Consider the following 119,298-nt stretch of genomic DNA (forward strand, 5'->3'; position numbering starts at 1 on the left):
TCACTACCGTCACTTTGTGAAAATAGGGACAAATTAATCAAAAGTCTTTTTTTTTTTTAAAGTTGGATATACTTCTTTAATCCAATTTTGAATTACAAAGGAAAAAATGGTTTCATAGATATTCTTGTCAAAGTGGCATGAAAGATTTTGAAAATATTTTTTTGTTAATGGCCATACTGTATCTCAATGGGGATACTACAAGAGCTAACTAGAAGGGCGCCATCAAGAGCCCAATATTGATTTCATTAATACAGATTGCTTACACAGGTACTCAAGTAGAAAGTTTTTTTAGGCATATAATATTTTTTTAAAGTAAACCTAAAAGTAAAGGGAATATAACACCATGCAAGCCTACAATAAGGTCATGGTTCAATATTGTTCCCTCTAATATTGTGCCCTTTATAAAACAAAACAAAAGAATACACTACCCAAAAAATAACTAGCAATATATGATGTCAAATCTTTTACACATACATGTACATATAAGGTCAATAGAATATATATTTCCTTTACCATTTACCTTTTTTCGATCATTAAATATCTCATTTCGTTTTGAGTAAATAGTACAACACACAGAGAGTACTGGTATGAGAATCAATTACAAATTACAAAACCACAGAAAAGCAAAGAAAAAAAAACACAATTTATAACCCCTTTGGCGCTCTTTAAGAATTGCTTACATACCATTTTCCATAAACAAACACACCCACACACACACACGCACTCACAAAATACTGACATATATGTAATTTTCTTGAAAAAATATGTGCCCTTGCAGTTCGATAGCGCCGTTCACATAAAGCATTACTGGTACTTTCCTCTGGACGACATTGATCCTTATGGATGGAATGTGTTTGACAAGGGGGGTGTGAACGCCAATGACCTCATTTTAATTAGGGTAATCCGTTTGCATGCCATGACCCAAAACACATTTAGCTTATATTCACATATAGGATGGTTGCCCTACATAGCAGTGACTACAAAGTATGAACATCGCATGATAGTTATCTGTATTAACACAACATTGTGCAGTCAAACCTAAATATGGTGGGGCAGTTCCTCCTCGTATCAAACTCCCTCAAATAGATTTATCCTTCATGATAAGAAATGTTTTCTCACCATAGATATTCCTACATTCATTCTTTACTAAGCACAATAACAAAATTATTGTAATATTCACGTTGAAGTGTGAAGAAATGAAACAAGAAGAAAAATATCAAAATTCAACAAGTATATGTGAAAGACTATATTCCATTGTTCTTGTGGGTACCTAATTATTTTTAATCTCATAAGCACCTGATAATACTTGACTGCATTATTTTCTTTTACATTATTTCAAAAAATAAAGCCACGCAAAAATGTTTCATTTTTGAAAAGGAAAAGAGCATTTAACAAAAAATGTAATGACACAGTCCTAACCTAATTGTTATAGCACTAAGCTTTACTACATGGTGGGGGTTCTTTACATTAGCACCTGCCACTTTATAGGATGCCTAGAGTTATTATTATTATCATTATTATTTAGAATTATTTTACATGGGTTCATATTCACGGCATAGCGAATTAAGGAATGCGGGCTCAGCCCCAAACCCACCCGCCCTGTACCTTCTGCCCCCTGCCTATATAAACCCAAGCAGTGAGATTTGCCTATCCCCCAATGTATATGTACGATTAATTTGCGTAGGGGCCCTTCCATAATCACAGAACTTCCAATCAAGAAAATGTTATTTGTTACAAAATTTTTACACGAATGATGTGTGAAATATTTCTCAGCAACTTTTACAATTAAATTACAAAAACCATATATCTGAAAGCTAGCAGTAGGTTATAACTATATAAAACATATGTGGTTTAATACACTATTCTCTGTACTTTTAATTTATCTAAGCTCTACTGATTTTTGCCTAATATTTTATGAATTATAGATTTGTACTACAAGGCACACCATGTTAAATTTACGATAACACATTCAGCGCAAACCAGTTTGCCCATTTTCTCTAAGATTTCTACATTTTCTTAGGGACGATATTCCTTCTTAGATTTGTGCCATTAAAGTGTACCATGGACAGCTAGAATGTATAAAACTACCCCCAATTTTTTTCTTCTTGGCTTCAATAGGCTAACGGACAAAGAGTAAAAAAAAACGCATAAGAGAACTCAAATCAGCACACTATGAAACAGGAACATACATGTATAACTTAACCAGTAATTATTATCAATTAGATGTTACCTGATTCAATTTCATAACAAAATTTACTCTGTAACTTTGGTGATAGTTTGGTGATAGTTCACTACAAAAGTTGACATATTGAGGTTTCTACATGAAAATTGTGAGTTCTACAAATATGAGGTATTTGATGTATCATTGACGTTCTCTACTTCAAACAGGCGGGATAATCAGGATTTATTTGTGTTAAACTCATTGGCAACGATTTCATTTGCATAAAGCATGCACATATTAAGACATGTTCACAGATGATGCGATAATCTGCTTCAAATTAACTGGCAGGGGAAATAAAATGCTACAAACCTAGCCCACTTCACTTTTCTATACAGATACACACAGATAAGAGAATAGACTTTCACTTTTCACTTCACGTGCCAATCACATCATTCTTTATAGCATTAGCATTTTACAGCAGTTTTACCACACAAAATGTCAACAAGATTTAATCCCAAGTTACAGAATATCTTGAGCTTATTATTAAAGAGTAAAGTACCATAAGCAAAGGAAGAGATATATAATCTTACAAGGCTAATGTTCGAACAAAAAAAGAGATCGAAGTGTATCTTGACCTTACTATATTCAACACTTACTTTAAGAGAGTAAAGTACCTTCAGTAAAAGAAGAGATACAATATAACAAGGCTTAAGTTTAACATGGAATCATAATTTATCCTCTTTAAAAGGGATACTGCAGTACTTGATTTTACTTCAAGGCTTTCTTACATAAACCTGTATCTCGGCACTATATGAATAGTGTCTCAATACACAGTTTCAAGTACAGGTTGTAATATAGTTGCATGGGTATAATTATATCAGATTTGAACAAGGTTAAGCCTGAGGATGTGTATGAGATGTGGGTTGGTGTAGGGGACTTTCAGTGGTATGCTCAGCTTTCTGTCTTCACCAACACTTCCACTCGGAGGGAACCAAATTTGAAGCTGAGTTGCCGCTTTCAGATCGTGACCTCAAAGTTCGGTCCCTGGGGACGTAAATAATCTGATTTGAAACAAACCTGTTGGTCGGTAAAAACCCAAAGTCATCAATTTACCACACACAGGGTCAATCAGCATATTTTTTAACAGTATATGCCAATATGTTTCTCAATGATTATGTAAATAATCTGATTTGAAACATATATGTTGGTCTGTAAAAACCCAAAGTCATACCTTTACCACACACAGGGTCAATTAGTAAATTTTTAAACATTATATGCCAATATATTTCTCAAGAGCTCTCCCATCTATCTAATCTAGACCAATCTACAGCTAAGTGAGATGAGTAAACACTCTGTATTTCACTGCACCTTATTGTAGCCTAAAGCTTTCAACCGCTAAATTGGGATGCCCATTCTAGGTGCAGCAAATACATTTTAAGCTCATTGCAAAATTCCCTTTCACCACTGACACAATAATTATGTTACCTCATTTAATGAAGGCAACTTAACCAGCTTTTGCTACAAAAAAGTAGTTTCCTTTAAACAAAAACATATGCAAACTCAGATAAGACATTTTCCTTTTTCTTTTTTACAACCTAAGACAGACAAAGGCATATTCTCCATAAAATCAATAAACATAGATGAAACAAGCAAACAAAAAACAACAAAACGGTGTCACACGTACATAGTGTATATGTTTTATAATTTTGTACATAATGTCCTAATAAAAAATATAAGGGGTACATTAACATATGTGTTTTGAACTTTCGTCATCCAATTTCCTCTAGTTTTGTAAAGTGTTGCAGATTGATTTTGCTTACAGTAGAAACACGACTATATGAACTAAAACTAAAACACTTCAGATTGGCTATGGCTACAATAACAAAAAATGAAAACAAAAGTTAGCAGTGTCTAAAGCTCTCTTCATTAAAGCATAAAGAACTGTCTTCAACCTGTAAATCAAATCCACTACTATCAACAAATAAATCATTCAAAGAATAGTCTCTTACACCTTAAAGGTAATACAAAGTTTTGGGAAATTTTGAAAATTGGCTGGATAGTGATTCTTTACAATTTTGATATATTAGGATGCCCCTGTAGATGTATTATAAGCACTAGAAAATTTAGCCCCTAAAACAATTCTGCTTTCAAGTAAAATTGAATATAAAAATTTACCGGTGCTCCTGGTAAATTTTGAAAAATTTCAAATAGCGCTTACACCCATACAACTGTAGCTGCGACCATGAAAATCTCAGAATATGTAGTTGTGAAATATAATTTTCAAACGGAAATAGCCAATCAGTCGATTTTAGTTAAGAAACATTGTTTTATGGCTTAATTAATATATTGACCTGGAGAGGGAGCTAACAGCATAAAGAGTTTATTATTTACAGTTTCACAACTTTAGACTCAATTTCAACTGCGACAACGATCACTGAATATTGTAGGATTGCATATGCTTCCAATATGTTCATTTGAACCAAATTCATGACCCTATACCAAAACTTTGTATTACCTTTAAACAACGAACAACACAAATCTCACGCGAAGTCATAATTAAATTGGCTAACCTAACGAAAGAACCTAGTAACATAAATTAAACATAAAAATAAGATGAAATCCTTTAACTTTTTTTTCAAATTTTAAAAATCACATTTATGATTGCTGCTGCATAGGTACATTAAGTGGTAATCATTTGGATCATCACTTTTCCTCTTTCAAAATCACACACACGACTATACATAAAATCCTATAATATGGAATCCGCAAACGAGCCCTCCATGATGTGTACTAGACTTTCATTTCCTGCTATGGTGATGGTGATTTCATACATCCAGTTCAGTCGACTCTCAATAAAATCACCCTCTGTATTTCTAATTGGTGTCTTTCCAACAAGGCAATTGGTACAACTCATTCCATCATCATCCCCCCCCCCCCTTCAATGAAAAAAGGATGGGAATTCTATTGGAGTACTTTTTACAGGTCATCATCCTAGGTAAAATGTTAATAATGCAGACAAAAATACATTCCCACTTCTAGTGACTTTGACTGTATCAATACGTTTGTCCAATATTGAATAATTACTCCTGTTTTCAATCGACGGATCATTCTACGGACGTCAAAGATGATGATTGCTTTGGCGTTAATTGACTTTTCCATTCCTTATTTTGAATGGAGAGAAGAGAAGAGGAGGAGGGAAAAGAGATGGTTAATATTTGATTTTGACTTCAGACTCGGTGGGCACACTCCAATGGTCCAATTAAGATGGCCTGTGTTTGCTTTGCTGCTCTTTATAAACCCATCTTGGTATCTCGCACAGGGATGCTTGTCATCGGGCGTGATAGCTCGATGCAGTGCTTGCTGTCTTAAAGAGAAAGTTGAGTTCCGGCCATGTGATTGCATTGTGAAGGAAACGGTGTGGAATCGATCAGAAAAGGTTGATCATCTGTCATATACAAGTATGCGTGTGTATTGCACGGTTCTAGAATCATCAAAATGATAAGAAATTTGGCCAAATCTTGGTAAAGTTACAAGCACTGTACACAGAAGGATGTATATGGGACTACACGAACACGTGGCGTAAAAATCCGTCCTGATTTTTACGATGTTACATGACATATTTAGAATATGAAGGCATTTGAAGAGTCATGCTTTTCAGAGAACATGTTTTATCTGATGTTCTTCCACCCTTGCATAATAACAATGATAACAATCACAAATAATTTTTCACCTCTTCCCAGAACTCAACCTTCTCTTTAAGATTCTGTTGCTTGTTTCTTGAGTGTCAATGCCATCCTTTATGTCTTTGCTGAATCATGAAATAGTACAAATAACAGACTATTAATAGAATGGAGTTGCTCATTTGCAATGTTTGACATTCATGATGCATGATGCAAGTTGACAAGTTTGCTTGACACATCATCTAGTGTGATAGTGCTGATGCAGTGCTCGTTGTCTTAGATTCTGTCACTTGCTCTACTTCTGGTCCGTTTCATTAGTTTCATCAATGACAGCTGCGACAATTCTAAAACATATTCAACCAATGGCCAATGAAATGCAATGATTCCAGAAGATGACATAAATCATTATATCTTCTATATTGATAACAGGTTACCGGTAGATGAAGCAGGGCCCTTAAGAGATGAAGATACCATCGATGCCATCTTTGCTGAATCAAACAGAGATACTTAACTGCATATGTTGCAGATTTTCATTGCTTCTTCACCACCATTCTCTAAGATTCAGTTTCCCAATCTCCAAGTATTGGTATTCAGATGATAAAGCAAGAGGATGATGATAGTGGCGATGGAACGATGTTGCTCATGACAAACAACGTTGGAAAACATAACATTGGTATGTCACTGATGTTGGCAATGATCAAAATTGATAATGATGATGATGAAAATAGGCCGAAAAGTAATCAAACATGGTTGTGAAGACAATGATCATTAAAATATTGAAGAGCTAAAGACGGTAATGAAATTGGCATAAAAAAACCATGGACAGTGATAGATAATCGAACCATTCAGAGAGCTGACATAACCAGTGATTAAAGCTAACATTTCAAGACTCTCCCTTCATTTCATTTACCATCTGATGTAGTAACTAAGCTTCAGTAATCTACGCAATAGATTTTTTAGTTACTCCCTCTTACTTTCCTCAAATCTATCCTGAGAAAGAAAGAAAAAAAAAACCCATCTCCTCGAGATTTGGGTGGGCGGATTTTATCGATAGGAATCACATTAACCTATGGACCACTGTGTTCTCTTATTTCCATAGGCTTAGTACAAACATCACTTGGTTTCTGTAGTCATTGGAGTAATCAGACATTAGATTGTTCCTCGAAGGCAAGAGAGTTCGTTCAACTCATTCCAGGAGCTGAAAGTGGGCCTGGCTACCGTCCCGATGTCATGGAGATGTCAATCAAGTCCCACTGTTGCCCTGACGACCCGTTGCATTTGGCTACGGTAGGCGTGTCCTTGCCACCACTTGCTTTCTCTAAACACAGACCACTGGGACTGTGGACAAAAGTTTTGGCCTGTGAGAAAAAAAGAAGATGAAAAGTTTGTCAACAAACTTCTTACAACTTTATCATAAAAAGAACCACAAATATGGGTGCATACCTGCTTACCTTCAACAATAAAAAGCATGTAATGTAATGGATTTTTTTCCACACATTTTGAGAGAAGTTTGGAATTATCCCTTTAAGTGATGTTCAGCAGCTATAAAATGAATGCATATGCAGTTACTGCATTTAATACAGTACCCAACAAATTTGATTACATGTACATCCTTTTAAAAAATCACTGAAATATTCTAACTCCTTTAGTACATATCAATAAATTATCACAGAATGCCAACTCCATTGCCAACTCTGTTACTGCTTTAAGACTTGCAATTTTTGCATAACTTTGTAAAAGTTGAAATATTTAATTTGTTGTTACGGGTGTACTTGCTTGTGTTGTATATTGCATGAGTTTGCAGCAAATTTGAAAAATAATCAAAAAGGGAAGTAGATTTTGGAATAAACCATACCCATTCCATTAATGCCTACTACAGCACACTATGTTAATCCCAGATATTCAATTCCATTTTCTACATTTTTCATGAACCCTGAGCAAAAAAGGATTTGCATGTGACATTCATTTCTAATGAATGTTCCTATGTAAGCACAATACTCTGTACATGAAATCAATCATGAGTTGAGATGCAGTTCAACACCCATATGCCTACAGTACGTATGGATTTCATCTTAGGAAAGAAAAAGGGAGAATCCCTATATTTGCTTCTTGGAAACAGAAAACGCACAAGATGTACAGCCCATACTTGTAATAATTTTATTTCTCCATTTTCAGATTGTATTAAGATCATTATATGCTGAAGTTTTTATCTTTTTTTGAAGGAAAAAAAAATCAGTTAATGGATGATTTCTTGTGTGGCTGATGCCTCTTAGGACTGGACTAATGTAATTGGACTTTTCATTGCTATATAAACTGGTTGTTTATCCCTGTTGAATGCCTGTCTAAGAAATTGACTACGTTTTACCTGACATAAAATTACAATTTTGCACTGGCATTTATATCAAACATTTTGCTACTCATCAGTTTCTAATAATAAACAACTTACATCTTCTTTGTAAAGCCACTCCTGGTTGCCATGTTTTCCATGGCATTTAATCATCACAACGTCTTTATAATGAGAGTTAGCCGAGGCATCTAGACATAGATCATCGTGCTTGATCTCATTCTGTTTAGTAAGGGCAAATATCTGGAGAGAAACATTGGGAAAGACAAAGAAAAATCATGGTTATATATACATCTACATCTTTTACTTTTTTCCCCCTTTTATATGCCCCACCCTCTTCACAATAGCTCAAAACAGTGGGTATTGTTATTAGTGTAAACGGAGGGGTAGAATGGTGATGTTATTGTATAGCTGTGTGATAACCCTGAATCCTTATTCAACCTTTTTTGGGGTTGATGTAGAGAAAATTCAAAGTTCTGGGAATGGTAATATCAGTAGAGGTCCTTATCAAAATAATTGAATGAAAGTACATTATCTTGACATTCATGTTTCATAAAGCTGGTCAAGGGCAAAGTTCTGCTCATAAAAAAGATTACAAATTCAAATTCAAAGTCAAAGTCAAAATTGTGTAAGTTCAGCTAATGTGAAAGTTTTAGCAGTGATGTTACAGCTAGCTGTACAAGGTCAATGTCCCATGGGAAACATGCAACAATGTAACTCAAAATTGACATTACTGCTAGTCACAGTCAAACTCCAGCATATTGTAAACATACTTTGCAAACTAGCCTATGAGTAATTTTTAAAATCCATACATGATTTTACTCTTATTTAATTTCTCAGAACTTTGTAAAGTCACCAGGAAATAGTAGAAATGATGCATTAAGAAAAATAAGGAATTTCGGAGAAGACATGCAGACAACCAAGCCAGAAAATGCTAAAGTTTCAAAGATGGTCGATGCACTGTTGATGTTACATGCACTTTACAGTGTACATCTATGTAGCAGATTTATCATTTCATGTATCTCTTCCCTATGTGGAAAAACACTTTTCCAGGATTCACTTGCACGTTGCACTAGTGTTGAAAGATGCATCACTTAAACAGCTACAATTGCTGGCATATTTATGGATTACTAATACGATGACAGATGTAACAAAATTGATCATCCATACACTGTATCTCTTCCAAGATTTACTTAAACATCTGTGAGCATAAGAATACTGACAGCCCGTCACCAGTGCCCCGTTTCATACTATTTTACATGTATCATAGCTAAACAAGATATTATAATGCTGATATTCCATTGTACTGCATTCCAGTAGATAATGGCATAATGCAAGAATAGTTTCAATGAGAAAAGTTTAATTTTCTCTTTTTTTTTAATTTAAAAACAAAATTCACGTAAATCTTTTTTTCTATGGGATCAAACTGCAAGATCCGAAGTAATAATTATTGCACATCAGTGACAGGTAGATGTAAAAACTACAATTATCTGCCCGATGACATTTAATTTTTTTTTTATAATTATCCCCAGATAATTTTTGAAGTTTTCATGCTACGTGCCCACTAATTTACAGAAATTGCCTCTTTAAAATGAGAGTAAATTAGTCATGCATGCTACCATATACATTTCACCTGAATATATGCCCATTTTTTTTCATCACATTCAGTTCCTGTACTATTTCATTACATCATCGATTCAGAGCAAGAAGGGCATTACCTCTCTGTTTCATAATAGGAGTTATTGCCCTTCTGGCTCCAAACATACCTCATGCAGTTCTTTCTATGCAACTAAACATGCGCTATCATTCATTTCAGAAGAGGCTTTCGTTGCAGGTATATTTGTTTACCGCTGTATTATAGAAGCGTATTAGCTCCATGGGTACTGTAACTGGCTGCAGGCAAATATAAACAACATGAGTACAAAGCATATCAACTGTAATACACAAAAGTACATCAAAGAAACACAATGAGACATAATCATACAAAACTACTAGATACATGAGCATTCAGATACTAGCATGGTTATTGGCAAGAAAAGCCTCATTCAAATATGAAGACGTAAGTGTAATGCGCATTTGTGTCTAATAACTCAGAGCTCAGTGAATAAGCCTGGACCATTGTTACGCACAAATGGAATCCATTTATACGTTGTAAAAATTTGCCAAGATATCTGAACGAGCCTCAACTTTGTCGGGTAATCTAAAAAAATATGAGAAATCATATATGAATTACATATGTCCTAATGTTTGTAGTTTTCAAAGACAAGGATAGTTACTGAAACGTCAGGTAAATCTGGTTTTACAAGACTACCATTTAGATTTGACATACTGCCCCTAAATCAATGTGTGTTCATTATTAGTTTACAAGTGCTTTTAAAACCCTTTGAATTAAAGATTGAGAGTTCAGAAGTTAACGGTTTGGGGCTGGGAAACATCTGTCGGGTGGGGACATAAAATGAAGGTCCTAGACACAAACAAAATACAATAACTGTACCCATAAAAATCAAGGAACAGACAGTATCCCTCCTCATAAAATGACAGAAAGGGATCCAACATCTTTTTTTTTCAGGCAGGAAGATAATCGGACCTGACTTTAATATCTTAACCATGCACTCCATGTCTTTCTGGGTGAGAGCTACGAGCAAAGAGATTGTACCTGGAAACAAGACCACAAAATTGAAATTGCTCTGATTTATCCCAGTTTTGTGTTTTTTTGTATTTTTCCTGGCCCACCCACAAGAATATCATATCATCATAAGAGAATGATCACTTCATTTAGTTACATTCTGGGGTTTTTTGTAGCGAAGGGACAAGGAGACAATGTACAGAAGTAATAATCTACCATTGTTGACAATTTAGACTATTTAAAGGGTGTATCTCACTGAGAAGTGAATGCTTGCTAACGTAGCAAATTTGGGGTTTCCCCAGAGTTCGTAAAAGGTTGCATGAAAGTTCGCAAACAGTTTCATTGTCGCAAAGAAATTTTTAACATGTTGACAATTTCTTTGCGAATTTTCCACAAACAGTTGCAAGCGTTTGCAAAATAGTCGTAAGCCTTTGCAAATTGTTGTAAGACGGTGTTGCTGTAAGTTCTTTTTGATTCGCCAATGCTAGCAACCACGTGACCATATGGTTCCTATATAATATCGACCCATTGAGTACCAGGAGTTAGCAAAAGGTCCCAAACATTCACAAACAGAGGCAAAGGATTGGTAAATAAGTGCTAATCTTTGCAAAAACTGTCGCTAACATTTGCCCACAGTGGCTAATAGTCGCCAACTGCCTTTCGCAAACATTCGCTCAAATGTTCCTAATTGTCACTAAATGTCGCCGAGACTAACCATGATTTTCACCAACATTCATCAAAAAAATTGGCAAATCCAAATTCACAACGTTCGTAAGCATTCGCCGCTCAGTAAGATACACCCTTTTTATGGTTTGTGTATAATGTAGATGTAGCCAAAGAATTTTGATTCTTCTTCTGAATGAAGGTTTCAAGATGTGTGCATCTGCTAGCCGTCCTTCTGCTGGGCACAGGACATTTTGGTTAAATCCTCCAGTCTATTAGTCTCATAATGAAAGGATTAAACAAAAGACATATCTAGAAGTGATATCCTACATGTGTGATTGTTAATATGCATTAAGTAAGGACTAAAATCTAAAGTGAAATAGAGTCAAAGAAAAGTCTAAACTTGAAACTGCATATTCTCAGAAAATGTACACCTGCTGGGTGTGTATCCCTTAGCAACCTTCTGTTACTAACCTGGTTGCCGCCTTGGCCGTGGCAAGAAAAGATGCCCACTTTCTCGTTCTCCTTCCTCCCCATATTATCTAGGCACTTGTGAGTCTCTATATTACGAATCTGCAGAGGAGAAAAGATGAAAAGGATGAGAAATATTACAAAAAGTGATATCATATTGAACATGTAACCAATGTCAGTATAATTAGCTACATTATCAATCTGCACAGGAATAAAGATGAGGGGGAGGAGAATTATAGCATCACAAAAAATTTGTTCGCACAGTATGAATCTATTGCCTTTCTTGTGGAACCTTGAAAAGTCTTGGGATTTATGTCAAGAATGCGACCGATACACAAAGAGCCGTATAACTACATCTCTTCCGGTCTTGATTTACACTCTTCAGCATCTTAAATAGCTTTAAATTGGCAACACTTTACACCAAACCTGGCTGCTGCTGCTGCTGCCAGAGAAGCTCAGTTACCTATTACCATTATCTTAACTAGACTATTCTCCTTCATTGAGAGATTGACATTCTCGATTACGTTTCTTTGTGTTCTGATGGAACGCCGATCTTGAAATAAGATCATTACCGCAAGCTACTTCAAAGGTCCTGTTCATACTTGAACCAGAAATGCCTTTATTTACGATTTGATTGTCGTGTTGACCATTGCCTACCCTAAAGCCTCATTCACATAAGTAGTAAACTGCCTAAAATCCTGAATTACCCATCTTTTCGATGTTTTCCATTTCAAATTTGTTTTTAATTGTCAAGTTAGTTTTTGTAGTGTTTAGTTTCTAGTTTGTAGTTTATTTTTATTTTTTTATAACCGTTTTACACAATAAGTGCACGTCTGGCTCTAAACTCTCTCCTATGCCTACCACATACCTGGACCCTATGAGCTTCAAAAAACCACATCTATGTTACTCCAGGAAACGCCCCCCCCCCTCCCTTTACCCCTCTGCCCTCCTGACTCTATATCCAAATATATACAAGTTGTGCGTATTTTACAACCCTACCTCTCTCTCTCTCTCTCTCTCTCTCTCTTTTGTGACTCGGTAACAAAATTTTGAAGGTTGATGAAAAAAACTGTAATTTTTTAATGAAATGTTACTCTTTATATTCCTTCTACTGTACTCACCCTCTAACATGCAAAAATTTTCGGGAAAAATTATCAAACCACAAAGATATTTATGGTTTTATTTGAAGGCGTCACTGTGCGACACCCTCTAACAGTAAATTCTCCCAACCATTTTTGAATTTTCCCAAATATTTTCCATGAAAATAAGACATAAAGCAGCCTTTAAAAAATCTTTCAACACTTAAATGTCTGGAATGGTATATAGAGCCAATTCATTGCTTTGAGACAATTTTCATTCACCTAAAATGTAATTAATAAATTGTAATAATACAGTTGGGAAAATCAAGTAATCGATCAGGTCATTTTCCCCAATTTGTATCATTAACAATGGTCCGTTTTCACCCAAACTGTCAGATTATCTTTAATTGTACATCTACCATTGAAGTCACTCCCTTAGCCACATTTTTTCTCATCTGAACAATGTTACCAAGTCCCTTTAAACCATCCACTACCCCATAAAACCGTCCGTATATACGAACCCCCAGCAATCATCAAGTGCCTCACACAGACACTAACCTCAGTGACATCTCGCACCGGAGCAATGAAACACTATCCCCACTCAAGCAGTCACAGACCAATTCTACCTACTTCCTTTATGCGCTGAAGCTCTAGGGTACTTCAAAAACCCATGTTGACGTTTAATAGACCTCGAGGTACATGTGTACATGGTGCTTTAGTGAAGGTCAAGTTGTTAAAATGTTGTAAAGCACATGTGTTTTCAATCCTTTTTAAAAACAAATCTAAATCATGAAAAGAATATATAGACAAAATGAATTTTAAAATATGGATATGATAGGGGGAAAATACAAATGTAAAAACTTAAGGAGAAAACAAGATAATGAGGGGACTAAAAACAGCACCGCCAGCAACACAGAGAGTGGGGGGGGGGGGGAGGAGGGAGAGAGAGAGCCAGATGAGAAAACAGGCAAGAAACATAAAAACAAGAAAACCTACACAAAAACCTTGTTGACGTTTATAGGCCTAGAAGTACAGTGTACATGGTGATTTTGTCTGTTTTATGGTGTCACATGTATTTTCAATTCTTGTTAAAAACAAATCTACGGAATATGTAGACAAAATGAAATTTGAAAATATGGAGATGATGGGGAAAGAGATAAATTCTAGATTAAAAAAAAAAAGCAGTTTGTTTTGCTCATGGTGTTCAGACCATTTTAATGTATTTCAACACATTCTCTTGTTTGAATCTAAATATGGTTTTATGAACACATAAGCATATGATGGGAAAGAAATGTAAATTTTAGAAATAGAAAGGACCAACAAAAAAGAGGGGAGGGGGAGAAACAAGGAATTAATGCTGTTTGGTTTAAAGAGATGTATAAATGAATGATATGGTTATTCTACTCACTCTGCACACAAATACATACCTCTCCTATAGTTTTAAAGTCCAATCTGAACTGGGACTCTGGATATATATTTTCTAGGTACCACTCAAACGTGTGACACTTTAATCTATCTCGGAGCTTTTTCCTTTGGCTAACGTCACCAAATTCTGTTTTCCTCACACCTGGAAGAAAAAGAAGAGAAAAACCAAATAAACTTTGTCAGATTTCAATTCAATTCAATTCAATTCAAAGCTAAGCCAAACAAACACATGGCAAGTAAAATCAGAGTTGATTAGACCGAATAAACTAATAAAGATTAAGAAATGCACATATCATCTAATAATACATTTATCCCCTCATCAGTGTATATCTATATATAGATTAAGATGTACTAAAACAGTTAGTGGAAATGGAAAGTTCCAGGGGAAATACTAAACCCTCATAATATGTAGTGGAACAAAATGTACACATGTGGCTTTCCATACATCAAATCAGGCTGTGCACAAGACCCTGCCTGTGCATGTGTAGATTTGTCAGTTTCTCTGCGTATCAGTGTCTGCACTATGAGACTACATATGGCTCTGTACTATATAGGAATTGTGGTGAGATGTCAAATAAGAGACTGTGCTTGTAGACTAGTGCATGTTGGCCAGGCAACAATAGGCCTGTCTTCACTAGCTCGAGATTGCCAAATATCCCGCTATTTGAACTATTCCGATCGCAAACTATCCAGCTAATTTGCGTATTCATCAGCCCAAAGTTGCAATTAGCGGGATATTTGGTCGGCATTGTCATCCCAAGATATCTTGGGATAGTTTGCAAAATATCCAGCTATTTGTCTGGTGCGCCTTCACCAGACCGAAGACTCGCACTATGCGCGAACGCTGAGCAAAATATTTTGAGCTAATTTCTCAAAGTCGAGTTTCAAGTTTCGAGGTGGAATCTCGAGCTGATGAAGATGCGATTTGTAACTTCGGGATTAGTTCCCAAATCAGAAATAGCAGGCTATTTGGCAATCTCGAGATGATGAGGATGCGCCTAATGTGAACAATTGCCTTCAATGGTACATTTCATCCCTGTAATACTTGCTCAGTCCATGATTCAGTTTGCAATTGCCTGAGCATATAGACAGGCATGTCACTACCTTGGTAACATGTCTTCAATACTAATCATCAAATTTCACCCTTGTACTGACGTGATCTACATTTCAAATATAACTCTGTCTGGAGTTGGTTATTTCATGCGAAGCGTCCTTAAAGATACTCTCTCTTTTTTTAATTAGTATAAAAATATATAATGGGATGAATGTCATAGATTACGGAAGAAATTGCAGTTTAAGAATAAACATGTAGGAATTGAAAAATGAATTTCACACAGAATAAACAACAAACAACCCTTAGATTAAAAAAAGTTCAGCTGGGTTGTTGAATACGTTCTACCGAGAGTGCCACATGTGACGCTTGTAATATGTCACAAATCAACAATTATTTTCATGTCTTGATATTTTTTTAATGGGGAAGGGTTCCATGTTATTAATATTTGCTGATTTACCAACCTTACCAAATCATTTCAAAATCATCGATAAGACTTTATTTAGAAAGAAAAAAACTACTATATTAATTAGATTTGTAGATGTAAAGCTTTAAACTAGTACTAGTTCCAATAAGAATACAATGATATTTGAAATCAAGGACATTCTCATTCATGTGGCATTGCTACTATGATATCGCTCATTAGAGCCATAAGGGCATTAATTCATATAATTTATTACAGAGTTAGCTCCCTTCTGGCTCTGAAAAGAGGATACTCTTCCACTACTAAAGGAATATTAAAGACAGAGCTTGAAAACATTTTTACCAAACACTAGGAACTCAACCTTGCCTTTACACCCTAATGCACACAAAACCCATGCACATAGGATACATCTCCTTGCACTACCAGTACATGCCTGAACTCGGCACACTTGCTTTCCCTTCAAAATCTATTTAGAGTTGACAGATGATGAGTACATATTTACACACTTGAACATGTAGATTCAACGGGACGCTCTTAGGGTGCGCGACTGTTCCAACTCTTGAAGCTTGGATTGTCTTAGATTAATTTGTGAGTTATAGTCAAAAGCCCTTGAGAAAAACATGAAATTGAATGAGAATATGTCAATTTAAACAGGAGAAATAAAGTTGATTGTTAAATGTCACTTAAACTGTTTTCACACTAGAAAAATTGTGCTTAACCCCGTACTATACATGTAGGTGAGGTTAAGGGGGGGTTTTAGCCCCACCTATATTCTGGGGTTAAGCTTATTCCACTTTCTGTTCAGACTCGTATTTATCAAAGTGGGCTAGCCCCACCTATAGTAAGGGGTTAGCTGGCCCTGCAAAATAGCAGGGCTAACCCGGCAATTGTGGTGCTAACTCCTGATAACTCCTGATAACTCCGCAATTGCAGTGCCAAGCAAATGAATGAGAATTAACAGAAACGAAAAATAGTCCAGTACTATGCAATGGAGCGTATCGCAGCTGGTCAGATGCGAAGTAAGGAGCCCACTGTCCAATGGTCCAATTATATAGTCCGGGGCTAATGAATTGCAGTGAGAACAGCATGAATTTTCTTATTCCGGAAGAGGCGCTAGTCCGGGACTAAAAAACAGCATGTGTGAAAAGCCAAAAAGTCTGGGGTTAAGGATAGTACGGGGCTAAGCAAAGTACGGTGTTAAGCAAAACCAGTGTGAAAAGAGTATTAGAGGCATGCCCCTCCCCTGACACGAACCATCATATGTGAAGTGGAAATCACATTTAATGCAGTAAAATCAATAATGACATACAATTAACAACTAAATTATTCATACTCTTACCAAGTTTTGTAATTTTAAAAGTATGTGAAAAATTGATTTGTCCTAATTTGTGTTTCTTTAGAATGTGACATCTATAAATATTTTTCAAAGGCCTTTTAACCAGACCACCTTTCATTCTTTAGTTACTAAAAGACACCCACAAAAATACATTTACAAGGGGTCTGAATAATTCAGTTCTAAACTGGGCTGTACAAGGTGCTGTTCCTGATGCAGGCTATACCGTACTATGACAACTACATGTACCCTGGGTATTTCATCCCAAAACACACCTCTCCCTAACAACTTTACCCCATCAAGGACAATTAAACAAGTCTACATCTAGACTATAGATAAAGTGCCTTGAACATAACCATGAATGTAATAAATGATATAAAGCAGTTGAAAGTCAAAACACACTATTCTTCACAGCACAAACAAGAACAATGCCACTCTCAACATACACATCTCGTTTACATTTGATCACAAAGTTTCAAGAGCGGTCGTTAATTCATTGGACTTCAACAAATGATGAAGCATCGGTCGAAGTTGGAACACATCTTTCTTCTTCACAGCACAAACAAGGACATACACATCTCATTTCCAATCGATTTTGAAACCCAATGCCCAAGCTGTTCAAGAGTGCCCTGGTTGTTCGTTCTTTGGACTTCAAAGACTAATAGTCCTTTTAGACTAAAGAAAATTGTATACAAAACTTTTATAAAGGAATGTCATGTAAGGTATCATTGAATAGCAGAAGGGGCATACAAACGTGAAAATGGGTATAACATTACATACTCATTGTGCAAAGAAACTAGTTTTTTAAGGTAGGGGTCAGTCAACATGACCACTGGTCAATCATCAATACACGCTGACAATAATCTTCGCCCAGTTTTACGATTTTCGTACAATACAACATTCAGATGAGAATGGGACCCTGATTTGTTATCGACTTTGTTCTAATCGATACTGAAACTGCTGTTACACTTTACCAATGTTTTGTTATTTGATGTTCAGACAAGAAACATTGATAATCTAAAAATTAATAATAATAATAATATGTCTTGTTTTCCCAGGGTAGCCTCATCAGTATTCATAATGTTCTCCCTTAGGGCCCTGAAATCACGTCATTACCCCGGCCTTAACCAAGCTACCATGAAAAGGTGCTCAAGCATTCAAGGAATTTCTTCCTACCTGGGTGGAGAATGGCAAATGTAGATTTATTTCTTGCGAAAGGACATGAATGCCACAGCGGGACTTGAACCGGGAACCATGTAATCCACCGTCCAGTGACGTATCCACTAGACCACAACACCTCTATCACATAGCTATTCATACGCTTTTCGTCTTGTGGCATGTATAGATGAATTTTGGTAGTCTGAATGAGCAAGGGGGGAGAGTCCGGGAGACAACCGCAAGAAAAGATCCATCAAAATAAACGAGCTGAAAAACACTTCTCAGGTATCGGCTGCAGTGAAATCAATCAAGAACCTCAGTTGAGAAACAGATTCAAGGGTCCTTTTGGACTGTACTGGGAAAATAAACAAGGTTGGATGTTCCATTGAAGTGGTATGCTAAATAAAGCATTCATTTCAAGGCTTACACGTCCCTTGTCCCTTTGTATTATTGTAAAAATGTAATATTCAAAATGACATTATTTTTTGTATAGGTTAATGCATCCTACAGACATGTTTGTTATTGTTTACTTGAAAGTCTTTCTCAATTTTTTGAAAATAAAAGCCATTAATCTTAACACTGTCCTACTTGTAGCTACTTGCTCCCTCTATATAGAAAACTTCCCAAATCGGTGCCTGTTGGTCCCCCATGATCCTATTTTTCTTATGTTAAATGAGAGCTGAGTTAATGAGATAGCCACCTGTCACAGTGACTTCGCTGGCTCGCTTGGTGGTCTAATCCCTTCTGGCTGAAGTAGTAAAGCCTGCCTTTAAAGATGCAGACCACAAAAAAGTAAAATTGTATAATGTTAAAAGTAGTCATCCCCCAAACTAATGAGATGTTAAAATGGTCAAAGGTCAAAAAAATTAAGGGGAGAGTGTACTTCAAAATAAGGTGTCCGTCGTAGTTTACTTCGATTTTGGAGGCTAAGTCAAAGTTAATTTCTGTGCAAATGAGCACAAGTGCATCTATTCCCACATTAGTTGCCTTTATTTGGAGTGAATTTCAGTATTGTAAACTTGCAATAATTTTTTTTACAGAAGCCACGTTTATTAGCAGCTGGTATTTTTAACGTTGTGTAATGGGATGGAACCCCAAAACTATGGAGCAGAATATATGTTGGTAATTGGTCCGTTATATCATACCTGCCAGCCTTTCTTAGCAAAAATTGGGTATCTCTCACAGAAAAATTAAGAATACCGGTATAGTGACTTTCTATTTTGTATAATTTATACACAGAAGTTTTCAGAAGAAGAGAGGATTCTAGGTGTCATAACAATAGCTTGGGGACCAAACATAGGAATCATTCCTCCAAAGTAGGAATGATTAACAGCTATGTTATATTCATGACTAACTTTTTGTGACTTATCTATAAGCACACAACGTGTTTGAAAGCACAATTGTGGTATGAGTTTTGAGAAGGTGTGTGAACGCGAATTTCAAGCTTTAAGGACACCATAACCGTCGACCTGAGCCGCCACCTCACCTGACCCTACTTCTATCTATTTATAGGAGAGTCAAGAGTGCAATCTTCTGTCTTCCTCCTATCTGTTTTCCACAATCAAATTGATTCGGACGATTGAAGGGGAAGGTAACACCAAAGAGCACACTTCTTAGAGCTGTCATTGCCGTCAGGCTAGCTTTCAATTCAAGTATCTGGGGTTGGGGATGGTCGAACAAGCTTCATCTTGGGCAAGGCTCTATTTATCCTCTGTCCATACTCAGAGCTCATAATGTGCTTCATGTGAAATATGCAAACACACGCTCCCTGGCTACTTTGTCCAAATAGACAGAGTCACATAATGAGCAAGATACTTCAAACTGTAGTTTAGATCAGGTGCAAGTATGAACACACCGCCCAATCGGCTTCAAGAAGAGACCTGCTGCACTCCGTCCATGCTCAGGCCTTTTAACATGCTTCATGTGAATGCAAACACATGCACCCTGGCTACTATGTCCAAATAGACCGTCATTCAGAGTCACATAAAAAGCAAGCAACTTCAAATCGGCATCTAAATCGTAGTTTAGATCAAGTACAAGTTTTAATATGTATGAACACACCGCCTAATCGGCTTCAAGTAGAGACCTACATGTGCACTCCGTCCATGCTCAAGCCTTGTAATGTACTTCATGTGAAATATACAGAGGCACGCTCCTTTGCTATTGTGGCAAAATAGGGAGCTATTTGGGCTTGTAGAGAAGCAATCTACTTCAATCTAATTTCATTTTGCGGTAATTAAGAGCTAACGGTGAGCTCTCTTGCGGTGTAGGAATTCTCAGGGTATGTGCTCCTTCTGATTTTCAATGTTCGCTGATGCCTCGTTCACATAATCCCCTCAAATAACCACCTGCACCAAAAAACAAACGAACCCTATTATGTGTCATTCAGGGCTTGACACTATCAGTGCCCATGCCCCTCTCCCCTTTTATATCCGAAACCAATTTTTTTCAAAATTTAAGCAAGCCTGGGGTCAATGCATACAGACCCTACACATGTCCACTGGATCTCCTGTGAAAATAGTTCTATGACACATGCCCTGGCAACAAATGCTCCCAGGAAAATGTTCCAACTTAAACCCTATACCTAAACATAACCTTAAATTTGACCTAAAAAGAATTGCATTTTAACCCAAACCGTATGTTTATTAGTAAAACAAAGCCCGAGGCAATATAGTCACCCGGGGAAATGTCAGATACACATTAGAAAGCGAGTGTGAGGCCCTGTGTATGTGTAACTGTGCGAAACCAAGACCCCATAGCATCGACTATGTTACAGGTACATGTAGCATCCATATGTATGTATTTGAAGATACACAAATGTGAATCCCAGTGCACTACGCCAATGTCATTTGATTTGGATAAAGTTGGTTCTCCATCTATGTGTGAATGAGGCTCAACCATGAATATATGCCTAGGCACAGACAGACAGCCAGGGTATGACAATTTTACCTTCCAGTCTAGCTGGCTTCTTACAAGCAGTGCCATTGGGAGAATAATGAGCACTGACAATTGGTCACGACATTGAATGATTTTTACACTGTGTGAAGTGCGTTACCTATCTCTTCATGACACTTTTGATAGTAGCTCTTACACCAGGAGAGGAGACGAGAGGAGACTTTCAAATTGAGAATGACATAACAGTGGAAAGTAGAAACAAACAGGGGGAGAGAAGGATGAAGAGAGAGAGAGAGGGGGGGGGGGGGGGGGGGGGGGAGAGAAACAGACTGACAGAGAGAGAGAGAGAGAGAAAATGGAAGAAAAATAAAAACACAAGGACACAAAAAGAGAGAGACGAGGCATGAAGATGAAGAATGAGAGACAGACAGACAGAGACAGTGACTGAGAGAGAGAGAGAGGAGAGAGAGAGAGAAGAAAAAAAAGAGAGAAATAAAGACACAAGGACACAGAGAGGGAGAGAGGGGAGACATGAAGATGCAGATCGAGAATGACAGAGAAAGAGTGTTTGATATGAAACATCGATGTAGGGCAAGACTGAGATTGACAGAGATACAAGAGGGTGTATGTAGTGAGAGGGGGTGGAATCAAGAAGATAGAGATACAAGAAAGACAGAGAAGGGAAGAAAAGAAGAACCAAGAAATGTCTGTGGATAGGAGAGACATGAAGAGATGAAGATTGCGAATGGAACAGACAGATAGATAGACAGATAGGGAGAGAGAAAGAGATAGACAGATAGGGAGAGAGAATGAGAGAGAGAGAGAGAGAGAGAGAGAGGGGGGGGGGGGGGAGAGAGATAATGAGTGAAAGTGAATGGGATAGGAAAATAAATGAATGACAGAAGAACTTATGCCACCAACTGATTAGAGTGATGTAAACTGCAGAGGTGGAGAAATTAAAAGTTGGCAGGAGAAAGTTTACTTTGGGAGAGGTTAGTGTAGAGAAAGAGAGAGAGAGAATGACAGACAGAGGGATAAACATATATATATATATATATAGAGAGAGAGAGAGAGAGAGAGAGAGAGAGAGAGAGAGAGTTAGACAACAAAGCTTGAGATAGAAAAGGAGTGAGATTGAGACAGAGTCGGAGATAGAGAGTAAAATGCAAACACGCAAATAGATGTGAAACCTCATCCGCCTCAAATCGCCTCCCAAACCACCACAAATGCACAATCAAATCATGCAAAGTGCCTGGTAATGATGTCTCTCGAAACAACATCCCTCGCTCTGACAAATGGACATGCAACCTTAGACGACATCACTCGTGTCAACTCCAATTGTCGAGTGACTCTAGGCCCTAAACGGCTTGCAACTGACAGCATTCACAATCCTTTCTTTTCTGGATGATTATTTTCAGGTTGAAGCCTGATTGCATATGTTTTTATAATCTGTTTTAATGACTTTAATTAAGCTTTTCTCCACTACAAAAGCTCTATTCATAAAAAGACAACATTTACATGACATTGTATTAGTAAAATTCTGTGTGTGTGACACTCAAAATGCTAACAGAAAAATAACAGTTTGTAAACTAATGACAAAGAGAAAATAATTTGTTGAGCAGTAATTTGAAAAGAAAGAAATAACATATACCCTCTGTTGAGAGCCAGCTGGGCATTAACTCTGCAGTATTTAATTGATACTCTTCTGGCTCTTAAAGACTGTCAATACTACTGGGCCAGAAGGGATTAGACCACACAGCGAGGTCACTGACAGGTGGCTATCTCATTAACTCAGCTCTCAACTAACATAAGAAAAAGAGGATCATGGGGGACCAACAGGCACTGATTGGGGAAGTTTTCTATATATAGGGAGCAAGTAGCTACAAGTAGGACAGTGGGGCTTTAACAGACTGCATCTGAAAAGTAGGATATTTACCTGGTGATATTCTGTAATAGAAATGTCTAAAATCATCCATCCAGACTTCAGCTAATCTCTGGTTATTCCGATTGATGATCCGCCCCGTCCCGCCCGGGAACGTGTATGGTGTGGACTTTCTGAAGACATGACCAACATGTGAGCAAGTGACGATCTCTAAGGTTCCTCCACACATCCATATCTAAGACAAAAAGAAAAGAAAGAATGAAAATCCTTGAATGTCTGTTCATATACGTTGTAGGAAACTGCCACTGTTTTTTTTTCTTCTTATGTGTAAAAAGTAGCTGTGCATAGCAAAGGACCTACACATAAAGGCCTGAATTCACAAAGGAGGTTTGTCGACAAACCTAGGTTTATGTGCGTCATATGACGCGTTTCAACGTTTGAAAAAACGTGTCAAAACGTGTCATATGAAGCACATAAACCTAGGTTTGTCGACAAACCACCTGTGTGAATTCGGGCCACTAAGTATGTGACTTAGAAGATACAGAAATGTGAACTTACGTTATTATGAGATTTTTTTGTTTACTAAGGTTATCTGTGTCATATGCAAATGACCCTGTAGTAAAATAAAATGACGCAAATGAGTGTGGAAAAAAAAACAACAACTAATATCAACGAGGCATTTTCACAAACACAAACACACATGTAATTCATTTTAAGTACAAGTAGTTGTCCACAAGACAAAAAATTGATACTAATATTAATATTTGGTTCTTGTATAGGACATATCACATTCTAACGCATCTATGCGCTTCCAAAGAGCTTTAGAAATGATTACCCAGGCTTTAGCATGGCTGCCATTACGGCGCTCTAGCATTTCAAGGGATTAATTCCTGTCAGGAATTGATGAGATTTTGCTTCTCATAGTGAAAACCATATATAACTGGCAAGCTGGAGTTTATTTCAGTGATTTTTTTTTGTTATAGATCTGATGTGAATGCTGCTGCACTCCATGATAAAATGAATAATTAAATAATTACGATTTTATTTTACATGAAATGCATGGTAAGCTGATTTCTGTATTAATATCTTTTAAATTGAAATTTAATGAAAATCATTCCGACATTTAAAATTAAAATTGCAATAGTTACAAATACTACAGTGGAAATTTTATATAACTCATCTATTTGTACCAATAATATATTAGCTATTTATTAAAGTCGTGCCCTCCCCTTATCCCCACCCACACCCCGTATGTCAATCATACAAACTGTTAATCACAACAAAACGTTTTGAGAGTAAATGAAGCAGCCAATAACAACGACTACAGTATCAAAAGATAAAGGATGGCAATTGTTTTTAAGGTTGAAAAAGACTTGAAATTGTAAACCTCTCTGAGCGTTTTTCAAAGCTAACATCTTGAAGAAATGTTTGAACAAACTTTTATCTCTGAGTGACTTTCCATGAAAGCACCAGGTAAAAATCCAGTATAGTGTTACATTTTCAAATAATCAGAAAAAGTAGCTTTCGGAACCACAGTCATTAATCCTTGCGTTTGGTTTATTTAAACTTCTCCTCGCTTCCCTTGTGCTCTCTATTACTCCCTCTGACAAGGGAATATCACCATGCTCTTTGCCGAAGCTTCAGCATCTTAAGGCTTTGTATCCATGGCAACATAGTCTTGACCTACTTGGGGTTGTTTTTCTCTACAACAAATGTTTGCTTCTCTTGTGTCAGATCTGTTACACCTTATTGTTCTTCAGGGATGTATTGTATGGAAAGATTTACTGAGAATCTTTCTTTCTTTCTGTCTGTCTGTGGCTGTCTGTCTCTCTCCCTCTCTCATTCACCAAGATCACATGATTACACAAATGCGGCAGTAAGGAATAAATGGATTTTCAGGGCTACCTCTCCCACACACATGTACACGACCCCTCCCCCTCTCTCTTTCTCTACGTAATTATTACAAATAAATCTGATTGACTTTTCAAAAGACTTTATAACAATTTTGCATTTACAAATGTGTTTGTTGTTCACCTCTGATTTCTTACTCTTGATCGGCATCACTTTTCTCCATTTTCTCTTTCTGTCTACAGATGACCTGCCCTGGCTTATATTTTTTAATTTGTTTATATACTTCTGTACATGTGTATCTAGTCAACACTTGCGTCACCGTATCACATGAGAAGTAACAGAAGCATTGCCAATTTCATCACTTTCAAAATTACTTTTCACTCTCTCAGGCCTTGTTCTAACATCACACAGTAAACTACACCACCCCTTAAACTCCCTACAAAAAAACAAATCCTGTAACAAAATGAAAACCATTTGATGTGTAGGTGAGGGTCACAGAGGATGTGAAAAGGGAGCTGTGAGAAACAAACGCCCCCATAGGGCACATACGTTACATTAGATACAGAAATATGAAGCTCACTACACAAGATGTCATTTGATTTCTTGCTGTGGCATTTCTAAACGTGGTTTCCTGTATCAAGCTTGAACAAGGCTCAAGGCAGGAAAGTTCATACGTTCTGCGCAAACACTATTTGACACTTGATCGCAAACAAACCCATTTTTTCCCTCCAGGATGCCCTATTACTTTCCCTGGAGCCTCCGTGCCGTGCGAGTGCAACCGCTGCTCTTGATACACAATATCCGCGCTTCGACTCGACTGCTCGCCTCGGTCGTGGGCTGTTCGCGAGCTTTAGAAGACTGTCACGTTCAACAGCATCCTCAAACAAGATTCGGTTGCATTTCTTGTTTGCTGTCTGCGCTATGGAGGGCACTTTTCTCCCATCATGAAGGCAATCCAATATGCCATCCTTTTCATTTAATCATGAGCATTGGTGTTTTCTTCTCTTTTTGTGTCCAGAGCCAAACTGCTTTCCGCCCTAATATAAAATAAAGACTCTGCTATCAACTTCAGTAGGAATGGCACAAAAATGAGTTTCGATTACCAGTTGCCAGTACTTCCAAGTGTAAAAAGAAGTTGAAAAAATAAGTTTCATATTGTATGGTGTATATCTATGTAATGTCCTATTACTGAATCTATATTTTGTAATCTCACATAGTATATAAAATAATGCAATTACTTGTCACCATATTGAACATCTTCCCTGTTTTTGGAAAAATTCCTTTCTTCACATTACCTTTCAAAAATATTTGCCCACAGTTTGTTATAGCCTTATCACAATATCAGTTAACACTGCTCTCCCTGAGGGCCCTGCATGCAATTTGATTTTATCCAAGGATTTAATATGTATATAAAGAATGCTCAGGGGATCCAAGAAATGTGGTCTTCACCAGCAGGTGGTCTTTATGTACAGGTTGCTTTCATACTGGAATGTACTATCTAGAAAAAGAGAAACATTAAAAGCAGATTTTTAAACACACAGTGTCTGTCCAGAGCTAAAAGAGCATTAACTCTGTGGTAAAGTATATGAGTTACCGCCCTTTTGGCTCCAAACAGAAGATATGGTCTTTCTATACAGGTGGCCGCTAAAGCAAGTTTTGCTGTTCCACATACAGTCAAACCTGTCTATAGTGACCTCCCAAGGGAAACACAGAAAGTGATCTTTATAGACAAGTTCCTTTAGGACACGTTTCAGTGAGAAACCTTTTTCAAGAGAAAACAAAATATGTGGTCTTTGTAGACAGGTGGTCACTAAAGCAGATTTGACTGTAAGGTTGCTCCATTTCCTTCCCTAGATGCTCATCGTCTCCTCCTTGAACCCCGTCTGTGATCTACTTCTCTAATTGGCCAACGATAATGAGAACAGTAACCCAACGCTACCTACGAAGATAACGCAATTTGGAAGGAGCGGGACCTAATCAATTAATCCCGGGATCTCATACCTTCTCATCATATCAATTTACATTGATTTATTGGCCTGCTTCTATCTATGTGTAATCGATCAGGGTGTTTTTATTAGGGTCATACAAACAAGGAGCTATCAATGATGTTTTCCTTTAAAAACTTATCTGATTGACTGATCAGCATCTCATTTTTTTAATTCAATTTATCCCAGAGTCTGATAGGTACTCCTGAAATTAATTGCATTGATTTATTGGCTGGCCGCTAGTGTAATCAATCCTTATTCTTATTAGGATCGTTCAGTAAGACACAAATTAGTATTCATTTTTAACTGATTTTTCTTTTATATATGATCTGCATCCCATTTTTTTTGTTTACTGTAATCATTTTCTGATGCCCACTTGCATTAATTTACATTGATTTTAATATTGTCTCACTGCTATATGTAATACATCAGGTTTCTTATCAGTGCTATTCAGTGCTATTCATACCAAGACAAATCAGTGATATACTTTTTTTAAATTAAATTGATTTCTAATTAATTAAAATTTCAATTTTTTAAATTGTAATTCATTAATTTCAGGATCTGACTCTGTATATCAATTCTCATTGATCTATTTGCTTGCTGCTATGTGTAATCTATAAGATTTACTAATTAGAAAGATTACGATTATGATTTGAATATTACTACTAGTGCGTTTTAAACAGGAACCAATTTCTGTTAGGATGGGGATGTAAAAGATCACAATGAGCATGTGTTGTGGTTGGGGTTTCCCTGGGTGTGTGTGTGTTAGGGCTGTGCAAAACAGTGTAATGAGGTACCCGAGTACACTCCCAGGCTCACAGGCGAATACTCGAATATTTGGACGCCATGTTTTTTATAATTTTTTTTAATTTTTTTTAATTTTTTTTAATTTTTTTGATTTTTTTTAAAAAATTTTAATTTTTGGATTTTTTTCCATTTTTTTCTTTTTTTGCCACTACCATACCACTTGGAGTTTCTCAGGTCCCTCGCTGAAAACGCATGCAACTTTACTTTGATTTGCAGTTGAAGGCACCGATTTAATAAGAATAATAACAGTAAACAATGCTGTTTTAAAAACCAAAAATGGCAGAATAATCCATTTTCCTCCCAAGTCCAAACAGAAATCTGGACATTTGGTCCCAGTTTCTGAAAGGTGAGTTTGACAGTGCTTGAGTTGGGAAACATTTTTACCGACGGTACCATGCCAGCGGACGCCGCTCTCCCTGGCACGGGTAAGCGTGGGCCTGGAAATTTTTTTTTTTTTAATTTTTTGCGGCCTAATATTCGGGTACAAGAAATCGTACCCGAGTAGTTGTCAACCGTGCGGGTACTCGAGCATTCGACTACCCGTCGCAGCCTTAGTGTGTGTGTTTATGGTCGTTGATGTTTCTTTTCTTTTTTTAATACTTGCCTTGCTGCCCACAATAAGTTAATTTCAAGTTTATGAAAAGGCAGATATTACAAAAAAGTCTCAGTTCTTCATATTCAAGCATGCAATTAAAAAAAATATCAAAAGGAAAATGAGTTCCAATGAAAAAAGGTTAAATCACATCACAAGTTTCTAATAAATCATTATATAGGTATCAAATTGCATCAATTAACATTGCTTGTGTAACCGCCAAAATAAATTTGCTGATTGAAACTACTCCTCCAAATTTGACACTAGTCAACTTGAAAGGGCATAAGACATTGATGAATCTTTGGCTCGCATATATAGGCAAAATGTAATTCATCCTATCCATGTATTAATGGTTATTGTAAATGTTCACATTTAATTTGGCGTCAAGCTTACCCTAAATGAAATTTCAAGGTTTTCGCCACCCCAGACATCCATTCCTGCATCGTATGTTCCAATCTCCTCAAAATAGGTTTTGTCGATGGAGAACAAGCCTCCTGCCATTGTGGGCGATCTAAGGGATAGAAAATAAAAGAAGGGATTGATAGATAGATAGATAATTTATTGGTCCATATTCAAAACATAGAAAATTGGTCTCCACTGGCAGCATATAAAACAAAATACAAAGTAGTTACAAAATAATTGATAAACGCTTAGGTGATTACGTCACATAATGTACATAAATTCACACGAGATCATGACATTAACAAAAAAGCACAAGTATAAATTACATAGTAATAGGGAAAAGTTAAGAAAGAAGTCAACATTTAAAGATTGAGAAGATAGAAAAATGTCGTAACGAGACTAGATTGAGGAGCAAAAATAGTAATAAGAGAGAGAGAGGGGAGAGGGGGAGAGAGACAGAGAGGGAGGGGAGAGATAGAGAGAGAGGGAGAGAGAGAGAGAGAGATAGGAACGAAAGGTGCACATGGTGGAGGAGGTAAAGGAGAGAAGAGGATATAAATAGAGGGAGGGGAAAGAAAAGGAAAAGGAAGGGGGACGAGTTGTACATTTGATGTACAGAGCCATGACAACATGAATAATTGAATGAGGGAATGAACGACAGACCTGCTACATATGAATAATAAATCCTTTTCATTAGCTGTGAGTTCATAGATTGGACTAGTTCATAGAAACCCGACTCAATACTCTAATGGATAGAATATTGGAAAAATGTTGTGCCATCGTGGGCACTCTGAAGGATAAATGACAAAAGGATCTGGATATGTACAGAGCCATGACGGCATGAATGATTGAATGGATATCGTTTACAGATATATATAACAAATCCTTCCATGTATTAATAGGTGAAACAAGGTCATAGAAAAAACCCTCAATATTGCAGATGTAATAAATAGGAAATTTGAAAAAACAGTCGCTGTCACAAAAAGTGATCTGAGAAGCATGAGAGAGAGAAAAAAAGGTAAAGATAAATGTTTAAGAGCAAGACACCCACATGAATAAAAGAGCGAATGAGCAGTTGAACAGTTGAATCAAATGTACAGAAGTACAAGTAGATATTGGCTAAAGTAATGAATTCTTTATGGTATCCAGGAGTTTATACAGGGAGACAGATCTAGTTCATAATAGCATGAATCGATACAGCCAATGTGTAATGGCTGAAAACTGCAAAAATGTGCTGCCATCGAGAGACAGAGAGAAGAGAAAGAAGATAAATGATCACGAGCAAGACAGAAAACATGAATCAATGATTGATCGAATAAATAACCCCCCCCCCCCCAAAAAAAAAAAAAAAAAAAAAAAAAAAAATGTAACCCCATTTCTTAGGACAAGGAAATAATAATAATACATAGGTAGAACTACTTCATAAAACACAAGTCAATATTGCCAATATTTAAGCTGAGAAATTTGAAAAATTTGCTGCCACAATGGATGATATTGAGAATATATGAAAGACGGAAAGAAGAAGGTAAACTTCAGGTGCAAGACAAACAACATGAATGACTGAAAGATCAAACAAATGAAGTCGATAAAATAATGAATTCCCTTCGATATCAGGGAATAATATATGGATCTAGTTCATAAAGACACAAGTCGATACTGCTGATATTGTACTAGCTGGAAACTGGACAAATGTGCTGCACAGGAGCGATCAAAAGCCTACGATATATATTAGAACCATGACAAATGAGATGAATCAATGACTGAACAAATTCAATGGATGAACTAGATTGATCTACATGTTGTTCTAGAATTCAGTCAGATGGAACTAGTTTATAATATCACAATTCAATTTTGTTGATATGAGACGGACAGACGGCCTTAATTGGGCTAGAAAATTGAAAACAAATGTGCAGTGCCCTGGGATAAGTTAATAAACCAAACATTTATGGCTTTCACCAATCGCAAATATTCAATGTTTCATTTTGCAGCATGAAAGGCACATGGAACTGGCCCACTGGTAAAATTTACCAACCCTTAATGAGCAGAAGACTTTCTGGCTAGTATGTAAGTACATTTTTTTTCTCCAGAAGACAGATTTTTCAGAAGACAGCTTCTCTGACAGACAAGTTTTCCAGAATACAAGTACAGTGAAAACGTAGCTTTTGAGCTATATGTACTGAGTTAGAATGCAATGCTTATTAGATTGTGAGCTGTGATGAATGAAGAGATCTAACTAGGTTACGATTTAATGAACAGAATTACAAATTGTATTAGCTTGATTGTAATGAAAAAGACTAACTAATGAACCAGTTGAATACACTCTCCAAATTAACAAGGTTATGTCAAGTCAAATTTGGGGGAGTGAATTAGAAGTCTCTGAGGTTAATTTGTAGTGGATAAATGTAGAAAACACAACAGAGTCTTTTAACTACATAGACAGCTTTTAGAAGAGCTGAAACAAACTAATATAGGGAGAGCATATATATAGAAAGCTATTTGAAAAGAAGTAACAAAATATTATTAGAATGAGGGCCGGAGACAATCTGATATTTGTAAATGTAGGATAACTTTCTTTCTCCCTTGGTAACTGTCTTTTCTTTTCTGCTACTCATACTCTCAGTCTCAACATCACTGATATCAGCCATTCAATGGTTGTAGAGAGAGAAAGAGAAAGAAAGAAAGAGAAAGAAAGAAAGAGAAAGAGAAAGAGAGAGAAAGAAAGAAAGAGAAAGAAAGAAAGGAATGAAGAGAGAAAGGGAGAGTGGAGAGAGAGAGAGAGGAGAGAGAGAGGAGAGAAAAGGAGAGAGAGAAAAGGAGAGAGAGAAAAGGAGAGAGAGAGAGAGAGAGAGAAAGAAATAGAGGAGAGATGAGAGTTAGAGAAAAAGAAAAACAAAAGAGAGGGGAGATACAAAGATACAGAGAGAAACATACAGACAGACAGACAGAGGGACAGGTACAGAGACAGATAGAAAGAGCTCACAAAAAATACGAGAAATATAGGAGTAAAATGGTCACGGCCAACCAACAAACCTGAACAAATACCCTTCACGTATCTTATTATTGAATTTCCTTCACATATCGAGGGCCAGGGGAGGAAGAAAATATGCTTCCAAGCCTTCCATACCTCACATTAAAAATATCTTGCTTTGATGGTCTCACATTATAGATCTAGATATCTTTCATGGACACATTTTCTTGATGACAAATTATTTTCTAGAATTATTATTATTATTATTATTATTTTGAAGCACCTTTCATGATGGTTTAATGACACATGCTGTGTGACAATTGATCTGTGTCAATGTCCTACATTAGCCGAATCTAATCGTCAATCCCGGATCCAACAGCAAACCTAACCCTAACCCTAACCCTTATTCTTAACCTAACCTAAAAACAATTACAACCCTAATCCTAATCTTAACCCTAAACCTAACCCCAAAACCGATTGCAACCATAATCCTAACCCTTACTCTTAACCTAACCTAAAAACCGATTGCAACCATAATCCTAACCCTTACTCTAAACCTAACCTAAAAACCAATTGCAACCATAATCCTTATCTTAACCATAACCTTAAATCTAAACCTAACCTAAAAACCAATTGCAACCCTTTTCATAGTCCTAACCGCAGCCATATAATTTTGATGAAATAAAGCCTGAAGCAATCATCGCAGGAGCAAATGTTGGATCACCTCCATGAAGAACTTCAGTGTCAACTTGAATAGTGGCTAGAACTTAGATGAATCTGAAATATCTGCCTTTTTATGTAGGAAAGAATACATATTTATTCTCTTTAAATCATATTTAAACAAATAATAAGCAAGAACCACAATACTTTTTATGAAGCACAAGACTTTCACAATGAAATTACTATTACGAGTTTCAATTACTATCTTCTTTGATGCAGACAATCAAAGTAGTTTATAGTTCCTTGTAATAGCTTAATGGCTAACAAAAGAGTAAGACAGACATTTTATTATCAAAGTTCAGATAATAACAAATGAACAATGTATAGAAACCAGGACTCAACTACACATAAAAACAAAGGTGGCTCTCAGGGTTCAGAAATCAATCAAGTATCTGTGAGTTTTTAAAGGTGAAGTCCATTCTGAAATTAGGTTGGTTTTGAACGAAGCTGAAAAATGAGAGGAACAGGACAGCGAAAGTTTGCGCAAATGTACATGAGAAATTCATGAATTTTTAAGTTGCGATCAATCAAACACAGGTTAGCAACACTGTGACATGTCTTGCGAGATCCCGTCCCATTTCCTCTGTACAGAAAATTTCATAAACTCTTATTTGCTCACCTTTTAATGAATATCATAGATTTATATAAATGGAAATATTCTTAAGGCCAATGAGTGAAATTTTGGATTATTTCAGTACAGAGCAAATGTGGAGTGTAGGATTGAGAGTGGTAAACTGTTGCCCAAAAAGTTGGAATAATGTTTGTTTACCATTTGTCCATGAAATGGTTGATCAATAAAGCTCGGAGAAGAGGTACACTTTATCTATAAAGAATAAACCATATCACAAACATCATTTCATAGAGAGAAGTACAAAATAAAAAAAATAAAAAAATAGTTCAACGTTATGTGTAACAGTGAAGATCGAGTATCATTCAATTGCTCCATCAAATTCTTCAACACTTGTTCTGAAATTCCAGTGCACATACAGTACGTATTTGAAATGACAAGCCTATTTCGACTTCACTATGCATTGCGAAGCTAAATACAGCTGCCAAATTTCCATGGGATATTGCAGGCTTTTCACAGGTTTCCATTTGTTCCACGTGTCTGCAAAATTGATTTACCAATTATGGGTAACTCATTTTACTTGCAATCAATGGGCAAATCCATATTTTCACAGATGCACACTGCGAAAACACTCTAGAATTACAACCATTAACAGCAGGTGTTGGAATACAGCAATGAACAGATGATATAGATAGTGTGCTAACTAACAAATTAGCACAATAAAAAGTTTGTTTTTTGTTTTTTCCTTCTTTTATTTGGCATTGCTAAAAACAAAAAGTTAAGAGGGACCTCGTACAAGATCCAAATATAATTTCACTATATACATGGACTGTTATACTTTGTCTTTGTGAAGTGAAACTTATTTCCAGGTATTTGAAACCACTATTAGTTGTGTCAGCTCTTTGTATAAAATGATTAGAAGTGAAATGTTTTTTTTTTCTTCTTCATCCTGTATAGACATAATAAAAAGTTTTTATTTTGTTTTGTTTTAGCTTGTCTGTTTTTTGCTTGTTTGTTAATTTGTTTTCAATTTGAAAGAAATTGCTGAATCCAATGAATAGGAAAGCAAGAGGCATATTTTCTGTTAATCAATATGACTACTTGAGCACTTGTACATGTACAGTTGTAAAGTACCCTAAACACTTTTTGCATCAAATTAGAGCAAAATTAATTTTTCCTACTGGTATCTCTAGAGGATACCACTTTCCAGGAGTAATTACCCCTTCAAGCCATGCATATTGCAGGTTGTATTAGCACTGATATACCCCCATTCAGCCTACTAAAATTCATTGAACAGCTAGACAAAAATAGCACAGCTAAACTACATGTACCATTATATAAAATAATTAAATTGTATGTCTAGTCTAAAGATGGTAATACTGATCATTTCAAATTTGTTGTAATATTCCTCTCTGTTTGAAATTAATGTAAGTTATGTTATCTCTCTTGGCTTGTTTGTAAGTATTCCTTGTTTATGCACTTTGTATCTAATAAAAATGTGTTTTATAAATATAATATTGTTATTATTGCCAAACCGAGATTTTAAAACTTATCTCTGAGATTGAGAGTAATGTGAATGACCCACAAACCATTGCAGCTCCACAAGCTTCTGCTGGTGTGAACAGGCTAATAGACGGTCATGGGCATGAATCCCACGCTTCATGAAACCCTTCTATCTCTACCGACTTGGAACCATTATCAGATATTTACCAAGTTCCACTCAGCCATGCTAGAGATCAATAGAGGATGCATGCCTTGAATCCAAGGAGAAAGAGGAGAAATATTGGACATTTCGGTTGAAAGGTGCCCGCAAGGTTTCGGGAGATGGGGACAAATCCAATCTATTTTGTCCCATACACTGTACATCACATACCACAGCTATGATTTTGTATATCTGATCTTTGTATCAAAGAGGAAGTCCACCCTGATATAAAGTTGGTTTTAATAAAAGTAGAAAAATGAGAGAAACAAATTAGTAACAGTTTAAGGAAAATCCTATCAAAAATAAGAAAGGTATGATTTTTTGAAGTAGCAGGGGTGATAGTGAGTTTTTTTTTAAAGTGAGTAAAAAAGAAAATTTTTAGAAATTCAATTTATATCGATCTTAGGGACTACCCATTGTTCTACTTGACTATAAATCTCAAATGTTCTTACATACAAAGAGTGATCAAGAAAGTAGTTAAGTAACTAAAAGCAACTCTCCTATTCAATACTACAGACAAATTTGTACAGGAAGAGGAACACCTGCATTAAAATGATAATTATCTTCTCCCAAAAAGAGGAATGTTCCTCTTTAATCTGAACAGTTGGCATGTATGTATTGTTTTTTTTTTAATTTAGCAAAAAATTAATTTTCTTGATTTTTATTCTATGTCGTCAGGCTTTCAAATCTGTGGTGATTACATGCAAGTGAACCTTCAAAAATTTAAAAGGATTTATGAAGCCTTAAAAGAAACAATAGATAAAAATTACAAAACCCAAGTATGCAAAAACATCCTAATAATTTTCTTGCTAGCAAAATACCCCCAAAATACCCCAAAATGAACCCCCCACAAAGAATTCCTTTCCTCCCCATAACACACAATGTGTAAGATTGTATTGTGTGAAATATCACTTTTTAAGATGCAAGTACAGAGCCTGGTATTAAAAAACAAATCTAGGCTATCAAATTTCTATTTTCAAAGTTTTCTTTCTTCAAAAAGAATTGCATTGCCGAAACTCAGTTTGTTTTCATTTTGGTGGTGGTGCAACAATGCAAATCTTACTTATCAAAAAATATCCATTCATGAAATAACAAACTATACCTCGAGGCTGATGGCTTTTAACGAGGGACCAACATGAGTATTTTAGAGAATATTTACACAAAGCAGCTTCATTCATTCATTCATTCAGAGGAAATATCCTTTTTGAAATCACACTGGAGGCAAAAACTATTCACTATGCCTTAATCTGTTCCTTTTAATATTCCCCTATGACTGCTTATACTACAATCAAAACTTTTCAGTCACGAGATGTTTCAAGTCTTCTCACTACACACACCGAAGGAATGTTTTGGAATTCATATTGCTACTAGTAACAATTATGGCATGGCATCAAGTTGGAAATGTGGCAGCATTTCATTGACTTTAAATATATTCATGAAATAATCATTCAACATAGGGCTTAGAGTTAGAGTCTTGCCATTAAGAAGGTGTTATTTTTAGCTTTCAGGGCTTAAAAAAGTCCACACATACCAGATTGCAGGATTTTCATGTGGAAGGGATTTCATAACTTGCATTTTTAAAGGCAGAATGATTTAGAATTTGGGAAGAGCTAGGGAAATAACCAAGCTTCTTTTTACATCTCTGATGAAGGGAATGAGCGCAAAATCACCCACAAACTGAGAGCGGTTTTCACCCCCAAAAGGATGACTATCTTTATATTCACTTATCATTTAGAAACAAATCCCATATTTCATAAGGTTTCAAAAGTTCTAAATATTCATGCGTTTTTTAGCGACATTCAAAAATTGTTCCCTTAATTCCTTTGAGTTTCAAGGTATAAAATCAAAATGATTTAAGAAATACTATGCAGAAGTCCAAAGTCAGAAAAAAGAGGTTTATTTGATACTACTTCACAAACTATTAAGCAGAAATGTTAGGCCTATCATAATACATAACATTTCAGAGGTGCTTTAATTTTTTTTGTAGAGGTCACCCCCTAAATCGGAGGAAGCATCCAAAATAGGGCCCTTTTGATAAAAAAATTGTATTTTGTAAATGTTTTAAGGAAACCTTGAACCACCATGAGTTTGGTGTCATATGAAACCAAATTTAGTTATCCACATTTTGATATCAATTTCAATGCAATTGTGATTAATTAAAATCACAATTGCATTGTAAAACATAATTTTTTGTAATTTTTTCAAAACACAACTTATATACAGGCCTACAGTAAATATATATTTTAATTTTATGTAGGGGGGTAACTTTCCAGGACAATTCACCCTCCAGGCTCTCAGCAGACAATATTTTCACACTATCTTAAGAAGAAGTGAAGAATCCCTTTCACTTATCTGAAATGATGACTGACACTATAATGTACCTTTAATGCTTCAGAAAGCTATCACAATTAGGAGCTACAAGCCGTTAAGAATCGGATTTAAAAAGCTATGCATATCAATGAGCATTTCTTCACGTAGTATAAAGGGAGAGCAAATGTCTCGATAACATGAAATTCTCTTTCACATTGCTTTCAAAACGTGGAATATTGACACAGAGCAATTCGGATTTGGAAAGTTGAAGATCAGTATTAAAAAAAATCAAACAAACCTCAACTTAAAAGGCAATTTACGGTAATCAAAGTGTTACACTAATATACACTGTGCATGAAATGCCTTGGAAGCCTTTTTGTACGTTTGTTGTGTTTTTTGCTTGTTTGTTTCAAGGGTGAGGCAAGATAGATGAATTACATGTATACAAATGTTTTTGAAATAATTATCATGAGGAGAGATTTATGTAAAGACTTACAAATATACTTTTAAAAGCTCATTTAAAACTAAAACTTATTTGGGATTAATTTTTCCATGCATTGTCAAAAGCTAAACAGGTGCTTTCTGATACTCAAAATTAAAAGGAATTTAATTTTCAATGAAGCTCTTTGGTGATAAGCAGTACAATATCTCACTATCATCCATAATTAGAAAGGCATCATTTAGAATGACTACATGCAGACTGAGGCCTAGCCAATGTAATTTGACTACTTCCACCCATTAATGTAGACACACGTACCAGGTCTACAACAAAAATATTTTCAAAAGACAACTTATTATACATCATTCTGAGCGGCTCACGCCCAGTGTATAAAATATCACACAAGGACCTTGCAATACTTTGCGAGAATGACATTCATGTGCTTCGTGAATAATTGCATTACGGGCCTGACTGCACAAGATATAGCGCAATTACTCGGGAACACCGCAGACCCCTCACGCTCCCTGTTCGGTTTTGCCTGCACTTTTGATTACCGCACGATTCCTTTCCCTCCCGACGGGACGTAAAGAAGAACGCAATGATTTCCCAAGTGTAAACATGGTCAGACAAAATATGCAGAGTCTCTGAAGTCTCCTTAAAGGGCAATCCAACCCCTGTAATAAGTCCATTTGCATGAAAGCAGGAAAATAAGATAAAAAAGATGATGAAGCTTTGAAATAAATCAGACGTGAAAGTTTAAATCACTATTATCGCAAATCTTAGATTAGCAATTAGGTCCATGGATTATGAAGTAGACACAAACAACTCTCCCATTTCTTATGTAAAAAAAACATCACTAATTTTCTTTTTCTTGTACATGCCTTCTCCCTTGGGGCACTATTAAAAATATATCATGAATAGCATGTTATTATAGGTCCTCCAAAGAGAAAAGACCCTCCTGATTCATACATTTTTGAAAATTCGAAATTTTAGCAATTTTGTCTTTTGGAACAAATGGTTCTCTGCTTTCTTCTAGAGCAGTTCGCTATCAAGGTTGGATTTCTCTTTAACACAATCTTGATGTTGCAAATCACGTCTTGTTAGGAAGTTTAATTTGGGTAACAAATTGAGGGGAACGCTTAATTCCAAGGGCTATCGTCTTTCACAAATTTATTACGGGCGAAAACCCTCAAAGGAATATCTTATCTGTTGAGAGCCAAACGGGGATTGATTCCTCCATGTACACTTTTATACAGACTCAACCTCCTTCTGCATGGCTCTTAGCAGTTGAACATTGAGTTTTTGAAACAGATACAGTAAATGGCGCCATACAAGTGCTTTGGATCACCATCATCATCATTAACTAACAGTCGAACACTACTAGCAGAATTTAATAATAATAATAATAGTGAGCACTATATATATATATATATATATATATATATTTTTTTTTCTTTTTTTCTTAACATTCCACCCCCCCCCCCCCCCACCTCTCCTTCAGCAAAAACAAAAAAGAAGATGAAATTGTGGTTACCATGTTTGGCATGAGATTTTTACATAAACTGGGAGATTTTACATCGAAGCGGGAGAGCGGGAGGAAGGGCGTGGTGGCGGGAGTATGAGCGTGGTGGCGTGAGACTCCCTCCAATTTGTTTGTACTTTTCATTCACACTACATGTAGATAAGTGGAAAATACACATCATTGTTGCCAATTTGAAGACAAGCTGTTTCATTTACACTAAGTTAGATTGTAGATAACTCTGAACTGCTATGGGTGAGGCAATATATATTCTTGGGCAGCTAAAAATGTATGCACTGCCTTTAATAGGAGACCCATAGAATTGACTGCTGCGAAAGTGCAAAGGGCTGCCGGCGGTGTCTCTAGATACTGCGAGAATCAGAGCTGCATCGGGGCAGGTGAAAAAGGATGTTTTGAATCCAAATACCATTGTCAAAGAGTGGAGGGGGCACGTATCAGCTTACGACTGGGGGATGTACTCTCTGCGCTCCTCTCCAGACGTTCTCTGGACACACAAACCAAACGCACCCCCATGCACAGGTGCATGACTAGTATGAAGATGCAGACTCTTATTCAGACACGTACATACAATTCCATAGGGCCTTGAGTCTAGTCAAACTGTGTCAGTCTCTGTTTTTGTTTAAGTGGTGGTTATTTTACCTGACTGCTAAGAAAGCATAAATGCTTGTTAGTAAGAAACCAGAGGACTGACGGCTTAAGGTCCTCTCCGAGGGACCTGGTAATGAGAATTAATGCCTTACCTAAGGGCACTAGCGCTTGTGTCAAAAGAAGCTGTACATTACAGGGCCTATGAAATGCAATCTATATAGTCTTGCAGTTCAGACACTGGTTTGCGCCTGCAAACTCAGCTATGATTGAGTTTATACAGGCACAATCACCTCTAAGTCTTGATGCATTATGCAGGGTATGGCATATCTGGGTTAGTATTCTGAAAATTATTTTACCATACAAGTAATATTCGACACAGATAGCATTATACAGCAAAGCTGAAATTATAGCACAACATTGGGTAATGACTTTTCATAGGAAGCTTAGTATACTGAAGGGAAAAAATGCACAAAAATGACCTATGAAGTATTGCAGCTTATGAATTGTCATGACTTTAACATTTACCACTCTCCACCCAGGTGTTAAATGGGTACCGGTAGGAAGGAATTCCTTGAATGCCATTGCCTAGCAGAGCTGGGGTAATGTTGGAGTGCCGTGAGCACCATGCATGGTGGATATGTGTGCTATACAAATATCCAATATTATTAGTAGTATATCACTTAGCTGGCTAAATTGGTTTGAGCTTGATGCATTTGTTTGAATATCGAGTTAGAGTCTGCACTTGCAGACTAATGTACAACTTCTGATGGCTGATTGCAAGCTAAATGCAGCCAGCCTATAGAGTGTAAAATTAAAATCTGTGCATTTAGACTAATACATGACTAATTAAGTCCCTAATGATGGGCTGATTGCCAGCTATCCATTCATGCAGCCCAATATATCAATTTTGAGTCTTTGCCAGCAGACTAATGTATGCCCAGCATAAGCTGCCATCATCTATCCTAGAGTGTCAAATCAGAATCTGTGTTGTTAGACTAATGCACGACTGCCGTGAGATATTTATAGGATGATTGCGAGCCGTCATGCGCCCCAAAGTGAACTCTGCCGACCTGAATGAATACAGGTCTTCCCCTCAATCATGTTGGTATGTGAACATGGAGAGTAGGAATGGCATCTCAGCCAGTGCTTTCATGTACATACAGCAAAGGTACATGTACGATCATGCTTACAAGATGTGATCTAATTCAGGCATATATTACAAGACGTATATTACAAGACGTATATTACAAGACATATATTACAAGACGTAAATTACAAGACGTATATTACAAGACGTATATTACAAGACATATATTACAAGACGTATATTCCAAGACGTATATTACAAGACATATATTACAAGACGTATATTCCAAGACGTATATTACAAGACATATATTACAAGACATATATTACAAGACTTATATTACAAGACGTATATTACAAGACATATATTACAAGACATATATTACAAGACTTATATTACAAGACGTATATTACAAGATGTATATCACGAGACGTATATTACAAGATGTATATCACGAGACGTATATTACAAGATGTACATTACAAGACGTATATTACAAGACATATATTACAAGACGTATATTACAAGACATATATTACAAGACATATATTACAAGACGTATATTACAAGACATATATTACAAGACGTATATTACAAGATGTATATTACAAGACATATATTACAAGATGTAAATGCAATGAAGCCCTGTGGTATATTGATTGTAGAATGCTCTTGATTCCATACAAGAGGTCCCGGGTTCAATCCTCCGCTCAGTGCTTACATCCTTGGACAAGTTGTTAAGCCCATGCACATTTCTCCCTCTAAACCCAGAGAAATGAAAGTGTACCTGGCAATGCTGAGCTAATACTTGCAGAGCCCAAAGAAGGGGCATTAATGATACTCATGAGGTTACCCTCTGACTATAACAACTCTTTAGAGGGTTCAACAGACTATTCAAACATTGTCAGTCTTGTAGGCCATCAAGCTCCAGGGCTGTTGGCATACTAGAATTAAAGCTACTTTACAGATGAAAGGATACCTTAGTAACTACAAAAAATATTCTGGGAAAAAAAAAGGATGTTTGAGTAAATTCTGAGGATAATTTAGGAAATTATATTTTAGGAAATAATAGAGATGTTTTTTAGGAAATACAAACAATATTTCTGGACATACAAAGGATATTTTTAAGAAATACAAAGGATATTTTTAAGAAATACAAACAATATTTAAACTAAGGATATTTAAGGAAATGGTGGGGATATTTTAAGAAAAACAAGGGATATTTGAGGAAATACTGAGGATATTTTGTGAAAGATTCTCACCTGAGAGGGATTGTCCTGTCACCTCCTCTTCTATCAGCCTCTCTCTGCGGCACAGGATACCAGCGGAACTGTAGCTTCCAATTGAAACCACCGTACGTCATATCAGAACCAGTATGGAAGGCAAAGTTATCATCACTGATAACATCAATGATTGGACAGACTACGTTTCTCCTGTAAAGAAAGAAAAATACACAGATGTTTAGCCTCAAAACTTACATGTACACGTTTCTTACCGGTATGTAAAAGAAAGAAGAAAAAAACATTTAGCCAAAACATCAACATTTTTAAAAACTATTACCCCGGTATACAACAAAATCTGTCATACACATTTGTCAAATGTGATATCCAACATACCACAAATTATGCAACACATATATTTCAAATTTGTGCAAAATCAACCTTGATCTCTCTCTCTCTAGAGATTGAAGTAAAAAAACTCAGAGATATTCTGGAAGTTATTTCAACTTTACTAGAAGGGGTGGACATATATAAATGCCCATGGTGTCAATGTACACAGCCTACATTTGCACAAACACCAATGGAAAGCTGCAATCGAATATGATTATTATAAAAATACAAATTCTTTCACTAAAATTAAGATTAAGAATATATCGTTTTTGGAGGCTAAAACATAGAAATCGTTTTCCAAATACAAATGTAAGTACTGTTGCTAGTGGTAACTATTCTTCATATATCCTTCTATACTTGCCATTCTCATTCTGGAATTATTTAAACCTGTCTGCATTTCTTTATTTTGTAAGGTTTTCACTTCATTCATACAATTCTTTCTCAAGTTTACCCTTCACCCTCCATCACACACAGCCCTCAAATCATCTCGTCAGAGCCATAAGGATATTAACTCTGTGTTCAAGTATATGAGTTAACACCCTTCTGGCCCCAAACGGACAATACTACCTGTTAAAGCTTATCTGCCATAGTTTACAGGAGGGATTAGACCACTCTGCAAGGTCACTGGACAGGTGGTTATCTCATCAACTCAGCTCTCAGTTAACATAAGAAAAAGAGGATCATGGGGGACCAATGGTCACCGATTAGGCATTGTTTGTTATATAGAGGGCGCAAGTAGCTACCAGTAGTGCAGTGGGCCTTTAAGAGCTAAAAGGGAATTAAGTCCTATAATTCAAGAGAGTTTACACCCTTCTTACTCTCAACTAATCTGTAAATACATGCTCAAGTTTCTCCTTTTGTTATCATCCTCTATTCTCAATCACAAAGACAGATCATACTGCCTGCTGAAGGCTAGAAAGGAGATAACTCCTACTCTTTTACATAGATTTAACTCCCTCCTTCCTAACAATAAAAGATGACACTTAAAGGCATAGACCAGTTCTGGTCATGCGATTGCATTATGAAAGAAACGTTGTGAGATCGATCAGAAAAGGTTGATCATCTACATGTAGCATATAAGTATTGGTGTGTACTGTAAGGTTCTGGAATCATCAACATGATAAGAAATTTGGCCGAGTCTTGTTAAAGTTACAAGCACTGTACACAGAAAGATATGGGACTACATAAACATGTGGCATAAAAATCTGTCCTGATTTTATTGATGTTACATGCCATATTTATAATATCAAGGTATTTGAAGAGCCATGCTTTTCAGGGAACATTTTTTATCGAATGTTCTTCCACACTTGCATAATAACAATGATCACACTCACAAATTATTTTTCATCTCTTCCCAGAACTCAACCTTCTCTTTAACTCCCTTCTTCCAAGTAGAAGGCGATACATCAGTCACTTCATATCTAGGTTAGATAAACTGACCACAAAACAGGTTTTTCACAACTACAAATGAATCGAATACCACGACAATGGGCTAAATGTGGCGAGTAAACAGGAAAAAGGCATTCTCAATTGCACAGTGAATGAAAATCAATTGTCGTTGTGTAATACAGGATGGTTGGCATGGTATCGAGACGGAGGAAGAGAAAGAGAGTTTATAAGCCTCCACTAGTAATGAGAAATGACAAGTTAAATACGCACTTACTTCTCTTTACTTTATTGTGAATAATTGCTCAGAATGCATGCATGCACAAAAGAGTCTGTCAATATTGAATACATTATACATGCTGTAGACGTAGGACTACCAAAAATAGACGTTAATTGAAGCCATGAGCTAAGAGTAATACTTTTTCCTTTGTTACTTGAACCCCTCCCACACCAACACCATCATCCACCTAAAAGAAGATGTACAGCGGACAGCTATACACCATCAAGAAACACGTCATTCCATTATTTCTTTTTATAGAAGCCAACTTATGGTTTCCAAAGATATTTTTTCTTCTGGAGATATGCAAACAAAAACTAGAAATAACCACTTCAACAATCTTAAGCAGGATTAATGGTACAATCAATATTCTAATGCAGAAATTACATGGGAATAAACCAAATTGCCCTAAAAGGATGGCAGAAATGTCAAATAAAGAAACCTGACTGAAAGGCACTGCAAGAATTACATGGAAAACATCACCTTGCTACCAAATGTGGATTTTTCTCTGGGGTAAAGATTTATCACAAAGCCATGAACATCCGTTCTGGAGGAGTGAAGTGTAATGCTCATCACAAATGCATCTCATTGCCACGAGGGACAGGATAGGAGGAAATGTGATAATAGAAGATAGATGGACCTTTTCATATTAGAGTATTTTCCCTAATACTTTTCTAAAAATGAGATTTTTACTAGAAAGATTGACGGAGTGGGTTTGTATCCCACCACTGCCTGCCACCAGGCTGAGTGTGAGCTAGGTCTTTAATAGTAATGGTAGATAACTCAGGATAATAGAGAGTCAAACACTGGTTTGTTATGATAGCCATGTTATTTATTCAATTAACACAGATACCGGATATTCAGAATATTGTAACACACTGTGCCTGCTCATTATAATTTTTTTTTTTTTTTTGGGGGGGGGGGGTGGCACATTTTGTTTAACATGCTTGACATTGCAACAAACCAACTTTTTATAGCAAAACTGTATTGAGCTAAATATCTGTGCTACAAAATTCATAATGAAATTGAGGGTAGAAAATGAAGACTGTTTTAATCAGGAAAGAGGGAATCTGTGAGAGGTCATGGATTAACTTTCTGATGCCTGTTTAATGGAGGTTAGTCTAAAAAAATGTGTTGAAACTAGAATTTCATGATATAAGGAATAAGGAACAAGGGAATCATGAATGTGAAACAGCTACAACCATGTAGAGTCAGTAGCATGGGTGTTAAATAGCTAGGAGAGCGCAATGCAAGAGGGAACATACCATGGGAATGCCATCAATAATGTATACCATGAGTACGAAAGAGCAAACTTCAGGTGGGAACATATTAGCGGTTGAGATTGAAGAGCAATAGAGTACCACAAATCTCGCCCTGAGGGACACCCCTTGATTTATCTTTCAGCATGCAGGTGAATTCAACCGCCACATCAAGCAAGGCATGACTGCCTTCATACAGAAATCATCACCTTTCTAGGCTGTGTAGAGCTATTTTTGTTACTCTGAAATATCACTAAATGTTTTTGCTCTATCCCTACCTAAGGTGCTATCAAATTTATTATTTATAACCCAGAATATGTTCTCCAAGGCAAGAATTCCAAATACAAAGCAAAATCTTTTCTTCATGTAAAACAAGACTTCCTGCATGCTATCGGCACATATTGGTTTAACTCCACTTCAAACATCTGGAATTCACCCTTTCTCTTTACCTCATTTATTGATATTTTAATGTGTATTAGGACTGTACAAGAAATCATTCAAAAATACTGCATTGAACCATTGTTTTAATTAAATTTTCTTTAAATTGTTTTAATGATCTATGGAATAAATATTAGTGAGCCAGCTTACATCGATGCAGCTGGAAGCTTAAGCTTATAACACACACCAAAAGGCCAATACTATCCTTAAAAATACTGACAGCCTTTGTGTAATCAGAACTCATGAACCTTCATGTGCGTTCCAGGTAGCAAGATTAGCAGCAAATAACAAATGTGCATTCATAAAAATGGTGCAAATAACATTTGCATTTATTCACCTCGGGATGCAAAGCATGCACAGTCATTTTAATTTTAGCTTTTATTTGGCTTTTATTCTTTTAGACTTCAAAGGCAGCAACCTTTCACTTTTCAATATTGGAAGAACGTGAGATGAATATTATTGATTTTTTAGAGAGAATGTTGCACATGACGGCGTGAAGCCTTGAGATAAACAGGTTTTAAAGAAGAAGTCAAGCATTGGTCATGTGATCACACTGTGAAACAAACTGTCTTGAATCAACTGAAAAACGTTGGTTATGTAGAACATGTGAATTGGTGTATACTTAATTGATATTTTGCAATCATCAGAGTGATAAGAAAATGATTAAGTCTTTCTGAAAATTATATCACCTGCACTTAGAAATGGGCATATGGGACCACACTTATGTGAGGCATTAAATGTTGGTTCCAATTTTTCAGCTATTTCTAATCATATTTGAATATGAGGGCATTTGAAAGGCATTTTAATTAACAGGAAATTTCTACTCTGGTATAGTTCCAAACGCGTCTACAAACAATGAGGAAACTCACATCATAATATGTTCGCCATGTCTAGAAGTATATCTTCTCTTTAATTTTTAGAATATGAGACTCATATTTTGGGGAGAATCTGGCATGATGGAGAGACATTGGCAAGGGGTAAGACACAAGAATGTAAATGTCAATTCATTCTCATCAATTTCAATTATGAGGGCATTTGAATCAGAAGCCTTTCTTACGGGACATTTCTACAATGGTATCACTTCAAACTGATATACAAAGAATGACAAAGTTGCATTATAATTTGTTCACCAATACCAGAACTCAACCTTCTCTGTAACTTCCGAAAATACAGGATGCATGTTTTGGAGAATAAAATGGAATGATAGAGAGACATAGGCAAGGGGAAAGACGCACATTAAAAATCGATTAATTATCATCAGTTTCAAATAAGAGGGCATTTGAGTAGCAATCTTTTGAAGGGGACATTTCGACTATGATATCCTTCCAAACTGACATACACAGAGTGAGAATGCTTAAAAATATATTTTTTATTTCAACCAGAACTCAACTTTCTCTTTAAGAAGCACAAAATATGCATGTTTAGGGGAAGAATCTAGCATGATAGAGGGACACAAGAAAGAGAAAGGACAGGGTAAGATAAAAAAATCAATTAATTTGGGTCGGGCTGAGGGAAGGTGTCGAGAAAACTCATTAGGATCATGTATCTCACTATCCCTGCACTGGCAGACGAGGGCGGCCCACGCCTCTCACGGTGTTTGTTGACAACACCTGCTCTGGGTAAAAAGTAATCAAATCAATGGGAAAGGCATCAGAAAGATGGAGTTAGACCCCCTTGTGTGTGTATTTGGCTTGCATGTCTACCACTATGTACATGTATACAATTTGTTTGATCAAAAGGGAAGGGGTATGTGTGCAACAGCTGTTTGAATTGTGTGATGTTACGCATATAAATATGACACTTAATCTATGAATGCCTTTGGACTGAGTGAATATTTCTGAACATATTTAACAGATAATGAATCCTTGAATGAGTCATTATATTTCACGGCTCTGTTTAAAGCTACATGTAATGTGCCATTGTTGAAAAAAAAATTAAAAAATATGGGCCTATGCATGGGTACTTTCTTCAACAATACTCCTGTGCAAGAAATTGTGAAGATTGCATATAATGATCATATTGTTAATATCATTTTTCAAACTTCTTTAAATACTTTACCCTTCCCTCAAGTTGATGTAAATCTTATACTGTTTTCACACTGGCAATATTTTGCTTAACCCCGTACTTTAAGTGGGGTTAAAGGGTATCTTAACCCCACCTATAGTCCGGGGTTAAGCTTATTCCACTTTCTTTTCACACTGGCAAAATGTTGCTTAACCCCGTACTATAGGTGGGGTTAAAGGGGGGGGGGGGTTTTAGCCCCACCTATAGTACGGGGTTAAGCTTATTCCACTTTCTTTTCACACTGGCAAAAATTTGCTTAACCCCGTACTATAGGTGGGGTTAAAGGGGGGTCTTAGCCCTACCTATAGTACGGGGTTAAGCCTATTCCACTTTCTGTTCAGACTCGTTTTTACCTAAGTGGGCTAACCCCACCTATAGTACGGGGTTAACTAACCCTGCAAAATAGCAGGGCTAACCTCGCAATTGTGGTGCTAACTCCTGCTAACTCTGCAATTGCGGTGCCAAGCAAATGAATGAGAACAGAAACGAAAAATAGTCCGGGACTACGCAGTGAAGCGAATTAATGAATTCCATGGCCATGGCTAGTACGGGGCTAAGGAATTGCAGTGAGAAAAGCCAAAAAAAATAGTCCGGGGTTAAGGATAGTACGGGGCTAAGCAAAGTACGGGGTTAAGCAAAACCAGTGTGAAAAGAGTATTATAGTCCCAATGTACTAATAACAACTGGTACAGAGCAACTGCATACATGGCATTGCTAGTGCTAGGAGATCCTCTAATTTCACTCTTCATGTTTTTATTCATTATAAAACAAAAAATCTTCTGTAATGGAAAAGGCATTTGCATATTTGCCCTCCTTTTCATGTAATGACAAGCATCCTTGATTTTCAATTCACATCTAGCATAAATCTGGGATAAAAACTAAGCACTCCGGGGATCTCTTGTTTGGCTTAACACAGTAATGGAAGAATTATTCCTGACCCAAATCAGCACTGATGATATTGTAATTCTAAGATTCACTGTTCGTTATTCTATTGAGCTACTGGGGAGAGTAGCATCTTTTATACACTAATATAGTTATGTGAAAAAGAAAGGAAGAAATATTACAGCAATAAATTATCCTGCCCCCGTGCATAACAGAATGGTGTATCCAGCCTCCATCTCAGGATATTATCATTCTAAGACCTCCATTGGTTATACCATTGAGGTACATCTTGTATACATGAATATGAAAAATAAAAGAATAAAATGTAAATGATAAAAAAGGCAAGTAAAGGATGAAAAAGGCAAGAAACAGGGCATATGTAAAAAGAAAGAATAAAAATGCTGCAGGAGATAGAAGGGGTATGTCAGAGCTAAAACAGGGAAGTACATGTATGGGAAGAATAAAATGCTGCAGGAGGAACACGATTGACAAGATACCCGCCCCCACCATCCATCATCTAATCCAAAAAGAGCCTTCTTTGACTGAACATGCAGATGAAGTAAATTCCATTTTTGTATCAGAGTCTTAAGCACTGGAACATGTAGGCCGTGGGCTCAGCAACCAAATCGTCCCTATTTTCACGAAGTGACAGTAGTGAATGAAAATCGCATACAATTTGCGTGCGGATTTTCCTCACTACCGTCACTTCATGAAAATAGCGACGAAATGTGCCTTAGTTTTCGAGTTTTGTTCCACTTTTTCGGGAAGAAGATTTATTGATCTTAAAATTACAATAAAAATATGAAAATTACATGTAGACTTGTTCCAACTTCTACATGTTGCACATTAGCTTACAATTTGAGACAATTAAACAGAAATTTAATTAAAGTTCTTCTGAACTAAAAACGCTGACCAACATTGACTAAGCAGAGATGCCAATTTACCGTTCGAAGCAAACATGGTAGCCTCCATGGACAATTCAGATAGAGATGTCGGCAAAACGAGCTAAATATGTAATGTTTTGTACGTTTTGAGATTTGTAAGGCAAGGCGACTAACTTTAGTCTTCCTCAAAAGAACAAGAAAATTATGGGATTCGACTGTCATCAGAGAGATATGTAGTGATCCTGCAAAGCATTCTACTTCAGGTGCACACATTTTGAATATGGGTGGAAATCTTTACTAAGTCTACTTAGAAATAAAATAACAATGGAGATGCCTGAGTAATAATACTAATGTCTGATGAAGACAATTCAAACCAGATTAGAACTAGGGTCTATATTATTTGTTTACCTGAAATTGATTGTTGATCATCAATATTTTTTTCTGGAATTAGTCCTTTATTTTCTCATTGCTTTGGAGGAGAAAAGCTTAAAAATTTAAGAAAAGGGCTTCAGAACTGTACAAATACATGTTTTATACTATAGGTTAACTTTACTGCTGAGATTTACAACGTCTTGTAATTGAGGGGTGTGGAAATTATGTGCTCGATGTTGGCTCATGCATTACATTTTTTCCAGACTCAATGGAATTGTTTCTAAATTACCCTGAATTGTATATCATGCAGTAAATGAGAGTACTTAGACAAGGTGTTATTACGTTAACATCAGATGAAATTCACATCAAGTATAAAGCGCTCGAGGTACAAGTATACCTCGTGCATTTCAATTGACAATTGAATTGGTAATATGATAGCCCATTACTCTAAAGTACCTCTATTGTATGTGTTCTTTTTTGTAAATCAAGAGAAATTCTCTTAAAATAGCATACATAATATATTGCAAGTGTGACGTGTTAACATACAAGATTTTTATCTGCTCTTCAACAGTATCCATCTCCGGAAGTTCATTTATAGTGCTGTTGAAATGAACTTACTTTTAGCGTGTTTTGAAACGTGATGTAAATTGTCGGAGAGATAGCAGAATATTTAATTCATTCAGCATTGAATCATGGGGGTTGCACAGATGAATAAAGCACTAAATAAAATTGCCTTTATATTAAAAAGTGGCAATAGGTCTTAAATTTCAAAAGTTATGTATAGAAAATCACTCAGCGATTTGAAACTGTATACAAAAAAGTAATAATGATAATAATCTTTGCGTGACAAATTGAATTTGCTGACAACAATAATGGATGTGCTGTCAAAAGCATGAAATTGGACCTGGCCCCTGTAGCAATGTGTCTTCTGTTTTGCTTATTTGAAAAAAGGTATGATGATGATGAACATGAACTGCTATTTCTTTTTGATATTGTGATTTCGGTACATTAACTTGTCAGATTGTCAGTTCAAATACTAATTTACATACAGAATTAAAAGAATATACTTTGGGATGCTTCATATAAGTAAAACATAAACTTCTCATGTACAAAAATTTCTTTATGAATAATAATAATAATAATAAAAGAAAAAATACTCATGTAATGTTTGTTTAAATTTGTATGACACCTTTGCTTACTGTATATGTTAACTACAGTACACACTAAAAGGCTCCAGTTAATGGCTTTCAAAAGGAAATTAAAAATGTGAAGAATAGCAGATCTATGAGAAAGGTAAAATATTTTTGTGTGTCTGTGAAACATAAAGAGAGATAAAAATGTATGTATGTGTAAGAAGATAGAGGAGAGAGAGAGAGAGAGAGAGAGAGAGGGAGAGAGAGGGAGAGAGAGAGAGGGAGAGAGAAAGAGAGGGGGAGAGTAGAGAGATACATGTAGAGAGACAGACAGAGGGCAAGAAAAAATAAACGGTGAAGAGAATAAGATAGAGTGTGAACAGTGATTTAAGTTCTCTGAAAAACATTTAATACAGAAACATTGCAATCAACAATAGGGCTGCATTGTTATGTAGAATAATATGATTATGAAGAAAATTTCCATGTTTTTCAAGCCTTTGTTTTCCTTTGTCATTTTCTGTTCTAAATCATTCAAAAATCCAACAATTTGGGAACGATTTAATACTGCTATAGTTATTAGTTAATGTTATTGGCGAGGTATGACCAGCCCTTTAGCAAAGCGCAGTGATGCAGCCTGCAGACATCATAAATTTTGATCCTAGGATTTGAATTTTGAGTACACCAGGGAGTGATTGTTTGATGGATAAGGCTTTCCGTAGAAATCAATTTGAAATACGAGCAGCGCACGAACGAACGTAAGTTGAAACTCCGAGCTGCCGAGCGTTAACGATTCATAGATGCAGCATTACTGGGTCGCATGGTGGTCGGTGATATTTGGAGAACCTACAAATTCTGGCCAAAACCAATATGCTCTGCCATATCTCATCTTTGATTAATCGCCACGGCTCTTTGTGGAACACCTCTATAGTCCATTTTTGCTTTATTGCGATTTTGAGGAACCTTAATACAGACTATTCAGACTGAAACTAAGGTATACCTCCTTCAACATAAATTTCCAGAAGATATCCTTTGAAATTACATTTAATAGAAAAATGATCACAAAGACGTTTAAAGTAGTCACCCAAAGAAAATTCATGACAACTGATAATTATGGACAAATTATATACGGATGGAAAGATTTTCTCTTTAAAAAACATGAATAATTTGCTGGATAATCATATAGATATAATGGAAAGGCGTAAAGTGCAATGTTGTGGCTAGCGGTGTCTCGCATGTGATGTCATGAATCTCATGAATCTAAACGCTTTACGGAGGAATGCTGAAGGCAGAAAATCTGGATGTCAAAATTAACATTTTTGAGAGATGATTACTGCATGCCCCAGACATGTTTTGAAAAGGAAAGTTGTTATATTTGATCAGTAAGGCTTCCCCTTCGCAATGATAAGAACTTTGCATCAATTCAAAACACTTCTGATTCTTCGGGTGACTACTTTAAGAAACTGATTGAAGGACAATTGCAATCCTTATCAATATCATGTTCACACTAAGTCTTCAATGATTATGTTTGCATATTAAACACAAGATGCATAAGACTATTGGAGTGGCAAGAGGATGAATTTTGCAAGTCTTGGTAATCTGTGTTTTGAGTGAAATTTTCAACATCAGGACGTTAAGGAGTGCCAGGAGTGTCGAGACTGACAGACACGAGTGCTGTACAAGAACCCGCCTTTTTTCCCCCTGACTTGTGAAGAACATTATTGCCATTATATAAAATTGACATGTGCATGAAAGCAATTTAAGAAATAAGGCTACAATTTAATATTCTCAAGTAAAAATGTAAGAGGCGCCACTGTCAATCAATCTTGAAATGATTGGAAGTTTGATCATACAGTGAATAAGACTTTTCAAAGTAATATAATCATTGTGTGGTGTATAAATAGAAAAAATGTGTGTTTCCTCGTTTTCTCCATTCGCTGCTTTTCTTTCAATCCTTTTGCAAACACGCACTGACCAAAATAGCCATAATCATTTACATATTGAATTTACAAGTGCTTCAAAATGTGCTTGTATGGGGGAGTGATTTGCTGTCCAAGCCAACTCAAATTCATTTTGCCAAATAGCACTTAAAGGCATTGTTTAACAATGATTCCAGTTTTACGAATCTGAGATACATGGCCCTACATATTATCAGTGTCTGTGATATGGTGAAATATTGAAGCCCTAAACAAATTGTGCTTCAAAATTATCATGAAGTGCTTTAAAAAAGTTTTAAAAAATTGTTTTACTATACTCATATTCCCCAATAGACTGTACTTGTTACTTGGGAAACAGTTTTTGAAATTTTGAATTCTATTCATAAATATCTTGATAATCAAACATGCGATTGGTCTGTAAAAGTAAGGGATTCATTTCTGACCTAAAGGTTTATAATTATGATTGCAGCATGAGCTAAATCCAGGATTTTGTTTAGAATCAGAGGCAAAATTACTGAATACATTTTTTTCTAGCTTAGGTTGTGTAAACATTTTCACATGAGTTTTGACCTTTCAATGAGAATATTTGGTGGATGCCGATCAAGAAGGTATTTCACAAGATCTTTACATGATCGATAAATGTGAATGCGGCTTTGGAGGGCAACTCATTTCTACTGCCTATTGCTTCATTACACATATTCACGTTTTCCCATCAGAGAGCGTGTCTTAATATTTGAACAAAAGGCAGTTGGGAGCACGCTAAAATGTCAATGTCATCGACAGAAGAGTGTGGGCTAACAAGCACAATGATGTATCGTCTGCTGAGAGCAAGGTGGGTGTTAGCTCTGTGTGTTACAGCCTACTTACAAGAAATATGTTAAGAGGACCTTCTACCTCTCAGCAAATAATACACAAAGAAATTATCTCATTTTCTTAGAAAAAAAATTAAGTTACAGGAACAGAGATAAATTCAAGCCTGCACACTGTTAAGTGAGAGTTTGTGTCAGTCATATGAGGGTTACCTGAATCTAAATTTCTTTCTCCTACAGATCTCACATTTCTATGACATCAAATGAAAACAAAATTTGAGAAATTCTGGGCCCTTTATTATAAAGAATTGTGACTGACCCAAATCAAATGCAAGACCTCCAATCAATCGCAGGTCCCTTTCTCTTGTGGACACAGTTGTGATTGATATCAATCGCAAATAAGTTGCAATTAATATCAACTCTTTATAAGACTGGACCCTGGTGTCTTTAAAGTACTATTTGAGTGATTCAAGGCATTCATCTCCTAAACTGCATTCACTGAAGTGGCAAATTTCTGGAACTACTGTTTAGTGATCTGAGTACATGAAATCCTGCTTCTACATTGTGTGGGTGATATGTCTTCATTATACTCCCCTTTTATTTGAATTCTATCCAGATACTTGCAATTTTGAAGAACATGTTTTGTCAGGGTGAAGTTTTGACGCAAAATACAGTGAATTCCTCGACCCATTTTACTTCAATCTTTATTCTACAGCTTTCCATACATATTTCCACTTCTGATACACAATAAAACATCCCTTTTGACACAACACAATACAATATCATCAAGTCAGCTTTTGATCCCCTTGAGAGAGTTGTGAGAAAAGTTGAAGCATTTATTGTCAACATCATTCTCTCAGATTGTGCATGATGACTATTAAAGTTTTCCATTTTGGTTTGTCGATTTCTATTTTAAGCTCACCCATATATGGACATAAATGGGACTCTTCTCCCTCTAATTTCATTTTCAATAAAAAGCCAATTTCCAAGGTTAATACAGTGCATTTAATGCCCATGGATGTTTCCTCATATTTGTTTAGGATCTCTGAAGAGAACATCTTTGGTGAAACAATCATTTTCTCATTTTCAAATCTTATACCACACCATTTCTAAACAAATATGAAATTATCCTTTATTGGTTTCTGCTTCAGCCACCACTCAGTTGGCAATTTACATGGAGCTGTACATTGGTGTTATTTTAGTCTTTCTAAAGCTTCTTCTGTATCTATTTCTTTATATACAAATTTGTCTTTTCTTTAGATACACATTGCCTGCTCTCACGCTCACTATCTCTTTCGTTCTCTCCTTCTTTATCTGACTCTCTCTCTCTCTCTCTCTCCTCTGTCAGACTCACTCCTTTTATCTATGAAGTAGGAACATATCTCTCTCCAACTCCCTTTCTCTCTCTCTCTCTCTATCTCTCTGACTCACTTTCTCTCTCCTACTTTCTCAGACTCTCTTTCTCTTCTCTGTCCGTTTTACCTGCTCTTTTAATCTGTGCCAAGTGTGCCTTTCTTTAGGAAATCAATTCAAATATCATCATCATTATCATTACCGTCGTGGTCATCATCATCATCATCATCATCATCTCTCTCACACTCTCTCTCCCTCTCCCTCTATCTCTCTCTCTCTCTCTCTCTTTCTTCTTCCTCCACCCCCTCTACCCCCCTCCCCATCTCTCTATGTCTACACCACATTCTCTTGAACCCATTCCTCTATCTCCCTCTCTCTCATTTGTGTTCTTTCGTTTAACAATGTTGTATGCTAGTTCTTGCTACCATGGAATCTTTTTCCAACTATTTATTACAAGTCATGTACTCCCTCCATTTACTTCTAACAGAAACAGGATCCTGTTTCTTTCTCCTCCCCTCCCCCCCCCCCCCCCCCTCCTCCTCCTCCTCCTCCTCCTCCTCCTCCTCCTCCTCCTCCTCCTCCTCCTCCTCCTCCTCCTCCTCCTCCTCCTCCTCCTCCTCCTCCTCCTCCTCCTCCTCCTCCTCCTCCTCCTCCTCCTCCTCCTCCTCCTCCTCCTCCTCCTCCTCCTCCTCCTCCTCCTCCTCCTCCTCCTCTCTCTTCTTCTTCCCCTCTCTCTATCTCTCTCTCTCTCTCCCCCCCTCTCTCTCTCTCTCTCTCTCCCCCTTTCTCCTTTCTTCCTCTCTCTGTCAGCATCTAATATTCTGTGACCTTTCAATCACCTGACAAATTCTGTGTAAATTTGTTTTGTCAATTTTTCTACCCCAATCTTTATTTTATGTAGTCAGTATCTGAACAATAATGCAAGACTCTTTTCATCATGTCCTTCCTTCGCTTGGCAGTAAATGAAATATTGAAGGGCACCCATGGGATTGGTACATTTCAATGCTCTAACCCCAACCACGTTTCACACTACATAAATGCCATTGCCAGGGCAAGCAGTGCAATATACATGTATCTCAATATGACGATCATGGTATATATATATACATGTATGTGTACACAATCTTAGGTAGATATCGAACTATTCCCCAGGCTTGGAATTATCCAAATTTTAAGATGTGAGAGAGAGAGAATCACCATGGAAACATGAAGACAAAAGCCTGGGTATATTATACACAGTCACTGAACCCTTGTTCACACACGCCAGAACTGCATAAAAAACTGCCATGGCAAAATATAAAAACGAGCATAGTCCATGTCACAAACGTATGTAATTTCATATATTTCATATTTGTTGTATGGTTGCATATATACAGTGTAACAACACACTATTAAAAATGAACACATAAAAACAAGCTTTGTAAATTGTCACTAAAAAAACATCAACTTGCAGCTGGTTTCTCTGTCATTTATGAAAATATGTGCATGTGAATGTATCATATTTCAAAGCACAATTTATAAACGAATCAAAGAATACACATACACATACACATATATGGGACCTTTGTTGCATGCAGAGAGGCCCTATATTTCTATTCCCACTTACCATTCAATCGCACATTGTTATCAACAACAAAAACAAACACAAATTAAGGTGCTTTTCCTTTTAAGGTGGGTTACCTCTACGTGTGTGAACAAGGCAATTACGAGGTACTCCTAGCCTTGACATAGGATGAATAAAGACACAATAGAGATGCACTACTCTCTAATATCGCTGGTTGTCAAGGTACTTGTAGAGTGCTATACAGACTAGTCAAATTATTGAATTGTGAAGAAAAATGGCAGCCATTGAAAAAGGTCGATTATATAGCAGAATTGGGGTATACTGTGAGGTTGTTTAATCATCAAAATGATAAGAAATTGACTCAGGTTTGCTGAAATTCACATGCACTGCACATAGCAATCTGTAGATGGGACTACACATACATGCAACATGAAGTATGGACTTCAGCATTTAAAGAGCTATTATATTCAGGGGACTTTTCTGATTTGATATCTTTCAAATTGTCATAAAAAGCGAGATGTCTCACATATTTTTTATTATTTTCACCCAAAATCAACATTCTTGTAAAATATGAAAACAAAGCCAATAACCAACTGTATAATGTGGGCTGCTCTTTGGTCAAAAGTAACCAATTAGATATGCTAAAATAATCATCACCTGCGAGCTGGATGGGATAATCACACATATCTTGAAATCAAACTAAGGCAATTTTAACAGCCTTGTGTATCACCTATTGAAATGTGTGAATAACACATTAGAATATTACGTAATCCAAATGTAAATTATTCTGTGATGGAAAGCCAGAATGGCAAAAAACACAACCAAAAAGATTTTCCTGGAATGAAGCTAAGGGCGATTTCAGCATCCTTTGCATTTCACATTCTGAAAGTTTTGGAACAATACAACATGGTGTTTCATAATTTAAATGTAATATCTCCCGCAGCTAGATGGGGAGTAACCCAATCACAGTGATTCTATTGATATCAACTTAAAGGTGATAGTCTCAACAGCTTTGCGTATCATCCCATAATTATTAATGTGTCTGAAAATTAGATGGCAAAGATAAGATTACTTATTTTCATCCGAGCAACACATCTTAATAAGCATATTGTCTAATGGATGACCAGTGCTCAAGCAATCTTTGATGTTGACCATGTTCACTTTCATCCAAGACGTCCCTTAGAGGGCAATGTCTACCACTCGGCCAATCTGCATCTTCTCACTTTCCGCCGATTCCCCCGGGGCGGCGAGGAAATGTGTTCCTCTGAAGGATGTAAAGGAAACAGACAAACACACGAGAGGACGAAAGAAGGACCTTGTTTTCCTTCCATCAATATATTCTAAAAACTACCCTCAGAGCGTCTACTCCACGCTGTGCTCAACAGTGGTTGAGAGGAGGACCAGGAGAGGGGGATGTGGCCATGTGTTTACACTGCCATAAATCATGGTATGGCTACACATGAATCATATATATAACTCCATGATAAGTTATCATCTTTTGCCTAGTCTGAACATCGTAAAGAGAAATGTCATGCCACGAAGCATTGTATAACGGAACATGTTTGAGCATCGTTTCGATCAAAAACTTGATAAAGAATCAGTGTCCTGCTTTGGTCTGAACATCATATCATGCAAAAATCATGTTTAAAAATAGGCGGGGCTTATCATGAGAGCTCACTGATGATTGACCAGCTGTCATGTTAAAATGACCTATGTAAAATGAGTTGCGTTCTAAAACTTTTCTGTTATATAATGTTTTTTCTAGTCTGTATGCTCCTTTTGCTAAATGTTGATTCTTCATACGTTTCTTTAAAACGATTTTTGCTTGAGTCTGAACAGGGCATAAGGTGCTGCTTGTTTGAGAGCTTTAGATGGAAAAGGATGGAGAGAAATTATACATGATGGCCTTGGTGTTCTCTTGATGATTTTCTGGTGAACATTCAAAGAATGAATGACTCTAGGCTTACAAAGGGGGAAGGGGTCAGAGGTTGCATAACACTAGAAGCAGGGAGGGGGGAGGGGGTGATGGTTGATGGCCGATGTCTGAGTGTTACATATAAAGTTGAACACTGGTCTGGCAATTACATTGGGGAAGAACTGGAAGAAAGGGGAAGCAATTAGGACAGGTTGGTTATATAATATAATTGGTGCATAATGTGAGGTATCTGAACCATAAAAATGATAAGAATTCATTCAATCTTGCTTAAAGTTGCAGACAATGCACATAGAAATGTGTACATAGGACTACACACACATGTAGCATGAAAGTTTGGTAACTCCAAATCGTTCAGCTATAGGTTGTTGTATTTTAAATACAAGGGCATTTGAAGGGCATTTGAAGGGCAATGCTGCTTATAAATCAGGGACATTTCCTCTACAATGTTCCACCAAACTGACACACAATAAGGATGCTCATGAATTATTTGTCACCTTCCCTGTAACTCAGCCTTCTCTTTAAATGATGCAAAGCTTTCTAGATGAAAAAAGGAAAGGAGAATGAGGATAGGATTTGGAAATTTACATCAAAGTACCTTCACAAGGAAGATGAAATGATGAGAAAAGAAAGGAGATAACAAAACAGATGGATGATATCTTTTGAACTGAACAGACCAAGCTTGTGCATGAAGCATATTGAACGAATATTTGACTTTTTTCCTGCAAGAAGAGACATGATCTTAATTTGAATGTTTCCTGTGGGCATTAGACCCTTCATCCGGTACTGGGGTTAGGGTAGGGGCAGGCTGCAGCCGGAAGCGAGAAGTGGAGACGACGTGTGACGGAAAAGGTGAATGTATGCACAAAATCCCACCAACATCGGGAGACCAAATCCAGACTGACCACAGATTTTAAAACAGAACTTTACATTAAAAAGAGAGAAAGAGTCACAAGAACGAGGGAGAGCAAGAGATATATATGGTAGAGGCAAAACAGAAATATATGAAGAACAAGAAAGAGAGAGAGAGAGAGAGATGAGGAGAAAGAGATGGATGGGATAAGTGTTGTTACAGAGTTGACAAAAAGGGATAACAATTCAGAGTAAAGATTGGGAGAGAGAAGATCACAGAGCAAAAGGCAACATCCTTCAGAAATCGCAATGGAAATCTGATACAAAACCCCATAGACAGTCAGTGATAATGAGAATGAAAAAGAGAGAAAGAGAAGAGAGAAAGAAAAAAATAGCAGAAAAAAATAAGTTAAATAACTAATGTCAAAACAAAAATAATGACAATCACATTCTTTTTTAAAGTGAAGGAGGAAGAATCAAGAATCAAACAAATTGATTCAGACAACAACAAAAAACTTTTACAAGCAAATACTATTTCTCTTGAAGCAATGACTCCTGCTTGCTTGATATACATGTATTCTGATTGATACAGTCTGTGTACCAATCAGATCTATGAGTAATGCATTCCACAGCTTAGCAGAAGAAACCTTCAAGAGTAGGGTAGAGGCGAGGGAAGAAGAGGGTTGAAAGTGCTCTAACAGAAAGGTTGACGATAAAGTAGGCCACATATGAAGGATCATACATGTAGAAAGAAAGTTTGGCAGGTACTTCAGGGCCCTGTTTAGTAAAAAGTTGCGATCGATCTCAACCAATCATAAGTCCTCTAATCGATCGCAAGTTTTCAAACCCCTATCTCTTATGTACATAGTTACGATTGATATCAATCGCAGATAAGTTGCAATCAATCACAACTCTTTATAAGACCAAGCCCAGTAGAATATTAATAAATCATCTAAGAGTTCTGCTGCGAAGGCTAAGAGCTGTTTATGATAACAGATTTTAAAATATGACAAAAATTCATACTCGCACCCTTCTACAGAACACCAACTAAGTTCATTCACACCTGGAAAAATGAAAAAACAGATAGCATGTGTCCATAATTTATTCATTCCGAATCCTGTTAGATCTGTATTAACAACTGCACCACGCAGCAGGGTCCCTTTTTGTTTAGTCATTCCAAACATAAATATTTAAAATGTGACCATGATTCGTCTTCGCGCCCTTCTGCCAAGCAGACAACCAAGTTCACACACATGGACGAATGAATAGAGACAGAGTGTGTCTACAATTTGTTTAGCTCCATTCTCGTGATATCTGTCACCTCCACGCTACGCACCAATCAAGGGAACGTTAATGAGCTGCTACAAGCTCGTTTCTTGCTCGGCTGCATGCGGCATGGCGGTAATGAGAAAACCTACTGAGGTGTGATATCCATGTGGATGCAATGTCTACTGTCTCTCTGGCCCGAGTGGTGATTCATATCTTTCCCCATGTTGCTTCTCATCATCTTTCAGGAAAAAAAGGAAGCATTTGGGGATTGATTCTGCAGCCTGCCCAAATCCCCAAGGCTTTTGAGGCTAGAATCGAAGATGATTTGCATTGCTTTCTCAAATGCATTAGCCTGAAGTTGCATGAACATCCAAGTGTCATCTTTTCAATTAGGATGTCCGCTGAAAGTCAGCTTCAAAAGTATTGTTTTCTACTAATTAGAGGCATCAAATTTGTTGAAAATTATAATTTCAGAGAATCTTGATTCCAATGATGTACTAAAGATATGGAAAGCAGGCCGGAAAATCTTGTGCAAGTTTTGAACATTGTGTGAGTTGTAAGACAACTATTAGTAGCCTCTCTCTCTTTCTTTCTCTTATTCTCTCTCGTACTTGACGCTTCATGTACATTCATACAGACTTTATTCCCCCATTTTCAAAAAAATCAACAATAATGCCAGGAGGAACCTGAATAATTGAGTAAATATATAAAATAGTTACCTCTTTCCATAAATATGCTGATGAATGGAATAATAAATGAATTTCATATGCTTAAACATGTATGTATATGATGCACATTCAATGTGTTAAAAGAAACATCCAGAATTACATTTAGGTGTTCACAGTTGAAATGTTTGATGAAAATTGAACTGTGCTATCTACTTTAGATATGAATACACATTCCTCCTCCCCCTCTCTCTGTCTCTGTTTCTCTCTCCCTAATCTCTATCTGTCCTCTATTTTCTCTCACCTCTCCTCTCATGGTTTCATACACTCTCTCTCTCCTTTCTTTCTCTAACTTTCTTCCTACATACATAAAATTCAACCAAAAGTGTCAAGAAGATTTTGCAATATATGTAGTACAGTTCACTGTAAATCTAGAAGAAGAAAAAAATCTCTCCATATTTCTCTTCCCCTCCCCATATTTCCATTTCCTCCTCCTCCTCCTCCTCCTCTTCTTCTCTTTTTAAACTACTTCTTCTTCTTCTTCATCACCTTTTCTAAACATGAACAGAAACCCAGAACATGTCCTTTAACAAGGCCACTCATGAAGAGTACATGAAAATCAGACAATGTCTGCCAAGAACTTTCTGGAAAAATCATGTTGTTGCATTCAATTAGTAGCGTGTAAAATTGCTTTGAATGGGCAATGTGAGAAGTCTGTTGCAGTGTGGGACTTACTTGAAATTCAATGAGCATGCTTCTATTGATTTACTATGGATTTTCTAGGGAAAAGTGGAGTCTTTTTCTACGATAGTTAAGTGCTCACGGCAGCTTTGAAGCAAACTTGAAGTTGTATGCAATAAGCAGTGTGTGTCAAGCTCCTACATGTAGGTGCTTGTAAAGCGGCAAGTGTATGGGGGAGGGGGGAGGGAGACTGCTGATGTAAAAGGAATATCTTCAACCCTTCAAAGGAGCTTTCTAGGAATTTTCTGACAAAATTTGAGTCTTACAGGGGCATTTTAATCACTAAACTCTATACTACAGTATGTGTAATGGGCTCGACCACTCGCGACAGGCCGATTGGCCAAAGAGGCATGACGCCACCGGTAGAACATCAGCCATCATTTTGTTTCCCTTAAAAAAAATTCTGGTACAAGTAAGAAATTAAGTAGTTAGGGTTTTATGAATAACATTTGCCTAAATAGTTCTGTCAGATTTTTCAAAAGGAATTGAGATCATGTTATACAGTATTTATCGTTCTCTAGTCTTAAGGGTTTTCTCCCCCCACCCTTTTGGGAGGGGGGGGGGTCTGGTTTTAAGAGGCAGTGTGAACATATACTTTGAGGGGCAGTGTGAAACATCTTGTATTCTTCCCATATGCAGAATTAATTGTATCCTTTGATGGATGTGTGATTTCCATTAGAAGACAGGACATAGAAACGTCAGGTGAATCGATTCAGTTGAGAGGCACTTCAAATTCATATTCTAGGATATTTGTGCGTTGAAAATCAATGCATATTTCAAATGAGGTGGCTTTCTGGCAACTTCAATACAAGTCATGCATGAATTTCAAATCTGAAACTTACAACAGGGAACAGGTTTAGGTAATAACTTATCTACTTCAAAGAATTGGTGCATCTATGAACAAATAAATCACATTTCACCAGGTGCAGCCAGGGTTTGAGGAGAAGGGCAACTTCCATATGGTGAGGGGGAGGGGGGGGGGGAGAAGTTTTGGAGCTTTCTCTTGCTATCATGGTAGCAATCCCCTGCAAAAGTTATGGCCTTAAAATGCCCCGGTATGTCAAAAATTTGGGTTGAGTTGTGAGGCTGCATGTGTGTGTGTAGTCCCAAATACCAATATCTGTGTAAGCAGTGCCTTTTGTTGTACATGTCTGTGATTTTAAGAAAGATCAAGTCATTGCGTTATGATTCTAAATCATAGTATATAGTCAAGCTATAGCAACTTTGTCATGAACAGTATAATTCTATCTTCTAAGTTTTAATAAATGCATTATAAATGTTGTCTACAGCCTCAATAGTTCTGACCATAGGTGTAGATGTAGTTGTGGTGGTTATTTTTGCTGACTGCTAAGAAAGCATAAATGCTTGTAAGTAAGCAACCTGACTTGGTTTTGAACCCGGGCCACCGGATTACGAGACCACTGCTCTACCAACTGAGCTATTGCGTGTGCATGGTAAATTGTACTGTGTATGTCAATCTGTTAAGGCTTTCAGTACCGGTTAAATTAGTCTCCTGCAAATATGATTCAGACCTTGCGATACATCACTTGAGCCAGACTTGAGCACTGGCAATGAGCAGGAGGAAAGCATCTCGCTTGCCCCATGTCCAATGCGATTTGGATCGCATCCTTTCAGCCAGGCACAAAGTGATCCAATTTACCCACTTTGTGCCGGCGCTGAAATTGAGTTAACTGCCCGTGCAATTGCTACTCAGCCGGCAAGGAGCTCCAATTACACACCTAGCGGGCCCAGTTTCCACTCGCAACGATTGGGGAGCCTGGTATCGCCCAAACGCACAGGTGAACTCGACTAACAAGTTTGTACAACCGGTTTAATGTGAAAGGATGACAAAACATGTGCAGTTGTGCAAAGAGAAAGCTACCCACAGTACACAACATGGTTTCTGGTCAAAAACAAAATTTTCTTCAGAGTTTTTTCAATTTTGTTCTCTTCTCCATTTCATGTTACAAAGTATTTCTTATAAGAATCTTCCCAAAAGTGGACTAACTGCTGAAATATGGTGCAAACAGAAAGAATCACAAAGTGAAGATGACTTTGACCCCAAAACAACAATTTTTCTCTGAGTAAATTTTCTCTTTTCCCAACTGCACATATTTTGTCTCTCTCTCTTGTATTCTTCTACTTTCTGCATCTACATGTACATCTCATGTAAGTTATCTCTCATAAACCCTTTTTACATGTAACTGTGGCCTCTGCCATGTTTATTTGGAAACACTGTTTAGACACTCAAAACAAGAAATAAATCTTTAGAACATGGTATCTAGTCTGGAGCTGTCTTGCATGGCTTCAAATGAAGAAGTACCAAAACACTTGATCAGCTTTTAAAGGGAAAAATGTATACAATTTCTCAAACTTTCTACAAGAAATAGCCCAAATAAACACTGTCAAATGCTATGATTTCTCCTTCCTGTGGGTTGAAACCTTTGGACCCGAATTCACAAAGGAGGTTTGTCGACAAACCTTGGTTTTCGTACATCATATGACGCGTTTTTACGCGTTTTTTACAAACCTGGTTTGTAAAGAACAAAAGGAGGTTTGTCGACAAACCTCCTCCTTTGTGAATTCGGGCCTTGGAGTGTGAACACGCCCACATCTAATCTTGTCTGCCCCAAAATGGGTTGGGAGATTTCTTGAGCAGGTTAATTATCTTCCTAGCCTTTATTAATTACTTCTGTGCATCTAAATTGAAAAAATTTAGGTGGAGAGAGAGAGAGAGGGAAAGAGAGAGAGAGGGGGGGGGGGGGGGAGAGAAATGAAGGGAGACAGGAGAGTGGGATGAAGAGAAGGATGGGGAGAAGTAGAGGGATGGAGACTCTTGGAGAGATGAAGAGAAAGAGAGAGAGAGAAAGGGATATGTGGAGAGGGAGGGAGACAGAGGTGGAGGGAAGGAGGGAGGGAGAGAGAGAGAGAGATTGACATAAAGAGGGAGGGAGAGAGAGATGGAGGGAGGAAGAAAGAGATAGGGAGGAAAGAGAGAGAGAGAGAGAGAGAGAGAGAGAGAGATGTAGGGAAAATGGAGAGAGAGGTAAATGGAAGGGAGGAGATAGGGAGAGAGGGGGAGGGGAGAGAGAGCCGGGGATACACAGAGAGTGGGGTAAAGGAAGGGAAGGAGGAGAAATAGAGAGAGGGGGAGACAAAGGAGATTTAGGAGAGATAAAAGAGAGTGAGAGAGATACAAAGATGGAGAGAAAGAGAGAGAGAGAGATTGACATAAAGAGGGAGGGAGAGAGAGATGGAGGGAGGAAGAAAGTGATAGGGAGGAAAGAGAGAAAGAGAGAGAGAGAGAGAGAGAGAGAGAGAGATGTAGGGAAAATGGAGAGAGAGGTAAATGGAAGGGAGGAGATAGGGAGAGAGGGGAGGGGAGAGAGAGCCGGGGATACACAGAGAGTGGGGTAAAGGAAGGGAAGGAGGAGAAATAGAGAGAGGGGGAGACAAAGGAGATTTAGGAGAGAGAAAAGAGAGTGAGAGAGATACAAAGATGGAGAGAAAGAGAGAGAGGAGTGAGAGATACAGAGAGAAAGAAAAACTAATATGCCATAAATGAAGAGAAATAGGCCTATAATCAATAACCTAAATAAAAAGATTACTCTTAAATCAAAGGCCTCTTCAAATCTAAAATCCCAACATTTCTATCCAGATATATTTTGGGCCCGTGAAATAAGCATTGAGTAAGGGCTGTGATGATTTCTACTTTATAATTACCGGTAGGCAAGTCTCTCATTTCAGACTGGCAAACATAATTAATAGAGAGGTCTATTAATGTTATAAATGGGAATACATATAGCTCTAGGAATCTCAAATTAAACTGAATTGATAGGGGAGGGGAGAGGGGATGATATGTAATAAGGCTGCGACGGGTAGTCGAATGCTCGAGTACCCGCACGGTTGACAACTACTCGGGTACTATTTCTCGTACCCGAATATTCAGCCGCAAAAAAAAAAAAAAAAAAAAAAAAAAAAAATGTCCAGGCCCACGCTTACCCGTGCCAGGGAGAGCGGTGGCCGCTGGCATGGTACCGTCGGTAAAAATGTTTCCCAACTCAAGCACTGTCAAACTCCCCTTTCAGAAACTGGGACCAAATGTCCAGATTTCTGTTTGGACTTGGAGGAAAATGGATTATTCTGCCATCTTTGGTTTTTAAAACAGCATTGTTTACTGTTATTATTCTTATTAAATCGGCGCCTTCAACTGCAACTCAAAGTAAAATTGCATGCGTTTTCGGCGAGGGACCTGGGAAACTGCCGAGTGGTATGGTAGTGGCAAAAAAATTCAAAAAAAATTCAAAAAAAAAAAAAAAAAATTAAAAAATTTAAATTTTTTTAAAAAATTCAAAAAAATTCAAAAAAAAATTCAAAAAAATTATAAAAAAACATGGCGTCCGAATATTCGAGTATTCGTTTGTGAGCCTGGGAGTTTACTCGGGTACCTCATTACACTGTTGTGCATAGCCTTAATATGTAATATAGGTAGGCCTAATGGTGGTCTCTACACAGATGAGAATATCCAGTATGGATCATCTAATATCATGAGATAATTACTCTCTCAGCCCTGATTAGCAATTAGCCTTCAACAGTCAGATTTGCTTTTAATAAAATAGGTGTGGAGGATGGTATGCAAAAGGTCTGCCTACCCCGGTGTGTTTGTAAGAGATAGATAGAGAGTGAGAGAGAGAGAGAGAGAGAGAGAGAGTGGGAGATATATATATATATATATATATATTGAGAGAGAGATGGAAAGAGAAAGTCTAAGTTCATTATGAGATATTTTGGAGCACTTTACCTATTTTTAGCAAATTGTGATGCAGGAGGAAATACAATGAAGTTGATGACCCTTTGTTACTAAAGCTATAACATTGTCATCATGATAAGGCCATACTCCAAACAATGAGGCATATGATACTTAAAATCTGTATCAAATTGTAATGAAATACTGTGGGTCTTTTCCCTCTCTTTCTACAAAAATTGCAAAGATATTATTACATCATTCTTTCAAAACCAACTTAATATCAGGGTAGACTTCCCCTTTAATAATAGAAGGAGGCCTATGAATACTGTACATGAACATGTATACAATTATTCTAATACTCTAAACACTATGAACAAAAATGCAAACAGAGTCTTTACATTAGTGATTGAAGTAATAATAGAAATCACTAAAATGCACATTAATTATCCCTACTAAAGTGTTTGCAATTTAATCTAAAACTGCTTTAAAATACATATAGTTTAAACCATATCCCAATACCAGTACAAGTGAATTGTTGCTGGTTTCTTTTTTGTTTATTTAAAATATAAACAAATTGTGAACTTGAATCAGGAGATTTGCTCTTAAACCTCTGGAGAGGGTGATATCAGGTTTCATGTAAGAACCAAACAAACATGTTCTCGGATTTCACCACAAATTATGGCCTTGTGGTGCTCAACAACTTCACATAGTGTGGGATCAATATATTATACATACAGTGCATCCCAGAAAATTGAAAAGACACAAAAACAATCAGTATTTGTGAGAAAACTATGAGCTAAAAGATATTATCTTGCTTTTCATGACGTATGAAGTAGTAATATTCTTTCAAATGAAACAGTGATTCCATTAATCCATACATGTTTCACAGAGCAACATTGTTTTGAAAATGGCATGTCAAAATCGATTTGTGCCAGATTTTGGTGACACAGTGAAAACGTTAGTATCACATGCATGCCAAATTTCCATAGTGTGCTAACATGCATCTAGATAAGCAGTTAGTAAAATAGGGGAAATACCCAGTTCCAGGATGACATGGGCATACAACCACAGGTTTCCCTTAAACAATAACTTTCAAGCACTAAAAAGATGTCATTTTTAAACTTGAAAATGGTGTCCATCCTGAGAGAAAAATTCCATATTCTGATATTTCAATTCTGCTTTATGTGTCCATTGGGCCATACTTTTCTCCATCATCATAATGTATTATGCCTCTTACTTTGATTCCTGTGGATAATGTATATCACCCAACTGTCTGTTTCGTCCTTTTAAAAAGTTGCAGTTCTGAAAAGTGCTAAAACCATGCATAAACATTTATGTACAAATTTATATTGCCCTTTTCACCCTCACAATCGTCCTTAATTTTATAATGGCAATAACCTTGCACTCAGTATCTAAAATAGCACATGAAAACAATCATCTCTATTGCCTTGAAAGTATAGGTTTCCTTCAGGTCATGTCATAAATGTATTTTTGAAAGCATGTGACTTCTAATTTACGAAGAGCAAAAAATCATATTTATACAGCTCATAGTTTGTTCATAATATTTGTTTATTTGGGGTTTTTCTTTTTTTCTGGGACGCACTGTACATACTTCTGCTGTTATTTGATATAAAAGGTTTGGAGGGTGGGTTTTTCACAGTGTAAAATATGGATTAGGTATTTTTTCTTTCTATCCTTCTTTTGGGCATTTTTTTTCTCTCCCCTCAAAAATTAATGTTTGAAAATAGTTGCTATACAAAGCATTATTGGGGCACGAAGGTTGTATTTAAAAACATCACTACAGGTGTAATGGTATTCAGTTTCTTGCCCTCTTACAAATAAAGGCAAACATTTGTGTTTGAAAATGTATGTCTCACTCCTTTCCCTGTCTAGGTATCTGTGTGTGTGTCTGTCTGTCTCAGCCCCCCCCCCCCCTTCTCTCTCTCTGTCTTCTCTCTCTCTCTCTTTCTCTCTCTCTCTCCCTCCTCCTCTCTTTGCCTCTCTCTCTGTCTCTATCTGTCTCTCCCTCCCTCTCTCTCTCTCTCTCTCTCATTGCCCTTCTGACTGACTCGTATTCTCTATTTCATCACAAGTGCTTAAACAATCAACAGCTTAAAAGGAGAAAAGACACTCAACTTTGCTAAATCTTTTTACCATTAATTCTTAAATAAACAACAATTAAAATCAATCTAAAATGATCACACCTTAAACAAAACCAAAGTTTCCACTTACTTGTCATCCTTTATCCTGGTCATGAGTGGTTCTAACCATCCCTCCGTGCATTCTATATGGGCGTCCAGAAAGGTCAACACTTGACCCTTGGCTACCGACGCCCCTCTCAGCCGCGCCCTGATCAGACCACTCCTCGTTCCCATCCGCTCCACGTGGACGGGAACCTGTAACCTCTTGACATAATCATCTAGCTGTTGCCCAAGAAAATCTGTAGTTGAGAAGAGGAAATAGACAACTTTGAGAAAAGTATTTTCTCTTTGTAGAATGTAGAGCATATAATAATAATGATAATCTGGATTTATATAGCACTTGATAGGGAATACCGTCTCTATAAAGTGCTTTATAGATATTATTACCCAGGTCATCGGATTCATTCATGCACCATCTCCACTTGCCCTGGGGAGTATTCCTACCTTATGGTAGGGACACTGATTTTCCGCGATCACGGAAAACGGACGGAATTCACGGAATTGACCATTTGAAACGGAAAATGCAATTTCGAACGGAAAATCGCGGAAAACCCCTTTTTTAAGAAGAAAATCGTAAAACTTACACTATATTTGTGACTCGTTATGCAGTTAAAAAATATTGGGCCTCAAATCATGGTTAATAATTCCGAATATTTAGCGATATTCATCAGATTCTTAGGAGACCGGGAGCTGCCATTTTGTTTCGCTGGACCGAAAGGGATCTCATCGTAAAACTCGGTACAAATAGCAGCGAAACGATCCGATTATGCCAGCTAGGCGCCTAGTATTACGTAGACGTAATACTAGGCACACACACGCCAGTAGCGGGCGCTACGTGCGGCGAGATTGTACACACGCAGTTGTACAGTTCGAAAAAGGGGCTGGCATGTGCGCCTAAAATCGATCGATCGCGGACATAACAGCCAAGACTGAAAATGTTTTCGTTGACGTCGGTACTACTCAGCATTTTCGTCAAGAATATGTCGTGTTCTGATACATTCAGCTGACTTTAGTCTGCTAGTCTAAGTTCGAATTTGAAGTTGGTAAATCTAACCATTTGATAATTTTTCGTAGGTCTAGCCTAGACTCTAGGGCCCGTAGGGATCTATATTTTCACTAGTATTTTGCATCAAGTTTATCCAGTCCCGTCCGTATGTTTTTGAGTGGTTATCAGTGGCTTGTCAAAGGTGGCGGCTTTAATAGAACTTTTGTACCCTACAAGTTCATGTTTTAATGAAAATCTTATGTAAACGGAATTTTAGTTTTTTCATGTGTACAAAGTCTATGGCAAAACGGAATTTCTGTTTTTCAGCCCATCTGAAACGGAATTCAAGATTTTCTGAAACGGAAAATCAGTGTCCCTACCTTATGGTCACCGTGAGGGCATAGGCAATTAAATCTACTAACACAATTGCTTTTTTTCAGCCTACAGGGCCCCAATTTCTCTCTTGGGTACTGAGTGGCATATGTAGATTAATGCCTTGCCAAAGGACATTAGTGCTGCATCAGGGATCAAACCACAACCTTTGAATATAACAAACCATATCAAAAATCAAATCAAATCGATAAACAAGCACAGTTTTGTATTCCCATGCAGAGCTGCCAACCTCCAGATCAGAAATTAGCAATCACATGGCTCAAAATCAGTAGAATAAATAATTTGGGGGTATAAATCAGTAATTTCCTATGCGGCGCTATGAATCTATAAAAAAAAAGGCACGCCAACACTGCACGGATGCATAGGCGCATGATTATCTGAAATTTGTGGTGATTTTACTCACACAAAGTTGTTAAATATTAACTTTCATGTCATCACAAAACAGTTTTCAATGAAAAATGGCTTCTATTAAGAGTATATTGGATGGCCGCCATACTTCACAGCACTGGCTACGATAAATCATATTTTAAAAAATTAATTTTTTTTTTTTTTTTTAAATATATAAATAAACAAATCATTTTTTTTAAATCTGTAATTGAGACAACAATCCGTAATGGTCGTTAATTTCAGTACCAATTACGGGAAATCCGTACTAGTTGGCAGCTCTGCCCATGCGAGGAATTTGCCTGCATGCCTATCAAGAACCATAATGCCTACAGCATGCTTGTACTGCTTTCTGGTTAGATGTCTCTTGACATTTTCAGCAATTGATTATTCATGATATAAACCACCATAAAGAGTCTAAAATGAGCTCTCATCAACCGCAAATAGTGAGTCCTTTCAAAACATCCATCATCCCACTCCCCAGCCTTATACTTCCTTCACTTTCTTTCCCCATTCCCCTTTGATTCTTTCAACTTCCTTCTTCTTCTTCTGCTCATTTTATTGCACTATTCTGATTTGTTTTATTCTCCTCCTGCTAGTTCCCCTTGGTCTAGAACTTCTTCTCCTCCTAACCCTTGCATTTTGTACTGGCAAATTAAAACTCTTGAATTTTATTTTATTTTGTATCCATTTCCATTGAATATAAAGAGAGGAAGACTGGGAGAGGGTGAGGTGGAGAGAGAGAGCAAGGAAACTTAATTAGACTATCTAAAAACATTAGAGAGAGAGAGAGGGGGAGAGAAAGAGAGAAACAGGGACAAAGTGAGAGAGAGAGAGAGAGACACACACACACACACACACACACACACAGAAAGAGAGAGAGAGAGAGAGAGAGAGAGAGAGAGAGAGAGAGAGAAACTTTAATAACAAGACTCTCCAACATGTACATGTATGTGGGAAAATGTTTGATCCATTGACTGCCACTTGGCTGTTTCACTTCTAACACAAGCTATCTGAACTCAAGTATCCTTCCAATGCTCCTACAATAGTCTCCTACAATAACCACAGGCCGTTCTTACACAAATCACTTACTAATGGGATAAGTTCCCTGATGGTTTCTAAAATAAATACATTCCATGATTGCCTAACAAGGTATGATACTCTCTCAATCTCTTTCTCTCTCTCCCACCCAAGGGAAATCTTCATCCTCCGCCCGGCTCCATTGGCCAACGTCACTCTTGAATGCTTTTTTCGGTGACGACTTGATAGCCCGACTCAAGTTTCTTACGCACCTCTTTCGCTGGCGTCGTCAACAAGTATTATCTCGGTGAGGAGTTCCCTCGGCGAGCGGTTGATGATACTGTGGATGCTCCGTAATAGGGTGCTCCACGCTTCGTTGTGAAAGACGATGACGATGCTGGTACTGGGTAGCTCCGAGACGGGAGGGTAGCTCTTTCGCTTACACCTACGCAATCAAAAGAAAAGAGGGAAGAAAAGGGGGAAAGTTCAGTATGGATAGATACAATGTGCCTCTTGGACTTTCTTAAAGAAGTACCTCCATGCGTGCATATAAGGATAACCTTGTCATACCAGCAAGATAGAATACATCTCTACAACAGACAGGGCAAACAATTGTTATCTTAAATGGCAAAGATTTTGTCGGTTGTTGGTTAGTTTGGCAGCGGCAGAACCAGGATTCTCTGCCGCAGGGGGGGGGGCGCAGAAGAGCCCCCAAAATGGTCATCAATGTTTGGTGTGCCTTTTAGGCTACAAAATTCTCTGACAAACAAAAAAAGTCATCAGTGCATGCTCCCATTTCCAACTTTTTTTGGGGGGGGGGGGAGGAGAAGGGGAGGGGGAAAGTGCCCTTGTGCACCTTGAATGAATCCGCCACTAGTCTAGAGTCAGTCTGGCAGTGTGACAGGGTATTAAAAGTAAAATAATATAGTGTTCTGTGTGGTTGAAAGCAGCATTTTTGTATTACATTAACTCAAATGACACTCTAATAATGCTCATAATGTATGCTTCTTATTCAATATCAAGTTGATATATCAAATGAATTTTCAATATTTAGCTGTCTTATTTCATCTATAGCTAGGAATATCCACAACTCCTCAGTTCTCAACTTCTCACTATGTTGTTTAATGACTTAATTTTTTTGTTTTTGTTATGTAACATTATATGTACTTTTAATGCCCTGCATTTTCCAGTAAAATGGAATTGTTCTGGGCTATTGTATCTTCTCCTTTGTTGTGCAAGTTTGACCAATAAAGTGATGTAAAAAAAAAAAAAAAGCCATTGGAGAAGGAGGATGAAGTCTCCTTCAATAACCAATATGCCACTTGAACTTTTCAGCACGAAAATGGGGTGAGACTCCTCTGTTCTGACTATGTAATGAGATACGTATCTGATTTCCTATGGCCGGCCTACTGGAGGAGTGCATGCTGTACATGTACAAGAATCTTACAGCCTTGTTCCCCTACGGATAAGTATGACGCGGTAAAACAACTGCCTTTAAAAAAACCTTGCAGCAAAGGTGTAGTTCGCCTCACATTACTGCATCTTTGAAGATAGATAGATGCATAAATGTACACGTAAGTATGATGAGAGGCCATTGTTATGCCCAGATACCATTTTGCCTCACACTTTAGCTTCTTTAAAGATAGATACCTCAATCTAATTCTCTTTTCACACTGGTTTTGCTTAACCCCGTACTTTGCTTAGCCCCGTACTATCCTTAACCCCGGACTATTTTTTTTGGCTTTTCTCACTGCAATTCCTTAGCCCCGTACTAGCCATGGCCTTGGAATTCATTAATTCGCTTCACTGCGTAGTCCCGGACTATTTTTCGTTTCTGTTCTCATTCATTTGCTTGGCACCGCAATTGCGGAGTTAGCAGGAGTTAGCACCACAATTGCGAGATTAGTCCTGCTATTTTGCAGGGTTAGTTAACCCCGTACTATAGGTGGGGTTAGCCCACTTTGGTAAAAACGAGTCTGAACATAAAGTGGAATAGGCTTAACCCCGGACTATAGGTAGGGCTAAGACCCCCCTTTAACCCCACCTATAGTACGGGGTTAAGCAAATTTTTGCCAGTGTGAAAAGAAAGTGGAATAAGCTTAACCCCGTACTATAGGTGGGGCTAAAACCCCCCCTTTAACCCCACCTATAGTACGGGGTTAAGCAACATTTTGCCAGTGTGAAAAGAAAGTGGAATAAGCTTAACCCCGGACTATAGGTGGGGTTAAGATACCCTTTAACCCCACCTATAGTACGGGGTTAAGCAAAATATTGCCAATGTGAAAACAGTATAAGTACGATGAGATGCCATTGTTATACTCAGACACCTTTTTCCGTTTTGCCATTCATTTACATATAAAGTACAAACAAAAAGTAGTTTATATATTCTGCCATTGCGTTAAATGCACCATAAGTGAACCAGACTTAAAAGGAATATTTAGTTACAGTTAACTTTAACATTATATCCACCAATAAAACATCAGCGATTTCATAACAGAGTCTACTAAAAGGAATCTTTATTCATCAAATGATATATGAGCAAAGCGGAATAATACAAATGAGCAAAACGGAAGTATAACTTTCATAGCAGGTGCATCATAAAAAGGGGCAACGTAAGAATATTGAACAATAAGGAAACCACAAAAACATTTCTAAGAAAAAATACTTAATTATGCAAAGTCTCCTGCTTTTTTATATCCTCCTTCATCTTCTCAATCTTTGCTCTCCCACTTTCTTATAATGCTTCCCTCTTTATTTCTTTTCCGTCAGATAAGGGGAAGGCGGTGATGATAAATCTTTCGATTTTCATCTTGTTTCACATTAGGAGTAAAAATGGTAAAGCAAACTCAATGTATTGCCAGTGTATTTGGGTTTCGGAACATTAAAGAAACCCTTCACTTCTTGATGTATATTGCATAGTTAAATGTTTAATTTAGCCTATAATTGATTACTATTACCTTTCATGTCTGTACCTATCTAATTGTACTTTTGTTTTCTTATCATGTATTTCATCTTTTGCGCAAGTTGCGCCTTGAGCATTTAATTGTCAAGTGGATATTGCGTTTTACAAATCTTTAATAGTTACGCTCTACTGTTTTAATTCATCATAGAGATTGTGGTATGATATGCATTTCTGTTTTAATTGAAATGGATAGCTTCAATTTCCTTTCTCTAATGCCACATGCATATGTCAACACAATGTAGAATACATACATGTACATGTACCTAAAAAAGCATAATATCATGTGTTGAGAGCTAGATAAGAATTCACTAATGTGTTTACAACAAATGTAGAGTTAAATCCGTTTTGGCTCTCGGCAAACAATTCCCAGACGGAACTCTACCTGGAAGTCTTTTTAAATAGAATTAGAAAGTCTGATTGATCAAAACAGTCTATAATGCTGTATTCAAAAGATTGATTTCAATTCCTGGGGCTGATGGAACATTAATGATCGACTTGTTTTTTGTATCGAATGTGATCGGGCAGACTGTGGTAAAAGAGCATTTCAATTAGCAAATTACAAGGCTAAAATGTATGAACTAACTGTAGTCTTTTTGTCAATTTCTCATCTGAATAATGGTTCATTAACTTCATTTGTCATATTTTATACAGAGAGACGGAGGCTGCCTGACAAAACTTACTTACTTGATCAATCATTAACAGATTCTGATCGCAAAACACCAAGACTACAGACAATAGCGGCATTTACATGTACACTGCAACAACAAAAATCATTGATTTTTCTCAAAGTTGCATAGTATAGCAACTACATACAGGCATAAAGGACGAGGCATGTTTTTTTTTTAAATGCCTACCGAAGTTTCACTGAATTTTGCAGTGCAAATTTATGCAAACTTTGATAAGACACCAATTTTAGCTCACGAGAGATCGACAAATGGCGCATGCGCACTATACTCACCAACAAATTGATATGAGCAAACTTTGATGTTTTTTAATGTTGTGTAAATGGTAGTCCCAAAAATTGACGCTTTTTCAAAATGTTGTTTGGGATGTGTAAATGGGCCTACTGTCTACTGGTGTAAACACATGGCCCTTAAATGATATTGAAGGGCATTCAGTTTGGTGAAACTATAGGTCTGTCCTCATCAGCTTAAGTTTTCCAAATAGCCTGCTATTTCTCATTCTGGAAATTAGCCAGATCACGAAAATAGCGGGCTATTTGCTCGGGAAATCTTCCCAAGATATTTTGGGCTAGTTTGCAAAATAGCCCGTTATTTGTCCAGTCCGTCCTCACTAGCCCAAAGACTTGCACTACACGCGGACACTGAGCAAAATATCTCGAGCTAATTTCTTGAGCTCGACTTTCACGTTTCGAGCTCGAGTTTTGAGCTGATGTGGACGCGATTTGTACCTTCGGCTAATTTCCGAATCAGAAATAGCGGGCTATTTGGCAAACTTGAGCTGATGGAGACAGGCTTCATGAGGATACATGGATAACCTTTGTTCTCTTTTCATTAAAGAAGCAGGAATTTATTGTGTGACCATGATCTGACATCATGATGACATTTCCTTTCACAGCTGACAGGAAAGATTCAAGACATGAATGATTGTACAACCAATAAATCTATGATTGGTTTCCATTCCCAGTCCAGGGCTAAATGATGATGAAATATGCTGATCTGTTTGTTTTCATGTGCAACACATTGTAATGGCTGTATCACAAGGTACCGACCATACACGTACACTGATATCAAATTTTTAACAAGGCATATATGTAACATATATGTACACGTACATGTACCTACAAATTGAGTAATGCGCATATACACTGTACTTCAAGTGTAAATATCCAATTCACCAACCAATCCAAATCAAAATTTTGATTGATCATAACACCCTAATGTTGTATTCCGAAAGATCAATTTCAATTCCCTGGGCCGAAAGATCATTGCTGATCAATTTGTTTTCATTTGCAAACACACTGTACATGTAACGTACCGCCAGAGTATCAAATGTTTTGACAAGGAACATATCATTTGAATGCATACTTTAAGAGAAAAGCTGTATTCCAAAAGATTGATTTTGATTCCCCAGGCCAATAGAATGCTTCTGATCAATTTGTTTTCATTTTCAACACATTGTAATGTACAGCCTAATGTTTTGACAAGGCACAAGGAACATCATATGAAATGTAGTAAAATGCACACACTTTATTAAGAGTAATGTTGTATTCCAAAAGATTGATTGAATTCCCCAGGCCGATAGGATGTTGCTGATCAATTTGTTTTCATTTGCAACACCTTGTAATGGCTGTATCACAAGGAAATGCCAAAGTATTGAATGTTTTGACAAGGCAAGAAAACCTCAGATACAAATGTACATGTACATGTACATGGAGTAATGTGCATAGACTTTGAGTGGGAATATATCCAATTGACGAACCAATTCATATGGAAAGATTGATTGATCAAAACACCCTAATGCTGTATTCCAAGTATTGATTGCAATTCCCTTGGGCGATGGAAAATTGATGATCAATTTGTTTTCGTTTCCAAAGCATTGAAATGGCTGTTTCACAGCGGTACCTGGAGTATCCAATGTTTCTAAAAGGCAGGACGAACATACATGTACATTGTATCTATGGATGTACTGTAGTAGCCTGCATAAACTGGTGTGAATATCCAACTTACAAAAACATGTAAGTGAGAAGGCTGATTGATCAAGACACCCAAATGCCGTATTCCAAATAATCGATTTCAATTCCCTTGGCCCAGAGAAAATTGATGACCAATTTGTTTTCATTTGCATCAATAGTGTATGAGCCATCTTATGACCACACCGCCGGAGTATGAAATACATGTAAATTGACTCTATATATAGGCACTATAAAACATTGTCTGAATGTTGAAATGCGCACACACTTGGAGTGTGAATAGCGTATTGATATCATTGCGTATTCAGAGCGTACTCATGAACTTGAGATTGGAATGCCTTTTAATCGATTTCATAGTGCAAAACATGTTGTTGGAAGAGGGGGAAAAGGGTATGTTACCAATCTGTGCGAGACATATTACATCTACATGCTGTGTACATGTACATGTTGAGAAGAGATGATGAAGACATACATGTAGAATGTAGAAGAGAGAGAGGGAAGGAAAGAAGAAGGAGGAAAAAAAAGAAAAAAATGTTGAAATAGAAAGAGGAGTATAACATCCAATAATGTTTGGAGCCAGAGGTTTATTAACTCTGTGTATAATGGTATGATTTAATGCCCCTTTGCTACAAACAGACAAACAGTTAGTCTATAGAGAAAATGAAAGGATACTTTACAAAGAGGATATGTGTGTTTAATACCTTGTGTGTATGACTGTAAATTGATATTGATGCAAGGTGGTAGAAACCAAGAAGAAGGAACATAATGACAACAAGAGCAGAGGAAATGAGAGAGAGGGCTTGATCAATACAAACAAGGCTACTAAACAAGGAAGATAAAATGAGGAAGATTAAAATAGCAAGAATAAGAGAGGTACAGTTTATACAGAGATGGAACGACTCTTGACAACAAAAATGAAGTTAATGCATTTCACAGGCGAGTAACGACTTTAGTGTGATGACTGACGACGCTTCTAATCAGCACTAGCCACATCTCCCGTGGAAAAGGGACGCAGATATGAATATAATTGGACCAGACAGCATCAACACACATATGCTTCTTGTGCTTTTAATAGCCAAGCGCCTTATCGTCTGTCATATTTGTCAGCCGGTACGTCGCTTCTTCTGTACATACTCGGTGTTCATTGCAGTAACACATTCAAACATAAACAAACACACTTGCTTCAAGGAAATCAAAAAAGGAAAACGAAAAAGGAAAATAAGCTTTAAAATCCTTACGTTGGCAACATGTTTAGAGATTGAAATCACTGGTTTTAAATCAAAAATGGAAATTAAAAAAAACTTTTTGACAACATTCCTACCCACGTACATTGTATTCAGAGACATACACTTTATTTTAACAATGTGCATGTAGCGATAAAATAACAAAAATATTATTGTTGCCAATTTGAAGAATTGTAAGTGATCAATTTAGCCATTAGAATAATTCCTGTACTGACAGGATTAAGATCTGACTTCCCATGTTCCCCATATTTTCATTATATTTTAACAATGTGCATGTAGCAAGGCCATTTGGCCATATTTTTTAGTTCCCTATTTTCATTTTCTTATATATTGCAAATGCCTATAATTGTATATACCTTTGTATTGTTTTTATTGGAAATGAATAAAATGAATTGAAATTATTTCAAACACACACACATACACACTTCATTTTTCCAGAAACCTGTCAATGTTTATTAAATCCAAATTGATTTTGGTTATTACCCACGTACATGTACCACTATGTCGCCAGCATCTTAAATTGCAAATATCAAACTGCCCTTTTTTAAGAAAAAGTATTTGATGTGTATTTTTTCATCCAGTTTACCCTTGTACTTGGCTCCAATCAATCATTGACCTGAAAAAAATTCGATGTCAAACAAATTGCACATTTCTAGTTATCAATCACCATTGACAAGACAGGAACGGCATTAGGCATCACAACAAATTATTCCTCATAAAACCATTATGTCTGCTTAGAGCTAGCAGGGCCAAAAAGAGAAGGTTACATTCCAAGAACTAAAAAAAAAAATTGTGAAGCTTTGCTTTGTCTCTGAAGAAAATTAGGGTAATAAAAAGTGTCACCTGACAACAAATGCACTTTAAAACAGCAACATATGACAAGAATATACATTGTAAGTACCTACTGTAGCTACAAAGTTTAGACCAAACTTTCATGCCAAATGTGTTCATGTGTGAAGTGCATATCATTTTAAGCAAGGCTGCGTAACTAACTTCATTTGTATCATTAAAAAAACTCACAATATAACTCAATTTTTATTTAATGTAATATGTACATAATCAACGTTTCCCAATTAGCTTCCAGACAGCCCCTTTCTTAATATAATTGCTGGGGGGTGTTTCACAAAGATCCTAAGTAGAACTTAACTCTAAGTTGGACTTAAAAATTATGGACAGCCATTGGAGTCTTAAAATGAAATATATTCAAAAGCAGAAATTCAAGTATTTTAGACTTTTTATGAATTCCACATCCAAAACATGAAATCTCCTTGATGATAGACAATATGAATGGTTTGAATAAACAATTAATGCCTTTCAAAATAACTTTTACAAAATATTTTCAAAGATGCTAATGGCTTTCCATAATTTTTAAGTCCAACTTAGAGATAAGTTCAACTTAGGATCTTTGTGAAACACCCCCCAGGACCAGTACAAATTCAAGTACTTTACAGTGTATGTACTTTTAGTAGCAAAAGAGAAACTGGAAAGAAACATGTTGAATATACATGTACATGTAGTCTTGTGTTGTTCTCCTGGTATCCAAATCACTTGGTATTCTCTACCCATGCTCTTCATTATGTTCCTCTTTTCCCTCTTTTCTCTCTCACTCTTTTGCTATCTACTTTAGATCTCTCTTTGGCTCACCAGTCTGCTACACCACATACATGTATGAATAGAACTTAAATGTACATTTCACTTACATGTACATGTACATGTATGCAATGCTCAACACTAACAGGTGCCCTGAACACATGGGCACCCTAAACCTAAAGTCTGGAAAAGGTGCAGTTTATACACCGTTAATTACGGTACATTGTACATGTTCAAGTGTGTACAGAACTTTACATGAAGAGCTGGATGATTGTCTAGCCTTGCCAGTGGCAGAGAAACGGTTGACTCAAGTCAGGAGCCCTCCTCATCAGGTCACTGTCATTCGCTCTCTCTATCTCAATGACCACTTAGTACTCCTCCACAATGATAATAAGTGTCTAGCCAATCTATGCTCTGAGAAATACATGTACATGCTGGTATATGATACAATATACTGTACAGGTACATGTACTGCAGTACAGTTGATTGTAGTTTATGTTTACCAGTATGTGTACAAACAGCTGTAAACAGCTGACAGGCAATGACAACAAAACTGGACAACAGAACTGAAAACAAAGGTCTATAATTATGAGTCTATAGTATGGGTTTTTGATACTGGTACTACATGGATGTTGAATGAAATATTTAATTGAAACAAATACAGTATCTAAAATTTATTTTCAAAAATATTGGATCTCCAAATAATTGTTAAAATATTTGTATCCATTTTTGTCTTGTTTACATTTATCAAACCATCTGCTGACAACATGCATGTAAACTCTAGATGTGAAATAAAATTACTGGTATATGGTCCCCATAACATTAAGGTTTGCAATCAATTGCAATTCGAAACATTGATTTTGATTGGTTAATAGTCAGCCTTTTGAAGAATATGTGCATGCATCAATGATATCGATTGGCCATTGCCATTTTTGCAATTGATTGCAACTTCAGTGTTGCAGGGCCCAGGTGTAGTACTGTTGTCTTTTCATTCATTTAAAACAAAATAATTGAAACCTTGATGGTTGTCAAAGCAATTATCATACTATTCACAAAATTAAAGTTTCAACCACTTTTGTTTTTGCTTGAAAATTATGAAGATATCTTTGAAGAATTCCCTGGGAATCATAGGAATCTACATGTACATGTACACTGTACAGTACATTGTACCAGGCTGCCTAAGGTACGAGGTAAAGTCTGTCTTTGTATGGAGCACCAGCAATAGATGTCACTACACACCAATAATACATCCATCATAACAGATTTATGACTACACCTTGTCAGCTTGCTCATCAAATCCTGGTAACTATCTCTCTAGCTACCCCCTCAGCTAAGTCTCCTCTTTTCTTTCCTATCCGTTTCTCTTTCTTTGGTTTACCACATTATCTCTCTCACCTCCTTCATCATTCTTCAATGTTCCTTGCATCTGTTGTTTTCTTGAATAATTCAAGAACAAGTTTTGTGTTTGCTGTAAAACCCATTAACAAATGCAAATTAATAACAAAAAAATGAGATCAACTTGCATCCTCATACCCATTTTGACGGTGTATCACAAGTTTCCTTGCATTTCGTCGGATGTACGGTATACTTATTATTATTAACTTTCATGTTTTTCATTTTCTGTTCTCTCTCCTCCTTCTTGATCTCACCGCCCCCAACCCCGCCCTCTCTCTCACCCCCCCTTCCCCCCTCTCTCAACCTCCCAACCCCAACCCCCCCCCCACCTCTCTCTCTCTCACTCTCTCTCTCTCTCTCTCTCTCTCTCTCTATCTTTCTTCATTGTGTACATGTTATGCCCCATATTTCTACATCTTCTGTCTTCATCTATTCTCTCTCTACGTTTTCATCTCCCTGTTTAAGAACCCTGCTCTGTCTCTACCCTTTTCCCTTTTCATTGTCTGTCTGTCTGCCCCCCCCCCCCCCCCCCCCCCCCTCTCAATGCTCTATCCCTCCCTCTTTCCTCAAGTGAAGGCAAGCAATCGTAGGTTTGTCACATACAGAAACATCATCACCGCAGAGCTTGGTAAGATTTACGACCAATCTAACCAGGGTCCCTTCCTATCTCAGATGTTCTTGAGGCTCCAGATCATGACATCCATACTGCTCATCATAAGACTCAAGATGTGCTCATCATAAAACCAAGCCAAGGTCTAGACTTTAGAGCAACCTGTACAATGCTTAATGTATATGTACATTCGCCTGTCCATGCTGTCTTGTTCCTGGGTAAATACATGTACATGTACATGTACAGTATATTACCAAGTATTACTGAGCTGCAGAATTTGAACAGACATGTAAATTGACATAAAAATATAATTTTATGTGATGTTTTGTTCTTTGCCTGATTTCAAGCATGAGGAGAGCTATTAGCTTGATATACTGTAAATGCAGCCATCACTTAAAATGTAAAATGAAATATCAGGTGTAGCTAGTAGCAAATGAGATAAAATATACATACAAGTACAAAGTAGCTTTGACCTGTACCTACCCCCCCCCCCCCTCCCCCATGTATAAACCACAACTATCATAAAAGCTCGCTGTGGTATACCATAGACGTAATACGTCTATGGGTATACTCCTTCAAAAGGTAGTTATATGTGATGATTGTAAATTGTTAATGGCCTTGTACAAGAGCTTACACATGTACATGTAGATCATCAGACCAAACTTGAAGTAATAATTTGATGTCAATTTTATCATTACATGTAGGTATGACAACAGTCACTACTATGCTACTAGTACTACACCTCACAACGTTATCTGCAGCAAAGATGGTTATTTACCTAGTCAAAGAGCATGCAAGCTACTGTGTGTCTTCAGCTCAATGCCACAATGTAATCCCACTTACAAATATCTAATCACTGCTAATGCAAACACAGATAATTAGGAGTCACTATAATTACTCAGAGACTGCATCTGTTGCTATGAAAGCGATTTTGGTTGCTAAGGAATTAGATCTAATTTATACTTGCTTTGTTGAGAAGGAAATGTTTCGTCGCTGTTGCTAAGCAACTACAGGCAAACAAAACATAATTAAAAAATTAAAAAATCCACCTCTGGAGGGTGGTTTTATGGAACGCTGACAGAAATTTCACTGATTTTTGCAGCTACATGTAAAATGCCCACTCTTGAAACATTTTTGAATGCTTCTGGTTATTGGTCATGCGACTCTCCTCACTTCTGCATGATAGCATGCAGAGCAGGGACAAATCATGCATACACAGTTACACACTACTCATCAAAATATTGGAATGAGCAAACACTGACGGGTTGTTATGGGGTTTTCCATTAGTGTAAATGGCAGTCAAAAAAATTGATGATTAAAGGTAAAGACCAGTAATGGTCATGCGATTGCATTGTGAAAGAAACGTTGTGGAATTGATCAGAAAAGGTTGATCATCTAGCATCTAGCATCTGCAAGGTTCTGGAAACATCAAAATGATAAGAAATTTGGCCCATTCTTCGTAAAGTTACAAGCACTATACACAGAAAGATGTATATGGGACTACCCTATCTCTCTCACCAGACCATGAGAGAGATAAATTTACCAAATATATGAATTAGTAGGCAGTTTCCCGGCAAATTTTTTATCATCATGTATTAGTCAAAACATATTCTTTCACATGATTGGTAATGAGAGCTTCCATTTCATTTTTTGAAATTGGGGCGTTGCCAATACTGGTCTTTACCTTTAAAAACAAAAATGGTCTTTGGGATGTGTAAATGGACCTAGAGTCTTGAACTTCATCATTTAGCTTTAGAAGAAAGAAAAATTGTATCACATATTGTCATTAGACGCATTACCATGTACATGTACATGTGAACGTTCATGAAGTGACAAAAGTCTCTTCAAATAAGCAAGAGCCTATTTCTATTGGTTACTGATGTGTGTCAAAACAATTTAAACAATTTGTACAGTGAATAAAGTCTGCCTTTTAAAACGGTACAAGATGTGAATAAGTATGAATAATGATCTTTTCTGCAGAGAACAAGAAGGGTTTTCACTCACATTCATTCACACAGACCTACATGTACCATGTAATGCCCTTCTGGGTCTCAGCAGATGACACATATTAGCCCACTATCACTCACTGCTTGGTGTCTGCAAGAAGTGTAGCCTTTAATAGAGGACTATACAGGGTATCGATAAAGGTGAGGCAAGACGTGACTCGGCTCATTTTTCGCACCATCAAATTAACCCGGATAGGCTTGGCGATTCTACCGGATCAGCAGCATGCAACTCAGTCAAAACGGTCGAAGCCAGACAAACAATTTCGGCAAAATTGCAGCAATGAGCCCTTGGCAGTAATGTTTATATTTTCAGGGGGAAATGTTCTATCGTACTTGTACATGTAGATGAACGAAATGTAATTCTGGTGCTGGTATGTGATGGTGCTTTAATTGTGTAGCTAGGAAATGAACCATTAGATTGGAGAATGTTTTAATGGATGGTAGATTGAAAAAGACTGCTGGATGGTAATTGATGGAATCCCAACAACTCAAAATGTATTGTGTACTGTACGTACAGCGTCAATGATGTTACCTGACAAAGTTTAGTTATAGCAGTATGCCCTACATGTACAGTATGTACTGTAGATAATCAAGGAAATATTTATTTACCCTACATGAATGAACCCAGTACTGGTAAATAATGTGGTGAAGAAAAAGGCTGGTGATTTTTATTGTAATGTTTTCAAAGTTATATTATATGAAACAGCAATCAAACAGTTGAAATATCATGAATCCATGTAAATCTTACTGTTTGCCCATGAAAATAATGATTTGAATCATCCAAACATAGAAATCATAATCATTATCGATTTTCATTTCCATTTTTGTATTAGTATTGTCTGTCTGTCTGTCTGTCGTGTCGTGTCTGTCTGTCTGTCTGTCTGTCTGTCTGTTTGTCTGTCTGAACCCTGGCCAGAACAAAACTTATTTTTTGTATGGGAACAAAATGTAACAATAGGTCTGATGAATGGGACCATTGTACAATACATACATGTACATGTACTGTATGTAGTTGCAAAAAGCATGAATGCACTTTCTTATGCATTAAGATATTACATGGACATTGTATAGTATGTACTGCACAACATAGTCCCAGACATCCATGAATAATGTCTTTTCACATACTACCAGTGAATACATTACCCTTAAGATCTAATGGAGAGGGATTATGTATGAAGCGGGTCGCACAGTGGGAGTTCCCTGCTACATTTAACCGAGATTATCCCAACATTAATATCAATCAGTGGGGCAGTGACGCTGACAAAGGCATTGCCTAAATTGAACATTTCTATCTACACCGTGGGTGGAGGCTAGTATAGAATGAGTCATTGCTTTGTAAAAATATGTACAAAGGAGGCAAGGAGCTATAGCCTATAGAAAACTAAAAGAAGAGCTCTGGTAAAAAAAAGATAATAATATTGTACTTCTGCTGCAGGAGAATGTCATTAAAGCAGATTAATAAATAAACAACAAGCAAGTAAAAAGGGAGGGTTGATAGGGGGGTGGGGGCTGCAGTAAACCACAACGATTTATTATACACAGCACTGGAATTATAGTACATATACATGCAAAAACAAATCTTGTGTACAGTGATGATTTGAAAGAAACCTGTATCAGGCTTTGACGTAATATGAGTAGACAGTGAAATCATTCTCAACTCGCCATATACATTTGTCAATGTTCCTTGCCAATTCTAGCAGATAAAGGTCCACCATTAACAAGTCGGTACAGATTGATCTTTGCGAAAGTGTCTGGTTTTTCAGAACATTATGTTTATACAGAGTATGCGCAGGAATAATCCAGAGTCTTCATGCATCTTTGAGCACTGGCAGATATTAAACTATGGGGTAGGGATCTGGCCTGTGCCCCGCCCCCTTTTGAAACCCAATACACAGCTCCAAGAATGTTACAAGTCCTCCCCCACCTCCTCCGCATTGATGACCTTTTGTGACCCTTTTATTTTTATTAATTTTTGTCTGAAAATTTTAGAAATATTGCATTCCCCCCCCCCCCCCGTTTTTTTTTAATTAAAAAATCCTGGATCCACATCTGTCTTTTAGATACATTACTGTGTCTAATAGCACCATGATGTGCATTAGCTTTAATAGTATTAGTGTTGATGAATGGCAACAGATGATGACTGGCTCAGTTCCTGTTTCATTCATTTCGTTTGCACCTCAGTAATCATCTGTTAGAAACAAAAGGGCGTTAACTCAGGTAAAAAAATGACATAAGTACAATGTAAATGCCCTTCTGGCTCCAAACAAACATTGTACATGTATCAGGCAAGTTTCCGTTGGTTAGAGTTTTTATTCAATCTATCTCTCTAATTGTAATACAGCGATATTACATTGTGAGCGATATGTGCTCACAATTAGCTTTCACAAGAACTACTACATTGTGAAGTCCTAAGCAAACAGTGGGCTACATTTACCATTAAGCTAATGGGGTATTAAACTCAAGCAAATATCCCAAGTTTAAAACTACAGCTAATTCCTAAAAGAGCCGCTATTTGGCCAATTAGCAGACTAATTTGCCAGTAAAGATGCACTTGGATTGTGAGTCAGATCTATACTCAAACTACATGTACTGTACGTACATGTACATGTAGCCCCAAGCGGGCAGGGGTTGATGGATTTGCCCACATGGAGAAGAAGGGCTTGGTCCATTCTTTTTTAATGCTCATCAGTTTTAACATCTAAAGCTCAAGTTTGCACCAGCTATTGAGGATGCATCAATTGTATAATGCTCAATATCTATATTTTTGTATGACAGACTGACAGTAGTCATAATAATTTAATAGGACTATTCAATTAAATGATCATATCTTCTTTGGACCAAAACAAAAGACTAAACATGATTATTATTACAAACAATTTAAAAAACTGACACCAATAATAAAATACCTGTATTAAGTATTAGTTAATAAAAATGAAATAATGATGATAATGATAATGATTATGATGTTGCTGATGGTGATGATGATAATCTTGACAGGGGGGAAAATACACAGGGGCTCGGGGTGTGATTATGGTGATGAAGATGATATGATGATAATGATTTTTTGTTGTTGTACAGTATTTTGCCATTGCAAACAATGTGACCAGCAGTCCTTTCAAGGAGAGCCCCAAAAAATCCAATCAAATTGCTTTCGCTGCTGCTCAGATGATGTTATAATAATAATAATAATAATAATAATAATAGCCTAATAGTCCACTCCAAATTTTATTAAACCGAAACGGAAATTCTTTTTGCCCAATTGATCGTGAGCCCGGCAGCCACTGAGCAGCGCCAGATCGATGTTGCTCTATCCCTTATTGTTGAACGCCAAACAAGGTAGCAACAACTCCCATCTTTATGTATCACTAATCTATTAAAAAACAAGATTAACTAGCCTTTTCTAACACACTTAAAATAAGAAATTTGTGGAGACTACAAGCTCTTCATGCTCAAGCCTCTGAGCAATTTAATGCTGAAAGCCTAGTAAACAAACAAACACAATGACTGGGAAACATGTCTGATGGACATGAAAATACATGTTCATTCATTAATGTTTCAGTCAAATTGATGAGACTGCCATCACACTGACGCCAGACAGACCAAGTTACCCGTAATGGCCAAGATTCGGTTGATATGCAGTCGCTATGGTAATGCAACTGAGGCATTACATACATGTATGTATGTGACATTTGTAACTGACAAGGAGGCTGTTCACACCGGCAGAGATAGCGCGCGCTAGACCGCGCTATCTCTGCGGTTTGGAAGGTACAACGTCGTTTCAGTCCGCCCAACAGCGAGCCACGGCAAGCCCAAACGGCGTGCCACTGGAGCACCTCTTGGGGGTGGTCCACAAGAGATAGCACAGTCTAGCGCGCTAGAAAAAAGGGGGTGCTACGATAGACCTCATTGCGGTGTGAACAGCCTCAAGGATAATGTTTGCAAACATTACTCACCCATCCATGCGTACATCAGGCAGTGTTCGGTTGATTGAGATCATATCACTGGCTAACAAATTGAACTGATTGATCCTAAACATCTCGTTTTTGAGCGATTCCTTGTCCTGGGGTATGATGACAGCTTTACCCATCTCTCCCGGCCCATTGGGGTCGTGCCGAGGCTTGGCAGGTGGGTGCTTGGGAGGGGCGTGTTCATGCCCTCCTAGAGTAAATGAGAAGAAGAACAGAGGCAGTGATTACTGGCCAATGAAGTAAGAAAATCATAACAATGCCTTGCAGAAGGGTGCAAATTAGAATTGGTATACATATATTTTTTCACCTTTTTTCACCTTGTATGAGATCTTGAGAGGTGTGTTATTGTCAAATGATATTTCCTCATATTATGGAGCATATCTTTAATTTTCTAGAGCTAATTTTAAACAAAGTTTCCAGAATCCAGAGTTACAAGTAAAAACGTACACTGTACATTTGTGCAAATGTAAATTGCTCTCTAATTTATCAATTTTATGCTGGATTTATTCATTCAGGTCATCCACAATGTATCCCAAATTTGAATTGAGATCTTAATCAATATTGCCCTCCTTGGGAAACTTTGTATCGCCCACACAGTTCTGTCACAAACATAATGTAATTTATTTGGCTTTGTAGCTTTCTATTTCATGTCCCTGCGGTGGGGGACATTTCTGAGAAAAATAACTCTGTAACCCTGTAACCCACAATGTCTGACTTTCATTTTCACCTACATCATGAATAGATCTTTGCTGGTGGTGATACACATGGGAAAATGACAAAGCACTTAGTAAATTGGACTGAAAGCTATTTGCCAGTTAATAAATGAATTGCACAGATGTGTGCATTGTATTCATGGACATGTAAAGGCCTGCACATGTTTTTGAAAGCACATTTGAAAAGAGGGATCGATAGAACCACAATCAACCTGTCAATCACAGCCTTTCAGAATGGAAGCCTGGAATTCATCCCATTTCAAAACAAGTTTAGTATAATCTTCACATTCATCACTATAAATAAAATAAACTGATTGCAAAGAGGCAAGTCCACTGTATTTGGTCATTCAGTGTATATTTTGGTATCTCAAAAAGTACAAATCGACACCAAAACATTATTGTGCCTAATCCAAACTCTAGTATGGTTTACAGTACACATGTTTTGTATCACTACAATCCTCAGATACTGATATCTAATCTTTAACTACACGTACATGTAGATGTATGGTCAGTAAGATATTTACTTGAACAAAAGATACTATAGCTTGAACTTACCCAAATACAGTTGATAACTACTACCTGTAATTCATTCATACCCTTCCCAAGTTTTGAAAACTTCAAAGTATGTAAACAATTGATTTTTTTTTTTTTTTTTTTTTTTCTTTTCCAGATTGATGATTCTTGAGAATGAAGCAAAGGCCTAGTTTAACCAGTCCACCTTTCATTCTTGAGTAACAAAAAATATTTTAAAAAGTATCAAATAATATTAAAGGGGTATGAATAATTCAGTTGTTACATATCTAACTGTACATCAATGAGCTTGGAAATAGATGGGACCCGCAGGTCTCTACTCACCCTCTATTTCTCTGGGCACACCGTGGTCTAAGGCCTGGTTGTTACACCTTGCATCACCATTGCATTCACTATAGTACATAATCAGCATGACATCCAATAGAAACCAGACCATGGAGGTGGCCAGCACCACCTTACAATACACAAGCCTCCTAGCCATGGTTCCTCAACAGATGATCACTCACGCTGTCAGGTCGTTCAAGCTGCTTCAGATGACACTTCCTAGGATGACGCGAAGACGTCGCTAGGATTGCATATTCCAGGATGTTCTTTACGGGGGGAGGACAGTGATCAAGTATGCTCCTTTGAGTCCTTTCTGTATTTTTTGAGAATTATTCCTTTGTATCAGCTTGCTCCCTGCTTTAATTGATATCCTTGTTTAAACAACACTTTGAGCAACGACACGAAAGTGTCACTAGAATGGCATATTCCAGGATGTTCTTTGTGGATGAGGAAACGATTGAGGGATCCAGCGAGCTTTAGCCCTTGGCTCTATTTGACGGGGGAGTATTTCCAACTCTTATTTACTGCTTTGTTCAGCAACACTTCCACTGAATATGCTAAGAAGTCACTAAGATTGCAGATTCCAGGATGTTTTTCGCGGGGGAGGAGGACGATCGTGGGATCTACAGAGCTTTGTATCTGCGGGGATGTATTCCTTAATATCCAACAGGGATTTCCGCTGGCACCATCAATCACTATTTAATGATCTCAGGAATTTGATGTATCTTGGCTCTTTTCCTTTCCTACCTCTATCTTTTATTCAGCAGGATATGGGTTGTAGCTTAATTCCTAGACATATCACTAATCCAATCTACAAGTAGCAGCCTAATAACGTCATGAAAAATTCATCACTGTCTACAAGGCTTTAAACTGGAGTGTTGTAAACAAAAAATTACATAAGACCCAACCTTTTTGGATAATCAATCAAATTTGATGTAGAAAATCCATTAAAAGCTAGTACTTTTGAATTTTGATAGTACTCTATTTATCCTACAGAGCTTTAACACAGTAATTAGTGTGAGGAAGTGTTTCGTACACCCGGTAGCTGATGAATGAGGTAATGTGCTTGACGTGACTCACGCTAATTGCGGCGCCACGCTCTGCCCTAATCCCGCTAGCTAGCACTGCTTCTGGTTTGGGAGCTACTGCATGCAGGCAGACGGTGTTACAGTACTTGGCTGGAGTATTGACAGAGACAATGAACTTGAGGTTACGAGGATACTTAAGAGTACTGGTGGGGCTCCCTCTACACAAGGTGGGACGGGGTCATCATCTCCCATTGGCCAGATGGTGGTCACATGATCAAGGGAATCCTCCGTAGATTAGAGTCATGTTTCTGAGATCATGCCTAGACGGGATACCCCTCTCTCTCTTTCTTGTCTTCAGGGTCCAGAGTCCGTCAGCTGCACCTGTGTTTGAGAGGGAACACGAGAAGAGAAACAAACTTGGTCGTGAAATACTGGAGACTTGGTGGGGTTTGCACTAATTCCTCGTCTGCGCACACCCATCACATTCTTGCATGTACATGACATGACATGGATTGTTCGATGTTGAGCGAGGCCCTCTTCCTCTATCTCTCCCTACCTCTCTTTTTCTCTCTAGTCCTCCCACTTCTTTTGTTATACTCTCTCTCTCTCTCCCTCTCTTTTGTTAGCTCTTCTGTATATTTCTATCTTTCTCTTTTCCTCTTTTTGTCCATACTGAATCTCTCATTCCCTTCCTTTGACCCCCCCCCCCCCTTCTCTCTCTCTCTCTCTCTTTCTCTCTCTCTTTCGTTTGCTCTTCTCTATCTTTGTCTGTCAACCTTTCTCTATCTTTCTATCCTTCTCTCTCTCTTTCTCTTTTTCTCCATACATGTACTGAATCTCTCATTCCCTTCCTTTGACCCCCCCCCCCCCTTTTCTCTCTTTCTCTCTCTCTCTCTCTCTCTCTCTCTCTTTCGTTTGCTCTTCTCTTTCTTTGTCTGTCAACCTTTCTCTATCTTTCTATCCTTCTCTCTCTCTTTCTCTTTTTCTCCATACTGCATCACCCATTCCCTTCCTTTGACCCCCCCCCCCCCCCTTCTCTCTCTCTCTCTCTCTCTCTTTGGTGCTCTCAATTCCTCGCTCTCCCCGTCTTTTCCTACCTCTACCCTTCCTTTCAACAACTAACAATATCCTCCCTTTTCCTTTTAAAAGTACACATACTGTACATTCGATACCAGGAAATTGTAACAATCATAGCATGTGTACACTAAAGTACATCTAACATAAAATGTTAAATTGTTTCTCTACATACAAAATTGCTCTGCTCCACATGTACAGTACATGTATTTAAAACTTGTTCAGATAGCATGATGGTTTGAAGGGGAAATGCATGTCATGAATACATGTAGCAGCTAGCCTACATGTACTGTACCGGTAAGCGCATTCCCTTGATATACATTGCAGCTGGTAAGGCAATACAGTGTATAACAAATGTATAACTTTATGATATCAAATTCATATTTTGTGATAAAAATGCTTTGAGACAGTACATTGGTTGTCTTGATTTTGTTTAAATGTGATTCCTAAAATATTAAAATCGAAACCTTCAACAAGTATACATGTACATGTTTAATGTGAACAATTTTCTTGCTTTGCAGTTTGCATGTTGCTACATGAAGAGCATGTAGACCAAGTAGACCTACATGTACATGAAGATCCATCTCTTTCACTTCTCCCCCAAGAAGCTATTCTACAGGTTCTTTAAAGTTCAATCATTCAACTTCAGAGCACAAAGAATAAAAAGAATATTATTTCCATTCATAACTGGCATCTGGGTCACTGCACTGTGCATGTATACATGTTGCAATTATATACTGTACCTGTATCCTTTAACATTCTCAATCTTGTGTAATCACCTACAGTTATGTACACATCTACATCCTGTTCTGCCTGGAGACTGAACATTTTAAAGGGGAAGTCCACCCTGATAAAGTTGGTTTTCTGATGCCACAACATAGTCTAAGTTTGTTGACCTGAAATGACCTTTGACCTTGACTTTGTGACCTGAGATTCTACTCACTTGATTGGGGATACTAAATGTAGATAACCCTTTAGTTCAAGTTTCATTGAATAGAAACTTATTGATGTTGACGCCGCCGCCATCACTGGAAAATCGGCGCCTACTGTACAGTATGTCTAGCTTTTTGCTACGCAGGCGAGTCAAAAATCATATAAATTGCATTTAATTTCAATTCTCTTGAATGTGTTTGCCTCAAATCTGACTACCGGTAGTCCAAGCCTGTACCCATAAAATGCACATTAATGCACATGAATTGCTAAATTTTCAATTTTTTTACCTTATGAGCAAATGTGATGTAAACAGCAAACATACTTGAAAATGCTTCTTGGCTCAACCACAAATGTGAAACTGAAACTTATTACAATTTGAAGACAATTTTTCAAAGAATTGGTGGTTGTTTGTTCAAATAACGACATTGTACAATTTGTACAATGTACACAGAACAGCCAAGACGGACCAAAGTTCATAAGACACACCATACAGAAGCTTTTGCATTACCATGATGATGATCTTTATTGGTGTATGTACAGGTGTAAGTAAACATAACCAAAATCAAATTTCAGTGGTCAGTTGCAGTAGAGTTGATCACAATAATTTTAAAGGGTACCAGTCATTTAATGAAGTAATTTGTGTGCAGGTACATGTAGACTGTACATGTACTGTACATGTACATGTATTATATCAACCTCAAACTCACCTGGCATTATTATGTGCTACATAAAACATTGATATACAGTAGGCCTACGGTTGCTTTAGCAACGAGACGGAGTGTTTAACAAACTGTGACGGGTCTCGCACTCTTGTTACCGTCGTGATATTTAAGCGCTTTCGCTGTCTGCTAAAGGCGACGGGGACGCAAAGCCGTATCCGATTCCCGCGCTGAACTGCACGCCTGCTGCCTTTTGGTGCTAGTGCTCTGGTGCCTTGAGGCTTGGACGGAGCGCCGGGGCAATGGACCCGACGGTGAGCGGTAGTGCACAGCATACAGGCACGTCATGCATAACAATGAAAAAGGGCCCCGAAAGTAGGCCTAAACGGCCAAACCATCAATTTATTATAGATTGAGGTATAGAATAAGCTACTTATCGAACAGACATTGGAAACACTAGTAGATTCCCTGTTTTTATCTTCAGTAGTCATGGTAGTGCCCTGCATTGTTAGATTTGGATAACAATTATTTGTCAGCTTTCTCTCTTATGTCGTGTTTAGGGAACGAACGCTATGTTGGCCGAGTACCGTTCCGAAAATTGACGGGACGGAGAGATTTCAGGTTCGCGCATGCGCAGTTTGTTTTTTTTTCGCTCGCATTACCGTCTCCTGTGCGTACCGTCTCGTTGCTAAAGTGCCCTAGTATGAGAGAGAGGAGAGAGAGGAGAGAGAGGAGAGAGGGGGGAGGATTGGGGAGTCCTGAAAAGGACTGTCGGTAATAACATTGAGGTCAGAAGTATCAAGAAAATAAATGTTACCGGTACCAGCCAAACATAAAACCCTGTTCACAGAACCCAAGTCTGGTTTCATGCAGGCCAGCTACATGTAGGTTCTACTGTACTGAGTCATTCTGTACAGGTGCATTGACTTTTTAAATCCAAGGATGCTTTCATGATTCTTGAGTAGAAGTAATATATGAAGTAGTTAATTTGAAGATTAGCAACATCGAAGAAACAAAAAATATTAACCTGGATTTATACTGCGCTTAATACGAAATACCGTCTCTAAATGCATTACAGATTTTATTACCAGTATTTTTATAAGGCTGTGCACAACAGTGTAATGAGGTACCAGAGTACACTCCCAGGCTCACAAGCGAATACTCGAATATTCGGACGCCATGTTTTTTTATAATTTTTTTGATTTTTTTTTAAATTTTTTTAATTTTTGATTTTTTTTTTCTTTTTTTGCCACTACCATACCACTCGGCAGTTTCCCAGGTCCCTCGCCGAAAACGCATGCAATTTTACTTTGAGTTGCAGTTGAAGGCACCGATTTAATAAGAATAATAACAGTAAACAATGCTGTTTTAAAAACCAAAGATGGCAGAATAATCCATTTTCCTCCAAGTCCAAACAGAAATCTGGACATTTGGTCCCAGTTTCTGAAAGGGGAGTTTGACAGTGCTCGAGTTGGGAAACATTTTTACCGACGGTACCATGCCAGCGGCCGCCGCTCTCCCTGGCACGGGTAAGCGTGGGCCTGGACATTTTTTTTTTTTTTTTTGCGGCAGACTATTTGGGTACGAGAAATCGTACCCGAGTAGTTGTCAACCGTGCGGGTACTCGAGCATTCGACTACCCGTCGCAGACTCGCAGCCTTATATTTTTATCACGGTCATGAAATTCGGTCACGCACAATGTGCACCATTTCCATTTCATTGGAAGTGGTTATCATGACCATGCACAATGTACAGTATGGTCACCGGGAGGGCATTTGGCAATTACTAACACAAGGCTTTCATCATCCTACCAGGTACCCATTCCCTTGCCAAAGGACATAATTTATACATGTATGTAAGTGCTGTGTTAGGAATTGAACCCATGACCTTTGCGTTTCTAGTCATTGCAAAACCACTTGAATACCATTACAGCACCTCTAAAATTAAAACCAACATATGTTTTGGTGATTGGTGTACTTTCAAACTCCAAGCTACTTTGTCTAACATGTAAGACCCCGTTCTCACTCACTTCGTTGGAGCGCTCTGGAGCGCTCCTGAGGAGCGGTTCTTAGGTGAGTGAGAACGCTCAAAGTGGTCCAGAAGCGGACTTCTGGACCGCTCCAGAAGTCCACCTTCCGAGGTGGTCTTGAGGAGCGGGTCTTATTAAGAGCCCTCCAGAGCGCTCTAACGTGCAATGTGAACGGAAAGCGTACTTTGAGCGGAAGTGAGCTAGTGACGTTCCGTGCGCACATGTAGTACGGTACATACGGTTTGTATTCCGCACGCGAAAAAATTGACCCGCCTACCTGAGCTGCCATAGCAACAAGACCACTTTGACTCGTGGAGCGGTTTGAGCCATAAAAACGGCTCGGAGTGTGAACGCTCGCAAACCGTTCCTCAAGACCCGTTCCTCTGGAGCGGTCTGGAGCGGTCTAACTAAAACCACTTTCAAAGTGAGTGAGAACGGGGTCTAATTGCACATCTAAATATTCAGTATAAAAAGGAGCATACGATTACAATTACAGGCTCTATTTAGAGATGGATCAGATGAACCATCCAATACAAACCTAAAAACATACAATCTACACTGTACATGTAATTTACAAAGTATAAAATACCACAATGTTCATATTACTAGTACTACACAGCATGGTATAACATGTACAGGTTGGATACTTTAAACAAATAAGCCAGTTCACGGTTGCAGTCTGAGCATGAGCAGATAAAGGTCATTGCAGAACAAATTTTGAAATACACGGAGACGAAATACTGGATACATGCTCATGAAGGTTATAACATTATTCATTCATGCACATTCAGTGCACTCCGTGGTACACAGGTGGAAGTATTCTTTGAAAAGGGGAACAAAGGCTATTTATATAGCACCTCCATCGCTATAGGAGTGATTATTTCAAAATGTACAAAGTGGGACCTCTTCATGTTTTGAAGATCTGTGGATATTCGGGGTCATTGCAGTAAGGTGCTAACCATGAACTGGTCTATTGGATGACGAAATACCTTGGACTTGCTTCTTTTAAATGATTTTCACCAGTAACATAACAAGCACTGTCAAAATAATTAATATTCATCAGGGCCCTGTTTCATGAAACTTTTTATCCATAACAAATTATATTATGCAAATTAAGTTCCATGACAAATTTTCTCTCGGCCAATCAATTGCCAAGACTTCAGTAGCTTATCATAAACAGTTATTGTAACTTGTTATTGACATCAATTATTAAGAATCCAGGGCTCAGGTTGTCATGCTATCGCTTGAAAGCCAATTATTGGACTCTACATTAACCTGGTGGACATCATATGGCGGCTTCCTGCCTTACTAAGTAAAATGAGACCAACATTTCCAGAAATGCACTTACAATTTGTAATTGGTTAGTGAGCACTTGCCTCTGATGGACACTAATACTAAATAGGTACTGGTAATGTAAAGTACATGTATACTGTATGCATGGTACAAGGCAAGTAGTCTATCCATTATCATGATAAACATCCTCCTTTTCTGCGACCATAAGGCCCTTATACCGGTAACTCAATCTAAGTTCCCCGTTGCCCGTTATGATTTTTTTACCTGCATTTGCGTTTGAAAATCTAAAAATAATTCATTATTTTGAAAAAATTCCATAAAACATTGTTTTTATCACACTTTCAATCGATTTGTTTTAAAAAAAAACAATGAAGAAAACATTGTATCGTTTCAAGTGTTTCCTTGATCCCATGGCGTTTCAGTTCAGTGTTTACGCAAGCAGTAAGCCATATTACTGTATATACAGACCATATTCAAGATTAAAAGTAGCTATTAAAAGTACTGTTTTATTTGGATTTATAGCATGTAGTGTACAGTATGTGTAGTTTATTTTTGAAATATTTGATGTTTGTATTAATGAAAATTACCAAGATATATTACAATGTGTATTAATGAGATGTTCATACATGCAATAAAGTTAATAGACTGGAATACACAAGTTGAACTAACAAAAGTAAATTAAGTGTTTGTAAAAAGGTTAACTTAAAGAAATCTTGCAAATAATGAATAATGAAATAATTTCCTCATTATCAGCTGAACAAAAGGTGACAGGAAACTCACAATTTAATAAAATGCCATCCAAAATATAATTTGAGAAGGGCCTCTGGGGAGACTTGGTTGAGAAATGAAGAATATTTAAGTACACAACAAACAGGAGAGTTACCTGCAACCATCAAGTCACAATCCAGTTTGCTGTTTTGAGATTTGCATAGTTTTAGGGATCTCATATTTCAAACACTCATAACTTTCTCATTATTGGTACCATTTATTTCAAACTTTCGCCATTCTGTTTCTCTTATTTTCTGCTTTCATCAAATGGAATCATTAAAAAGGTTGGATTGCTGTATAAAAACGTTTGGCATCCTTTTAAACACCCCAATACTTTTTCACCTCTCTCTTTAATACATATGCATACATGTAGCTGCCAACATTTTGAAATTTTCAATGAGTAACATTCAAAGAAAAGTTGAGTTCTGGGAAGAGGTGAACAAATAATTTGTGAGCGTTATCATTGTTATTATGCAAGTGTGGAAGTACATCAGATTAACAATGTTCCCTGAAAAGTATGACTCTTCAAATGCCTCAATATTCTAAATATGGCAGGTAACAGCATAAATATTGGGACAGATTTTTTCGCCACATGTTTGTGTAGTCACATAAACATCTTTCTGTGTACAATGCTTGTAACTTTACCAAGACTGGGCCAAATGTCTTATCATTTTGATGATTCCAGAACCTTGCAGTACACACCAATACTTATATGCTAGATGATCATGATGATCCACGATGTTTCTTTCACAATGCAATCGCATGACCAGAACTCAAATTTATCTCCAAGTCAAACTGAATATCATGTGCGCACATACATGTACATGTATATATGTCAGACCTGAGTTCAAAAACTATATTCTTTATTCCAAATAGTTGTCTCTTACAGTTCCTAAAGTATACAGGAAGAAATTTTTGTATGGATCATTGGTTGAATATGCATGATTTGGTCATTACCGGTGTGTTCGATGAACCAATGAACATCCCCAAATTGCCAATGTGAGATGCTTGTAGGATACAGGACCGAATGGGCATTTGCCATTGAAAATGGCACACACACACACACACACACAAAATTTAATTATAATTTTTTTTTTTTTTTTTTAAATCGTAATAACAGAACTTAGAAGGGGTATTTATTAATTTCGTAACGAGAGTGGGAGTTTGGAAATTTGTAACAATTACAAATTTTTTTTTCGTAACAGTTGGCAGCTATGCATATGTACAACGTGTTAAACGTTTTTATTTTGTTGCAGCTCTTTATTTTTCTTCCCCTCTCTCATTTATAAGGACGGTTATAACGTGTGCATACAGTTTCAGTCACCCAGAGTCCCAGACTAAATGCAAGTTCATGTACCGGAGTAACCAGACACCTGATTACATTCTAACATCTTTCGTTCATTTAAGTTCCTTGTAGCTGAGAGCTTTCACATTTCACAGGGTATTGAGACCTCAAGATAACCAATGACGACTTCCTTCTTAAAATATGTGAATCACCAAGTATCACATGGTAATATATTTACGCTTAATACAGTGTACATGAAGTTTAAAGGGCAATCCAACCTTTGTTTACAAGCAGAAAAAGAAAAGCAAACATTTGACATACATGTAAATCAGACAAGTAATAAGAGAAACTTTACGAATGGTTGTATCATGGGATAACTAAATCTATGTGAATCTCAAATTGGCAATTTAGTCTGTGGATTATTACATATTCATGGACAACTCTCCCGTTTGGCATGTACTCATGGCAAACCTGCGCAACACGTTTTCATTGAGCTCTACATGTAATGTATGTCACTTGTAATATGAGATTTGTATCTGGTATCCATGTCCTCATTAAGCTGGCAGGCAGTCAAAATAATATACACTCCCTAAGTGTTGTGTTTTTTTCATATTTCTGGATAGAATGCAGAAAATATAATTTTGCAGAAAATTTTACCTCAAAATTCCTACATCCAAAAAAATTCAAAGGTCAAAGTAACAGGTAGGGAGTAAAACTTTTTCAAAACAGTAAAGAAATCTTACATTAAATATTATAAAATGGCTCTAGTATTTTAAGCATCGTGATTGGTCAATACGCGTCACATGACATGATGCAAGCACAATTTTGCAGAAAAAAACGCAAAAAAAGTTATAATACATGTTACCATGGATATACGCGCGCGTACGTGTAGTACGCTCCCTCGGCCTCGAGTGCATTAATTGTATAGGCTACGCGTAGCTAATATTGTACGCTCCACCATGATCCCCAGCGCAGCGTACGCATAGCTTAGCTCTAGCTAGAGAACGGGGTATTTAGAAAGCAAATTTTTATTTTACTTTTGCCTTGGATTTAGGCCTGTTTTGACTTTGGTATTTTATAATGAAGACAGGAATTTCAGCTGTCTGATGTAGACTCGTCTCTAGACCCCCTATGGATTTTATTTTTACTGAAGGCAATGAATCCCGAGAACTTTTTGGTAAGCCTGCAAGGTCTTACTCTAGTAGAACCAACATACATGTAACTCTAGATCTAACTCTCGTAAACTCTAACTGAATACTTAAGATCTAAACTTTTGTTTGTTTTGCATTTGTGTCGCTATTTTATAAAACAAATAACGCACTTGACCCTGTTGTGCGAAACGTAAATGCAGTGTACGCTCGGTTTCTTCAGATGGTGCTCACTGTCAACTCGCCGCAAGCGGCTCGTTGCACAGAGGGGCAACAATCTAAAGAAACCTCGCGCGTACTGCATTCACCGCTATTGCACTCTGGGCCGTGCGTTATTTGTATACTAATTGCAATTTACAATCTCCAACTCTCTCTCTCTTTCTGTCAGTCTGTCTCTCTCCATCTGAAGTATCTCTCTCTTTCTCTCTCTCTTGCACCTTCCTCTTTTCAGAACTTTAGATATATCTCCTCTTATTTTTCTACAGAGTTCATAATAAATTCATGTCCATCAACTAGAACATGCACAGTAGTGGTCTTACTGCACAACTCTCCCAACATCCATCTTCTTTTCAGTTGATTACAAAATATCAGTATCTACTGACTTTTTACAGGACTTTAAAATACTGCTATTTTCCTTATTTTCTGGGGTTTTCAGGTACATGCTTCAAAAATGTGGGAAGGGTATTTTCAAACTGTTAGGCCAAATGATCCTTTGGGGCTTGCGAAAAAAAAAGCACCTGGATATTATCCTTACGTCTAGCCCTACTTAAGCCGCGGGGGGCGCAGCTCAGGAAAGTGGCAAATTTTGGAGCTAGGATGCAAACAACATTTCAATCGCTGTTTTGACCAAGATATTTTTAGAATTCTGGGGGTGGCCCCCTATGGGAATATGGAGAAAAACCTGCTCTTTCATATGACACCTCATTTGTTGAGTTTCACCTTCAGGATCATTTGTTATAAAGGTTTGAATTTCAAATTTTTTCATAAAATCATTGACCAATTTTGCATGGTCGCGCAATGCACGTAGACCACATAGGGATGCATACAATCTCTATGGGAAGGGTTTTAGCACACAACATCGGGTGCGCGATCAGACACCCTAATCAAATGTTTCTGTCCTATAATGTTCACCTTTCATTCACATGGCATGCATTTCCGCACACAACGCACACTTTCCAGACAAATAGCGTACAGTGTACCTGATGAAGTCTGGTCTCTGCGCAAGAAACGCAAGAGATCGCGATCCAAAAATTTGATGTCCGATCGCTGCAACTAAATAAGTCGTGAAATTAATACGAGACCTTACTCCGCGCACAGGGGTTTACAGCTGATTTTTATACAAAATGAGATCCATCAAAAATAAGGTAATTTCATAATTTGCAAGACAAGATATCATACGATCAGTTGGTATCACTTTTTACTTACAATTTGGAGGATATCTGCTCTCAAAATGAAGATTTCCAGACCTTTATTTTTCGGAACGGATGCAAATGACTGCAAAATTTGCTGATCTTTTGTCAATATTTTCATAATTTCAAATCCAATTCCAGAGAAAATTCTGACTCTGAGGATTTTCATGTTCTTCTTTCCATTGGTAATAACAGATTTTCGAAATCTTACCAATTTTTTTGAGATAGATCTAGTGAACGCGAACTAGTCTACACGGGTCACGGTCACACACCATAGACTGCAGCTACAGTCAGCTCAGTGCAATGTCAATGAGTGCGCGGCCCGGGATACTCACGGCTCAGTATGGCAGTGCATCAGTGTACCGGTACGGTACCGTACTGTAGCAGTGCGTTAGTAGCAGCAGCGCCGAGCCTGGTCATATATATTCCACAATTGGATCGTTCATTGATTATCACATCCTATCACATATTCACATATCACTCTCAAATAAATAACCATGCCCATGAACTTCCAATTAAGACGAACACTCACCTGAAAATCACTTGGTTTACGTGTATGACTGTCCTTCGACTACGTGGCTGAACAATCAATCGCACTTTGACAGAAGTTCATAATATTTTAGCTTCCGCAATTCTATGGAACACCATCTGTGTTCATTTCTACGTAATGTAGAGACGTAACAGACGTAACCGGATTATGTTGCATGTTTCCATATCCACTGTTGGCAAAAAAAGGTGAAGGAGATAAAGGGAGAGAAAAGTGAGAAGGGAAAAGGGAAGGTGAACTATAAACACTCGTACACCTTTTTTTTATTCTTTCATTTATTTTTGTATTTAGAATTTGTATTTTAGGTTGTTTTCACTTCATCGAATTTTGTAAATATATGATTCTCATGGTTTGTTTTAATAAAACACACAAATAAAAAAATAAAATAAAAAAACACTCTTACACCCTAGGCTCGATCCACAAATTGATGCATTTAATCCAGTACTAAATAAGATGGTGCCCGTTCCCCAGCTTAACTGTAACATATGCGCCCTTCAATATTGAGATCAACACTACACCCACTGCCCAATGCAAGGGCAATACTTTAATCAACAAATGATGCACTTTTATCCGTTATTTCGCTTTGTTTTGTACTGTTTCGTTTTTTTTTTTTTTTTTTTTTTTTTTTTGGGGGGGGGGGGGTTAATTTCAGGGTTGAGCACTTGAGGTATGTTTGGTTTGATTCATCAAAACACCTAGTGGAAAGGGCTTCAACAAAATGAGAACATAACTTTTAGACCTTAAATTTCCTTTGTTTCTATTACCACCAAAATGGCACGAAACAATTTATGCTTGAAGGGGGACAACTCGGAAATGACGTAAATTAACGTAATTATTTCCGTACAATAAAAGTCTAGACAATTCTGGGATGATCCCTTGGGGGCGGAATAGGAGCAAACTTTTTCCTGATAGCTTTTCGGGAACCCATCCACCTCGTGGAAGCCAAGCCCCCTCCCCCCCCCCCCCCCTTTCCCTTTCTCTCTCTCTCTCTCTCTCTCTCTTCCAAATATCATCCTCCGGCGTGAGTAGTGAATCCCCCGTCATCCCAAAGTTCCAAGCTCTGATTTTGTGTTACTTTTAACGGAGGGGCGTGGCCATTGGAAAGGATCATCACGTGTGTGGGTGAATGTATTGATATATTAAATATATTTTCATTATTTTTGGCTTAAATTTATAGTATTTCATTTGAAAAGTATAAACACTTGTTTTAATCGCTTTAAACTTTCTTAAATTTGAGGATTTAAAAAAATCGTCCTGTCGTGAAATTGAAAACTTCCTAAAAATAAAATTATTTTTTCTTTCAATAACGCCTACCGGATTTCTCTTCTTATACCCCCTTCTTTCTTTTTATCTCTCCCTCCTCCCACCCCACTTCTCCCTTTCCCCTCATCTGCTCACTTTCTTGTTCTGATTTTGTCCAAATCTTATTTTAACCTGAAGTTTTGGAAAAACTTCGTTAAATTTGGAAACGTATCATAAACTATGATTTAAGAGAAAATCTGTTTGCTGCCATCTTGAATAAAAAACATTATAGGAAAGTCACGCCTTCGTTCAGTTCTACAAACACTATACGCCAGGTATAGTGGTTAACTCACTTTACTCTCAATCAAAGGGTTGACGGTTCGAATCCCAACCACGCACAAACGACATTTGGAAAGCTTTAATCCAAATTAACTTTTGCCACTCTCCACCCAGGTTTTTTAAGAATTTTTATTATCATTATTATTATTAATAATTATAAAGGAGAGGGGCTTCCTGATTTTTTAAAGAGGTAGTCTACCCGGATATTAAGATTATTTTGATAAAACCAGAAAAATGAGAGGAAGAGTGAAAGTTTGAGCAAAATTACTTTACTCTCAATCAAAGGGTTGACGGTTCGAATCCCAACCACGCACAAACGACGTTTGGAAAGACATTAATCCACATTAATTTTGCCACTCTCAACCCAGGTTTTCCAAGAATTATTATTATCATTATTATTATTAATATTATGAAGGAGAGGGGTTTTCCTGACTTTTTAAAAAGGAAGTCCACCCTGATATTAAGATTATTTTGATAGAACCAGAAAAATGAGAGGAACAGGGAAAGTTTGAGCAAAATCCACATTAAAGATAAAAAAATGAAAGCTATGAATTTTCTGAAGTTGCGATCAATCAAATTGTGACGTATTTAAGAGGTCCACTCCTTTTTTTTTTTCTCTGGACAGAAAATTTCACAAACTTTCATTTTCTTAATTGGTTATTGATGCCAAAGTAGACAAAGTTTTTGATTTGATTTTATTTCATTTTCTTCTGCATTCGTGTAAGTTTGATAGTTTTTCGATAACAAAAATATAAAGTACCATAAGTATTTTACTGACAATGAATCATAAATTAGCAAATACATATATATAAATATATACCTTCAGGGGCGTACGCAGGATTTTTTCAAGGGGGCGGGGGGGTTTAAAATCTGGTCCAAAATATTTTGCTCCCGAAAATTTGAAAATCGCGCCGGCCGAAAAGTCGCTCAGTGGGGGGTGGGGGTAAGCGGACACTTTTTTTTTTTTTTTGGTCTCGGAATTTGAAAATTTGACATTTTTTTTCATTGGGGGGGGGGGGTAAGTAAGGTCACTTTAGTCACTTTACGTTAGCCGTGGGCATAATTATTATTATTTTTTTTTTTTTTTAATTTAAAAAAAAACAAAAACAAAACAAACAAAGGGGGGGGTTTAGTTTTTTTTAGGGGGGTTTACACACATAAAAATACCAAAGGGGGGGTTTGAACCCCCAAACCCCCCCCCCCCCTCCCCTGCGTTCGCCCCTGTATACCTTTCATGTATGTACCTTTCCTATTGCACTTTGTATTAATGTATTATGTATGTATTTCATCTATTGCACAAGCTGCGCCTTGAGCATTTGACTGTCAAGTGGGGTAGTAAGCACTAATTTTTTTTTTTTTTTTTTTTGGAGGGGGGGGGGGGGGGGCCTCGAAAATGTGAAAAATCGCACCTGTGTTCGGGCCCCCGGGCCCTCCCGCCCCCCGGGTCCGCCAAATCCCTGACTCCCTATGAAGCCCTTTTCCCTCTTTTTTTTTCTCAAATTTTTCTCTCATTTTTTTTTTTTTTTGAGGGGGGGGGGGGGGCCTTCGTAAATTTGAAAAATCGCACCCCCCCCCCTTGAGCGCCAGGGAGGGGGGGGGGCATCTTAAAAAAGGTAAAATTATTGTGTTTTCACACCACTGCCCTGACTTCCTATGAATCCCTTTTCCCCCTTTTTTCTCTAACTTTTCTTGCCAAAAATATCCTCCGATCCCCTCATTTCCTGTGTCACCACCCCTACTTCATGAACCCTCGCCGAGGTATATCATATATAATATTGAGACGAAAATTATTATTTACCATCCTTTGTAAAAATTTATTTTGGCAAAATCGATGAGAAACAAATTTTATATATGCAGCGCAGCCTTGAAGTAAGCCTAGTCGGGTACCATGGTTTGACTGTAAATTGAATGGAAGTTGGCCGGATTCCAGCCGGAAAACCAATTTGAAGGATGTGAAAAGTATAAGGGTCTACGATTAAAATTGAATTAATGTAACTAAATAAATTATTTATTCACCTGAATTTTAACAAAAACGAACAAAAATAATGAATTATATTATTATTAATATTAAACTAGAAAAGTTAAGGTTAAAAAGACAGTAATTTTCCTATTAATCTCTATGTGTAATACATATATAACAATTGGAGGGGGGGGGGGGGTAACTTTGGATCGGTCCGCTAGCGCTCAGAGAAAATACGTATTAAAGAGATTAATGGAAGTTCAAGAACAAGGTCTGATCTTTCGAAAAAATGATATTTTATCAAAAGTTAGGTGGTTCTTCGATAGTGGACTAGTCTTCTTGCAGACGGTCATTTTCCTAACTCTACGTGTACAACATAATGATGGAAAATTGGAAGGGGGAGTAACTTTAGATCGGTCCGCTAGCGCTCAGAGAAAATACGTATTAAAGAGATTAATGGAAGTTCAAGAACAAGGTCTGATCTTTCGAAAAAAATGATATTTTATCAAAAGTTAGATGGTTCTTCGATAGCGGACTAGTCTTCCTGCAGACGGTCATTTTCCTAACTCTACGTGTACAACCTATGGGACAATCGGAGGGGGGGGGGGGGGGGGTAACTTTGGATCGGTCCGCTAGTGCTCAGAGAAAATACCTATTTAAGAGATCAATGGAAGTTCAAGAATAAGGTCTCATCTTTCGAAAAAATGACATTTTATCAAAAGTTAGGTGGTTCTTCGATAGTGGACTAGTCTTCTTGCAGACGGTCATTTTCCTAACTCTGCGTGTACAACCTATGGAAATTGGAGGGGGGGGGGGGGGTAACTTTGGATCGGTCCGCTAGCGCTCAGAGAAAATACATATTAAAGAGATTAATGGAAGTTCAAGAACAAGGTCTGATCTTTCGAAAAAATGACATTTTATCAAAAGTTAGATGGTTCTTCGATAGCGGACTAGTCTTCCTGCAGACGGTCATTTTCCTAACTATACGTGTACAACATATGGACAATTGGAGGGGGGTGGGGGTAACTTTGGATCGGTCCGCTAGCGCTCAGAGAAAATACATATTAAAGAGATTAATGGAATTTCAAGAAAAAGGTCTGATCTTTCGAAAAAATGATATTTTATCAAAAGTTAGATGGTTCTTCGATAGCGGACTAGTCTTCTTGCAGACGGTCATTTCCTAACTATACGTGTACAACATATGGAAAATTGGAGGGGGGGCGGTAACTTTGGATCGGTCCGCTAGCGCTCAGAGAAAATACATATTAAAGAGATTAATGGAAGTTCAAGAACAAGGTCTGATCTTTCGAAAAAATGATATTTTATCAAAAGTTAGGTGGTTCTTCGATAGTGGACTAGTCTTCTTGCAGACGGTCATTTTCCTAACTCTGCGTGTACAACCTATGGGACAATCGGAGGGGGGAGGGGGGTAACTTTGGATCGGTCCGCTAGTGCTCAGAGAAAATACCTATTTAAGAGATTAATGGAGGTTCAAGAACAAGGTCTCATCTTTCGAAAAAATGATATTTTATCAAAAGTTAGATGGTTCTTCGTTAGTGGACTAGTCTTCTTGCAGACGGTCATTTTCCTAACTATACGTGTACAACATATGGAAAATTGGAGGGGGGGGGGGGGGTAACTTTGGATCGGTCCGCTAGTGCTCAGAGAAAATACCTATTCAAGAGATTAATGGAGGTTCAAGAACAAGGTCTCATCTTTCGAAAAAATGACATTTTATGAAAAGTTAGGTGGTTCTTCGATAGTGGACTAGTCTTCTTGCAGACGGTCATTTTCCTAACTCTACGTGTACAACATAATTATGGAAAATTGGAAGGGGGGGGGGGGGTAACTTTAGATCGGTCCGCTAGCGCTCAGAGAAAATACGTATTAAAGAGATTAATGGAAGTTCAAGAACAAGGTCTGATCTTTCGAAAAAATGACATTTTATCAAAAGTTAGATGGTTCTTCGATAGCGGACTAGTCTTCCTGCAGACGGTCATTTTCCTAACTCTACGTGTACAACCTATGGGACAATCGGAGGGGGGGGGGGGGGGTAACTTTGGATCGGTCCGCTAGTGCTCAGAGAAAATACCTATTTAAGAGATTAATGGAGGTTCAAGAACAAGGTCTCATCTTTCGAAAAAATGATATTTTATCAAAAGTTAGATGGTTCTTCGATAGTGGACTAGTCTTCTTGCAGACGGTCATTTTCCTAACTATACGTGTACAACATATGGAAAATTGGAGGGGGGGGGGGGGGTAACTTTGGATCGGTCCGCTAGTGCTCAGAGAAAATACCTATTCAAGAGATTAATGGAGGTTCAAGAATAAGGTCTCATCTTTCGAAAAAATGACATTTTATGAATTAGGTGGTTCTTCGATAGTGGACTAGTCTTCTTGCAGACGGTCATTTTCCTAACTCTACGTGTACAACATAATTATGGAAAATTGGAGGGGGGGGGGGGTAACTTTGGATCGGTCCGCTAGCGCTCAGAGAAAATACGTATTAAAGAGATTAATGGAAGTTCAAGAACAAGGTCTAATCTTTCGAAAAAATGCTATTTTATCAAAAGTTAGATGGTTCTTCGATAGCGGACTAGTCTTCCTGCAGACAGTCATTTTCCTAACTCTAAGTGTACAACATATGGAAATTGGAAGGGGATGGGGGGATAACTTTGGATCGGTCCGCTAGCGCTCAGAGAAAAATACGTATTAAAGAGATTAATGGAAGTTCAAGATTAAGGGTCTTATCTTTCGAAAAAATGCTATTTTATCAAAAGTTAGATGGTTCTTCGATAGCGAACTAGTCTTCCTGCAGACAGTCATTTTCCTAACTCTAAGTGTACAACATATGGAAAATTGGAAGGGGATGGGGGGATAACTTTGGATCGGTCCGCTAGCGCTCAGAGAAAATACGTATTAAAGAGATTAATGGAAGTTCAAGATTAAGGTCTTATCTTTCGAAAAAATGCTATTTTATCAAAAGTTAGATGGTTCTTCGATAGCGAACTAGTCTTCCTGCAGACAGTCATTTTCCTAACTCTAAGTGTACAACATATGGAAAATTGGAAGGGGATGGGGGGATAACTTTGGATCGGTCCGCTAGCGCTCAGAGAAAATACGTATTAAAGAGATTAATGGAAGTTCAAGATTAAGGTCTTATCTTTCGAAAAAATGCTATTTTATCAAAAGTTAGATGGTTCTTCGATAGCGAACTAGTCTTTCTGCAGACAGTCATTTTCATAAGTCTACGTGTACAACGTATGGAAAATTGGAGGGGGGGGATAACTTTGGATCGGTCCGCTAGCGCTCAGAGAAAATACGTATTAAAGAGATTAATGGAAGTTCAAGATTAAGGTCTCATCTTTCGAAAAAATGCTATTTTATCAAAAGTTAGATGGTTCTTCGATAGCGAACTAGTCTTCCTGCAGACAGTCATTTTCATAAGTCTACGTCTACAACATTACGGAAAATTGGAAGGGGGTGGGGGGTAACTTTGGATCGGTCCGCTAGTGCTCAGAGAAAATACGTATTAAAGAGATTAATGGAAGTTCAAGATTAAGGTCTGATCTTTCAAAAAAATGCTATTTTATCAAAAGTTAGATGGTTCTTCGATAGCGGACTAGTCTTCCTGCAGACAGTCATTTTCCTAACTCTAAGTGTACAACATATGGAAAATTGGAAGGGGATGGGGGATAACTTTGGATCGGTCCGCTAGCGCTCAGAGAAAATACGTATTAAAGAGATTAATGGAAGTTCAAGATTAAGGTCTCATCTTTCGAAAAAATGTTATTTTATCAAAGTTAGATGGTTCTTCGATAGCGAACTAGCCTTCCTGCAGACAGTCATTTTCCTAACTCTACGTGTACAATACGGAAATTTTGGGGGGGGGGGGGTAACTTTGGATCGGTCCGCTAGCGCTCAGAGAAAATACGTATTAAAGAGATTAATGGAGGTTCAAGATTAAGGTCTGATCTTTCGAAAAAATAATATTTTATCAAAAGTTAGATGGTTCTTCGATAGCGAACTAGTCTTCCTGCAGACAGTCATTTTCATAAGTCTACGTGTACAACATATGGAAAATTTGAGGGGGGGGGGGATAACTTTGGATCGGTCCGCTAGCGCTCAGAGAAAATACGTATTAAAGAGATTAATGGAGGTTCAAGATTAAGGTCTCATCTTTCGAAAAAATACTATTTTATCAAAAGTTAGATGGTTCTTCGATAGCGAACTAGTCTTCCTGCAGACAGTCATTTTCATAAGTCTACGTGTACAACATATGGAAAATTGGAGGGGGGGGGGGATAACTTTGGATCGGTCCGCTAGCGCTCAGAGAAAATACATATTAAAGAGATTAATGGAGGTTCAAGAAAAAGGTCTATCTTTCGAAAAAATACTATTTTATCAAAAGTTAGATGGTTCTTCGATAGCGAACTAGTCTTCCTGCAGACAGTCATTTTCCTAACTCTACGTGTACAACATATGGAAAATTGGAGGGGGGGGGTAACTTTGGATCGGTCCGCTAGCGCTCAGAGAAAATACGTATTAAAGAGATTAATGGAAGTTCAAGAACAAGGTCTAATCTTTCGAAAAAATGCTATTTTATCAAAAGTTAGATGGTTCTTCGATAGCGGACTAGTCTTCCTGCAGACAGTCATTTTCCTAACTCTAAGTGTACAACATATGGAAAATTGGAAGGGGATGGGGGGATAACTTTGGATCGGTCCGCTAGCGCTCAGAGAAAATACGTATTAAAGAGATTAATGGAAGTTCAAGATTAAGGTCTTATCTTTCGAAAAAATGCTATTTTATCAAAAGTTAGATGGTTCTTCGATAGCGAACTAGTCTTCCTGCAGACAGTCATTTTCCTAACTCTAAGTGTACAACATATGGAAAATTGGAAGGGGATGGGGGATAACTTTGGATCGGTCCGCTAGCGCTCAGAGAAAATACGTATTAAAGAGATTAATGGAAGTTCAAGATTAAGGTCTTATCTTTCGAAAAAATGCTATTTTATCAAAAGTTAGATGGTTCTTCGATAGCGAACTAGTCTTTCTGCAGACAGTCATTTTCATAAGTCTACGTGTACAACGTATGGAAAATTGGAGGGGGGGGGGGATAACTTTGGATCGGTCCGCTAGCGCTCAGAGAAAATAAATATTAAAGAGATTAATGGAAGTTCAAGATTAAGGTCTCATCTTTCGAAAAAATGCTATTTTATCAAAAGTTAGATGGTTCTTCGATAGCGAACTAGTCTTCCTGCAGACAGTCATTTTCCTAACTCTAAGTGTACAACATATGGAAAATTATGGATTTGTCTTTGGGCTTTTCTTCGAAAAAAATCACCCAAATGACCCTTAAATGGGAAGGGGTTTCGAGGCTAATATGAGTACACCCCCCCCCCCCCCCCCTCTAAAGGAGTAAAAATTGTTTGTATTTTTTAACCAAAAAAAAAAAATAATAATAATAATACCTGAATTTAATCATATAAAAGTTATATTCCATTCAAAGAAAAGGAAAGTAAACAGGAATTAAAAAAAATTCAAAGCATTCCGCATTCCCCTTTATTTATAAATGAAGGACTATATATATCGTGGAAATATTGTGAGAGGATGGGAAAGCGTGCGTATTTTTTCATTAAAGGGTCGATAAGACATGAGGCCCTATGCACTGGTGTACTGATTTTTCTCATTTTGGGGGTAAATTATGCGTTTTTATGCTTCTGTTTGAAAATTTCAAATTGCCTAACATACAGTCAGGAAAAAAATATGCCTATCGAGAAGCCTACATGTCAGGGACTGCAGAACGGGGGGCTCGGGGCTCGAGCCCCCCCCCCCCCCAACCCCCACACTTAAACAAAAGTATGTTAAAAAGAAAAAGAAACAAAGAGAGAAACTAAGAATAAATGACCTGCCAGTGTCACAAAAAACCCTGAGCTTACGGGGGCTCGGCCCCCTGGACCCTACCAAGGGACTGAGGCGGGCCCCTGGATGCTCATCTGACCGTAATAATAGTACCTAAAGCCTCTGAGCTTCCGGGAGCTCTGCCCCTGGAGGAGGGACCCGGATGCTCATCTGATCGTCATTAAAATAATGCCTAAAATCCCTGAGCTTCATGGGGCTCGGCCCCCTGGACTACCCGCCATTAAGTGACCTGCCAGTGTCACAAAATATGGTATCTGAATATGCTTTACTGACCGTAATGTTATGCCTAAAAACCCTGAGCTTCCGGTGGATCCGTCCCCTGACCCTCGCCAGAGCGAGGCCACAAGCCTATGCAGGCTCGGGTCATTTCGCTCGCTACGCTCTACCGGATCATTAATACTCCACTCTGAAAAACGTTCCGCGTGGCCTGCATGTAACATGTAAGAGTGGTGGTGATGCATATTTTTCTTCTGCCCCCTAACGTTTTCGCTCATTACGCCTGGAAGGTGAGCCCCTCCCCCTGGAATATTTGCCCCCCCCCCAATCCCAAAGTTCTTCCGGCGCGCCCGGCCATGCCCGCAAACTCAAGGGTATAAGACTTTAAATTACGGTCAGATGGGCAAATTTCTACCACTGTCAGGTCAATAGTTGGCGTGGAGTCCAGGGGGCAGAGCCTCTAGAAGCTCAGGGGTTTTAGGCATAAAATTATGGTCAGTTGAGCATATTTTGATACTTCATTTGTGATATTGGCAGGTCACCTTTCTTTCTTTCTATTTTCTTTAACATACTTTTTCAAAACAGTGAGGGGGGGGGGGCTCGAGTCCCCAGGCACCGCTGTTCTGCGGACCCTGACATGTAGGCTTCGAAATAAGCATACTTTGGGCCTGACTGTACATTTGGGAATTTGTCATTTTCAAACAAACGCATAGAAAGTTTCGGCAACATTAATATTGTAAATCACTATAGTATAAATTGAAAATAAACCTCGATTGAATTTTATTTGAGACAACTGCCCCTGAGGCCTCCTCCCCCCCCCCCCCATCAGTACGCAAGTGTGTATGTCCTTGTATATTTCGTTTCTTCCAAAATACAGACCAGGGGCCCCGTCTTATTGAGAGTTGTGATTATTTAAATCAATCGCAAGTCCTCCAAACAATCGCAATTTCAACCACTCTTCTGCAAGGTTCTAGATTGCATAAAAGTCAAGAGGTTATTGGTGTCTATTACCTGTAAATCCTGGCAAAGGCTATGCCCCTTATTCCCGTCATATAAGGTCTATGACGGGAATAAGGGGCATAGCCTTTGCCGGGATTTAGGCCCCTGGACCCTACCCGTTAGATTACAAGTGGTTCCAAGACAACCCTTTATCCTATACAATTATCTTCATGAGAGCATAATTATGGTTGTAAGAGAGAGCGAGAGAGAAAAATAATCCGGTAGGGCCAGTGCAAATGTTGATGGATAGATTTCTATCGCTCAAGACGACTATCTTAAAGGTTCTGAATTGCTAATACTCAAGAGCAATAGCGGCACCGCCCGAAGACCCCTCCCGGAAAGGTTTTAGAGTACCTTGAGATCACACATCTTTGTCCCGTTAGGGATGGGTTAAGCAATTATTTTTTTTAATTTCGAAATGGGAAGGGAGATTTTCTAAATTTTCCTGGGAGAGCCGCCCCCAATTTCACTTGAACCGAAAACCCTGCATTTTGTTGCAAAACCTAGACGCTCTATTGGCAATCTATACCACTCGTGACGGCTATCGGGAAAGGTTATGAATTGTTATAACAGGGGGCTTCGCTCTCGGACCCCAGAAGGGGCTGCAACTCTCCATGGGGCTGCAGGTGGGCCCGCGAAACCCAAGACACTCAAGACAGCTATCATGAAGGTTCTGAATTGCTAAAAATCAAGAGCTTCAGGGGGCTCCATCCACTGGAGCTCCGGAATTGACTCTTCCCCTAATATAGACATGGGTAATAAACTTCTTTTTTTTGGGGGGGGGGTGGGGGTGGGGGAAATGTTAAGCATTATCCAGGGGGAGCCGCCCTCCGTCCCCTTGAATGAATGCTTTATGAAGTTTTTGAAACCGAGAAAAGAGCCATTCCTTCCTTCTTCTTTTCTCCAGTTTTCTTTTCGTTTCTTCTAATTTTCTTTCCTTTTCCTCTCTCCTTTTTCTACCTTTTGTGTGTGTTGTGTGTGTTGTAAAGTTTGAGGGCAGTACGCAAGTTTTACAATTACCATAAACAGTTGGGAAGACCCTAAACCTACGCCCCCACCTCCAACAACCATGGCTTTGTTTCAAAAGAGCCGAACCATCAACAAGGAGAATAAAAAACAGTCCCTTATAGGTATATAGTGAGAGTTTTTTGTTTAAAGGGTTTTAGTATGAGTTTAAAAAACAAATGGCTTAATAAATCAAAGCAAACGAAGTGGAAGAGGGGGTAACCTCGCTATTCGTAAGGACCGCTATTCAAAATATAGGTTTTCGCGTTATGTATAGCGTACAAAGAGGTAATGCGATCCGAATATGAACCAAACATTTACATCCTTTTTGTTGGGATGTGGTTGGGGGTAGTGGACGTGTGGTCAGGGGCGTCGCTAAAAGGGGTGTGAGACACCCCCCTCCCCCTCCCCCCACTTGTCAAGATATTGTCGGTAAAATCGCGCTGCTGTCGGGAAAAATGAGAAAAGGGTAGGGGGAAATGAGAGGGAAAGGGAAAGAAAAGAAAAGAAAAAAAAAGGAAAAGAAAGAAAGGAAGAGAAGAGAAGAATGAAAGAGAAAATAAAACAAGTGGAAGGAGAGAAAACAAAGGAAAAGAAAGAAAAGAAAGAAAAGGAGAAAGGGAAAAAAGAGAAGAAAAAACAACGGGGGATGAAAGAGAGGAGAGAGAGAGGAGGGGTGGAAGTAAGAGAGAGAGGGGATGTTTGGTGGAGTCGCCACGTCCAGAGATCAAGAATGATGCATACGCATAGATATGTTGCTGTGTGGGGTCCGCTGTTTCGGTATTAGGGACTTTTAGATTTGCGTGGACTAATACGTGTGACGTCCATTCAAGGCAGTGCTAAATAAGGACGTCGAGCGTAGCATAGACCTATTGTCTTCGTGCGAATCTAAAAGTCCCTATTCTTGCTCGATCCTCGTGTACTATATCAATGCAGAAGTTAATTCGGTGGGATGTATTATGTCGGTCGGCCGGCATTTTTTCCCCCTACGAACTGTGACTTTTCATCGGACAAAGAAACATTTTTGAAAATTCAGACAATGATTAAGAGTCGTGCAACGAATCGTCTTCTTTCTAAAATAATTTAATGAAACGTTAAAGCTTCCGCGCTTTGCGCGGGAGGGGGCAACCGAATTAAGACTAGGATTAGAAGTCGAGAACGGTACAACCAATCGTCTTCTTTCTCAATGATTTAATGAAGCGGCAAAACTTCCGCGCCTCGCGCCGTAGGGGGGAAACTGAATTCAGACAAGGATTAAGAATCGAAAACATTATAACGAATCCTCTTCTTTCTCTAATAATTTAGATAAGATAAGATAAGATAAGATTTTATTCGTCTTTCTTTCAAATGACATACAGAGCATAACATTGGAACATAACACATTTACAATGCAAAATAACAAATTATGGCAATGATAAAAACAAAGTTAACTAAAAGAAAGGCGAGGAGACCCTGGTAAAAGCAGAGCTTGTAATTATTAGGGTCCCCTCTGAGCCGGATAAAACATGATGAATAGATATTTGTGACTACCTAAGAATACAATAGGGAAAAGGGGGTATAACAAAACAAGAAGTGTACACACACACAACAACAACAACAAAACGAGAGACGAGACTAGACAAGACGGGAGAAAATAGAAAATATGAGAAATAATAGAAGACTACAGGACATCGACAATAGGCACAGCACACAACGGGCACAAGACAACAGGGGGAGGGAATAAGAGGTTGACAATCTGAAAATATTCAGTTAGACACATATTAATATCAAGAAGAAAATTTACATTTATAGTAATACATAATATATCTTGGCACCATAATAACTACAAAAATGAACTACTCTATGAGTCACAGTATTTATCGAGAAGATAAACCTTAAGTTTACACTTAAATGAAGAGAGACTAACAGATTGCTTAACGCTAGAGCCTAGAGAGTTCCAAAATTTAGGTCCAGTAAAAACCAAAGTATTAAAAGTTAACTTTGTCCTTACTTGGGGTAAGTGAAACGCAGAGGCATTTCGTGTAGCATGGTCATGAACTTGACTATTTTTCTTAAAAATGCTGACTAGAGCCTGTGGAAGGACACCAGAATCGAAGTCGTACATTAAAGAACCCAGTTGAATTTAATGAAATGTCAAAGCTTCGCTCAGGAGGGGGGCAACTGAATTCATGCAGACTAGGATTAAGAGTCGAGAACGGTACAACGAATCGTCTTCTTTCTCTAATAATTTAATGAAATGTCAAAGCTTCAGCGCTTCGTGCGGGAGGGGGGAACTGAATTCAGTCTAGGATTAAGAATCAAGAACGGTACAACGAATCGTCTTCTTTCTCTAATAAATAAAAAAAAAACGGCAAGGCGGAAGAGGCCGGGAACTGAATTCAGACAAGGATTAGGAATGGAAAACTGTACAACGAATCGTCTTCTCTTTCTAATAATTTAATGAACTGTCAAAGCTTCAGCGCTTCGCGCGGGAGAGGAGGGGGGGGGGGTGAATTGAATTCAGACTAGGATTAAGAGTCGAGAACGCTACAACGAATCGTCTTCTTTCTCTAATAATTAAAAAAAGGCAAAGCGGAAGAGGCCGGGAACTGCGATTGAGAATTTCTTTCTCTAATAATTTAATGAAATGTCAAAGCTTCAGCGCTCCGCGTGGGAGGGGGAAAACTAAATTCAGAATAGGATTACGAGTCGGGAAAGGTATAACGAATCGTCTTCTTTCTTTAACAATTTAATGAAATGTCAAAGCTTTCGCACTGAAAAAAAAAAGTAATGCGCACATATCCACCCCAAGAGAGACTCAAGGCGCCTAACAAGGTAAGTACATTGAACGAAAATAATTTAACATAATCAAATATAATTCAACAACGTTAATTACATCATATTTTGAAATACACTACGTCTTAACTAAGGAACTCAGACATTAGATAGGTTTTTAATTGTTTTTGGAACACATTTTGATTGGCTGACATTTTGATTGAATGGGGTAGGGAGTTCCATAACGGGGTGCAGCAGATGTAAAAGCTCTGTCTCCCCAACTCCTCTTTGTTCTTAATTGTGTTAAATTTGTTGAATTAGAGGAACGAATACCTGCACGAGAACTTAAAGAGATATTAAAAAGAGAGAAAATATATTCAGGGACTGATCCATTTAGTGAACGGTAGGTGAGTAGTAGAATTTTATATTTGATACGCTGTTCTATTGGAAGCCAGTGAAGTTTCTTGAGTATTTGAGTAGTATGGGTCGATCGTTTAGATTTAGTGACAAGGCGGGCAGCTGCGTTTTGAACCTTTTGTAGTTTGTGAATTTGGTATTTAGGAAGTCCATAAAGGAGAGAGTTACAGTTATCGAGATGAGATGTTACAAAAGCATGAATCAATTGTTGAGTGGTTTGGGGGTTAAAAATTTCCTTATAGCGCGAAGATTACGAAGATGATAATTGGCAGCTTTCACACATTTTGAAATATGTGCATCAAGAGACATGCTTGTATCGAAAATGACACCAAGATTTCTTGCCTTATCTGAAGGAGCAATGTGCACAGAACCAACACGTATATGAGTTATAACAATCTTGGAAAGTTGTTGTCTGGAGCCTAACAAGAGAAATTCTGTTTTATCGTCATTTAGTTTGAGATAGCAATCATTCATCCATTTTCGTACATCATGAATACAACTTTCAAGATCTTTGACACGTTAATTTAGCTCTTAGCCCCGTGTTTATAGGGTGAAATGTGTTGATATTGGGACATTGGCATTAGTATATTTGTCGGTAATAATATTGGTGGCTAGTTTTGTCGATAATCGGTGGCCTCTACACCCCCCCCCCCCTCTCCGTCCCGTTGAAAAAAGGTCTAGCGACGCCTTGTGGTGATGGGTCAGAAGGTTTTGATAAGGTCTAGTGCGAAAAATAAATAAAAATAAATGCCGTGATGAATTTGTTTTGTTTATAATTGGGGTGGGATATCTAGCCCTCCTCGTAGCAACAAGGGGGCAGGATATAATGATGAATACATAACAAACACAAAAAAAAAAACGGAATGTAAATACAAATGTGCATGCAGGTTCAGGAAAGTTAATATTAATTAATTCGAGACCTGATAAATCCTAAGCAACAGATAAAATACACGTATTAATTATTCAAATACACGTATGCATCCATACAGGTTCACACACAAAATATAAAGAGTCAATGACATTAAATAGCCAAAACAAAATAAAAAAATACAATAAAGGGAACAAAACAAACGAGGAGTAAGGCTGACGTGAATTGTCATTAATAAGATAGATCATTATAAAACAAACACATCTACATTATGAAATATTTCCCCTCGCCTTCTACGCTTATGATGACGACTCGGACAGTCAGATGTCAGACATTCATATTTATTTATATGGGCCTGATGAGGTGGTTTGCTTGTAAACTATCTCGTCTTGTCACGAAAGTAAATTTTCATAATGTTTGCGACAAATATTCGGGGCCATGTGTCGCCCCCCCCCCCAGAGCTACGCCACAGCCAACATTTCCCTTTCTTATCATTTTGTTTGCTATGTGATTTTTATGACTAGCAACCCTCTTCTCGTATTATGAATAGCGACCCTTATTTCGTATTATGAATAGGGACCCTTAGGCCTATGAATTTCGACCCGATTTTGTATTATAGCGAGTACGACCCTCTTCTCATAATTATGATGGCAACCCTCATTTTCGATTATGAATCGGGGTCATTAAATATGAATGATGACCCTTATGAATAATGACCGTTTTCTAAAATTAAGAATCAACAACAATATATCCAAAGAAATCTAAAGAAATCGGGAATACAAATAATAATGTTGATATTAGCAAGCTTGAAGTAAATATCGGAATTAGAAGAAGAACAAATATTAATACGTGCTATTTCTGTTTTTAGAATCCCCACTGTACTACTTGTAGCTAATTGGCCCTCTGGAGAGAAAACAACGCCTAAACGGTGCCCGTTGGTCACCCATGATCCACTTTTTGTTATGTTAATCGAGAGCTGAGTTGATGAGATAGCCACCTGTCAGTGACCACTCTGTGTGGTCTAACCCCCCCCCCCCGGCCAAACTAGTACAGACGGGCTTTAACATCCTGACTAAAATGTCGCAAAGTTTTCCACATTATTTTGCGTGGCAGCCCAAAAGAGGCTGACTGAATTTAGAATGATGCAGTGACATTATTTTGTTTAGATCGAATTTGATAATGGTGCATACCGTGCAGGGGCGGCGATTTCCTTTCACGACCGGGGGGGGGGGGGGGGGCAAAATGCGAGGGACGAGGGAGCAGTGGCGTAATGAGGAAAAACGTTTGGGGGGGGGCAGAAAAGAACCCGCATCACCATCACTCTTACATGTTACTCAGGTCCTGGCTAAAGTATTTACGATCAGGTAGATCAAGCCGAGCGAAGCAAGTGGACCGTAAGGTCCAGGGGGCAGAGCCCCCGGAAAGTCAGGGAAAATGCCATTTCAGCAACATTTGTAAATCACTGGTATCGAATTAGAAATAAACCACGTTTGAATGAT

General features: G+C 37.6%; 1 protein-coding gene across 2 annotated transcripts; it reads right to left on the reverse strand.

The window, feature by feature from the left end:
* Nucleotides 1-5,838: 5,838 nt before the first annotated feature.
* On the reverse strand, nucleotides 5,839-102,146 carry LOC764247 (polypeptide N-acetylgalactosaminyltransferase 13). 2 transcript variants are annotated; one of them, XM_030990552.1, is made up of 13 exons: nucleotides 102,061-102,146; nucleotides 89,903-91,311; nucleotides 88,320-88,524; nucleotides 72,179-72,351; nucleotides 69,156-69,363; nucleotides 42,014-42,184; nucleotides 28,821-28,938; nucleotides 23,247-23,427; nucleotides 14,452-14,591; nucleotides 11,949-12,047; nucleotides 10,034-10,078; nucleotides 8,288-8,428; nucleotides 5,839-7,199 (listed from the first exon to the last, which is right to left on the reverse strand). In XM_030990552.1, the coding sequence occupies exons 2-13, from the start codon at nucleotides 90,057-90,059 to the stop codon at nucleotides 7,056-7,058; spliced, it is 1,782 nt and encodes a 593-aa protein (XP_030846412.1). In that variant the 5' UTR covers nucleotides 90,060-91,311; nucleotides 102,061-102,146; the 3' UTR covers nucleotides 5,839-7,055. The 2 variants fall into 2 exon arrangements, with proteins under 2 accessions (XP_030846412.1, XP_030846413.1); XM_030990553.1 differs by lacking the exon at nucleotides 10,034-10,078 and having other exon boundaries at nucleotides 5,840-7,199.
* Nucleotides 102,147-119,298: the final 17,152 nt, after the last annotated feature.

Source organism: Strongylocentrotus purpuratus, unplaced genomic scaffold (assembly GCF_000002235.5).
Source record: "Strongylocentrotus purpuratus isolate Spur 01 unplaced genomic scaffold, Spur_5.0 spur5_scaffold_19, whole genome shotgun sequence".
Lineage (NCBI taxonomy): Eukaryota > Metazoa > Echinodermata > Echinoidea > Camarodonta > Strongylocentrotidae > Strongylocentrotus > Strongylocentrotus purpuratus.

Bases quoted from the DNA above. Each gene is read 5' to 3' on its own strand.
- LOC764247 (XM_030990552.1), bottom strand. From the start codon at position 90,059: ATGGCTAGGAGGCTTGTGTATTGTAAGGTGGTGCTGGCCACCTCCATG. The intron at 72,352-88,319 runs GTGAGTAATGTT...TTGATTGCGTAG, and splicing joins CCTGATGTACGCATGGATGG to GTGTAAGCGAAAGAGCTACC. The intron at 14,592-23,246 runs GTAAATATCCTA...TTTTTCTTCCAG, and splicing joins CTATTACAGAATATCACCAG to GTGTGAGGAAAACAGAATTT.